The following is a 123974-nucleotide window of genomic DNA, read 5'->3' as shown; positions in this document are numbered from 1 at the left end:
AAGCTGTGCCCGGACTGCACGCGGTGGGCTGTGTGGACAGGGGTTTCTGGGTATTAAAAACATCGTACAGACTGTGACTTCACCCTGCTTTTTAGACACAGTCTTCAAGCATTTTATTTTGATACACGCTTTCTTGTCCTTTAAAATTCAAAACAGTTGACGACGGTAAGCCCAGTGACATCTGGTTTAGGCTGAAGCCTGACCCTAAATACAGGGTGGTTCTCCTCTTCATCTGTTCACTTAGTGAGAACTTGGCCTCCTATCCCTGACAAAAGCACTTGCATCCTCCCTTCTCCGGCCCTTAAAACCTTTTTGTATTTATCAGAGTGAACTCACACACATAGATGGATGGATACTCAGTGGCACTATAGCTTTAAGAATTCAGAAACATCCCCACTACCTCGTCTGAGCCCATTCCAGCGCCTGCTCCCCCCACAGCCGAGTAAGCCTGCGGCCACCTCCTGCTTCACTCCGTATTTATACATAAGCGTGTACCGCCACTTTCCAGGTCGCCACCTGAGCATTGCTCACTTACTTCCCCTGGTGAAGGCCAAGCCCCGGTCTCCTACAGCAGCCCATCTGGCCACCTGCCAACCACGCTTTGCCTTGACCCCATTTTATTGTCCTCTCTGCTTAGTTCCCACTGCTGTCACTCAGGTGGACACTCTTCTGCCTGTGGCAGCCTGACCTTCTGCTCCCTGGCCCAGCCCTTCCTCCCAGCCCTCTCCTCCTGCCGGCCGGCACTGGACACTGGCTCACCAGGAACTGCTGGAGGAAAAGTGCACAGGAAGTGGTTGTGCGTTTGTTTGTTTTCATTTTGAGATCGTATCAGTCTGGATCCTGCTTTTTAACCTAATCAGGTTGCTGGGTCTGCAGATCCTGCTTGGAGACCCAGCCCCCTCAGAATCTGGCAGTCTTTGCCCCGTCGGTGCCGTTGAGCGTCCAGTCCTGGACCTGAGAGGCCCTTGTGTGGCCCCGTGAATCTGCCCCAGACCTCCAGGCCTTTCTCCCTGCAGTTGGGAAGTGCTCTTTTATTATTTCTCTGAGAATTTCCTCTCCACTGTTTCTTCTTTTTGTTTCTGATTTTTTTTTTTGTACCTAGAGATTAATTTTTTTATCTTTGTTTTTTCTAGTTTTTATTTGTTTGTAATTTTATTCTCTTTGAGAGATATTTCCTCAAACTGATCTTCCCACTTTCCAGCTCGACTTTCAGCTTTGGATGCTGCGCGTCAGTTGTTTTAGTATTAAGCACTTTCTCATTTTCTACACGTTCTTTTTCCATAACATTGGATTCTTACTTGACAGGTGCAGTATCTTTCTGTCTCTTTAAAAATATGACTGATACCTTCTTGAGATTTACTTCTTCTTGCATCATCTTTCTTCTAAATCCTTTTTCTTGAAATTTCTACTTTTTGCTTTTAAAGTCAGAGGATATTCTCCAATATCTTTCAGCCGTTCATATTTGAATGCGGCATGAAACCCAGGGGAAGTTTTCTGTGCATGGCAGGCAGGGTTGATGGACTGAGGACAGGAGGCTGCTGTGTACCGGGCAGCCCCACGTGTCGGAGACCGATGTCTCCAGTGGGGACTCTTCCCATCTCTCGGGGAGTGCAGACAGCCCGGCCCGCACCTACCTGGCAGCATCTGGAACTGAATCTCGAGGGGGCTGTCCTGACTCTCTGTCACTGACCTCCAGTTAACCGGGGCTCAGTATCGCGCCTCCCCGACATTTAGCTTGGCAGGTTTCTGAACCCAGAGTTCTCTGCTGCCACCTCAGGCAGCTGTGCCCTCCGTGGTGGGGCGAGGAGGCATCCCAGAGCCACACAGGCAGAGGAGGACTGGGTCTCGCTGCCCCTGTCACCGGATACTCCACCCTCCCGCGTTGGAGACTTCAGATCCACCTCTCCTTTCCTCTTGATCTCAGTCCTGTTTCTGAACCACGCCGTCCGTGTTCCTTTTTTTTTTTTTTTGATTTTTTTTATTGGTTGTTCACAACATTATAAAGCTCTTGACATATCATATTTCATACATTAGATTGAAGTAACGCGGTGTTCCTTTAAGGAATTCTTTCCCGCTAAGTCAGAAACCATGCACCCATTCACGGTGCCTCTTCCAAAGTGGGTCAACAACTGGAGTCCTGTTGGCTTCCATTTTCTTTCCCTTTTTTTGTTTTATACCTTTTAAATTCTTTATTGTGGTTTTATTGGAAGAAACAGAGATGGGAAAGTTTATGTGAATGATCATAATAATAATCATAATAATCCAATAAGTAGAAAGCACCAATGTTCTATTTTCTACAATTTTTTTTTTTTAAATCAAATAGCATGACCAAAACAACACAGAGCTGAAAACACTGCCTTTGAAAGGGTCACGCTGCCTGGCCAGCTCCACGACCTGAGAGCTCAGATGCACTCCCCCAGCCTTGGAACCACGGAGGGCTGAATTCCACAGGGGAGCAGTGGGTGGAGGGGTCCGTCCCCTGTAGGAGTCCCCAGGAAGCAGGTCAGAGGGAAGAGAGACCTTGCAGGATTCTGTGACAGGTGATGGGTCATCAAGAACAGGAAGTAGATGTGCAATGAAGGTTGGAATTTCATTGAGTTTTCATAATAGCCAATCTAGGAAGATTTTACTCAATATTTTTATATGTAGAAACTCCAACTTTAAAAATATCATATTCTAACATTGAAAAAATCAACTAAAATTAAAGAAGAAAGCAAAACAACAGTTCACCTCCTAGATATTTTACAAATTTTTTGTAAAAAAAAAAATACAAGCAGAATACAGTGGCACACACCTATAATCCCAGCGGCTCGGGAAGCTAAGGCAGGAGGAGTTCAAAGCCCTTGCAGGGTGTACCATTGTATTATATGCAGCAATGACTTAACTAACCTATACTCAGGTAGTCCCAAGTTTGGGGACATTATGAACTATAGTAAGGAGCAACTTTGGGCCTATACATGGTTGCTAAAGGATTTTTACAAAATAACAAATGTACTCTATAGGCTATCTATTGATTGAGAAAATTCATAATCATCAAAATGTAATATGAATTTAGTAACAATTTTAGGTGGAGTAGTGATTTATTGCTTTTAAAGCCTCGAGACCCATTTTTAATGTAGAAATATTCATGTGAATGAAACATTTTTACAAAAATCTACAGATAGTGGTAGAGACACAGAAAACTTCCTGGCCCTCCTGTTGAAGGTCCACAACTCACTGGTTTGGAATTATTGGGTAGACTAGCTCAGATCATACCCAGGTGATCTGAGGTCATCTTCAAAGGGGTTTAATGTTGAGGACTGTTCCACAAAACTTAATTCTAGCCATCTAATATCTTCATCAACAATTTAGATGAACTTTCAGTGTGCTCATTACTTTTTCAGAGGATAATTGGATAGAGCTATTTGTGAAAGTTTGAATAGGAGGCAATATTGTGTTCTAGAAATGGGGAGGAAAACAGTCTATTGAACAAAGGGGGTAATCACCCCCTTTTAGGCTAGCAGACATGGGAAGAAGAAAGGCCTGAGGGCCCTAGTGGGCTACAAGTTGGAAGAGGGTCATTTTTTTCTTCAAGATAATCGAGGTAATAAGATAGGGTGATACATCCAAGGCCAGCATGTAATTCGTTCAGTATATTTCCAGTGGCCCAAAAGGGGCTACTGGGCAAATATTTTCACCAAGATACCTGACTCTTCCAAACAAGCATGGGGTCAAAATAAATTACAAGTAATCATTTTATATGTTTCCACATGTACAAAGCTGACGGTGACCAGCTAGGTATTGATTCTGCTTCTACCCTACAGGTCATACACACCTGTACTTCTAGTGAGATATTCCCTTCCATTTCTGGTTTGGGTTTTGCTCGGCTTTCCCCTCTAGACTGATCATGGGGGGCTCTGGATGGCTGTTTCTCCTGGACTTCCGGGCGCTAGCTAGTCAGATCCTCTGACCCCCAAAAGCCTCGGGGTCACGCAGCAATGCGAACAGAGGAACTGGCGCTGGCCTCCCGAGTGTCCCCTGGGAAATGGGGCTGAGCCCCGCCCCCTCTGAGACCCTCCCTGGGTGTTTGGAGGGAGGGGTCCCAGCAGCTCCCCGTTAATGCGGAAGGAGAAATGACTGGCCTGCGCCACCTTCACTGGTCAGCCTGCCGGAGTGTGAGTGGACTGACTGGTGGTGACTGAGGGCAGGTGGGCTGTGGCTGGGGAGGCCGTCACTGGGCCCCTCCGTGGCTTCCCTCTCTCTGTCTCCTGACCCCCAGGAGCTGGGCCGCTCTCCCCTGCTCCGGCCTTCTGCTATGGTGGGCCACCTCACCTGGGGCAGAGCCACGGAGCTGGCCAGCCATGGACTGAGCCCCTACAGTCACCCTTTCCTCCTCTCAGCTGTCCTGGTCAGGTATTTCTGTCACTGGTCACAGTGTCACAGCTGACTAACACAGGAGGTAAATCTCTCCTGGACGGAACCAGAGGCAGCTGGCCTCTGCCACGCCCCCCCAGCCCCCAGGGGGTTTCCAAGGCCTCTCCACCTGCTGCAGCCTGCATTACTCCAGCTTTGAGCTGGCCCTTCCTCCTGGCAGTCCCCAGCCTGCGTCATGTCTTCTTGCCTCTTTGCCTGACCAGCCGTCTTTGATGTGATGCCAGGCGTGGTGAGTGACATCTTGTTGGTGATAGAGAATTTTGCACTATAATAAACCTTGAGCTTTACACCCAGACACGGTTATTTGGAAGCAGTTCAGTCTTTCCGGCTCTCACTTTTACGATTTGTGAAGTGGGTCCAGGGTAGTATTCAGCGCAGGGCCAAGTGTTCCTCACTACAGAGGCAAAGGCTTCCCAAGAGCTCAGCCCAGTGCCCCGTGGATTGTAAGTTTGTCAGACTGAAGGAAATACCGCACAACTCAGGCGGTTCCCTTCAGATGGTTCCTTCCGTCAGCATTCTGACCACAGCGGATCCCTGGGATTCTCTTCCTGTGCACCTTCTCCCTCCTGATAGCCTGCCCTTTGACCTGGCTGCTCGTGACCCCAGACTCCCAGCTGTGTCCTCAGCCACCCACCCTGCAGATGTCCTCAGAGCTGGCAGCGGGGCGCTCTCCTGCCGTAGCCGACATCCAGGGTCCTGCACACTTGCTTCGTCTCTTCCTTGTGGTGGTGGTTTCAGGCAGAAGCAGAAGTCAGAATTTCATGTTTGAAGTCGCCTAAATTTGGATCAAATTACTGGCTTTGCTCATTAAGAGCTGCGTGTCCTCAGTCGAGTTACCTAAGCTTGCCGAGCCTCGGTGTATTTTCTGCAAGTGGCACAAGCAAACCCTTCCTGGGCCTGGCACAGCGGGAGCCTGGGGAACTGCGTCACCCGGTGGGTGAGGCTGGGGAACGGGAAGGAAGACCTCTCCAGGGGAGACCAGGGTGGAATGCAAGAGGGGTGGAGGAGAGGTCCCGGGGCCTGGGGCATGCCCTGGGGAGGAGGTGTGGGGGAGTCAATGACCAGGGAAGGAGATGGAGACAGAAGGGAGGGGACATCTGTGGCCATCCAGGGGTGTGGTTTCCAGAGAGAGCAGGGCCTGCCGGGAGCATCCCGCTTCCCAGGGAGGTACCTCGCGGCCTCACAGAGGCTGCTCTGCCACCAAGCTGTGGGCTGCCCTGTGGCCCCCTCTGCCCAGCGGCCAGCGCTTGCCTAACTGGCACCGAGGGCTGTGTGGGCCGAAGCCCTGTCTGCAGACACTGGTGGTGTGGGGAGACAGGTCGGCTCTAAGTGCAGCGTCTCTTCCTGCCTGGGAACCGGCCGGGCGCTGTGCTGGGGCAGAGTGAGGAACCCCAGGGCATCATCATCTCTGCCTTCTGAGGACAGGTCATCACCTGTGGCCACCTGTGAGTTGGTGTACTTGTTTACACAAACGCTGACTCTGTGTGGACATGAATCTGTCATCTAACATCTGTCTATCATCCATCCGTCTGGGTCTGCACTTTGCTTTTGACTTAACAGTAGGTCTCTGTGTTTTCTCACCACACTTAACGGAGCGGTACCAGCCGCCCGGGCCTATGAACGTGAAGTGCTCTGTTTCTCTAATCCCCCCTTTCACATGTGTATGCCTTGAGTCCCTCTCTGATCTCCTTGCCCATGTGCTGGACGTCAGTGCTGGCTTTCTTATTCTAATCTGCCTTTCCTTCTCGAGTACAGGATATCAGTGCTAACAATGTCACACTCCAATTACGTGCAGGAAGCAAATACTTAAGGCATTTTTCTTTTTAATCACAACACACACAGTTCCTATTTGGGTCAGGGCAGTTAACTCTCTGAAGTCACTTGGGCCACCAAATCACATACCTGCCATTCCTTTAAATGGAGATTTGGGGTCAGGCTCACTTGCTGGTCTGGGTCTTGGCTCCACCCGGGGAAGAGAAGGTTGGAGGACAAAGTCTCTGGCCTCAGAGGTCCAGTGGCTCCAGACAGTCAGGGTGAAGTCACTGGAGGAGGAGCAAGAAGGGGAGGGAGGGAGGAGGGGCCACTCAGTGTCCTCCAACAAGTCCTGCCAAGTCCCCCTTCAGTGTCAGAGAGGCCAGCAGTTGTCTGCATCCAGCAGTAGGAGGGGCTTGGGGGCTCGGAGGCAGCCCAGAGCACTTGGTTAGAATCTTGGGTGCTCATTACCTGCACCTTTCACCCCTCTCCCAGCCTCGTCTCTGGGGGAGGGGCCCCAGACTTTTCATGTTTAACAAGTTCTTCCTGATGATCAGATGCACCTTAGAAAGTTGTCCAAGCTCCCCAAATGGATGAACCAGGAGAATCCAGATGGAAGAAATCAGGTCTACAGAGAGGAAAGGGAGCAACTCAGGCTGGAAGATAAAGAATGCACAGAAGGACAAATTGGTGCCGCCATATAGAAATCAGTGTGGAGATTCCCTGGAAAACTGGGAAGGGAGCCACCATTTGACCCAGCTATCCCACTCCTTGGTCTACACCCAAAGGACTTAAAAACAGCATACTACAGGGACACAGCCACATCAGTGTTTATAGCAGCACAATTCACAACAGCTAAACTGTGGAGCCAACCTAGATGCCCTTTAGCAGATGAACGGATAAAGAAATTGTGGCATATATACACAATGGAATATTACTCAGCAATAAAAGAGAATAAAATCATGGCATTTGCAGGTAAATGGATGGAGTTAGAGAAGATAATACTAAGTGCAGTTGGCCAGTCCCCAAAAAACCAAATGCCGAATGTTTTCTTTGATATAAGGAGGCTGATTCATAGTGGGATAGGGATGGGGAGCATGGGAGGAATAGATGAACTCTTGATAGGGCAGAAGAGGGGTGGGAGGGGAAGGGAGGGGGCATGAGGTTAGGAATGAAGGTGGAATGTAATGGACATTATTATCCAAAGTACAGTTATGAAGACATGAATCGGTGTGAACATACTTTGTATACAACCAGAGATATGAAAAATTGTGCTCTATATGTGCAATAAGAATTATGCATTCTGATCAGATGCACCCTAGAAAGTTGTCCATATAAATTTAAAAAAAAAGAATGCTCAGAAGGACCTGCCACCCGGGAATGCAAGATGAGGCTCCCGGTGAGAAGCCCCCGGTGAGATGGGGTGGCTACAGCTTCTGAGACACCCCAGGCTGCCGTCTCCTAGCCCAGTGTTTTCCTGGGTTAGAGTTCCAGCCAGTTCACATGTTCATGGGATATGAGGGAAGCAGAGGGCAGTAAGAATTTCCCATGCCTACTTTTGATCCACTAGGAGGTCTGTCCACTGCCCTGACCCAGTTCACCTGCTGTCAGGGTCCTGCTCACCACCTTTGGGTTTGATCCTGGGCCTTGCATCCCAAACTCTAGGGCTCAGCAGCTCCTTAGCTTCCTGCCTGTGCCTGAGGTCATCCACCCTCAGGGAGGCAAGGTGACGTTTTCTGCAAGTGACACAAAGTCTTCCCCATGCTCAGCGATGGTTGCCCATAACAGGTGGAGCATGTCCACTTCCTGGGCTGTGTTGAGAAGGAACTGCATGGTGTGCTGTAGAACTCTATCGGGTCACTTAACAGCTCCAGTGACCTTGGGAGGCCAGTGACCAGCTTGAGCCTCCTCCTGGTTCTCTTGAGTCATTTAGAAATAGGCTCTGTGGGCAGGACACCCACGCCAGAGTGCGGCTTTTGCTGTTGTCACTGCACAAACATCAGTGTAGACTCGGTTTTTGCTCTTCGTGTCTATTCATCTCTACCTAGTGTTTTATTCCCCTGTGCAAAGGTCGACTGAGAGAACAGTCAACACCCACCCTTGTTGACCAAGTGGACAGTTTAAAGAAATTGTTGTAATGAAACATTCATCCAAAAATGAAGTTTTACAAGTTATAGAGTGGCTGGTTGATGATTCACCATGAAAATAGTGGAAGTCGTTTTCAAATATATTTTTAATCTGATTTGCAGCAATTTAGCTTGTGCTAAGTACATAGTCTTAAGCTGAAAATACTTGCTTGAAAATCTTCAAAATTGGTTTTTCTTCCCCCCCCCTTTTTTTTTTTTTGGTAATCTTTTTTTTTTTTTTTTTCTCTACCCATGTTCCTACCTCAGCTGCTTTAGTTATCCCAGAGACTGGGAATGCATCCTAGAGGTTTGTTGTTGTTTTAACTCTTACTCACCAACCCCCTTAGGATGCTTCAGAACGCAGCCTCCTTGGCCTACTTCTGGAACGTTGCTTCAGTGGTCCCAAGATGTGGCCAGGAACATGTGCTTTTCCAACCCTGGGGTAATTCTGAGGGGCACTCCCTGCACCAACGAAGCCTCTTCTGGATCCGGCATTCACCCGAGGAGCGTGGGGCACATTTGTGGCTCTGGCACTTCCAGGTACTTAGGATAGATCAGGAAGCCAAGCTTACAGAAAGCCAGGTGCAGCCCAGAGGCCACAGTTGGTGGCAGAAGAAGCTGCTGTGCCCTGTGGGATTATGTTGTAGCATCTACCCAAGACAAGCAAAGACCCGCGGAGCTCTCTGCCCTGTCTACAGACTCAGCCACACCTGCACATTCTGATGACCACTCTGTGAGTGGCCATGGTCTGCTCCTGGGAGCTGATCTATGCCCAGAGGAGCCATGGGAGGTGACAGCCAGGAACGGCTGGTGGCAGGCACACAGCCTCCTGGCATCTCCTCCCTCCCTGTGTGGTTTCCTTGACAAGCTTGTCCTCATCTCCTTAAAACACCTGCTCCCACCCTGTCCTGAGTTGTCCTGAGCCACAGGAGTGTCACTGCGGCCCTGCTGCTGGGAGAAAGGCAGACGGCCATCACTGCTGGGTCACCGAAGACTTTTCCTGGGGTGTTTAGAACATGCATTTAGAAAATTCAGAGGATTGCCGTTCAAAGGTCCATAAGGGCCAACTTTGTCACAAAACGAGGGAGAGTGTTTTCCCACAGCACAGCGGCTGGGGAAAACACACTGACCCGAGATGTCGGGCGGGGCGCTGCTGTGGGCGGGGCGCTGCTGTGGGCGGGGCGCTGCTGTGGGCGGGGCGCTGCTGTGGGCGGGGCGCTGCTGTGGGCGGGGCGCTGCTGTGGGCGGGGCGCTGCTGTGGGCGGGGCGCTGCTGTGGGCGGGGCGCTGCTGTGGGCGGGGCGCTGCTGTGGGCGGGGCGCTGCTGTGGGCGGGGCGCTGCTGTGGGCGGGGCGCTGCTGTGGGCGGGGCGCTGCTGTGGGCGGGGCGCTGCTGTGGGCGGGGCGTCTGTGTCCTCCCCAAATTCACGTGCGGAAATCCTGCCCACCAATGGATGGCATTTGGAGGGGGCACTTTCTTGGGGGTGGAGCCCTCATTGTAGGATTAGAGTCCTTCAAAGAAGAGCAGGAAGATCTCCTTTCCTCCCTCCCTGGGTGAGGGAACCAGGAAGAGCCCTCACCAGAACCTGCCCATGCTGGCTCCTGGACGCCCTGCCTCCAGGCCCCTGGGAAATGCACGTCCTGTTTGAGCCATCGGCTCCGCGTTCTTGGCACAGCTGCTCACAGTAACTGAGACGGTGTCGTGCCGAGGGCAGTGGATGGCCGTCACTCCCTCCAGCCCGTGCTACAGCTGAGCCCCGTTCCCCAGGCTTCCTGATGTTTACAGAGACCAAGATTCACGTTTTTATTTGAAACCACACAATTTGACAATGTTGAAGTTATTTTACATTATAAAATAATTAATGGAGCTGGAGAGGTAGCCCAAACATCCAGTGCCTGCCTAGAATGCTCCAGACCCTGGGTTTGCTCTCTGGCACTGCAAAGAAAAGAAAAAAACCATGTCATCCACAGCAAGCACAGTTGCAGCCATGTCCACTGCAGAATACCAGTGTGTCACCTCTGCCTGCTCCAGCCAGGGGACAGGGACAAGAAAGTGTGGGAAAACAGGCTTCAAGCAACAAACACAAAACAGAAAGTGGGAGAAAGAGACACAGGTGAGTGCTGACAGCTGACTCTCTCAGTCTAGCCTTTTCTCCCTGGTCTGTTACTCCTGGACGTTACTCCTGGACGTGGCTGCTGTAAGACGCTCCTGCTTCCTTATAATAAGCCGCCTCTCTGCTCCAGTTTCAGTTCCAGTCACTCAGGCACTATCTGCATCAAGTCCACTTTTGTGCTGTGACTAAAATACCCAAGCAGAACCACTTAGACCAGGTAAAGCTCATTAGGCTAATGGTTTCAGGGGTTCTGTCCATGGAGGGTCCACTCATTGCCCTTGGCCCGAGGTGAGGCAGAACATCTTGGCTGAAGGGCGAGGTGGAAGAGCTCTGCTCTGCTCATGGTGGTCAGGGCCGAAAGAAAGCAGGCCAGGTGCCAGGGAAATTCAAACCCCAGAGGCAGTCCCCGGTGACCACCCCCTGCAGCCTCGCCCCACCTGCCTGCAGTTACCACCCAGTCTGCCATTCAAACTGGGTGGACTGGTCAGGTGTCGGCTCTCCCAGTCCTACCATCTCACCTCTGAGGAGCTTTCCCAGGATGCCTCATGTCCAAACCACAGCCCTGTCCCTGGAATCTCCTTCCTAGCCCAGAGCAGCATTCTCACTAAGCACGCGTTGTAGCTACCGACGCTTCTCTGTGTCAGACACCCCGCCCCGCCCGCCCGTTGGAAACCCAGATGCCTTGGCATGTGCTTTTGATTGACTGACTTGAACCCATGTTCATCTGAACCAGTGTCTGCTGGTCCTGGCTGTGCACCAAGACCACCGGGGGAGCTTCGGGAAAAGAAGTACACATCTCTAGGTGCCCCAGACCGGAACCATCAGGGTCTTCCCTGGTGGCTCCTGCGGACTAATTCCAAGCTCCCCACATGATCCTCGAGAGCCAACCTGGCTGAGAACCAGATGGGGACTGCCACAAGAGACCCCCTTCAGGAAAGGCCCACGCCCGAATCATGGTGGGCAGCAGTTGCTCAGCTGTTAACAGGGACCCAGTGGAGAGCTCGGTGTGCAAGTTGGCTTGTCCAGTCACAGTCCCAGAGTTTCCCAGCAAGCTACCTTGTCCTCTCAAATTGAATCAGGTTGGGAACAGAGGCCCCCGGAGCCTCCTGGTCAACTTCCACGTGGACATGGCGATCCCCAGCCTGTGCTGGCCTGTGATTTCCTCTGACACAGTCAAGCGGGAGCCTTACTACTGGGACAGCTCCATGCAGCTTCTGTGTAGGGTGGCAGAATTGGCCAGATTAGTGGGTGGAGCCCTGATCCCGGGGCTATTTAACAATAAGCATACTTTGTCATTACAGTCCTCTCCCTTAAAGCATTCAGAGGGCCTCATGAAAGGCAGCTTTGGACGCTAAGGTGATTTTCAACGCATAAATAAGCACTGTGTTTTCGGATGTGCACACCTGGAGTCTGTGGGCTGTGCAGACAAGGCAGGGGTCATTCGGGTTTAGATCTGGTAATTTCTTTGAAGCAATTATCACATAGACAGGCAAGATCACTTCCCACCTGCACCTGCCTCCTGACTCCTTTATATCACTTTTGAAAGAAGCGAGTCATGTGGAAACACAAGCTAAAGGCGCTCATGGGAGGAGGTTCTGAGAGGCCGGCTGTGGCTCCTGGTCAGGAAAGCTTTGCAAACAGCTTTAACTCTCAGGATGTGCTCTCGTGAATCTGCAGCTATGGACTGAACCACTGAAAGTCAGTACTCGAAACACAGCTAGCTGTTGAGGTACTGACCCACGACACTGCGTGGATGAGCCTCAAAAACCACATTAAGTGCAAGAAGCCACCACAGAAGGTCACACTTCGTAGGAAACATGCAGAACAGGTAAATCCACAGAGAGAGAAAGCAGTTACTGGCTGCCTGGGGGGGGGGGGTGGCTCAGGAGCAATGCCTAGTGGCCTGGGGCTTCCTTTGGGGTGATGGAAAGGTTTCAGAGCCAGATGAAGGTAGCAGCTGCCCCGTGTTGTGACGGAGTGAAGTGCCCTGCATGAAACACTCTCAGATGGCTGGCTTCATGCTGTGTGGATCTGACCTCCGTTTTAAAAGGCCACAGCCCACTCCCACAGGCCAGGCACTCTAGGAGGACTCTAGGAGGACTCGCCTGGGTTTCTGTGTGGGCGAAAGCTGTCATGTGGTAGAATCCAGATGCTGGCTGGGCTACTCTGCGCTCCCAGGTGGCTCTGTCGCTGGCAGCTTGGAGGAGACAGCTGGGGAGGAGGGCTCAGCGGGGCCCCTCCCCCTCTCCAGGTCCTCTTGGGGCCTCTCCTGGTGGTGAATCTGGTGGAGTTGCCAGAGTTCTCCCATCAGAATCCCGAGATAGAAGCTGACAGTCCTCTTGATGGCCAGGTCCAAACTAGCAAGGCTTCACGTCTCCCTCCTCTGTCTATATAAGCAGCCAGGTTTTCCTGACGCAGCGGGAGGAGACATCAACTCCATCTCTCAACAGACAGGCCAGAAGTTTTAGAGGCCATCTTTAATTCGCTTCCTCGGTTTCCTTTCATGGGTGAGGTCACCTGTTTGGGCGGCTGAGGGAAACGCAGGCCCCGATCTCAGATCCTGGTAATACTGAGAAGTTACACAGAAGTTACACACGTCGACATATTGACTGTTACGGCTGGTGGCAATAGTTACCCATCAAGAACACTCACTGAGCACCCGTGGCCGACGGAACTTCGCAGAATGGTAACTCACAATCTTGGCTTTGTTGAAGATGGCTGAGTTGAACTGAATGTGAATGGGAAGTATCTAGAAGATCAAGGCCAAGGGGGTCCCGAGACAGGAACTTACCTCAGAACTGAGGTCTCTATGGGACTGGCCATGGGACCCTGGACTCAAGGGTGGACAGCAGCTCACCTGGCCTTCTCGGCCTACATCCTTGCTGACTTTCTCTGCCCTGGACTCTGAGGTCCTCCCCTTATAGCCCCCATGACCAGCTCCGGGCCAGTACACCCATTTCTAGCTCCCCTAAGTCCTGAGGCTCTTGTGTCCTGCACAGATTTAGCTGGCCTGTCCACACTTCCCAAGATGTGGCTCACCAGAGGTGTCTTAGAGTCCTCACGCCCAGGACCTTCTCCGTCCACAGGCGGCTCTGATTGCCGTCTCCAAGGCACTCCCAGAAGTGGCCCTCAGCTCACTTTGGGAAGCTGAGCAGGAGCGGGCCGTCCTGCTGCCAGAGGCGGGAGCTTTGACAGCAGCAGGAACAAGCCCTGGGTTAGTGATGGGCTAAGGAGAGAAGGCCCTTAGGCAGAGGGCATCTCGGCTGGCGGAGTCCTGCTGCTGCCCCCCTGGAAGGGCTGGGCAGCGCCATCCTGCTGACATGGAGCTTGGCCACCACAGAACCGCCAAATGCTCCCTAGTGACCCTGACTTTCTGGTGTCCATGCCTTGGGCAGTCCTCTTCTGTGTGGAGGCAGGGATGGTTCTTGTGGCCAATAGAATATGGCAGAAGGGACACTGTGATTGCAGACAGGTTTTGAAAGGCCTCTGCCTTTCTCTCTAAACCGTCTGGCCTGGGAAGGTCATCGGTTGCACTGGGGATCCTAAAGCCGCTCCATGGAGAGCTGCTTGGGGAGACCAACTGAGGGCCAGCCTGAGCCCCCACCAGCAGCCCAGGCAAGCCTACTGATGCAGCCTCAGACCCAGACCTGTGAGACGTGAGTGGTTGTGGTTTCGGGGTCCTGGGGTGATTTGCTACGTAGCAAAAGGTGGCCAGTTCAGTAGTGATGTGGGCTGTCTCCCACAAGGTGGGTGCACTAAGAGCCAGCTCAGGTGGCTGAGCTCTCTTCCCTGTCTCTTATGACACCAGCCATCAGGATCAGTTTGGGTCCCGAGTAAAGGCAGCATGGGGTGCAGCCACGACCGGAGGTGGATGTGGTATGTGGGCAGGAAATAAATCTTCATGGTCGTGAGCCCTGAGGCTCTGAGGTTTTGTTACTGCCTATAACCTGTCCTGTCTGACGCCATTGTAGAGTGTCCATATTCCACGCTATATTCAAACTGGCTTTATTTTACTTAGAGGCAAATGTTAATGGGGAATTACTAGAGGCAGGGAGAGGTCTGATGTATAAGTGTAGTGAGTCCAGAGGACGAGAGCTGCAGATTGCATGGTCCAGTGCTGAGCCCGCCCCGTGCTCCCCTCTAGCAAGCCCTTGTGTCTGAGAAAGGGGGCTATGTGATCTGAGGGGTGCAGGCGGCTTGAGGGTTGTCTGTTTGTTCTGCTCTTACACTAGGGCCATAAATAGCTACCAACAGTCATCCTTCCTGGCTGGTGAGGTCAGAAAAGGAAGGTGCTTTCCAGACCGGGTGGGTACAGCTCAGTGACTGCCAATAGCCACCTGATGTGCTAGGGAACAGTTTAGGTATGAGCTCGCAAAAATCCAGATTTTATTGACTCAACTGCTAGTTATATCCTCTTAGGAAAGGGGCCAACTGGAGGAAGGGGGGAGAAGGAAGTTCAAACTCATATGCAAAGTCGTATGTGTGTCCCAGCTTAGGAGTCGTTGCTTACATGATCTCTCGAGACAGTGCCTAGAACGTGTGTCAGTCCCTAACCGAGGGAGGCCAAGCAGGGGCAAGTGGCTGAGCCTCACTGCAGAGCTGGTCTCAGCGGATCCGTGGGATGCCATGGGCACTGCCAGATCCAGGCGCCTCGTGTCCCGGAACCTCGAGAGAGGCCAGGCAGTGTCACTCTGGGAGGACACAGAGGATGGGAGGGGGCCTTCCCTCCTGACAGGCTGGAGCTGGGTCACCCTGGCACATGAGAGTGACTCAGAGGTGCTGGGTCTCTGGTCCTTTCCTAGGAAACGATCCATGACGGATCATCCCTGTCACGGGCTGCGTGCCTGTGTCCCAGGCTCACGTGCGGAAGTCCTCCCACTCATGGGAGGGCAACAGAGGTGATCAAGTCCAGGGAGTGAAGACCTGTGGCAGGAGGAGGCAGGAGAGAGCCTCACCCGTCCCTGCTCCCCACCATCCCCAGGGGTGCGGGGAGAGGAGATGGCCATCTACAAACAACAGTGGGAGGCCCCGGCTCTCCCGCAGTTTGGAGGGACAGCTGCAGAGACAAGCTCCATCCTCCCAGGGACACGAGGTAGTCCTGCCTGCACGTTGGTGGGAATGGATGACATGCCCTTCTGAGGTCCCAGGACTGGACAAATGGAAGCCGGACACACAACCGTGGGAACACTAAGGGGGTGGCAGACAGACCACTGAACACGACCAGTGTGAGTGCGCACCCGTGCTCAACCGGCCATCTCAAAACTGCCTGTCCAACCCGGGCACTTCGGCATTTCGGAAGCACGTGGCTTGTTCGCCCCACGGGATCCAGCTGGAAGGAACTTTGGCCTCCTCGTACCTGATTCAGGTCCCATTCAGCTGAACTTGGGATTTTAGGGCGGCTGCTGGGTCAGTTGAGACGTTGGGGTGGTGGAGAAGGATACCTGCACTTCACACGTGAGGAGGAAGTGGAGGCCGGCGGGCCATTGTGGACTGCGTGTTTATGTGTCCCCGCCCTCGGCTCACATGTCGAAATCCTAAACCCCCGAGGGACAGTGTCAGGAGGTGGGACCGTGCAGAGGGCAACCCTCATGGGAAGGACCTGTGCCCTTGGAGGAAGGGACAGCAGGGTTTGCTGCAGGACCAGCACCTCCACCGGGGACTTCCCAGCTGCCGCAGGGTGGGGAGGGCGTGTCTGTGTTTAACTCTCCCAGAGAAGGTGTGGCAGCCCCAGCTGATGGTCCTAGGAACCCCCTGAGGACTGCTCCTCCCCTCAGGCCACCTCTCACCAGACGCTGAGGACCCCAGGTCTCCGTCAGTGCCCTCTCCTGAGGTCTAGGAGACCCAGAGTTTTCACCCCCTCACCTGCTGGCCCCTGCTGCTCCTCCAAAACAGTAACAGTGCCCGTCACTGGGGGAGGCAGCTGCAGGGAGCTCAGGGCACACACTCTGGCTCTGGCCGCTGAGTCCAGCCTGGGTCCACCATTCATCTGCTGGTGTCCATGGGCCAGTGGTGACCTGCTCAGTGCCACTGTCTCCTCGTCTCTGGAATGGCCGTCTCTGGAATGGCCATCAGGGCAGTGTCAGCCTCATGGACAGAGGGGAGGACCAGGCGAGTGCACCCAGGGTAGACCTGGGCAGGTGACAGTGCCCTGGACCAGGAACAGCTGGCTGTACCCTCACTGCTGCTGTCATACTGGGAACAGCCCTACGAGGCTTTGAGAGCCTGTCCCCCTGCAGGGCGCGACCGACCTGGCAGTGGGGCTCTCCTGTGGTGTTGGGTCCTCTGAGCTGAGGTCACCCGGCTGTCTCATCACCGCGGGCTCCGTGTCAGCGCTCCACCATGCCTCAGCTGCTCTCCCTGAGGGCTTGTTTATTTCGTTATCTCCCCGGAACACCTGGGCCCAGCAGAGCCAGGCCGACCACAGGTCATTACACACAGCTTCGCTAAGGGGACCCATGGAATGATTGTCAAATGCTTGTCGACCTCCTCTCTTCCTCCAAATAGCATCTAATACATAATTTGTTATACAGAGTCTGTTGGTCTCCAGGAGGGCTGGTTCCAGACCCGCCCCCGCCCTCAGATACCCAGATCCGAGGATGCACAGGTCTGTGAGGCAGCATGGTGCAGTACTTGCAGAGAACCTGCACAATCCTCCCATAGACTGTCCCTCATCCTGGATGGCTTGCAATCCTCCCTAATTCAATGTAAATACTACATAAATAATTGTGCCGCATTGTGGAATAATGACTTGTCTGTACACATCAGTGCAGATGCAATTCTTTTTCAAACATTCTTGACCCACAGTTGATTGAATCCATGGATAGGGAAGGTATGGATATAGAGGGCCAACTGGACTGTTTCATTGCAAAAATATTTTATGTGGTTTTTTATAGAAAAGTTACCTGCTTATACACAGGGAAAGGAGGAAGGGAGGGAGGGAGAGAATGTATCTTACTGCTCTCTTTGTGAGAAAATGTCCTCATCTTGGAGGCCACCTACCAGGGACTCACAGTGTGTAGAAAACTGCCTGTTTCAGAGGACCGATACCTCGGCTGGACATTTTTAAATAGTCCAGAGCTCCAGTTTTCCATTACTGCCATCTTACAACTAACGAGCCAATCCTGATGGGGTTTTATTAACAGGAGTCCACCCTACTCAGACTTCCTGTTCCCCCAATGGCCCTCTTCTGTCCCGGATCCCATGCAGGATACCTCACCATATTTAGCTGCATGTCTCCTTGGGCCCTTTGGCTGTGACCGTTTCTCAGATTTTAAGGTCTGAAAAGCCCTGGTGGCCTTATGGGTCCTCCTCCCCACCCTCTAGCCTGGTGCACGGCCCCAAGAGGGCCTTAGATGAAGCTCCCAGGACCGAGGGGAGCCACAGAAGTAGCTGGTGGAAGAACCGAGATCAGACCCCCTACTCTTGCCCTCTCCATGGTAAGCGTGCCACCAGGTGGGGGGCTCCATGACAGCCCAGGGAGACGCAGCACAGTGAGGAACCTTGGTTGACAGGCACCTGGCCGGCGGCTGAGGAGCTTTGGTGGCCTCTCCAGGCCCCTCAGGCCTTCCCCAGCAGGCTCCTCTTCAGGTGAGAGCTGTCCTCCTTGCACGGTGCCAACTCCGCCTTCCTCTGCAGCGACACTCGCCCGCCTGTCCCCTGACGTCCAGCACCTCCCCACCACTTGTACCTCCTGTCAGCTGGCCCTGGGCTTGTCCTGACTCCCCTCCCCGCCCACTCCCTGTCCCTCCCTTTCCCACTCTTGACCAGGAGAGGATTGGGGACTTAAAACACAAAGTTGAAACCCGTGACCTCGGGTCTATTTCTTTCATTTCTTAAGCTAAATTCCAAAGGGGTAATTGCATTAGTCATCGGCAAATCCGGCCTTCCCTATGGGGCCGGCTCCTCCTCCTCCTCTCAGGGAGCTGGGCACCGTTGAAAAAGCCCACACTGGGTGTCCAGCCTGTGCTCCCTGGGAAGCCTGTCCCTCTCTGTCCTCACACCTTCCCCTTGCAGACAGAATGACAGAAGGCTCCCAGGAGGCCGCTGGAGGAGGACGAAGGAGGGGGGCTGGAGGGAGGCCCAGCAGAGGGCAGGTCAGAGGGCTGGACTGTGCTGCAGGACTTGGGTGGGAAATCCTGCCCGGCGACAACCGCAGCTGCTGGTCAGAACCGACACAAAGGTCTGTCACTTTCCTGGGGGGTTGGCATTTTCTGCTGGGCAGTGGGCTGTGGACAGGCGCAGGAAATTCCCTGGGACCATTCGGTTTTCTCTTGTCGGGTTCCAGCACCCGCATGAGCACTGAGGTATCAGAGGTGGCCTTGATCTGTCCATGAGCTTTCCTCCCACATACCTTCACTTCCTCTCACTGTACCTTCACTTCCTCTCACTGCACCTTCACTTCCTCACACTGCACCTTCACTTCCTCCCACTGCACCTTCGCTTCCTCACACTGCACCTTCACTTCCTCCCACTGCACCTTTACTTCCTCTCCATATACCCTTACTTCCTCCCACTGCACCTTCGCTTCCTCCCACTGCACCTTCGCTTCCTCTCACTGCACCTTTACTTCCTCTCCCTGTACCTTTACTTCCTCTCACTGCACCTTCGCTTCCTCTCACTGCACCTTCGCTTCCTCTCACTGTACCTTCGCTTCCTCCCACTGCACCTTTACTTCCTCTCCATGTACCCTTACTTCCTCTCACTGCACCTTCGCTTCCTCTCACTGCACCTTCACTTCCTCTCACTGCACCTTCACTTCCTCTCCCTGTACCTTCACTTCCTCTCCCTGTACCTTCACTTCCTCCCACTGCACCTTCACTTCCTCCCACTGCACCTTCACTTCCTCCCACTGCACCTTCACTTCCTCTCACTGCATCTTCACTTCCTCTCCCTGTACCTTCACTTCCTCTCACTGCACCTTCACTTCCTCCCACTGCACCTTCACTTCCTCCCACTGCACCTTCACTTCCTCTCACTGCACCTTCACTTCCTCTCACTGCACCTTCACTTCCTCCCACTGCACCTTCACTTCCTCTCCCTGTACCTTCACATCCTCTCACTGCACCTTCACTTCCTCTCCCTGTACCTTCGCTTCCTCCCACTGCACCTTCACTTCCTCTCACTGCACCTTCACTTCCTCTCACTGCACCTTCACTTCCTCCCACTGCACCTTCACTTCCTCTCCCTGTACCTTCACTTCCTCTCACTGCACCTTTACTTCTGCGGTTGGTTCCATGAACCCTGTGTGGCCGAGACCCACAAGCTCTTTTCACAGAGGGAATTTTGGGGATGGGCTTGTGATCACAAATAAAAATTCATTCATTTTGCATTACTTTTGTTATTTACAAACAAATGATAGATAAGTTTTTTAAAAAAATAGTTGCTACAAGAAAACCACTTTTCTGTCATTAGTTAATCATTCCGGGCTGATGGCAGGGACGGGGGCAGAGGTATTTTCCGTGTTTCATGGCTGCTGTGGTTTTGAGGAGCACCCCCAGGCCCACGTGTTGAAGCCTGGACACTACCTGTGGCACTGTGGGGAGAGGCTGGAGCCCCCGAAGGCGCCTCCTAGAAGTCCTCTGTGACGTCAGGGTGTGTCTTTGAAGGGGACAGTGGCCCCTCCCCTCCTTTCTCTCATTCCTGCCACAAGGTGAGCAGCTTCCTCTGCCGTGAGCTCCACGGAGGTGTGCTGCCTCCCGAGTGGTCCAGAAATAACAGGACCGAGAACTGTGGACTGAGACCCTCAGAACAGAGTCAGACAAACCTTTCCTCGTTTTAATTTGATCACCTGGGGTGACTTGTTACAGCGGCGGAACGCTGGTTAACATATTAGCTCTTCTGACATAAACTGTGCCTCCTGTGGGCCAGAGATGGCGTGGGCAAGGGGGTACTGAGAGGAGAAAGACACTGCCCTGCTCCTGAGGGTCCAGAGGGCAGAGCAAAACAGACCTCTTAACAGAAAAAATCGTACGTGTACAGAAATACGGGTGTGCTGTCACAGAGATGTTAACGAATGCAGTGAAAGGACAGAGGAACAGCTGGGTCCAGAGGAGCCAGGAGCTGACACCTGTAAGCAGGGCAGGGACTCCCCCTGGCCCACCACAACCGAATCCTGGCACCGACCACCGTGAGGTAGCACAGACCCCTTAAAACTGCTCCGACTTCAGACGCCAGCCACTGAGTTCAGGGGTCCCTCGGCCACCTGCACTTCTGACCGACTGAGCCCCCTGGAAGAGATAGATTGCTACAAGGACTCAGAGTGCAGTAACGCGCTGTTCTTGAGGTTGTGGTTTTATTAGAAAGGGCCCAGAGGGGACAGCCACACGAAGAGATGGGGCGAGGTCTCGGAGCCCGGTGCAGAGCGTTGGAGCCGTCTCCATGCAGCTGGCACGCCCGGCTACAGCCCTCTACAGCGCCACCTTTGCTTTCCCTTCACTTATGGAATCCTCAGCCCAGAAGCCACCACCTGCAGCCCCTCCTCCTGGCTCAGAGACCCAGCCTTCTGCCCTCAGGTCATCCCACCCTGAAGCCATCTGGCCTCCGTTAGATTAGGGTGACATGAGACCCACTGGGGCTCAGAACAAGGGACACTTGGGCTCTCAGGAGATGGCAGGGTGCTCAGCTGGGAGAAAGGCGAGCCCTTACCGTGCAGTGTGCTCCATGCTGTCGGGAATCCCAGCCAACAGCCAAGGGTCACTGGAGGTGTGGACTCAGGGGTCACTTCCCACGACCACCAGCTAAGCTGGATTCCCGTGGCCTCTCCTTCCTCCGGCTCCCACACCCGTGGCTCGGGCTCCTCTTCCCAGCTCCTCTGACCCCCCCACCTGGTTGCGTAAAGCGGAGGTGCCAACCCCCAGCCAACGGGAGCGCTGGGGGGTCTCTTCAGGAGGACCCTCCCTCCCAACTACCCTCCCCTCAAGATGGTGGGTCAAACCTCGTCATCATGGAAACCACGTGTGCGGAGTCCCTTGGAGATTCAGGGACGTCCTGAGAGCTGCCGTCTGTCTCGCTCGTGTCCTCACACCTGGAGCAGGGGCTGGGCCTGGTGGGCGGTGCGGGGCCTGGGTTCTGGTCAGCGCGGCCTGCCGACTCCGCGTGCCTGTGGGCCTGCCTCCTGCCCGCTCGGCCCTCTCTCTCCGTGCCCCTGAACCCCCGGTGAGGACTGCACACAGGGGGGTCCCCGGGCCTCCTCCAAGCTGCTTTAGCTCACCAAGTCCCCAGGGAGCAGCAAGCCACTTCCTCGGACGGTGAGGCCCAGAAAGGGGACAGAGAAACTGCTCCTCAGGACCTGGTGAGGGCCTCTGCCTGGGCCACTCTTCCTACCACTGGGCTCGTCCTCGCCCCTCCCGGGAGGTGAGAGGAGATGGTCACTGTCCTGCCCTGCGGATTAGCCCCAAGGCCCCGCCGTGAAGAGGAGGCTTCTCCCTGCCTGAGCCGGTGCCTGCTGATGGGAGCCCCCTTGGGAAGGAGGCCTGCGACTGTGACATCAAGACTCTGATTCTCTCTCCTCCCTGAGACACCGTGAGGCCGTCCAGGTGAGGAAGGAGGGCGTGCTGAGTCCTGCCTCAGCTGGACTTCCCCTTCCTCCCATCCATCAGGCCATGTGTGCAGCGACGCCCACCGTCGCCTGCGGTTTGCTGGGCACAGTGTCAGACACCTGCTGCAGCAGGCCTGAGACTCTGAACCTCCCTGGGCTGGCGAAGGGTTCACTCCTTTGAGGGAAGACAAACCAGTAAATGGAGGCTGTGATGGGGGTAATACTGCTATGAAGAAGAGCAGAACTGGGGAAGCCCTGGGAGAATGCTGGCCAGGTGGACTTACCTGGGGAGACCCAGGACCGCTGTGCAGGGGGGTATTTGAGGGATAGAGGGAGATTGCTGCAGAGGTGACATATGCAAAGGCCCTGAGGCAGGAGTCCATCTCACAGCCCCAGTAAGTCAGCACTATTATCAGTCTGTCTTTAAAAACAAAACAAAACAAAAAAAACCTCTTTGCTCTCCAGTTACTCATCTTCACACTCCTCCTGCTTCACCCATCTCTCTCTCTTTTTCCCTCTTTTCCCTTCTATTGTTCTCCTCTCCATTCATCAGTCTTTCTGAGCAGTATTCTGGAGCAAACTGATTCTGTCCAGAACAGGCTAAGTTTTAGAAGAGGTGGGGGAGAAGGGCGGAAGAGGAAACCTGTCCGTTGAGTGAAGCCCACCGCCCCACTGCCCCACGCCACCCAACGCCCTAGGTGGCGCCTCCCGTGCCCGCGACCTGCTGTCTCTGGGCTGCCTGCAGAGCAGCTCTCGGCTCTCCACCAGGGATGCCACTGGGAACCCAGCCCACAGCACCTGCTGCCACCTCTGAGGAACGTGGGCAGCGGGGCCGGGAGGGCAGGAGGGGTACCCAGGAGCAGGTTTCTCCGTCTGGAGCACCTTCCGAGCACGCCCCAGGGTTGCCAGGGACCCCCTGGGCCTGGGTCACATCAGTGTCCTCCGCCCTGCTCGGCCACCGTGGGGAGGGGAGAAGTAGGAGCTCTCGAGCTGGCCCAGTTCCTGAACACCGCGTCCCACCAGCGGCAGGACTTCCCCGGTCCCTTTCTTAACGGTGCGGTGCGCAGGAAGACGTGCAAGGGTCAGGCCCCGGCCTGTAAAGGAGGACTCTCGTCCACCAAAGAGGAGTGCGGCACGTGGCTCAGTGGTGGCGAGATTGGCCAGCATGTCCAGGCCCTGAGTTCCATCCCGTGTGTGTGGGGGGGACAGACCAGGGCAGAAACAGGGAGAAGAAATAGAGAAGGGAGAGCGAAGTGTCTTTCAGGGCCCAGGGACCACCGTTGCCACAGATGCTCAATCTTCGAGGCACCGTTGGGGGGGGAACCCTGGTTTTCCTCTCGGTGGAGACTGCTGCAGCCTGGCTGGGCACAGACCACGAGCCACTCGAGCAGGAACAAACTTCATTTCTGAACTCACAGGAACGCCACCCACGCGGCCCTTCCAGGCACACCACACACCCACGGAACTCCCTCCACCAACTTCACCAGCCAGGGCGAACTCCCCAGGAGTCCCCGCCAGAACTCCAAGGTAGCGGGCGCCCCAGGCGGACAGCAGGGGCTATGTACAATTGAATACACAGCTTAACTTAACCATCAATCTCAATTGCTCACCCCGCAACCACTCCTGGCAAGAGCCATGCCTCATCCCGACTTGGCTGAGGCCCTCAACAGGAGACTAGATAGACAGGCTCTCTCGAGTGCTGGCGCCACAAGCCAGACTGAGTGTCGGCCTGGACCGTGGACACTTCCTCTGTGGCGCTCTCCCGGCACCTCTGCATCGCACAGTACAGTCCATGGCCATGGCCACGGCCTGCTCGGCCTGCGGCCGCTCACCATGGGCCTCCGCTCTCTGCTCTGTACATGAGTCTGTTTCCCAGGCACTGAAATTGGCTGAGTGCTGGGCAGGACCACTTCTCCCGGCCTCCTCCCGGCCGGCCCTGCAGTGGCTCTTCCTGGGGCAGTTCTTGACCCTGAAGGCTCGTCAGCCACCTCGGGCCCATGGGATCCCGTCCTTCTGTTGTGTCTGGTTTAGATGAAGAGGTCGCGGGTGCGTCTATAGGGCAGGAGCAGGCTGCGAACCCGCAATCCAGGAGTGTCCTCGGCTGGAGTGTCCCCGAAGTCCTGGATACTGTGTGTGACAGAGAGGAAGGAAGGAGATCAAGGAGGAATGGGGACTGCTTAAAAAGAACCCTGGAAGGACGTCACTTGTTCCTTCACTCTTCCTGTGCGTGAGGGGCGAACCAGCCCACAGAGCTGAACACTAACTGCCCCCCCAACCCCCATCCCACAGGCACCCAACACTACTAACTGCCCCACCCCCACCCACAGGCACCCAACACTACTAACTGCCCCACCCCCACCCACAGGAGCTGAACACTAACTGCCCCCCGCCCCCACCCCCGCCCACAGGAGCTGAACACTAACTGCCCCCCGCCCCCACCCCCGCCCACAGGAGCTGAACACTAACTGCCCCCCGCCCCCACCCCCGCCCACAGGAGCTGAACACTAACTGCCCCCGCCCCCACCCCCGCCAACCCCCACCCACAGGAGCTGAACACTAACTGCCCCCCAACCCCCATCCACCCCACAGGCGCTGGATACTAACTGCCCCCCCTGCCCCCCCCAGCCCACAGGAGCTGAACACTAACTGCCCCCCCAACCCCCATTCCACAGGCACCCAACACTGCTAACTGCCCCACCCCCACCCACAGGAGCTGGACACTAACTGCCCCCCACCCGCCCCCACCCCCACCCACAGGAGCTGGACACTAACTGCCCCCCACCCGCCCCCACCCCCACCCACAGGAGCTGGACACTAACTGCCCCCCGCCCCCACCCCCACCCACAGGAGCTGGACACTAACTGCCCCCCCACCCGCCCCCACCCACCCTACAGGAGCTGGACACTAACTGCCCCCCGCCAACCCCCATCCCACAGGCACCCAACAGTAATTGCCCCCCCAGCCCCCACCCCACCAGACTCTGCCCTGGGATAAGGGAGCCAGCGAGGTGGGAGGCAGCCGCGCCCCTCAGAGGCCCCAGGAGTGGCCAGGTCACATAGCTGGAATGCCTGCCAGCCCTCCCCCATTGCCAGGGAGACCCTGGGCAGAGAGGAAGGAGGGTCTCCTGGTGTGTCCAGCCGTCTCCAGCGGCTTTCCTCCCGGCCTGTGTGCAGCCCTTCCCCAGCTGCCAACACCACCCACACTGGAGCCCGCGGAGGTCAGGGGAGCAGCTGACCCCTGGGCCCCGGGCTGAGGAGGAGGAGCTGGCTCTGCCTCAGGGCTGCCAGGCAGAGCTGCCACAAGGAAATTATGAGGCGAATTAAACTTTAATTTGATTTTTATTTGGCTTCAGCCACCAGTAAAGGCACAGCAATTTCCCGAGCCCTGCCACTGGTTGGAGGAATGTGTGGAGAACATCTGTTTGTTAACAGCACAACATAAAAGCCAGGCTACGTCGGCAGAGGGGCTGGCTTCCCGGCCGCCCGCTCTCTCCTGTCCTCTGTGCCTGCAGCAGCCCGGCAGCAGGAGCCACCGCACTGACTTGTAATCAGCTTAACTGCCCGCTGGCCTGCGGCCTCTGGCTCCCTGCTGACTGGTGTCTGCAGCAAGGAAGACCAGCAGGGTGGGCGGGGCAGGACTGGCGAGGGAGGAGGGTGAGGCACCCCTGCTCCTCGCTGGCCTGCTCTGCAGTGGGCACTGGGACCCGGTGCCAAGCCAGGGCAGCGCACAGAGATGGGCAGGCACAGGGAAAACGTGGACCACGTCTGGTTTGCACGGAATTCTTTCTTCAAGAACAGAAAAATAGAGAGATTTCTTGTTTCCCCCAAATCTCTCCTTTTGCTCATTCATCTTGCTGAGATGCTAGTCACCAATGACAGCAGATGTCATGAGTAAACTTGTATGAGATACCCAAAGTATGCAAATTCACACAGAGTAGATCAATAGTTGCCAGGCCCTAGGAGGAGAGAGAAATGGGCGCGACTGCTCGTGGGTGTGAGGTTAGGGTCAGGGTCAGGGTGATAATGGACTGCAACCAGCTGGCGCTGACAGTGGAACAACCTTGGGCGTACATTCAAAACCACAGAATCGCACCCTGAAGCAGGTGCACTTCATGCTGCATGAGCTCTATCTCAGTAAAGCCCCAGGAAGGGCGGGCGAGTGGCTCCAGGTGGAGCGCTGGTCTAGCGTGGGCCAGGCCCCCAGCTCAATCCCCAGGCTCCTCCTCTCCCAAGAAAAGCTGCAAAATAATTCTCGACCCTGATAACTGAGTGTGACCCAAGGGTCTGAGGGTCTGTCCCACCGGTCATTTAATTCTTGACCCTTCATCTCCAGTTTAAGGGATTTGGGATGGCTCGCCGTCCTCCACAGTGACGGGTCCATGTCCACACTCTGCACCGGACGCACAGAGCAGCGCCGCCGCTCATGCTGACCGGAGGTACACTCTCACGGGGCCTCAACGCCAGGCATCCCGGCAGGACATTTCCCTGGAGGTCCAGGACGTACGTGTGATGAGGCTGCCAGACTTGGGACCAGGGAAGGAAGTTATTAAAACTTTGCAGAAAAAATTCTTAGAAAAGAATCTGGGAAGATGAGCCTAAAGAGCAACAAAAGGCAAATGTGACCCGAGAACCCAGTGCCCAGGTCGAAGGTCAGCAGGGAAGAGCACCCACTGTGAAAAATCAAAATTACCTTCTCTTAAAGAACGGCACAAATTCAAAATGTAAACAGATACATTTATTTCCATTCCTTTCGCCCAAGCATAGCCTGTTGGTTATCGTGGTTATTTTTTAAAGGGACAACACACTGTAACCCAATTGTAACCCACGGCTTTCAGTTCCTGTTGTACAAAGCGATTGTTCACGTCACCACACACTCTTGATGAATATCTCATTAATCAGGCAACTTTTTGATCACTGTATTGATTGGTCAGGGGAGCAGATTCCAACTGGCAGTTTTAATCTGAATGCATAAAGAATGAATTCTCATTTATAGAGTAAATCCCTATTTTAAAAACCACTGTTCTAACCAGGGAACAGGAAATACAGCTAAAAGCTAATAGAGCAAAGGCGGAATGAGCACCCTCCCCACCAGCCTCGGCAATGATTTCTAGAATCCACTCCCGGGATCAGGGCAGCTATAGGTGGGAACAAAAGAGTTGGCGTGAGCTGTCGAGTGGGTTGCTTTAGCTCAAGGCTGAAACAATACTCTTGGACAGAGTGCCAGAGAGCGGGAAGGTTTTATAAATTCCAAAAGCTGGCTTTGAACATCAAAAGTCAAAGCAGGAAGGAAGCCGGCGTGCGGTTCATCCAGAATAGGTAGGAATGCGTGACGAAGCCGGCAGCCTCCCGAGGCCTGGATTACTGAGATGAGGCGCTTACTGCAGACCGTGAACCCACTGCGTCCTGCCGCTGCTGTGGAGCAGGCGCTGGGCTGGCTGTTTTGTAGTGAGGTTTGGCGATGGAGGAGGGAATGTTGACGGCTCTGCTGCTGCAAACCAGCACTCAGCTTGGTGCCCGTCAGCACAGAGAGGACCGAGGGGGTGAGCCAGAGAGAAGGGCACTGCTGAGCTCTCCTGGGGGCACTCTCAGAGCCCTGCCTGCCCTGTCCTCACAGGCCTGGTCCAGCCCGGGGGTAGGAAGTGTGTGTGGACCCAGCAGGCCTCCTGCCTTGTTCCTGGGGGGCAGGGTGGGGGCAGGCATGGTGAGGCCCCAACAGAAGCATCCTCCCCCCACCAATCTGGCTTGGTGCCAGAGCATGGTCACCGCAGCTGAATCGGGTGAATCGAGGACCACCTCCCAGTGTCTAACAGCCTCCAGGGCCGGAGATTAAAGTGGAGGAGGGTGAGCCGGTGACAGGGCACCTGGTGTTGGAGGCAGGGGCTGCCTCGGCCTCCTCAGAGCAGGACAGAGGCCCACGCCCTGAGGGTTTGCAGATGAAGAGACAGCCCCAGGCAAAGGTCAGCCGCCTCTCTCTCCCCGCTCCACAGAGCCCTCCAGGACTCCTCTTACTCCCCGTTTTCATAGCGTGGCTGTGCTCTGCCGCTCCTCCCCAGGGGCAGAACTGGAACAGACGGGCTCTTCCTCACCCCCAGATGGTAAGACTAGATCTTCCACTTGCAAAAAGGACAGTTGCACCTACTTCAGGGGGACAGGATGCACTTTCCAGCACGGCCCCTCTCAGGCAGGAGAGGCCCTCGGATCTCTGGCACACAGCGCATCTGGCTGGGCTCAGCGCCACCCTCTTCAGGACCTGTGCCAACGGAGCTGGGTCTGCAGCAGTTTGGAAGAGCTGCAGGGTCTCCATCAGTGACCAGCGTGCCACCAGGTGACTCACGTGGTACCACTTCCATCTCTTCCACTCTACGCACACAGTGTCTCTGTCCTCCCAGCTGGGGCCAGGAAGTGGTCCTCCTCCCTGTCCAGGGGTGGTCGTCTGAAAATATGTGGTCAGCTCTGATAACCACCTGAGTGGAGGAGGAGTTCTTACCCATCACTGGAGCTGGGATTATCAGTAATAATAGGGCTGGGCTCAGCGGAGAGCGCTCGCCTAGCGCGTGTGAAGCCGCGGGTTCGATCCTTAGCACCACATAAAAACAAATGAATAGTGTAAAACTGTAGAAAAAAATGATGATTTAAAAATAAACAAGGTCAGTCCAGCACACCTGTGTAGAGCGTGGAAACTGTGACCTTGATTTTGACCTGCCTCTTGTAGAAGGCGGTCTGACCTCCGCCTGATTATTCACCCTCTTTGACTCTTGTAGTTTCCTTAGGGTTGGGGCAAATATTATATAAAGAGACACAATGAGTAGTTATATTTTTAACATGTCATTTTTTGTTTTTTCTTTTCTTTGTAGTTTACAGTCCTAATTAAGTAAGAGCACTGGGTGGTTGGACTCCAGCTAAAGTATTTCTTTTAAAAATTCAGTCGGATACCAATATTCAGCCTGTCACATATTTCACAGTGGTGGCTTCGGGGGGTTTTCTGAGTGTGGGTACCTTGCCTGCACCCTGAATGGCCAGGGCCATCAGGTAGAACCAGAGGTGCGTGACCGCGGGTGGTCTGCCTCCATCTTGTGAGCTGTGATTCCCTCCCTGGCCTTGACCCACTACGTGAGATTGGGGAGAAGGGGAGAAGGGAGGCCCGAGGGGTGACCAGCCGAGCGCAGGTCACATACCACAGGCCAGCCCCTGGCGACAGGAGCGTGGGTCCCAGCGGACACTGTTAGGACCTCCACCTGTCAACGAAGGACCTCGGATCAGACCCAGGCAGTCCAGGCCCTGTCCTGCAGGGCATGGGGGTCCCCAACGGAACCTGGAGACCAGCGCCGTCCACTGCTCCCTCGTGGGCTCTAAGCAGGGAGCGAAGGCTGGCTTTCCTCCCCGCGCCTTCCAGCTGGCTGCTCTCCTTGGGCCACTTCCCTCTGCCTGGTCCTGGGCCCCTCCCTCCTTTGTGCTCTGTCCTCAAGGAAGAGGTCCAGCTTGGGCAGCAATGCAAGGGACAACTTCTGGAAGGCCCTCTCCTGCCAGATTCTGTGTGTGTGTGAGTGTGAGTGCGTGCATGTGTGTGTGTGAGTGTGAGTGCGTGCATGTGTGTGTGTGAGTGTGTGTGTGTGTGAGTGTGTGTGTGTGAGTGTGAGTGCGTGCGTGTGTGTGTATGTGTGAGTGTGTGTGAGTGTGTGAGTGTGAGTGAGTGTGTGTGTGTGTGTGTGTGTGTGTGAGTGTGTGTGTGGTGGGGGCGAGCCTCTGTGTTCTCTTCAGTCCCTGAGGACCGGGTATCACAGTGCACATAGGATGCTAGACACCGACAGAGGTGCCCGTCAAGGTGGCCGGCTTGGCCTGAGGTGACGTGTTCGTGTGGAGCCGCCGCTGGTTCAGGAAATCCTCAACCCGGTGGTGCGCTATGCTGAGCTCAGGCAGAGGAGGAGGAGGAGGCTCCCCTCAATTAGTTCTGCATCAAGCCACCCATCCCCCACACACCCCCAGGAGTAAAGCAGAACAGAGGCACAGAGAGATTCTCTTCTGTGGACCGGTCCCCAGCTCACACTCTGCAGAGGGAATAAAAGATGTCCTTCAAGGAAGGACAGCCTCAGAAACCGCGTTCGTTCTCTTTTAAAATTAATTTTAAAATTCAGTGCAAGGGTGGAGAGGAATCCTTTAGCGTACCGTACAAAGCACCGGATCAGGTCAACCATAAATAGCAGAGTCCGTCTCCTCACTTAGTTTGAAGGAAAGGTGAGACTGAGAGGGAGGCAGAGAGAGACGTGGAGTAAAGGAAGATTTCACTGGAACAGGACGCGGATGCGGAAATAGATGAGAGGAGGCTGCAGAATGGGGACTTGTCCTCCCAGGCTCCGTCTGGAGTGATGCCGGGAGGCGAGATTCCAGGCTGCTCAGAGGGTCTCTGCTTCCCGAAGCCGTGGCACAGAATGGGGGGAGGCTCCAGGTTTACAAGGTGAAGCCCAGAGTGGGCCAGTACTTATCAGGTGGGTGGGAAGCCCTGGAGAGCAGGCGGACCTACCACACGACCATTCAGACCCAGGACCAGAGAGGGAGAGGTGACACGCCCGTCCTTGATGCTGGAAATGGCACCTGGGACAGGCCCAAGTGGGACTGAGCCCCACTGAGCTCCTGTTCTCCAGGTGTGGGGCAGGGGGCGCAGGAGAGGAAGCCCTTTCCTGACCCGCCCACCCAGGGTGGCACTTGGGTGCAGTTCTATCTAATGTCTCCCCTGTACCTGTCTCTCCATGTCCACTGGTGACTAGGTGGAGATGCAAGATGATTTTATTTGTTATCTTTCTATGTGGTGCTGAGCATACAGCCCAGTGGTCACACATGCTAGGCAAGTGCTCCACCCCTGAGCCCCAGCCCAGCCCGACAGCAATACGATTGAGGGTGATGGTAGCCATGCTGTTGGGACCTCTGACCTGGTGGCAGTTTGTATACTTTACCATTAGCATTGAAATAAATAAATTAATGTATTCTTTTGTTATAATGATGGTTTGAATGCCACAATTTTTTCTGTTTATGAGAATAACCTGTCTTCCGTGTGGACCCATGTAACCCCCAATGTCAAACCCTTCCAGATGGAGCAGGCCAGGTCAGGGTAACCAAGGCCCATCACCACCAGGTGCTTAAGGTCTGTCTTTGGCTGCTTCAGCATCACTTCTGGATTCTGCTGCACCCTGAGCCGCTATGTTCCAGTTCTGCATGGTCACTCCCTTGTCTTGAGCCTGCGTTCCTGTGTCTGAAAACGTTTCAGAAACAAGAGGCAGAGTGACACACAGGAGAAAGGAGGATCCCATCACCCTGGCTTTGCACAGAATGTCCCAGCTAGGGACAGCAGCAGGGAGGCCGGCAGGGCTGCAGGAGAGCCAGGTCTGCGGAGCTCTGGCTGCAGTGGAGCAGCAGGGAGGGGAGGCTCCTGCTCAGCAGGTGTGAGCTGCCTGAGCAAAAGAAAGTCTGAAATAATTAGTAAGAAATGAGCCAGAGCCAGAAACTAGACTGAAGGAGCTGGAGGAGGCCCTGATGAGTCTTCCCGTCCTGACAGGAGCTGAGACTGAGCAGTTAAACAATGGCTGGATCCTTCACCTAGGGGGGAGCTCACCAAGGCAGGATCAGGTTTTCTCGGGAGGAGTCTTGCTTCTCCGGGTGGCAGGGGTCTTCAGCACACAGGTTGACCGGCATGTTGGAAAGCCACATCCATCTCCGAGAGGCTGTGTGGCTCCAGGGGTCTCACGCCATCTCCGGTGCTGAACTTAGAGCCAGGCAGGAAGTCACATGTGGTGGGCATCTCGAGCCAGCAGGGTTGCTGCGGTGAGTTCGCGATTCCAGACTTTCCTGCCCAATTTGCTCATGCACAGTTCATGGGTGGCAGCAGAGGCCACTGGCCATCGTGAGGTGGAGCAGGTGGAACTGAGCTTGTGTTCTCCACATGTTGGCCGTGCACAGTCTGCTAACGGACCTGCCTTAGAGCTGCAGGTGGACATGGCCTTGGATACCCAGGCTATCACTACTAACACACACACACACACACACACAACTTTATTCTCTGTGCCCACACTTTTGAGGTCCCCCCACCTCCACTACGCTTTTGTAGATTATAGAAACGTAAATAAAGGTGCAGAACCCATGGGGTGGTCAGAATGGACCCGGGTCTGGTCATGATGCACCAATGCTGTGAGAATCAATCTTCCCAGGGTCCTAGGGGTGACCAGGCTCAGTGACACCTGCACTTATGAAGCTCATAAAATAAGGACGTAAAAACAAGGAGGCCCATCTATTCAGACACATTGAGATCATGTCTGCCCAGCTGACCAGGTACTCCTGACCCTGGGCCTGCAATTCCTCTCTGGAGGAGGGTGACTGGGGGAGACCCCCCAGGGAGTGTGGAGTCAGACAAGAGCGGACCATGGGGCCCACTTGTTCCTGGCAGATGGCTGCCGTGCCCGAGGCCTTCGTCTCCAGAGCAGGGAAGACCTGCAGGTCAGGACTGGCATCATCTGTAATGGCCTGTGCTTGGCGGGCCCTCCCCACGCTGACTCCTGTCACTCCCTGATTTCCAGCTCCCCTCTGCCCAGCTCATGACCTCTTGAAAGCAGCAAAGCAGCAATTCAAGACTGACACTGTACCCTCTAAAACAATGACGCGCTGACTCCACGGTTTGCCTAATGACCAACGGGAGACACAATATCACTAAGTTACTTAGGGCCTCGCTAAATTGCTGAGGCTAGCCTTGAAACTTGATCCTCCTGCCTCAGCCTCCTCCGGAGCTGCTGGGATCCCAGGCGAGGGCCACTGGCCCAGCTCCATTCACTTGTAGTAGATTGCACGTGAGACTCTTTCCAGCGTCTGAGGCCTCTTCTTCAGCGTTCCTTTGCCGCGGCCCCTGGGGTGCCTCACGGCCCCTCTCACTTGGAGTTTGAAGTTGGCGCCGTGGTCACTATTCAGAGCCTGGGCTCCCAGTCAGCCTGCCCTTCTCCAGGGTCTCAGGACAGTTGTAAATTTGCACACCCAGCTCATCTTAAGGAAAGGTTTGGGGCCAGTTTCCACGTTTGTTGTTGGTGTGAAGATTGACATGCAGACAGAAATTTTGTTCAAAAGTCCGAAAAAATTCAGCAGAAACAGGGAAGGGCAAACTGGCATAAAACTGTGTTTAAAGGGCAAAGTATTCTTTCATGTATTTGCTACTAAATGAAGGAATCTGAGATTAGAATCACGCACAAAATATCGGACTGATTGTCTTCACGGGGCGGTGATTGACTTGGCGGGACGGCAGGGTAGAAGTCCTGGCAGAGGGGAACGGACCTTAGTTTTTGTAAAGTGTTGATATTGGAGATGTGCACAGTGCACGAAACTGGAAATGCACGTGATCCTTCCACGACTTAATGACACTGTCCCAGAGGGCCACACACACTAGATATGGCCAGCCACCAACAGGATGTAGCAAACCGACTTAGAGGGAGGTGCTGTGGGGAGCTATGGTAGACCTGGTTTAAGGCACCAGTTTGGCCTATTTGGGGTGAAGCAATCTTTCTAATGAAGTGAATTAATTTGTGACACATTGGCTCTTGGCAAGCTGATCATTTAGTGACTTGACTTCTGGCAAATTGATCTTTTTTTCTTAAATTTTTTTTAGATGTGGATGACCTTTATTTTATTCATTTATTTATATGTGGTGCTGAGAATCGAGCCCAGTGCCTCACACATGCGAGGCAAGTGCTCCACCACTGAGCCACACCCCTAGCCCGCAAATTGATCTCTGATAAACTGATTTTCATCAGGTTTTCCAGAACTCCTTTGGGTGTGTTACCATTGTTGGTCAGGCTGGGGCTGCATCTTCTGTAGTCGCGGCCACTCCCGGCTCTTAGATGATCTGTGGATCTCTATTTGGAGGGCAAGCACTTAACTCCTGGGCCACCGGCCCTGGCGCTCAGCCGCCCCCTCTGTGCTGCTGAGCTCTCCACCCCACAGAGCCGAAGCGACAGGCCTCCCGGGCTCGCCTGAGGCATTGATTCTCAGTGAGGTCTTCCCACAGTCTGGGAAAGGTAGGGGAGCATCTAAGCACCAGACTGTCATCACCGTGATGGGAGGGAGAGGGGACCAAGGGTGCTCCTCTGCCTGAAGTGCACTGGGTAACCCCCCAACTGTTCTGCGCCCCCCATGCCTTGGAGACGTGTCAGTGAAAACCCTGCAGATGGCCATCTGGGCCTAGACTGGAACTCTGCTTTACTTGTGAACAGAACACATTTGGTGTGGTTTTAACATCTTAGATTTTCTAGTATCGTGACCACCATGTGACTCCGGGAGGAGAGTATTTTGTTTTGTTTAGAATTTCACCAAGAGTCGTTCAGGATTTTGGAAGCACGTGTCTCTGACAGCTACGCTTCTGGAACACTGAGTCACCCATTTAACCCTAACTCTGTCAGCCCGCACTCGCCGCCCTTGCACCATCATGACTTTAAGTGAAAGGACAAGCAGGTGACTCCACCTTGTCCTCTGGGCTCCCTGGGCACTGAAGCCTTAGGACTTAGGTGGATTTCACTGACCATCATTTTCCTTTATTGTTTCTTCATGTTACAGCAGGACTTATAATAGTGGCAGTTATGTGTGTAGTTAGGCTAGGTACAGAATCTCACTTCCAGATGATAATGTGGACACTGTGAAATGCTTCTCATAGAAGCAAAGGATTGTCTGAGGGGTCGTGATCCTGGTGGGACCGGACTGATGCTGCTCTCCTGCTGGCTGGGGCTGCAGAAGGCTTTAGTGTTAGCTATCACAGCCAGGGATTCTGCCAGGGATTCCTCTCCACTGCCGGAGGGTGGTGTGTGGCAGGCCGTGCCCCCTGCCCCCCGCCCCCCCGACTTCAGCTTGCAGCTTGCAGCTGACCACCGACTTCTCCCTGGGTTTTTTCTTATCTTGCAGATGTGAAGACTGGAACTCACAGGCTTCACTCTGGGATGACCCTACTGCTCTCCCTCTGCCACGAAGGAGCCCACGCAGCACCCAGCGTCCCCCGCAGCTAAGGTGACTCCAGCGATTCTATTTTGAGTTTCTATATGGGTTTCTCTGGGGTCGGTGTGGACCAGCCATGGCTGGAAGGGGACCTCAAGGTGGCCACTGGCTGTGTCACCTGGGCTTGGCTCTCCATCCTCGGGATCCAGGCATTCTTGAATAGACTGGTCCCTCTCCCGAGGCACCAGGAAGCCATGTCAGGAGCATGGCCAGAGATAGTGGGCAGCTGGGCCCCAGGGGGGTCATTCAAAGAGAAATGGCCATCATGTGACACAGCTGGGCAAACTGTGGCTCAGAGCTGGTCATCAGAGCCCTTCCAATTCCCATTAGCACTCCGCCTCCCTCCTTGTCTCTTTTAAAGTGACCACTGATTTTTGTGGGCTTCAGCCGTAGAGTATCCCTTACCTTCCGTCAGGTATCAACACAGATTTGCCTCGAAATCGCCTGCATTTCTCCTTAAATATCATTTTCTTGTCCTTTCCCACCCCGTCCTTAGCCCACCCAGTCCCTCCACTTTGGTGTCAGTCCCAGCCATTGCCTGCTGTGCGAGGGTTGGGTGTGACATCCGTGGGGTCCTAGAACTGAACAGTCAGAGCCAGCAGGGCTGCCTCCAGGAAAGCCCAGGCCACTGAGGAGACCTGCTTCCAACTGGGAAAGCCACCACACTGCCATCCCGAGATGGGGCACGTGGAGGACTGTGCCCACAGGGTGCCGGTCTGGGCCTGGAGTGCGTGGTGGGGTGGAGGATGGCGGTTGGGATCTGCGTGGGAAATGCGGGCATGTTCCCTGCCTTAGCAGTCTGGGCCGCCCACCTTTATGAAGGACTCTGTTCTTCTCCAAGCTACACTTTCCCTTAGTTAAAAGCTGATCCCAATTTCAGGACTGCTTCCTTTATGGCTTTCCTGCGTGGAAACCTCTTATCTCCTTCTCCCTGCCGGGGAAGACCCCAGGTTTGGCCTGCAGTTCCCTGGGCACAGACGTCTTTGGTAGCGTATTTCCTATTAACCAGACTTGCAGAAGACGGGTGTAGGAATCAGGACCGCAGATTGTTTCTGGGGATGCACTTAACTGGCCTCTCCCGGGACTTCTTCCTGGCCCATGGGGCCCTGGGAGCTGCATTCCACTGTTCCCACCTGGCCCTGGAACAATGGCGGCTCCAAGAAGATGGACGCTGATTCTCTCTCATGTAAATGAGCTGTGGATATGGACAGTCAGCACCGTTAGCGGGCTCGGCGGGGTCATGAGGCGCCCCTCCAGTAAGCCATCTTCCTCTGAGGCTCCTGTTCTCAAGCCACCGCAGGGTCACAAGTTAGACACTGCACTTCCCGCCATTGAGTCCATTGTTGTGGAGGGAGGAAGAGGAAGAGGAAGGCCTCTCAGTTGCTTCCACACTCCCTGTAAGGTTTTCCCCTGGAGGCCTGTGTAGGAGGGTCGACAAGTCAGTCAGAGAGTTCTCCGTCTCTGTAAGACAAGCTGGGAAGGCAGTCTTCCACTGGGCACATTGCTGCTCCCCTCTGGCCCCAGGCAGAATGATGTTACTAAAAACAAGATACAGCAATGTCAGCCACGTGTGGAAACAGGACTGGACCTCGGCAGAGCCCGGTCACACGAGAGATCAGCCACCGGGTGTCCAGAGTCACTGTGCAGGGGCTGGGAAGAGAGGGGCTGGCCAGCACCCGAGCACCCGTCCCCTGGCATGCAGCGTCCACTCCTTCCTGGGCGACTGAGTAAGCACTGAGAAAGTGCCACGCTCTCCCCGTGGGCTCTCCCTTGGGCTCTCCCTGTGGACTCTCCCCCTGGACTCTCCCCTTAGGCTCTCCCTTAGGCTCTCCCTTAGGCTCTCCCTTGGGCTCTCCCTTAGGCTCTCCCCTTAGGCTCTCCCTTAGGCTCTCCCTTGGGCTCTCCCTTAGGCTCTCCCTTAGGCTCTCCCCTTGGGCTCTCCCTTAGGCTCTCCCTTAGGCTCTCCCTTAGGCTCTCCCTTAGGCTCTCCCTTAGGCTCTCCCCTTAGGCTCTCCCTTGGGCTCTCCCCTTAGGCTCTCCCTTAGGCTCTCCCTTAGGCTCTCCCCTTAGGCTCTCCCCTTAGGCTCTCCCCTTAGGCTCTCCCTTGGGCTCTCCCTTGGGTTCTCCCTTAGGCTCTCCCTTGGGCTCTCCCTTGGGCTCTCCCTTGGGTTCTCCCTTAGGCTCTCCCTTGGGCTCTCCCTTAGGCTCTCCCCTTAGGCTCTCCCCTTAGGCTCTCCCTTGGGCTCTCCCCTTAGGCTCTCCCTTAGGCTCTCCCTTAGGCTCTCCCCTTAGGCTCTCCCCTTAGGCTCTCCCTTAGGCTCTCCCTTAGGCTCTCCCTTGGGCTCTCCCTTAGGCTCTCCCTTAGGCTCTCCCTTGGGCTCTCCCTTAGGCTCTCCCCTTAGGCTCTCCCCTTAGGCTCTCCCTTAGGCTCTCCCCTTGGGCTCTCCCTTAGGCTCTCCCTTGGGCTCTCCCCTTAGGCTCTCCCTTAGGCTCTCCCCTTAGGCTCTCCCCTTGGGCTCTCCCTTAGGCTCTCCCCTTGGGCTCTCCCCTTGGGCTCTCCCTTAGGCTCTCCCTTTGGGCTCTCCCTTAGGCTCTCCCTTGGGCTCTCCCCTTGGGCTCTCCCCTTGGGCTCTCCCTTAGGCTCTCCCTTTGGGCTCTCCCTTAGGCTCTCCCTTAGGCTCTCCCTTTGGGCTCTCCCTTAGGCTCTCCCTTGGGCTCTCCCCTTAGGCTCTCCCCTTAGGCTCTCCCCTTGGGCTCTCCCCTTAGGCTCTCCCTTAGGCTCTCCCTTAGGCTCTCCCCTTAGACTCTCCCCTTTCGGCTCTCCCTTAGGCTCTCCCTTGGGCTCTCCCCTTTGGGCTCTCCCCTTTGGGCTCTCCCCTTTCGGCTCTCCCTTGGGCTCTCCCCTTTGGGCTCTCCCCTTAGGCTCTCCCCTTGGGCTCTCCCCTTTGGGCTCTCCCCTTGGGCTCTCCCTTTGGGCTCTCCCTTGGGCTCTCCCCTTGGGCTCTCACCGTGGGCTCCCCTCGTGGGCTGTCCCCGTGGGCTCTTCCCGTGGTCTCTCCCCTTGGGGGCGCCACGCACACTGAGCCACACAGACGGTGTGCCTGGGCTGGCCCTGCTCCTAAGGGTCCACTGAGACTCCGTGTGGCTGGGAAGAGTGCCTGAAGTTTCCTCCCTGGCTGGCAGTGTCACCCTAGGACAGGGAGAGGAAAAGCAGACCCTGGTGACTCATTAAGGAGGTTCTAATCCTGCTTTCCACACACTCTTTAATCCAGAGATCAGGGACCATGGAGGAGGAGGGACTGGGCTGGGATGAGCTCAGAGAAGCAACCCTTCCCCTGGGCCTCCGGGAGGAGGGGGCTGCTCCAGATTTGATTAAAGTGCCTGGGACACATTTGCAAGTAGAAGCCACAGGTCTGCACCCTGCGGGGATCCTGTCCCTCCCTTGGCCTGCCACTCTCCCCCTGCCCCTCAGGGTGGGAGCGGCCTCTTGTCATGGTTTCTGCTGGGCACTTGAGGCGATTATCCAGGCTGCCGGTGTCTGTGCCCACCTCACTGGGTCAGCCCATGCTCTTGGGCTGGCCTCGTAGGTGCTGAACAGAGGAACTGGCACTTCACACACCACACACTCACTGTACTCACAGACGGTGTCCCACGCCTCGCCACTCCACAGCGACCGGCCAAGCTGGCGGGGAGAAAGGCCGCCTCCTCGGATCTGGGTCGCAGCCTGACCAACCATGCAGTCAAGGGGAACACCATCTGGTGGTCCATCTCAAAAAATGCACATGAATTTACATTTTCCTCTTGTGTTGTTGGGTTTACATTAATTGTTTAACTCAGCCGTATGCCACAGACACTTGGAAGTGTGGCTTTCTGTGTTGTGTGTGTGCTCCAGGGTGAGCAGCATCCAGTGTGAGCTCTCTGGTGGCTTCTGACTGAGAAACTCTGAGTTTGCTTGGCTTCAGACATGTCCTGAGACTGCTCATAGCTCGCTTGGCTTCACAGAGTGTGTAGTTTGTGTCAGAATCACCCACCTCTACTACTGTAGTGCAAAGACAGCACAGACGTGCATAGCTGAGTGTGAATGAGCAGATTTCAGTAGTTTCCACACAGCAACAGGCACTGGGGAGGAGATTCTGGGAAGATGGCAGAGTAGGAATCTGTGTCCTCAGCTGGACAAGAAATATACTGGCAGAATCCATCCTGTGGAACTATTTTGGAAGTCGAGTATGTGGAAGGCTTTTGACTTCCGGGGAGGCTTGGGCAGGAAACTGCAGCTAATATTGGTCCATTTCAGCTCTTAGCAGAGAAGTAGCTACCACCCTCCCACCCCGTCCATGGCAGGCAGGTGTCCACGTGTCCCTGAGCGGCTTGCCTGCAGCTTGTGGGTCCTGTCCTTCAGCATAGGGGCCTGGGCTCCGACACTGATGGCTGATGCTGACCCAGAGGCAGGGGTCCCCCTCACTGCCACATCTCACCCTGGTGCAAGCCTCCCTGTCCCCTGAGGGGATTCTCCAAGGATCCAGAGACCAGAACCCAGGCTTCCGTCCCTCTTTTTCTTCTTGAGTCAGATACTAAAGGCTAAGGTGTTCACGGCAACTGTACGTGTGGGGGAAACAGAAAGTGACCAGGTGTGGCCGGGACAAGACCCAAGAAGAGCTCAAGTTCACACCTTAGGCTGATCCTTGTCACAAAGAGCCTAAAGCAACAATAACAAAAAGAGCACACTTCAAGGAAAGGAGGGGCTCGTTTCCAGGGTTACTACATTATCAGATTCAAACATTTAGTTAAAAAAAAATCACAAGGCATCTTAGCCATGATTATTGAAAAAAAAAATCCCACTCATTTAAGGAAAAAACCAAACCAAGAGAAATTGTTCCTAGGCTGCCAGTGTCAGAAAAATATCTGATGGCAGATCTCCTAGACAAAAACTTCAAAACAACTATTTTGAAGACACCCAATCAAGAAAACGAAGTGTGAACAAAATGGAAATATCAATAAAGAGACTGCACCCTGAAAAGAAATAAATAAGAAACTCTGAAGCTGAAAAGTGCAATAACTGAGACAAATAAAAATCATCAGAGGGATTCAGTGACAGATCTGAGCAGGTAGAAGAAAGAATTAGTGAGCTGGAAAGTGGGACAATGGTGCTGTTGAGTTTGAGGAAGAGGAAGACATAAAGTCTAAACAGAATCCTGCAGAACAGAAGCAGCAGGGACGAGGGAGGAAATCAGATGGGAGAAGAAAGAACGAAGTGGAATAGAAAAACACGAGAGTCCGTCTTCAAAAGCTTGTCTTGAAACATCAACAAAAGTGACAGAACTTTAACCAGATGGACCAGGAAAAAAGAGAGAGAACAGAAAGACATCGTCGCCACCCTCATGGGATAAGAAAGGCCCATGAGGAATCTTGTGAGCGGCTGCAGGACGCAATGAATCAGTAACCTGAAGGGAATGGACAGACGCAACTACTGACTCAGGAAGAAGCGGAAACCTGAATTGACCTGTCAAGGTGGGCTGACTGCTCATTTAACACTTCCCCACAAAGAAAAGTCCAGGCCCAGACGGCTTCCCTGCTGGATTGAACCAAATGTTGAAAGAAGGATTAATACTGATCCCTACGCACTCATCCTCCAAGAGGAGGAAGGAGCACCAGCCAAACACCCGCTGTGGCCCGTGCGTACACTAATTCCCAAACCCGAGAACGCTGTCCCAAGAAAACACTCCAGCATCGGGCAAGATTCAAGCCTTCACCCGTGTCACAGACGTCCTTGTCTTGCATGTGCATCGTTTTGGTGACCAGAGTGGCTTTCACACGAGAGTTATCAGAGCAGAGGGATTCAGAATTTTATTGGGGGTTTAGTTTCTTTGAGAGCAGCAAACAATGGTCTGGGCCAAGGTCCATCCCCGGTGGCTGGTGGGAGATCTAGGGCAGGCTCACACCAGCTGTTAGGGAAGCACCAGACGGAGCCTGGCACCCAGCAAGCATTTCATAACCTTAGCCACCATTAGCATTATCACGGTGGCCAAGATGAGCCCGTCTTCAACCAGGCCCGAGCGGGAGCAGGGGGATCGGCACTGATGCTGATACGGAATTCACACACACTTTATGGAAAGCAATTTGGCCTCACGTCGCAGACGTTTTTGTTCTTATTTTAAAAGTATATGTACACTGAGATAGTAACTTCATCTGGATTTATGCTGAAGAAATGATTGGACAGACCCACAACCATGTGGTTCATCTCAGTGTTGTTTATAACAGAAAAGCCAGAAGAGATCATCGCTCAGAAATAGAGATTGATAAAATAATTTAGTCCTAGCCAAAAGATCAAGCACTATAAAGTTACAAAAATTCATGTTGCAAGGAGATGTCTCATATGGTAAAATGTTAAGTGAAATTCACTTTAAAAATAGCCTATATGATCTCAAAAAGTAAGATTTTATATTCCTCAAAAAATGTCGATTGTGGTCATCGCCCAGCAATATAATTCAGGTAGTTTTTATGTCTTTCCTTTTTGTGTTTTTCTGTATGTTCTGCGTGGGTTTCAGTGAAATTTTCTTTTTTCTCTTTTTTGGAGGGGAGAAAGTCAAAATTATGGAAAAAGGTAAAAGGTGTGTCACCGCAGCTCACATTTCAGTACCTGTATTCTCTGGTTGATCCAACTGATTATCAGTGTTAGTTTTGATTTTCCAACCGGAAGCTGTATGTCTTACAGGAAACCCTTTTGATAGGAGAAGTTTCCTATTCTTCTGAGTGTTTTTCAGAGCAGATAAATCAACCCCTTTTAAACAGAGCTCTACGCAGTGAAGCGGAAGGCTGCAGGAGTTACTGATGGCACCAGCACCCTTGCTGCAGCCTCCTGAAATTCAACAAGGAGATCATGACGGTCTGTGATGGACGCAGACCTCTCCTCTGGGCGCTGGAGCAGGGCAGTGGCTGCAGAACAGCACCAGGGGCTCCAGGCTCTCTGTCCATCTCAGGTTCCCGAGCACCCAGTGCCACAGCTGAATTAAGCCTGCTCACGGGGATCACTCAAAGGCCATTTGCACTTGACGTGGATATTCTCAACCAAGAGTCTTAATGTCTGTGGCAGGCATGAAAAATCGGAGGACACCTATGGAGAACTTAAAACCAAAGGAGACACACTTCCCAGGAAGGACAGATGCTCATAAATCAAATAATACCTTCCTCCAGAGAAAATAAACCAACAAGCAGCAGGAAATAACCCCAGATATGATCTGGACGGCCAACCAGGGAGCATCAATATTATTACCAACTGAAAACTGTGTGTCCAGGTTTATTTATGGTGGTAGCACTTGATCTGGGACCTGGGCATGGCAGAGAGGCCTGCGTGCTTCCACACTCCACTCCCACCTGCGGAGCGTTTGGTAACTGTCAGGCCGTGGGGGTGCGGGAGGCGTCGTCTCCGGTCGGGCTACCCTGACAGCCCAGATGACTGAGATTCCGCCTTTGCTTGTGGCATCTGTGGCTACGGACGTTACGTAGAGTCACAAAGCAGAGGCAGGTAGACTGAGAGAGTTTATGGAAAGACACAGGTATGGCAGGGGTACAACCCATGTAGCTAAGGAGCCCTGGGCAAGTCCAGGAAGGAATTCCTGAACATTGACATAAAACTTGGGTGTAGACTAGCATAATTTTATTTAAGAACAAGAAGCATGAGAGTGTCATGTCCAACAGCGTTTTAACTCTGCGGTCGCCTTGACTTTTCCCTGCACGGGGTCCCAGTCACCCTCCGTAAGTAGGTGCATGAGTGGGCGCAACAACATTTCCAGGCTAGCAGGAAGGACTTCTTGAAGGATCTCGGTGCCGTCACACTGCCCGCCTCCCGTGTCCTCTTTGGTACCACTGCTAGCCTCCGGTGGGGTCGGGAGGGCATTCGCCTGGACAGAACTCGGTCAGCGGCTGAGACGTCAGTGAGACTCCAGGCCAGGCCTGGGTGCCCAGGTCAGGTCATTATTACAGAGCAGTAAAGGTGTCTATTATTGTGGTACCTGCAACTTTAATAATCATCCAGTTTGCCATCGTGTTGAGAAAACGGGTCCCGTGACCATTCTCACCTACCACTGCTCGCTCTCTGATCCAATCAAAAGCCTCCATCACCGTGGTTCAACAGCTGACATTTGGACTTGAGAAATGGGTCTGCTCCTGGTACTGGGGGGCCAGGATGAGGAAAGGGAGCTGTGTTCTGTCCTGCAACCCCCCAGGCCCTGCAGACCAAGAAGGTTGAAACAAAGGGAGGAAAGCGGGGGTCGGAGCCCTGTCCTGACCTGCAAGGCCCCGGCTGTCCTTGTCATTCTTCCACAAGTCACAGGCTCCAGACCCTCCACTTTCCTCCTTGTAACTCACTTTCTGTGTGTCCTTGTCATCCCAAAGGAGCCTGGCTAATGCATGCTGCCAGATGATCCCAAATCCACAGCCATTTTAGCGGTGGCCAGGGCTTTACCTCAAAAGGAAGAGCCTCGAGGGGATTTCAAGCCCAGGGCCTCCAGCTCCAAGCGCCCTCCTCTGTTGAAGAACCCGCTAGATTTGCAAGCAAAGTCCTCAGAGGAAGGCAGGCCCTGGCTCAGAATTTGCATTTCTTTGGCTTGACCCAGGGAAAGAAGGGGATGGAGAGGCTGGTGAGGGAGGTCTTCGAGGGCTGGTTTAAAATGACTTCTTGTTTGTTTATGAATAAAGTATATTTTAGTGCATGTCTATTGATAGGCTTGTTTTCAGACCTAATTGTCTAAATTTTGGCCTGGCCTGGGATCCTCATTCATCTTGACTCCACTACTATCCAACAGGCAGCGACGCTGGGGGATGAAGACTGTCCTAACATTTCTCTTTGTCTATACACACACGCACACATGCATGCACACACGCACACACACACACACACATACACACACACGCACGCAGAACATCTGTGTTCTGTGTCAGCCCTGCCGAAGCCCCTCCTACTCCCTGCCGCCCACGGCAGCCTTTGTAATAGATGGAGAGCTACCTTGCACCTGTGCTGGCAGCTTTAAAAGAGAGAGAGCTGTCTGAAAGACGCACAAATATTGTGACTCCCCGCGATGAGAGCTTCTCTCCCGGGAGCGGGGAAGAGAGTGCAGACGTGCAGATGGAAATCTTAACCTCTTTGAACATCCCGTCTCTAAGTACAGCTCCTGTTTCGAGCAGTCCCTGGGGCCGCGGGCTTGTCATCTTCCGCGCTGCGCTGTTTATTAGTGAGTTGGCTGCACGCTGCCGGGAGGAAGGCCAGTCGTGCTTTGTTCGGGGACCGAGCCTTCTGAGTGGCCAGCCGGCCCCAGCCCTGCCTCCACATCCAGATTTCTCTACCATCACAGTGTTAACCTCTCCCTGGGCAAAACGGTGTGGTAGAAAAGTGGTTTTAAAGTCAGATACGTCTAGGCTCAGATTCTTGCCGTCCCCCTCCTGTGTGATCCTGGGGACATGTCTTCAGCCCTTGCCAGTGCCTTCGTGCTGCTGTAACAAAACCACGTAGACTGGGTGATTTATAAACAGTAGCCTGTGCTGCCCACAGCTCCGGGGGCTGTGACCCAGGAGCCAGCAGATTCTGCGTCTGGGGAGGACTCTCGCTTTCATGGAGGATGCAGCAGGGCGAGGCTGGATGGGAACAAGCACCATCCCCGGGCAGTGATCCCGTCCACAAGGACAGGTCCTCAGGGCCTGCTCCCCTGTGGAGGATCTGCCTCTGGGTGCTATTGACTACTGCATTGGGGATTAGCTCTCAGTATATGAATCTGGGGGACACAGCGCACAGCACCCCTCTCATCGGAGCCTTCCATCTATAAGGTGGGATAGTAACCCGTGTCACAGCCTTGCCATGCTGGGCAGTGGAGCTGAGTGAATCTGACCACGTGGTCGTCACGGGGCTTTTCAGATGGCATCCCCGAAGGAAGTGCCAGGAGGGTCTCTCTTGCTGTGCCCCTTCTCTGGGGCCCCTGGGCTGGGTCCGGGACGTTACTGGCATTGTCTTTGAAATGATCCGCCTGGTCTCAATGTCCCACAAAAGGCAGGGAGTCCTGCCTGCTCTCTGCCCTTCTGCCTGTGAATGGGCGTTTAGTCCCTCTGGGTTCCTGTGAGGAAGGCTTGGTTCCTCAGAGGCCCTTGGCAGTCCCCTGGGCGTGAGGCCCAGAGCAGGGCCGGACCGTCGTTACCAATGGCCTCTGGAGCCAAGCTCCTTCCCCTGTCTCCTCCTCCCCGCTGGCTCTGCTCTGCCTTGGAGAGCAGGACATGGGTCAGGACCGGCTGTGCTGGAGAGCTCGCAGCGTCCTCGGGCCCAGACATCGAGGCTTCCGGGAGCGCCGGCTCCACGGCCAGCGCGGTGAGCAGAAGCGGCTACTCTCCTGAGCAGGTGGCTGAACCACTCCACCCTGGACTTGAGTCCCGCCTGGAGTCCCCTCCAACTGTGAATCCTGTGACATTCTCTTCCCGTTACACCTAACCGTCTTGCTCACCCATCAGGAAGAAAGAGAGCGAGCAAGTCAGAGAGAGAAGGAAGGAAGGACGGACGGACAGGCACTCTGAGCCTCAGCAGAGACAAGCTGCCTCCTTCGGGCCCCAGGATCCTTGCTGAATCAGCCGGCGGACCCTTAGCCCGTGTTTTCGGTTAGGTGCACAGGCACCCTCCCAAGCACCCTCAGAGGCTGCCTGCCCTGTGAGGTGTGTGGCCTGAAGTCAGACTCCAGGGGACTCCCTCAGGCTGGGCGTGGAGTAGCCCTGTGGCCCAGGTACTTCATCATCCCTCCTCCCAGAGCCCCAGGGGTTGCCCAGGGGGAGCAATCTTTCCCCTGGGCCCGGGCCTGACTGGTCCAGGTTTCAGGTCACCTGCCTAAAGCCATGGCACCCCATGCCTGTCCCCGTCACTTCCTTCAGAGCATTTCCTGTCTTCATCCAGAGAAGGCCTGGTATCAAGTTGTGGGAGATGCAGCCCAGAATGAGCCTCGCCCCGGGAGCTTCCCTGCTAGTGGGGACAGACGCGATGCACAGGCCGACAGACGGGAACAGTGTTCTAGATCTCGAAAGGCCTGTTTGTCCACTGTTTCCTGTAACAGGACAGCCAGCTCCCTGAGGCCAAGTTTGATCTGCCTTGGTTTCTGCTGAATTTCCAGTGGCTGGCACGGTGTCCATCATGTGCTTCAGAAATTAATAATAACCAAGGGTAGGATTGGGGAGAGATGAAGTTGATAACAGTAGACACAAGGTGGATAATCCATGCTAAAGCTCTCAGTGTAGTGCCTGGAACTCGGTAAACACTCTGTATAAGTGTTGGCAGTTTTTCAATTAGATCACAAAGCTGTGTTCTTAACTACTCACCACACCATGTCTATAACAATAACAATTATAACTGATCATTGTTAGAGAATTATATGGAGCCACGTGGAACCACTAAATTCTCCTGTGTGCTACAGACGGCCTCGGCACATTAAAATAACCTTACTTAATTGTAGCACCACAGACATGGTGAAAGTTAGCAAAGTTGAAGTACCAGATGCCTTTGAAGAAAAGCAGACTGGGGTGAGCCCTCAGTCAGGCGCAGAGTGCTGTGTGACGTCGCAGGATGGGGAGACTGTGTGGCCCAGTGGCTGAGAGGGATTTAAGTGTGGGCTGCTGCTAGAAGGACTTGGAGGGCAGCACCCCAGCAGGGACACAGGGCAGGGCCACACAGAGGGACAGCTGAGAGTGCTCCAGATGGGGCCCCCACGCAGCCAGAGGGGGACGGATGGCGGCCATGCACAGGAACTTAAGACTCCCGGGTCGGGAGCCCTCAGAGTCCATACACACAGTAGTAAACAGAAACAGAATTGTGAGCTGTGGGGAGATGAATCGGGTCCTGGGATAGGGAAGGGGTGGTGAGGCAGAACTAGTTAATAAGTCCACTGCAACCGCCAGGGGTGGGGAAGAGGCCTGGTTTTGGGGGGTGGTGGCAGAATGAAGGGAGTGGATGCGTGGAGGAGCCATGCGGCTGGCCCAGGTGCAGGTGGGAGTGAGGCGGTGGGAGACCTGGCCGGCTCTTCTGATCCGCTTGACAACTCTTTTGTTGTTGCTGTTGCTGGTTCTGGGAGGCGCTCTAGGGCTGAACTACCTCCAGCCCTTTTGAGTTTGGATTTTGAGACAGGGTCTCACTAGGTTGCTGGGACTGGCTTGGAACCTGCCATCCTCCTGCCGTGGCTCCCAAGTAGCTGGGACACAGGCCTGCACCACCACCACGGCACCTGGCTACTTCTTGTGAGGGACTTGAGCCTGTCCCTGAATTGAGACTGTCCCCTCTCCATGGCTTCCTATGGTGTTCTCTTGGCAGCAGCAGAGCAGACGACCCTAAGGGACGGGTGTGGCACTCAGGGTGCTTCTCACCAGGCAGCTCTACACGGGCTTTAAGACAGATGGTGGCACGAATTTGTTCTTCAGTTGTCATTGGTTAATGACTCTCCAGGGGTCCGCCTCAGGGAGCCCAGAGAAACCCTCACTCTCTATTCTGGTGACATTCCAAACACCCTGTCATCAACACTGTCGCGGGCTGACTGACGCAGGGATTTGCGGGTGGGAGGCAGGCAGTCGCCAGGGTAGGGGAGGCTGGGGTTCTGTGACTGCGTCCCCAGCCCTCTCTGTCGCTGGGGTTCCTGAGGGAGCTGCCGCTCCTGCCCAGAGGTGGAGCCCAGCCCTGGGTGCACAGGATGCCTCCGGGTCTCCCAAACCAGCCCACAGCCAGGAAGTGGGAGTTTTCTCCTAGTGAGCTCTAGTGCCTTGGGAGAGGGCAGAGGCCAAACTCCAGGTTTGTTCTCCTTATTTGTTTTCCTGTAAGACAAACTCAGCATCTCCAACAGTTGATTCCATGTAGCTGAAACTCGGTGCCAAGTGCTGATCTCAGGGCGGGTGGGTTTTGTGCTCAGTGCAGAGCGTCTCCCGCATCCAAGACGCGTCCTTGGAAAGGGCTGCGTGATGTCCTTTCCTCTCAGTGCGTCACCCTTTGTGGCCTCTCCAGACCCACTTTTTGTCCCTCAGACTCCTCCACTTACTGCCTTCAGTCAGGTTTGGCGGTGGGAGCTACGACATGAGACCACAACGGGGGGACAGGGGTCGGGACATTTATTTCCCTGACCTCTAGGTGGTCGGGGCCCCTCTCCCTTGGTCATGGCTCTTGTGGGGCTCTGGAAACAGCTTCCCCACTTTGTCCCTCAGCACGAGGGTGGGGCCACTCTCTCCCCCTGACCCCTTCCCTCTGGTGCTCTGCAAACGTCCCACCTCGAGCTCCCCTCGGTCACCACTGTGGATGTGTCCGCTGCTTCCTGTGGGGCTTTTACCAACAGGCAGACAGCACGGGGGACTGCTGCTGTCATCCTCGGTTAGGTGTGATGCAGAAGTCACACTTGGGAGTCTAACAGTTCAATCCCAGATATTTCCTCAAGTTCATCATAAATCAATTCATAGATACAATTGTTATTGATGTGGTTTCCAAAAATAGACTCTGGACTCCAGGAATAAGCCGAATCCAGAGTCTTGAATTCTCAGACAGACTCCCTGGGCGGCAGGGTCCCCAGCAAGGCCAGCAAAGGACCTCTCTGGCTTCCCCTGCTGGTAAGCCAAGCTGGTCCACAGGTGCCCCTGTAGCCTGAAATCCCACACAAGTGGGCAGTGCACATCCCGGCTGGAGCAGGGCTGGCGACTCTTCAGCTCCACCCCTCAACTGCTCGGTCCACATTCAGAGAAGTGAGTTGGAATGGACCAGGAGTGGGTTGTGAGATTTCTCCTCTACCTTGACACGACGGGGACCCATCTGTGTGTCGTGTGAGTGAGGTTAAAAATGAGGCCTGGGCAGACACCTGGGTTAACTGGCTCCGTGGAGACGGCACAGGGCTCATCCAGTGAGATCCTCAGTCCTCCCTTCAGAAGATGCTCCTTCTGTGGGTGCCCAGCTGCTCACGCCTGGGTCAGAGGCCTCCCCACAGCACGAAGGAGAGGAAGCCCCGAGCTCCCGGAGGCCCAGGGCCCGTGGGAGCAGCCTCTTGGTGCAGAGGGTGCCAGAAGGGCACCTTTGTACACAGTGGGAGTACTCAGGCCCAGGGGAGCCCACTGAAGCCACGGTGAACAGGGAGAAGGAAAGGGGGCAATGGGACAAAGACTGAGCCCCCTGGCCCGCCCCGCCAAGCTCCTGTCCATCATGAGGGGAGATGGGGCCGCAGCAACTGAGCTGCAGGGACAGGGAGGGGGAGGCAGGAAATGAACTCAGCCGCTCCGACAGCAGCTGCGTGCCGTGCAGGGATCGGGCATCACGCTGGCACCCTTCGCCTTAGCATTTGCGTCTTTGAGGCCATGAGGCACGTGATGCTGAGCCAATCCATGCAGGAAGGCTGCCTCGTCTCCACGTCCCGGGCAGCTCAGGTTAGAGAAAGGGATCCCAGGATCACCAGTTACTGTTTGCCCACTGGTGGATTCCTCCTTACTCTTGCCCTCTCCATAGTCAAGTCGTGGCCAGCTGTGTCCCTGGGCTGGGCTTCATGGTTACTCAAGACATCTCAGACCCCTGCATGGCACCGGCCTGTTCAAATCCGGCCAGGGTCTGCGGCCCCACAGCAGCTCTGGAGAGCAGCCCACCAGTGGAGGTTGTAAGGTGTTCAAAGTCCTCTGCTTGCTCCAGCAACCCAACCTGTGTCTTAGGGGCAGAAATGTCTTGGTGACAAGGGTAAAGACTTCTCGCCAGCTCAGCCCGCCCATAGGGCAAGGAAGGACCAAGTACACTCTCATTATCCAATCAGCCTTCAAGAAATGAAAGCAAGGATGGCCGCGAGGTTTTATAAAAACTCACCTTCACCTGGTTCTGTTGGGCTTTTCTGGTCTCCTTCGGGCTGGTTTTCTGTTCCTGTCATTCCAAGGGACCCTCTCTGTACCCCAGACCTTGCCGCTCACACACTAACCTCACTCTTTCCCTAGTTCCTTCTGTTGCTCCCGGGCGAGGTGGGGGTGGGTCCTGGAATGGCCTCTCAGCTGCCCTCCCTCCTGGACCACATCTTCCTTTATTATATAACAACGAGACGGTGGTGGCATTGCCTGGAGGCACAGATTTTGTGGAGCAAGGTGAGGCTGGCCCATAAAAACCCACCGTGACTTCTGAAATGAGTTTCCCCCAACATCTAAAGAGCTAAAGTGACCAGAGTGCAGAAGGAAGATTTCACAACAAACCAATTTAATGGAGATCCAAGATATTAAACAGAGCTGGGCATTGCTGACAGATTTCCTGGGACTTGTTATGAAACCACTTGAACAGAACCAAGTCCTGCCTTATGGCCTTCTGGATGTACACTGGACTCTCCAACAAACTGCAATTCCTTTCATGCTCTCCTCTCCAGTCCAGGACACACACTGTCGAACACATAAGCACCAAAGCACAGAGGGCCCTGCACGACAGAAAACGGCCCGAGCTGGCCCAGCATGGCTCCTCTCCTCCCACCCTGCACCCGGTGTCCTTCCACTCGGGCACTGCCACTCTGTCTGTTGGAGAGATCCTCTGCATCCTTGGCCCTTGAGGGGTGGTGGCAGGGTGTGCCTGAGCCCTGTGCTCCATTGAGCGGCAGGTGGCCCCGGCCCTGTTCAGTCCTCCCTCCTCCTCTGCAGCTTAGTCCTGGTCTCCTCTTGCCGGCGTCTCCAAGCAGCGATGATGGCTTCGTCGTCCATCTCCTCCTCTTCCTCTCTGTCTGTGCTTCTCCGATACTGGCTCCTCCGCCCAGAGGCAAACCTGCCCTCCTCTCTGTTTTCTGTCCTCTCTTTCTCGCCTTCCTCTTCAGACCTCATGAAGCTCTGGGTGAATTTCCTCTTGGCTCCGAACTCAGAGAAGTCCGACTTGGATGACTCTTCCACGTCCTCCCAGTCCCTGGGCCTAGCCCAGTCCCGGCGCCGTGGCTCTGGGGACTCTTCCCCTTCGGAGGGCTCAGGGGTCCGGCGGAAGAAGTAGGGCTCGGGGCTCTCCTCTCGGGAGCTGGAGGTCTCACTGAATGTGGACCTGGAGAACTTGTGGGTCTCTCTGCCCTCCCTGGTGGAGGACGAGGAGAAACGGGAAGTGCTCCTCACAGAGCTGCCGTCCGCCTCGTGGTAGGAGGAGGTGTCCTGCTCCTCTGACCGGGATTTGGAGAACTTGTAACTGCAGGATTTGGACTCGGTTTCCCGGTGCAGGGAAGATCTGTTGTACCTCTCCCTGGAGCTGCCAGACCAGTCACTCTGGGGAGGAGAGTCTTCCTCGGTCCTGAGGCCACTGAGCCACTTATTGATGCTGCTGTCCATCTCCTTGCCATTTCTGCTGCCTCTCCTAGAGTGGTCGGAGATCACCAGGGAGGAGGAGGCGTCCGTTTCAGGCTTTTGGGAGTTACTGCGGGAAGAGAGTCGGAAGCTCCCAATGGCGCTGTCTGTGTCCCCATCCCTATCACCGGCACCATCATCCTCTTCCTTGACCTTCTTCTTCTTGAACAGGGAGCTGCGTTTGTTGTCGGAGGCCAGCTTCTCCATTTTGTACTCAGACATCTTCTCCCTCAGCTCCATCTGCATCTCCCTCTCCTTGCGGCCGAGCTCCTTTAGGTCCACATCATCAGCAAAGAGGCTGTAGATGGGCTTGCTGGTCCCCCTCACCCTGCTCCCAGCCCCTTCGGCCCTGGAGCTCAGCGAGGTGCTGGAGGACAGCACGGACTGGGAGTCGGAGCTGGGCCTTGCCTGGCTCTGACCCAGCAGGCGGTCACCCAGAAGGGAGCTGCTCTGTCCACTGAGCATGGATATTTGGTCGTCCCCCAGGCAGCTGGTGGCTGGCCCTGCCCTCATGCTTGCCACGGACGGTGAGCGAGACAGCAGCAGCATTTCACCCTGCTTCTGAGCCAGGGTCTCACTGACCACGCTGGCAATCCAGTTCTGGATGCTGGCGATGGAAATGGTGTCTCCAGGCCCCACTGGCAGGCTGGGCAGGGGGGTGCTGGGGTTGGCGGCTGAGCATCCCCCAATGCTGCTGGCGGCCTGGGACAGGTGGGAGTGGTGGCTCTGGGCGCTCAGTACTGACCCTGTGTCCCCATTAGCACTGACGGAGCAGGCTGCAGAGCAGAAGGCGGACAGGGGGATGCTCCCGCTGGCCACGGAGCCGTCCACCTCCCAGCTGGCCGTGGACTGGCTCTCCTCCAGCGTCCGACGACTCCTCTCCAGCAGCTCCAGCCTCCGCTGTCTCTTCTTGGCCAGGACGGCGTCCTCCGCCTTGCCCAGCTCCATCACCTCCTCCTTGTTCTCGCTGCCCACCTTCTTCTGGTGCCTCAGCTTCCAGGCCTGGTAGGCCGTCAGGTTGACGTCCGGGGGGTTCCTCTCCGCGGGGGCGTCCTCGGGGCCCTGTGCCTCACCGCTGCCCTCTCCCGCCCCTAGGTCTTTCTTGTGAAATCCAAACTGGATTCTCTTGATCTTCCACCTCTCCAGGGCAGTGAGCTTGTCCTTGTTCCTGCTGCAGAAGTTGTAGAAGGAGCTGGCCTCGGAGCACACGCTCTGCTGGTCATCCTCGGGCACCGTGCTTCCAGCCTCCGAGCGCGCGTCCTCCTCCTCCCTCCTGCTCCTGGAGCGGAACTCCCGCGCGGCCTCCCTCTCGATCTCCAGCAGCCTCTCGTTCCACATGTCCCACGTGCTCTCGGTGGACACCGAGTCCGAGCGGCGCCGGGCGCCTGGGCTGGGGCCGCCGAGCTCCAGCTGCCGCAGGACGCGCGCCTCCCGGCTGAGCGCGCTCTGGCTCTCGGAGACGCTGCTCTGGCTCCGCGCGCGCCTGCGCCTCCGCGCGGACTTGCCTTCCTCCTCCTCGACCTCCTCGTCCTCCTCCTCCAGGGCCCACCGCTGGTGGCCCTGGGCGTGGTACCTCTCGTTCCGGCTCTGCCACTCCTGCACAATCCTCTCCACGCCCTGGTCCTCGAGCTCCTGCTCCTGCTCCTGGCTGGCCTGGCGCGAAGAGGCCGGCCCTGAACACTGTCCACCCCTGGCCGCGCTGCCCGCCGCGAGGCCCTGGCCCTTCTTCCACTCCTCGTACAGCTTCTCCTCCTCCTCCTCGTCAATGAGGGTGAGGGGCTCGGAGGCCTGGCTGGCCTTCCCCAGGGAGCAGCCGCTGAGGTGGCTGGTGGCCTCCTCCTCCTCCTCCACCGTCAGCTGCGCTTGCGCCCCGAGGGTGCCCCGGGCCTCCTGGCCCTCGCCGGCTCCCTCTGGGCCGCAGTCCTCCTCTCGCTCCTCCATCAGCTGTTCGTTGAGCTCCCGCAGCTGCCTCAGGAAGCCGTCGTTGGGATAGATGGCCCGCTTCCTGCGCACGGTCATCAAGGCCTCCAGGATGGCCATGTTGTGGAAGATCATCAGGTAGGCCGCCACCAGCACTGCCGACCGGCTGATGCCCATTTCGCTGCTGACCAGGACTTTCCCTGCAAATAGAACACACAGAGACGTGATGCCACCGTGCGGCTGCCCGGTCCTGCTTCTCTGAAGTGCTGTTCCGAGTGCTGGACCCAGTGCTTGGAGCTGGTGTTGATCATCGCCTGAGTCCCCGGATCAGAGCAGATGCCAGGGCGGAAGAGCACCCCCAGTCAGTCAGAGCTTGGGATTGCCCTGTACAGGGTCCTCATGCTGGCCACCACCAGCCTCTGCAGGATGCTTCCTGCGATTTGGAGCTCACTGGCTCATGGAGACAGGTGGACATGGCCCCCTTCATGTGGGATCACTCGAGTCTTGGAAGTTCTTTCCTATCTAGGGCCAAGCATAACAGTGCAACAGCAGCCAGCACTCCTATTCTGACATTCTGGATTCAAGAATGAATACGTCCATATGATCCCGACCTATGTGCAAAAATCCTCCAGAGGATCACTATCACATTCTTCCTGAACGGCATGGCCTTGGCGTCTACACGCCCCTCTAGTGCTGGCTTAGAGTGCAGACCAGACCCCTGGAGACCTTCTTCCTGGCCGTCACCGTCTGTCTGCCCACAGTCTTGGGGGACCTTTAGTGTCGGCTGAGAGCCCTGATTAGATGAGATGGGAGGCGAGTCTCCTTATTCTGTCTCTCTGCCAGCCAAGGCCATGCCCTCGTCACACAAGGGGTCAGAGATGAGATGGGCCCTGAGGCTCAGCGATGCTGCAGGTACCATTGCCAAGATCCGGTACCCACTGGGGGACACAGGACAGCAGAGTTCAGGGGTTCAGGCCACTGCTTACTGTGGGCTGCCTGCCCCTCCCACTCCAGCCCAGGGCTCCACGGTCCCTCCCTGGGTCATCTGGTAGGACCAAGGCCAACGCATTCCAGCACGTGACCACCCAGTCCTCCTCATAAGGGCTTCAGATCCCACTCAGACGAGCTGCAGGTTCCGTGTGTCTCTGGGCCTATTGTACCCTGGGGCCCCTCTGAGGAGCCCGGGTGGCCTGAGGGACTGCTGGTGGGTAGAAGCCCATGGCGATGGGCAGAGGCTGGTGATCGGCTAATGCCAAGCCTGTGTTTGCCACCCAGGGAAGCAAGGAAGGGTGGGACCAAGAGTGCCCTGCCTGTCCTTGCTCCTGGCCACTCGGTGCCACACTCCTGTGGTCTCTGGATCCTCCTGTGGCCTCCTATTGAAGGCCTCTGCTGCTGTGAAGGGTTTGGGTGGTTTTCTGTACCAGCAACCAAGGGCATCTTGATTGTTACATGGGCAAAGTCACCAGACTGCCGGGTCTCAGCTTCCAGGACAGTTAGATGTGGATAACAGCACTGTCCTGAGGGGTTGGGGGTGTCCCTTTCCACCCTCCTCCTTGTTAGCAGCTAGTGTCCAAGCATCTAAGAGCAGAGGAAGCCACAGGAAGAAGGCTCTAGGGTAGGGGCGTTCATGAGTGGGACCTACCCTACAGGCAGCAGCCAGAGTCAGGGCATGGCCCTCTGCTCCCGCTCAAGAGCGAGGCCCGAGGGACAGGAGAGTGTGGGAGACCAACTTTGTATGTGACTGAGTCACACTCCCGGCTGGGTGCTGAGGCACTCAGTCACAGAAATGTGGCAGAGCTTTCCCCACCCTACTTGGGTTCGAGGGTAGGTGCACGGGTGTGTCTTGCTACAGCCCCGTGGTGGAGCTACACTCACCTGTTCCTTTGTAATCTAACCCCTTGCCCTGTTTAGGATAGAATCTCCCATGGAAGTGCCTTGTGTGTGTCCCCTTCTCTTACTGAGCCCTTGGGTGTGGCCTACCCAGGTGTCAGTCAACCTGCTGACAGTGGACATCATGGAGATACTCAGCCCCCTGACCTGACCCCTTGCCTCATTTGAGTAGCTTCTCCTCAATAAAAGGGGTCAGCGCATGATCTCGCTCTCTCTCTCTTCCTGTGGACCCTTAAGGTCAGAGGAGCTGTCACTGCGACCCCAAAGAAAAAGGTATTTGGGTCTCTTGTCTCTTGCACAGCCCAGTCAGCCCAGTTCAACTGGAGTGACCTCTGAGCCTTTTAGTCGTAAGAACAGAAACCTGGCAGGAGAGGCCACCTCACCGGCAGACTGGGTGCACGCCTGCTGACACCAACGTGGGTGTTCAATGTGGGCTGGCCCCTCATGGACACAGCAAGGAGCTTCCTCCCGGAGCCGCAGCTCCTGCACCCAATGCAACATCCCCCCTCCGCCTCCCCACAGGCTCTCGTGGTGCCTTGGTGGCCCCCAAAATGAGTTGAAGACTCTTTTGCCCTGGATGCTGTGGGGACCTGCCACCCACCCTGTGTCTGACGCTCTTAGCTCCCTCTCCACAGGGAGGCTGGCCTTGCTCTCCAGGTCCAGTGGAAGGAGCAGGCCCCCTCCCACAGACCCTGGACAGATGCCAGCAACCCCAATGTATCCAAAGGCCCATGTTTTTAAAGTAGGAGATTTTTGAGCATTACGTGTGTGTGCGTGTGTGTATTTATGACACACACGTGACGTGTGTGCATGTCCCATTAGATGTGACCTATCTCTGATGTTGGTGGTGACAGGAAATGTCCTTCCCAGGAATGCCACATGGTTTATTACGATCATGGCATGACGTTCAGGCATTCACCAAGAGCTGGGTGTTGTGCTAAATACACCCCACCCTGATATGCATCAAAGATTTTTATCCCTCATGGCAACTTTATTTTTTTTTTTAATTTTTTTAGTATTTATTTTTTAGTTGGACACAACGTCTTTATTTTAGGGCCTGGCACGTGCTAGGCGAGTGCTCTCCCGCTGAGGCCCAGCCCAGCCCCTCATGACAACTTGAGAATCAGATGTTTTGATCTTTGTTCTGTGTTGAAGCAAACTGGAGCTCCCCGGGACAGGGAAACAGCCCAGTCCAGGTGGAAAAAGCCGAACGCATCCTGGACTGAGACCCTGCCCTCTGGCTGCCACTCTGTGGCCACTGTCCTGGCTCCAGCCTGTCCTCCAGGCTCTGCTGTGGCTACTCTAAGGTCACTTCCCCTGGGGACCAGGGCAGTAGCACTGGGTCAAAGAAGGACCTCCCAGATGGCCTCTCCAAGGAGCCGGTCAGCCCTGGGAGCCATCGCAGGACAGTCCCTGCCTTGCGCTTGTCACCACCCCACACCTCCCGCCCTCCCTGTCATCTCTCCTTGGCCAGCTTAAGCGAGTCCATCTGTTGCCTGGGTGCCACCACAGCACCCGCACACGAGGGGCCCCCAGGATTGCTCGTGGGGTCAGTGATCATCCTCCTTCCTCCACTTCCTAGAGAGCAGCCGTGTTGTCAGATCCCCCTTGCTTCTACCTGGGGGAGTCCACAGCCCGAGCAGCAGAGCCCTCACCTCTGTAGGTCAGCAGGGCCTCGTCCAGGAACTCCGCAGCCTTCCGGAAGTGCTGGGAGATGTCCACCTCGGGGAAGTCGTCCACCTCCACGCCCAGGTACTGGATCTCCAGCCCAGTGTAGAATTCAGGGCCAGTGTAGACACCGGTGCCGTGGGCAGCATTCAGGATGTGGGTGATGCCCAGCCTCTTCAGCCGCCCCTTGTTCACAGCCGCGCTCCTGCAGGGAGAGCCGGGCAGGTTGACCACCATGATGGGAGCCTGCGTCTGGGCCTGGAGACCCAGCAGGGTGAGTGCCTCCTCCTCTCCCCAGGAGGTCTGGGGCGTGCCATGGACACCTGTGTTTAAAGGGGCCTGACTTGGCTGCTGCACGAGAGAGGGAAGAGACGGAGCTGGATGGGCAGGGTCGGGGGAAGGAGATTGGGGTGCAAGGAATCTTTAGGGTGGTACAGGGTTCTCTAGTTGCGAATCCCCTACTTGGGAATGCACACTCACCCAAGCACACAGCTGGCAGACAAGACATTAGGTGTGTTGTGCACGGATGATACACACTGTATTGCCCAAATCCCCTCATATGCATCAGCTCGTTTTCCCCTTACACTAAACTCAAGGGCAACAATTTTAACTCCATTCAAAGATTCTAAAAATGAATAACTGCCCAAGACGGTGAAAGAAGAAAAAGATGGAACGAGAACCGTGTTTCTGAGCTCTTTGTGCTGCAGCTGAGTTTGAAGGGCTCAATTTGAGAGCCCTGAGCACAGGCCTGCCTGGGAAGGAGCAGGACAGTGAGCTGGGGCGGCTGGAGGTGCCTGGGGCCACAGGCCAAGTGCTTCTGGTGGTGAACACGCAGATTTGGTCCCTGCCCTGGGAACAGTCCCCAGGCACCCGTCACTACAGGAAGGAGTTTCAGACCTCATGTCCCCAGCTATCTCCTACTGCCCGCCCGGGCCCGGGTCCCTCTGTGCTTGTGGACACTTGGGTAATTACATTGGGAGCACATCCATTCAGCAGGCAGAGGATCAGCCAAAATCAGTGTCTTATGTTAACCTGCTGGTACCAATTATGCACTGGTAAGGCCTGGAGGGATAACACGTGGAATGTGGAAGTTGTCTTTGTTTTTGTTCTGGAAACCATTCATAAACTTTTAAAAAATAACATTTTTTCTGATTACGAAGACAATAAATGTCTTGGGAACTTGTAAAATTCATAACAAACCTAGACAGGAAGCTAAAGCCACTTGTAAAACCACTTCCCAGAGACTCCTACTGCTAACTTGTTGATGGAAAAGCGCGCGTGCGAGCACACACACACACACACACACACACACACACCCCTCTACCTATCTATGAGCATTCAGTATTCTTTTGTAACCCGGTTTCCCGCCCACTGTGTGGCACACACTTTCATGTGTTGGTGAGCACGCGTGCAGACCAGCACTGTGGACGGCTCCTGCCGTTCTGTCGGATGGCTGTTGTGGATGTCAGTGATGGTGGACATGGTGTCAGGAGTCTGTGTCAGGAAAGGAGGCCCAGAGGAGGCACCCACGGGGCACCCAAGGGAGCCTGGGCATCTGTTTGCGGGTTTGGGGAGTCTCTCCCCAGGCCAGGGCAGGGCACATGGTCAGGCAGCCTGGGGGGCTGGAGCTGTGAGGGCCGTGGGCGAAGCTGAAGGAATGTCACCTCTCCCAGGCACTAACAGGGGGAGACAAAGGTCACCACCACCACCATGGTCACACTCACTTCTCAGCTATGAAGACGTTGGGCCAGACCTCATCCACCTCGTTCCGAGGGGCCTCCTGGCGGTCCTGGACCAGGGCCCGCTGCAGGTCCAGCACGCAGGGGGTGTTGTAGAGGCTGGTGTCATCCATCTTCTCCCTGACACGGTTGTACAGGTCCTCCACCAGCAGCTGCTCAGCGGACTCCAGCATGCCCGGACACTCTGCGTCTGCTCTGAGCCCCCGAGGCTTGAGTTCTACGGGCAGCAGGTGGCATTTGCATTAGGGAGTGAGGACACCGCAGCCTTCCCTGTTCCTTGGAGGACTTGTACTGGCCAGCTCTCTTGGGACTGTGGGCATGAGCTGAATGCCAGGGGATCTGCAGGACGGACTGAGCAAGGCCCCAATGGCCCTCTGCACCAGCTAGACACTGGGGTCAGGGTCAGCTGCAGGTGGGCAAGGGTGATGGGAAGAAGCTGGGTTCCCTTACTCTCTCCTTGGTTTCTCTAACGCTGGCTGCTCACAGCTTAGACATGGTCCTTGAGAACTAGGGTCTATCTGAGTCACACTTAGGAGTCCTATGGTGCTCAGCACGAAGTGGATGCTCCGAGTTACTTTCCAAATGAATGGACCATGTTCTCCCTAACCTGGTTCGCTCTGCTGGTTGGACTCCCTTACCTGTGGAATGCAAATTACCCTGGGAAAGTAAAGCTTTCAGGAGTCAGGGATACAGCGCTACCTGAGTGTTCACTTTAACTATTTCAGTTAGTATTCGCTTCCCTGCACCAGAGCCTGAGCCCCTGGAGTCCCCAGCCGTCCTGACCCCAGACAGGTGAGTTTACCAATCTCAAACCAGGTTCAGTGTCTCTCTGACACCAGGTCAGAAAAGCTCAAATGCCAGACCAGCTCAGAGTCTGACTCGTCCCTCGGAGCCGACCTGATCTCCTGATAATATACCAGCTCACAAGTTAGCCCACGGGAGAGGGCCAGGGAGCAAGATGCTTTCCTTCCCTAGGGAGGCGGGAAGGAACAGGAGAGAGGAAAGCCTCTCTGGTAGCCAAATGTACTGGCGGAGAGAAGGAGAGAGGAGAGGCCTCCGATGGACACGGCCTCTGGCCTGCACCTCCTCCTCCCTGAGGGGCGGCCTCCTGCAGTGGTGGCTGTGGAAGAGGGACAGCCCTTCAGGGAAGGATCCGGCAGGTTTCTGAAGTGGGCTGCTGTTCCAGGACTGGAGTCCAGGGAGTCCGGCTGTGCCTGGGCCCTGGCGGAGGCTTCTGTGTGTCTGAAGTGAGGAGTACCGCCCCTTGCAGTTCCAGCAGGTCCCACTCTAAATGTTCTGTGATCTCTGTTTCAAAAGCAGGAAGGAGGCTGCCATGCCAGAGCTCTGTGTTGTTTAAAAATAGATGAAGCGTTCCTGTTTTCCCCACCGCTCAGATTTCTCTCCTGGCTCCCTGGGGTCTCCTACAGATATAAAAGCACAAGGAACGAGATCTCTTTGCTCTGCCGCCTGTAGTCGGAGCGCTCTCCGGGCTCAGTGGAAGACACAGCACCGTTCCTGAGCCTGGGAGCAGCAGTTGTTTTGATCTCCTTCCTTTTCGGTTTACAAACAAATGTCCCTCGCCTGGCCCTCCTGCTCTCCCTGGGCCTCTGGTTGGACAACATGGGATGTGCACTTCCCTCACCTTGGTTACGGTACACCCGCTGCCTGATCAATGTTCCTAATTATTCCTGTAATAATTGGCTTCCGAAGAAAGCCGCGGCCACACCCATCTCCTGGCCCTCCGGGAGGTGGCCAGCCCAGCTCTGCCCTCCTGATCCCTAGTGCTGGTAACATTTTAACCTGCCACCTGATACATTGTCCCTTCGCTGCGATACATTGTTTTTTCTTTCCTCTGAGTCCTTCAGGCACTAAGGCTGATGCAAGTTAGTTTTCATGCCCTAGAAAAGGGGAGAGAAGATAAGACCCGGAATAAAAAAGCCATTTCTCATCTTTTGCTTCAAACTAGACATTGAATGTCCACGGCATTCTGTAGACTTGAAAGTACAGCTTTCAAAGAGGAAAGGAGGTTTCTACAACTCCTCAAGCTGGACTGTAACTCATCAAGGCCTGGAGAGCGGCCCGCGGAGTGGAGCACAGGGCCGAGGTGACCCGGGCGGAGGTTAGGAACTCCCACACAGGAAGGAGGAAGAAGGCCCTGCCGTGCTGCGGTGTGCAGGGGAAATGCCGAGAGCGCCAGATCAAGGTGGAGGCACTGCCCAGGTCCAGGCCCGGCCTGGCGAGGAGCAGAGGGTTGGGAGGAGGTGGGGCCTCCCAGTGCCCGGGGCAGCCAGCCAGGTCACCCAGCCAGGGCACACCGGATTCTGGTTCTCCGTGAGGTGTGAGAGCTCCAGTGTCCTCCAGAGCCCTGGTGGGGACCCAAAGGGCCAGGGGTCCAAGAGAACCTGTGGTTAAGTGGACACGGGTGGTTGGCATGACCGAGGCCAGGGAAGGGACCGTGCCACCAGTGGCGGGAGCCAGATCAAGCCCAAGGGCCAGAGGGTGCTGCTTCAGCAGTGCTGCCTTGCGCTGCCCGCCTCCCCCGAGGCGTGGGGGCCCAGGAAAGCCACGGAGCGAAGTGAATGATGATCTGTCCAAAAGTGACCGGGAGGAAAAACCCCTCCCACTGGGATGAACGTCCTGGAGTGAAGCACAGTCTGCCGTCGGCTTCAAAAGGCAAAGGCACAGCGTGGACCGCGCTCCTGCTCCTTCCTGCCTGCTCCCACGAGCCCCTCAGTTGAAGACCACCCGAAGCTCGGAGGATGCAGACGTCCCTGGAGGATCCGTTTGGAGCCATTTGGGCTCTCAGGTTTGGCCTCTCCTATAAGCCACCTGCCCACAGCCTTGAAGTCAACCAAAATGGCTCAACAGGAGGCCGGGGGCAGCTTGGGGCTGCCTCCCCACAGCCAAGGAGAACTGCTGGCCTCCTCCCTCCCACAGGGTTGACAGTGGCTCTGGCAGCTCTGCCCTCTCACACTGCCCTCCTGAATGGACAGGCGGCGCTGGGGACCCCCGCCCAGGGCCCACCAGGTCACCTTCGCTGATGATCTGTTTGGCCGCCACGGCCGAGGAAAGGTGAATGGGCTCCATGAAGATGCTCTCCGTCTCCGCGTCCGAGACCATCGAGAACCTGAAAGAGGGGGACATGCAGGTGAGGCGACCCCGCGCAGCTCCGAGGGAGGCCGCTCTGGGCAGAGGCGCAGCTTGGACCTGGAATGAGCGCCAACGGGAACCGCGAGCTGCGGAGCAAAGGCGCTGGGCCCAGGAACTGCAGAACACGCACTGCCCACGGCCCTGTCCTGGAGCCCGGTGGAGGTTGCAGCCCTGCTGTGGGGGAGGAGTGCACCCGGGGCTGGGGGACCCACCCTGACGCCACCTCGCTCTCGTAGAGTCCAGCGGCTCTTTCCCGTCTTGTCCTCTGCGGTCAACACGGCAGGGTGACCTGTGGGGCCTTACAGGGGTCTGCTGGCTGGTGGGGCGGGGAGGCTGCGGCCATCCCCTCTGTTCCTGGGCCGTCTCCCAGCTCCTGAGGGGGTGGGTAATAATGAAGCCCTGCACAGGCCAAGTGAAATGCCAAGGGTCAGACTGAGCCCAGGGGTGCCCTCCAGTAACTTGGAGAAATGTCAAGGCTGTTTTCCAAAAAGAACTTCAGTGCAGGTACCAAAAGGGACCTCTGAGGAGCGTGGGGAGAGACAAGGTTAGGACCACCACAGGTCCCTGCGGACTCTTTCCTAGTGGGTTCTGCTTTCTACGTATTGGATGAGCTTTGGTGTGCATGTGTGTGTGTGTGTGTGTGTGTGTGTGTGTGTGTGTGTGTGTTGGGTTTCTTAGTCTTTCCTTTAGGACCAGAGAAGTGGGAAGATTTAGTGGATACCATTTCTGAGTGCCTTCTATGAATATAATTCTGACAAATCCCCCACAGAGTAGGTTTTACGATTCCCGCTTTACAGATAAAGAAACAGTGGGCAGGTCTTGGGTGAAAACACAGGGCAGTCCTGCTTCACGTCCTGCTGGAATCTCTTCACCACAACACACTGGCACCCTCAGGTCAGAACAGAGAAGTGAGACCACTTGCTCAGAAAGCAACCTGAGCCCCAAGGCCCCATAGAGATGCCAACACAGAAAAGTACTTTAGAATACTTGCTGAGAGTGTGGACGGGCTGATGAGTCAAGTTGAGTCCCAATAATTGAACAAAGCCAACCCAGGCTAAGATAAATTAGAATGGAGTTAAATTGAGCTCATCAGCAGAACAGCTGCCTTGAAGTGAGTGTGTGCAACACCAGGGTGCACCCTCGGGAGATGGCTGCGCCTGGCACCCGCAAGGCCAAGGAGAAAGAAAGGGCCCTTGCCAGAAGAGAGCAGTAGCCTGCAGTTGTCCCCAGGATGCGGCCACACCTGCCCCTGCAGCTGGAGGGACAGCACAACGTGACCTTATCATCCAAAGTAACCAAGACTGCGTGGTACTTGTTTAAAACCCAACACACAGACCAACGGAACAAAATGGAGAGCCTAGAAATAAATCCACACGGATAAATCTGCTGCCAACTGAATCTCAGTAAAGGAGCCAATAAACGCATGGGAGAAAGGACAGCCTCTTTAGTGTGAACGGGACTGCTTCCTCAGTCTCTTTCCAGAAAGTTCATATTTTTGGAACATAAAAACGCTGTCTATTTTTGTATGTTAATTTTGTATCCTGAATCCTCACTGAATGCATTTATCAGTTCTAATAGTTCAGGTGGGGTCTATAGGTTTTTCTAGGTGTAGAATCATGCCACCTGCAGACAGGGATCATTTGACTCCTTCCTACTTGTATTCTCCCATTTCTTGTTCTTGCCTACTGGCTCTACTCAGACCTCCAGCGCCATGCTGAATCCCAGTCATGGAAGTGGGTGCCCTTGTCTCCTTCCAGGTCTGTAGGAAATGCTCACAGCTTTTCTCTGCTCCAACGGCGATGTGTGGGTTTATCACATACAGCTTTTGTTCTGTTGAGGTTCGGTTCTCCTAGGCCTAATTCAGAGTTTTAATCATGAAGAGCTGTTGAATTTTATTAAATGCTTTTCTTCATCTATTGAGAAGAGCATTTGCATTCTGTCCTTCGTTCTTTTGCTGCGATGCATTCTATTTATTGACGAGTGCATGTCTGTCCCTCCTGGAATCCCTAGGACACACCACTCTTGACCACGTGCTGTTGGGTTCAGCTTGCTGGTGTTTCTGAGCACTTCTGCATCACATTCATCAGAGGTCTGTGCAGTTTGTGGCTCTGGCTGTGTCCTTGTCTGGTTTTGGTATCAGGGTGATGTTGGCCTGGGAAAAATGAGTTTGGAAGAGCTCCTCCCTTTCATTTTTTACAATAGTTTGGGAAGAACTGGTGTGAGTTTGGTAGAACTAAGCAATGAAACCACTCATCTCAGGCTTTTCTTTGTGGGGAGACTTTTCGTGACTGGGTCAGTATTATTCCTCATTATTAGTTCTGTTCAGGTTTTCTGTCTTCATGGTTCAATTGTAGTGGTTGTATTTGTCCAGAAATGTCCCCATTTCCTCTAGACTTCCCAATTTGTTAATGTACAGGTGCTCACAACAATCCCCGGCCACCCTCGTATTCCTGCGCTTCCCGATGTCTCGCCTCCTTTCTCATCCCTGGTTTTGTTTACTTGGTCTTCTCTCTTCTAGGAGAGTCTAACTGAAGGTTGGGCGATTTTATGTTTTTGACACAACTCTTCATTTTGTTACTCTTTTGTATTTTCTATCTCTGTTTTATTTATTTATACTCTTCACTTTGTTATTCCTTTCCTTCTATTAATTTTAAGTTTGATTTGTTCTTGCTTTTCTAGCTCCACGAGCTGCATCATCAGGTTTCTTATTTGAGTTTTTTTTAATATAGGTTCTTATTGCTCCCCTCTTAGTACAGCTTTCGTTGTGACCCACAGGTTTTAGTATATGTGTTTTCATTTTCATTTGTTTCAATAATTCTTTCTCTGAGCTTCTTTGATGACCTATTGTTTACTCAATGGCACGTTGTCTAGTTTCCATGAATTTGAACAGTTTCTGAAGTTCTCTTGTTGATTTCTGGTTCAGTCCTCTGGTCAGCGAAGGTAACTGAAGGCTTGGTTGGATTGGTGGCCTGGGCTGCCGAGCCGTCGGGTCTGCCCTAGAAGCGCTCCCTGTGCCGACGGGAAGTGCATCCACTGCTGTGGATGATAATGCCCTGGGAAGGTCTCTTAGTCCATTTGCTCCTGTGTTTTGTGTTGGATTTTAGTACTGATGAAAGGGAGTGTTGAAGTTCTGTACTGGAGCCCAGCTCTCCCTCTGGACCTAATGACATTTGCTTTATGAAATTGGGTGCCTCAGCATTACGTGCTTGCACATTGACAATTCTTATTCCTCTCCTTGAATTGATCTCTTAGGTGTTGTGTGGTTTCCTTTTCTCTTTTTCCACTATTGGACTTGGAGTCTGGAGTGATCGTAGTGGGTCTTGCTCTTGGGTTCCATTTTGGAGGTGTGCCTCTCCCATTCCTTCCCTCCCACTCTCTGGTCTTTACTGGTGAAGTGGCTTTCTCTAGGCAGCCTGGGGTCAGGTCTTTTTTAGAATTCATCCAAGCAGTCTGTCTGTTAATTGAAGAATTCCGCCATCTGCATTGCAGGCGACTGTCGATGGGTAAAGATTCACTCCTGTTGTTGGTTAATTTTCCTTGGGAGGTTTTGAATTTCCTTCCTTCCTTCCTCTCTCTCTCTTAGGGGTTTTCTGTGTTGATAAGGTTTGGTTCTTTTTCTCCTGTTCATCTGCTTTCCTGGTGGGTTTTGCACTTTGGTAGCTTCGTGTGGTAGGGGTCTTCCTAGATGTCAGACTCCCTTCAGCATCTTTCACAGGTCAGTCCGGAGGCGACAGATTCCCTCCGTTTGGGCTTGTCTTAGAAAGTCCCAATTCCTCTTCTTTCTAAAGTCTGGCTGCTCTGGAGGTTGGCAGATTTTTTTTTTCAGAACTTCGAATATTTCACCCCGTTTCCTCTAGGCCTGTGTGTTTTCTGCTGAGAAACCTGCTGTTAGTCTAATGGTGGTTCTCTAATGTGACCGGAAGCTCTTCTTTGCTGTTTTCAGAGTTCCCTGCATGTCCAGATCTTCCCACAATTTGGGAAGATTTTTTATCTCACTGACTGTTTCCCTGCCTTTCCCCTTCTCTTTCAGAACATCCTTAATTCTAATATTTGTATGAAAGTGTCCTGTAAGTCTCAAAGTGCCCCCACTTTTATTTATTTACTTATGTGACTCTTTGAGTTTAGGAGTCCCTGATTGGCTTGGTCTCCTCTGTAGCCGAGGGCCTCGCTGTGGCCCTGTCTGGCTCCCTGGGTCTTCCGTTCCAGGTGGCTGTTAGCTTCTTCTCTGCGACCTCTCTCTGCCGGATTTCTCATGTATGTTGGAGATTGTTTCCCAGTGTTGTCGAGCTGTCTGTCTGTCTGTCTGTGTCCTCTGGTGTCTCACTGAGCTTCCTTAGAACAACTCTGTTGAATTTGTACTCAAGTGTCTCAGGGATCCCCGCACCCCCCTGCAGTGTCTGCTGCTGGAGTTAGTGTCCTGTGCAGCTGCCATGTCACCCGCTTCTCTGCACTTCCTGTGACCTGTGTGGATGTCTGCACCTGGGGTGGGTCTGTTATCTCTGCCAGCTGTACAGTGGGTTTCACAGTAAAAGGCGGTCCTGGAGCAGTGTGTGGGGTCAGTAGGCAGGCTTCCTCAGTCTCTGGCTAGCTTCTTCAGCTGTCATTGATGGCATGGTGTCCTTGATTGACATGGTGCCTGTGGCAGCAGGGTTGGAGACCCTATCCATTGCTGCAGGCCACACAGGGCGGCACATACAGCAGTGGGGTGGGTGTCCTCTTCACGTCCACCCCAGTGCGCTCAGGCAGATACAGGGCAACAGTGGTGTGGTGGTCAGCCTTTGGGGGCCGTGTGGGCGTGAGGCCTGGAGTGAGCCTGGGCAGGATGCGCGCCAGTCTCTGCAGGCCGTGCAGGGTGGTGGGGCTGCTCCCCCAAGCCCTGGCAGGTGTGGTGCAGCCTGCATGCAGTGGGTGCCTACATGGTGCAGAGTGACCTGTCAGTCTCTGGAGCCTATGTGGAGTGAGCCACTCCAGCGTGGTGGTGGGGGGTGAGGTACAACTTGCATGAAGGTGGGGCAGGGTGCCTGGGTGGCTGGCGCGTACCTGTAAGTCTCTGGTGGCTACATGCAGGTGGCAATGTGCCTGTGTGATGGGGTGCGGCACACGCAGCACATGCCTGGCAGGCCCTACACACTGTGTGTAAGTCAGGCCATGGCCACAGGCCAGGACGGCACAGCAGAGGGTGGGCAGGACCACGAGGGTGCAGGATTGCCCAGCAGGGGAACCCAAGGTAGCCCTGGTGCCAGGTGGACGGCTGCAGGCCTCCCCGTGTACTTCTTCCCCATTATGAAAGGACTTTCTTTGGTTCAAACTGATCCTGACTGGGACAAGGGGTGGCCTCTGCAGCACTTTGTCCCCTCTTCCCTAAGCCATCTGCAGTCTCCACGTTCCGCAGCACCCCGTTCTGTCCATGCTGTGTGCAGAGTTCTCCCTGAACTTTTCAGCCAGAGGGTAGCTGTTCGCTCTCGGATTGTCACTCTTTTGGGGGAGGTGGCTCACCCAGACCTCACACAGCCATCTCCGTCTCCCTGAGCTCGGGTTCCCTGCCTGGCTCTTGGCACGGTCCCTGAAGTCCACTCCCAGCCCATGCAGGGCGAGGGCTGGCCTCCCTGCCACAGTCAGCCCTGTGGGAAGCCTCTCAGGCAGAGCCCCGCGTTTCCGACCACCTGATGCCTGTGAAACAGAGACAAGCCGCCCAGTGAAGTCCCGTCCAAATTCCCGATCCACAAAACGGAGAAAAATAAGTAGATGATTTTCAGTCACTAAGTTTTGGGATTGTTCATTAAGTCCCAGTAAATCAAGGGAGCGTTGTTACTCCTGGGGCTATGCTGTGAGCTCTGGGCAGGAGCAGGGCGTTGTCCTGCCTGAGAGTGACAGAGTCAGAGAGCCTGACCAAGGCCGGCCGGCCAGTCTGCTGGGGCTGGGAGTAGCCACAAGCCCATGCCAACATGGCGAGCAGAGCCTGCTCTGGACTGCTCCAAAGAGCCACGCCCCACAGGGCCGTCAGCATCTCAAGTTTTGTACTATTGTGAGTCATATTTCCATATTAAGGGATTTTTAAATTTCAGGTATTAACATTGCTTACATTACTATTAATAAAATATGAGTCCTTGCATGTGCTAAGGGTCAGCATCATGTGAATTGAGGTTTGGGGCAAAACAAAGCAACACCGATCCACCCTGAGAATCTTGGGGCTGCACTAGGACTGAGGCTTTGAAGAGCCGCTCCTCTCTCTCCCCCTCTCCCCCTGGGCAGCCTCCTTTGTTCCTCTGTGGGCCTCCAGGGCCCTGCATTCCAAAAAGGATTTCTCAGATGTGTGAGCAGTGTTCCGAGCACTGACACAGACTGGAAAGAGGCCCCACCTGTCAGGTGTGCAGAACAGCCCCACAGGGGGCTCTGCAGGGCGGGGGTGCTGCCCGGATCCTGGCTTGGCATCATCCACTCCCTCTCCCTAAACACACCGACCTCAGAGTGTGAAGATTTTGCTTTAGGTGAAAATCCTCAGGACTGAGATATTTTGCAAAATATACCTGAACTCTGAGGCTATGGGTTGATAGGGGAGAATTTGAAATTAAAATTTGAAAACAGAAATGACTGAGAAACATTTCCCTTCTCGTGAGTGTAAAGACGAAACTTCTCAAATCTGAGAAAGCACACGAGAACTCTACCCAGGACGATTTTAGAAGTTGGCAGATTTGTCGTTGAGAAATGGGGATGGAGAAGAGTAAGTGGGTCTCCCCCCAGCCCTGCTGCGTCTCCGTCCTGGGCTGCTCCAGGTGAGCGAGTCAGTGCCACAAGGGAAGACGTCAGCCTACTCGTCATAAGTTGTCCAGCCCCGACACCGTTTGTTAAGTCTGATAAAGAGGGCTGTGTCCGTCGGACCCAGAGGACCCTGTTTTCTGCAGAGAAGCAGGATGGCAGAGAAAGAACGAGGAAGGAGCAGCCCGAGAAGCTGTGCCCGGTGGGGGGTGTTGGCAAGCCTGGTGAAATGGCAGCCCTAGGGGTCGAGACCTACGGCCACACCTGTGTCCCAGCCACACACCTGAGACGGACACTCGGGCGATGGGAAGGCCGCAGGGGCCGCTGTTCAAGCAGATGGGAGGGGAAGAGGACCTAGGATGGAGACATGCCTCCTCGCAGGATGGGGGCAGCAGCTAAACACCCACAGGTAAGTCTGCAGGGGAGCAGGACGGACTCCCAACCCAGGCAGGACCCGGGAAGCCCTCCTCATGCCTGTGCTTCTCAGAACGGCAGGCTGGACCCAGTCCTGCATCAACAGACGGGGCCACTGTCTGGGAAAGGAAGAACGAAGGGAGGGAGGAGGGAGGGAGGAAAGAGAGAGGGAGGACAGTACCACTCACGGGAGGGATGAGTAGAGCTCGGACACACACTCCAAGAGGCCTGTCCTCCTGCAGAGTACAGCCAGCAGAGCTGGGAAGCCCCTGCTTTCAGCCACTTGCCAGGCTGCGCAGAAACAGAATGGAGTGGACTGGGGTCCTTCCCAGATGCCCAACCACCAATCGCTCCCAGTCCAGCAGGCCCTGGGACCCGAGTGGAGACCAAGGCCCGAGAAGGGGCATCTTTCCTGACTTGGCTTTTGTGAGCTCAGGTTTTTGAGCACCTTCTAATCTCCAAGTGTGCAGGACTTCAGAGGAAGTGACCACACACAGGCAAAGCTCAGGCACTATGGAAGGAACGGAGTCAGTAACTAGAGAAAAATGATTTTTAGCAGGCAGTTTCCAGCTCACTCCGTGAACAGGACGAGGTGGAGAAATCTTCATGGAAAGAAATGTAAGAGAAAGGGGAGGCCCAGGGAAGCAGTGCAGACACCCTGAAATCACGCTTCCTTCCCCCACTCCACCACGGCAGCTGGACACTGGGAAGGACAGCCGCACAGTCAGGAGCTTCCTGGAGGTCGAGGGGGACATGCTGTCCAGGAGGAGCCCGGCCAGATCACCAGGGAGGGCTACAGTCTGGGGATCCAAAGCAAGGGCTGGGTGTTGATTTAAAAGGCACAAAGGGACACAGAAAAAGAATTCTTCAGATCAGAAACAAGAGAAGGAGAGTGAAATCCCTGTCCCTGATTTAGGAAGGAGGAGGAGCCTGGTCATCACCAAGGAGGCGGCTGCAGACAGAGCTGGTTGGCACAGAAGCATGCCATGCTCAGGCTGCCTCTGGCTGGGTAGCTGGGCAGGCCCGCTGCAGGTGACAGGCAAGGGACAGCCCTGCCAAGTCACCCCACGGGGCAGAGGGGTTTGCATTGAGTGTTAACTCACACTCACCTGGGGAAACTGCCTGGCCAGGAGGTGGAAAACTAGCTGCAGGACTGGACTCCCAGAGCCTCGCTCAGGCAAACGTGAAGCCTGACAGTCCAGCCACTGACCACGCGCTTGCCCAGGTTGTCATTCACCCTAGGACGAGATTTACAGAGGAGGCTTGAGACGTTAAGACCCCGGTCAGGACGGCAAGCAGGCCTCATCCCTGACTGATCTACAGCTATTTGGAGACCTGGTGAAGTCTCAGGGCCGCTCCCCTTCCACGGGAAGGCGGACGTCAGCTCTCCTGTGACTGGGGCTAGGGCTGCGGGGGGTGAATGGTGTCTCTCCACAGCAGTGCATCTCCGGGGCCAAAGTTTTTAAAAGGATCACGGCTGATGTGATGAGGCTAAAACCCTGAGATGAGGTCACCCTAGGTTTGGGTGGGCTCCAAAGTCAAGTGTCCTTTTAAGAGAAGGGAGAAGACAGAGCAGGTGGGGACAGAGACTGGAATGTGGCCCACAGCCAACGTACGCTGGGAGGAGAGGGAGGCCTCTCCCCTGGGGCCTTGAGGGGGCATGTGGCTCTGCTGATACTTTGACTGAGCTGCTGCCCTCCCAGACAGTGACACAGTGAACTTCTGCTGCTTTTAAGCAAGGTGGTTTGTGGCTCTGTGCTAATCAGCCCTGGGCCACGAGAAGGAGAGCCATCCGTCTGCAGGCCAAGCGCTTGCTGCCTTGGTGCGACCTGAGTTTACAAGGACCCGAGCCCCTAGCTAAAGCGATAGAGCAAGCGGACGGGATTTCAGGCACCTGCCAACCACAGGGAGCACTCTTGGGGGCGGCACAGTAGAAGAAGTGGCCCTGCGTTGCTGAGAAGACAGTATTCGCTTTGGCAGAATGAGAGAAACGCGACGTATTAACTGGCGCTCGTGGGACTCGGGTTGAGTCCTGAGAGTGACTGATAGTCAGAGAGCCTTCGTGGGAGGGAAAAGGGACAGAACCACCATCTGTCGAATACCTAACGTGCCTCTCGACAGGCGCATGGTTTAATCTCTGCACTGGGTAGAGCGAGTATTCTGAGGCCATGATTCAATCAGCTACATGCGCTCTGGTGGCCAGGAGCAGATCTGACCTCAGTCTTGGTCTCAGTTCCACCAGGAAGTTCCCCGCACACCACGCTGCCTCCTCCAGGAGGGCTTCACTGATTGTTCTAGGACTGTTTCTCAAAGTGAATTACACTTGAGGTAAATTGATATACAAACCACACTGATTTTAAATGTACCGCCGTTGAGTTTTGACACACATATTTACCTGTGACACACCACCAAATCCAGGTTGTGACTTATCTGTCAACCCACGGTGCTATCTCGTGCCTCTGTTCCCCTTTCCCTGCCTGCCTGGTGTCCCCCAGGTGACTGTGACCTGCTGTCTGTCGCTGGAGAGATCAGCTTCATTTTCTAGCATTTTACGTGAACAGAGCCCTGTAGCATGGCCTTCTCTGCTGTGCTCACGGGCACGGCCACTTTAGGGTACCCCTGGGGCTGAAGCAGCACTGCACCCTTTGACAGCTCTGCTGTCTTTCCATGTGGACAGATGCCACAGTGTGCCCAGCCGTTCCCTGGCTGATGGACATCTGGGTTGTGCCCAGTTTCTGGGCAATTGTAGATACGGCTGCTATGCACCTCCTTGCACAAGTCCCTCTGTGAGGCCTTCACGTCTCTAACTTTGTGAGACGCTGACAGTTTGTAAAACAGTGGCACCATCTTATCTTCCCACCGGCAAGAAGAGACTATTTCAGCTACTCCACATTCTCAGCCTTCTTAATCTTCAATCATATTTTCATACTCTAATTAATATAAAATGGCAATTTGTTGTGGCTTTAATTTGGATTTCTCCAATGACTAAGGATTTTGAGCATCTTTTTCTTATGGTTGTTTACTATCCACATGTCTTCTTCACTCAAGAATGTGTTCAAAATTTTGTCTATTTTTAAATTGGGTTGTTTTCTTATTAGGTCTTGACATCTGATTTAAAAAAAAAAACATCTGGAATAAAAATTCGTTATCAGATACTTACAAATATTTTCTCCCTCTGAGGGTTGTCTTTTCATTTCAAACTCTGGAAATCCACCCACAAGGGGCCCGTTTGGCTGGCCTCTGTGTAATGGAGGGGGCCTCATCTACTCCAGCTCAGAAGCCTGTGCAGGACCCCCGAGGGTAATCCCAGCGACTCAGGAGGCTGAGGCAGGAAGACGGCAGGTTCCAGGCCAGCCTGAGCAACATGGTGAGCCACTGTCTCAAAATGAAAACCCAAACGTCCTGGGGATGTAGCTCAGTGGTAGGAAACGATGAATTAAAACAGCCCCTGCAGCTGTGACATTTATCCTAGGATTCCATGATGACATTGTGGGGAGATGCTCAGCAAGTGTCCTCAGATCTTCCCTGAAGTGACTGCTGGAAGGCTTAGTGCCCAGTGCCACTGGGACATCCCCATTAGCCAGTGCTCCTGTCCCAGGGCAGGGGAACTGTGTGGAGCCAGGCGATTGGCAGACTGCTCTCCTGCCCCGCCCCCCCACTCCTGCCCCGCCCCCACATGACTCCTCCCCCGGGACTCCTCCCCCCCCCCCCAGCAGTGCACTCCCCGGTCCTTCCCCACCAATGCTCCCGGGAGCTAGTCTCACCAGGGACAGGCCGCTCATCACATGCATGTTCCCGGGGAATTACTCAAGAATCTATGCCACTGTATTTATCTTTCCACGGCCATGGGCAGCCCGTCCTGCTGTTGGACACCCACATCCTTGGCGAGGGCACGAGGCATGACTCCTGGTCAGTGCATGCCGGAGCAGCCTGCTGGGCCAGTCCTCAGCTTCAGTAGGAACTGTGAAAACCGGGGTCCAAGCCCCTGTCACCGGCAACGGCTGGGGGTCCTATAGCCTCCAGTGCTAGAGTGGCTGTGGTCACTCTTCAGTCTTCGGTATGCTGGTGGCGTAGAGTGGTTCTGATTGGTGATTCACTGTTAATCTTTTTTTCCTGTTTTTATTGATTTCCACCTTGGTTTTCCCATGGTCAGAGAAGTCTGTGGATCTATGCATTGCCAGTATATGATCCATTTTGGTAAATACTCCACACCTGTGATCAGAGCCTGTCCCCTGCAGTTGCTGGGCACACTCTATCCGTGCCGGCCAGGCTAGATTCTTTATTGTTTGTTCAGACTTTCTGTATTTTCCTCGGGATGGGCGCTCACAGTGTTGCCCAGGCTGGCTGGGCTTGTGACCCCTCACAGGTGTTCACCGCTCTTCTATATTCTTAGTGATTTTTAAAAATACATATTTGACAAAGCTGAAGACTGATTTTCTCCTGAGTCTGCTGGTTTTTGCTGTGTGAATCCTGAGGATGTCATTAGGTCACAGATATCTAAAACGATGCTCTTCCATCCCTGTGCAGGGTCCCTCTCTGTGTCCAGGGACGCTGGCCCTAACATCTGCTCTCGGTGCCGCCTCGCTGGCTGGCCTTCTGCTGGTGATTACAGTGGGGGCAGCTTGGGTTTTCCACTGGCCACAGAGTGCCCATCCCACTCTCTCTTCTGTGACCCTGGCACCTCCTCCGACAGGTAGACAGGGGGAGTCTGTGGTCCTCCCCTTGGACCATGCGGACCCTGTGGTGGTGGAGCACAGCAGAAGTGCCACTGTGTGACTGCTGAGTCTAGACCACACATAGCCGATGCCCTGTGGCCCGTTCTTTCGGACGCAGCCCTTGGATCAGCAATGTGCTCTGAGGAAGCCCAGAGTGACCGCCACGGAAAGGCCGTCCTCAGGATTCGGGCCAACAGCCCTGGTGAGCCATAACACAAACTGCCCATCGTCCAGAGAGGCCTCTGTGGTCCCAGCCCCCAGCTCTTGAGTCACCCCCAGCCTAAAGTCACCCTTGAGATCTTCCCATTTGAGGTCTCACAACCTACAGCAGACACTAGCTGGCCAGTGTGCCTTGTCCAGGGGCCTCATGGTGAGTGTGGAGGACGGCTGTTCTGTATCACTGAACCGTGAAGTCAAAAGGGACTGAAACCCTGCAGCATAAGTTTCCCACTCTCCACGATCTTTGTGTCCCTTTATTTTTGAGGCATAACTCTTATAAATGGTAGGTAGGTTTTTATAGAAAAATGGAGCCAGACCATCTTCGGCTGTTAATTGGAGTCTTCAGTCTATCCAAGTGTAAGGTCATGCCTGATGTATCTGGGTTTAAATCTACTTCCCATCTTCTCCTTATTCTTTGTCCTGCTCTTTCTGCGTTCTTCTCCTCTTTCTCTTTCCTTCTTTGATTGTGTTCTACTGCGTGTCTTCCCTGACTAGGGATATGACAGGTTGCACCTGCTGCAAACCTTTCAGCAGTCACACTGGAAATCGCCAAGTGCACTCTGGATGTTCACCCACATCTACTGCTTCAAGTGCCTTTCAAGATAACTGTCAGTAACCGACCAGGAAGAAAGGGCTGAGACCTGTATCCAGACACACCTCTGGGCGTGCTCCTGACACACGGAGTTCTCTGGCCTGCAGTCAGACACCTATTCAGTTTTGGAAGCGATCATGTTTTCAAAGAAACCATGTGCTTTAAAAAGGCCTCAGGTGGCACAAGCCTTAAAGCAGCTCCGAGCCCTAGACTTCCACAGGCCGCTCTGCCTGCAGGAAGACCTGCCCTCCCACCCACTTCAGCTGGGTCCCTGGAGGATAATGGACCAGGAAATGGAGCTGTGGTCAAAGAGAACGACGGGCAGAAGTCCCCCAGAGAGCCACATCGGGCTGAACCTAGGAGATGCCCACCAATCACGTGACAGCTGGTCTCCCACTCCTTTGATAGGATGGGAGATTTCTTAGCAGTTATAGGTTGGACCATGGGTGCTAGGCTCAGGCCTTTGAAGGGGACAAGCAGCAGCCCTACCTGGGAATTGGGCTGTCCCTCTTGGGGGCCAGGGAGTGTCCTGTGAGTGGAGGAGCAACACAGACCAGCTTCCCAGAGGGGAGGGGTGCTATGGCAGAGCAAAGACCACTGTGAATCAGTGAACTCCTTCCCTCCTGTTCCTGGGCCACGGACCTTATTTCCCATCCCCCCTTACAAAAGACAAAACAAAACAACAACAACAAAATGTGGCCTCATGGAATTTGGAGTTTGGTGGATGGAATATGCCGAGAAGGGACGTGGCCTTCTTCAGACCTGGCCCATAAAAGCCACCCGGGATAGTCTCTGTGGTCTCCCATCTTGCGATGTGGGTGGGCACAGTGACCTTAGATTCCTTGCTTCAAAACAGCGGCCCACAAGGCAGAAGGAGCTCCGTGCCTGGCTCTCTTGGGCTCCTGATTTGGAACTTATTGGAGTGAGAAGGAGACACCCTTGACTAGGAAGGCTGGCATGAGCCAGGGACACAGAGTCTCACCCCAGCCACACAGCTGCTCCACCCTGTGGGGCCCGAGAGGGCGGGGAGGCTCCGAGACCCTCCATGCTGACGGGAACCTGGTGCTGAATTAAAGGAGCCGTCTGCAAGCTCCATTTGGCAAAGAGCCTTGGCCAGGGAGTGGTGAGCACCTGCCCTGCTCCGGCTCTCTCCAGCAGGGAGGCCTCTGGAACCCCAGGACGCAGGGACCAGCAAGACCCAGGCGGGCTGAGGAGCCCGCGGCAGGCAAGTCAGAGACACTCCGACGCCGCCACCTGGAGGTGCTCTAGTGGGCCTTTCCTTCCCCTTTCAGAGACAAGAAGACACGGGCTCCAGAATCTAGTGGACTGTCACTCTGACTTGGTGTCAGAGCTGCGATCGGGGCTTAGCTCTGCTGTCATTCATGGCAGAAGGGGATGGACAGGCGCACACACTACTATTTGAGCAGGCGACGAAGCACAGCATTTCTTTAGCCTCATGGTTTTTCTTAAACATTCATGCAAATTTGTCCTTCTACACCATCACATCTCCTCCATGCTTTCAGTGGAAAAGAAAGCTTTGAGTCACTGTCACAGAGCCAGGCGGCCTTGCCAGGAAGACGCGTGTTTATCAGCTTGGCGCCCTGCCACTCGGCCCCCGGCACGCTTATCTCCAGTTTGAGAGGTTCCTCACGGAGGCAGAGCTATTTTCGTGTGGGCCTCTGCCCCTCCTGATCCCTTCTCCCACCACCCTCAGCCCCAGCCCCACCACCCTCCCCCAGCCCCACCCACTGAGTCCACCTGCAGGGCAGACCTGCCAGATCCCTACCCACCTGCCCGGTCTGGGCCTGCAGGGCCCCTTTGGGAAGCCTCCGCTGGCCCTTCAAAGGCCACTTGTCCCTTCCCCTGCCCACTCCCCCTGTGCCCTAGAGGGTGCTATTTGGACCCACATCCACACTGCCGTCAGCTGGCTCGTGTGTTTGCCTCCTTCTCAAAGGAGGTCACACGGAGCCCTCGATGTTGGCGACTGCCCCAGCTCAGGGGCTGGCCCCGTGCTCCCGGCCCCACTCCTCTCGCTGTGCCCTGGCCCCTCCCTGACCACTTACTGGCTGGGGGAGGGACTGCGGAGGTAGTGGGCCTGCACCGCCCGCACGGTGGCTCCGTCCTCCTCATCTGGGACCACCTGCTCTTCCTCTGGGTCCCCACCAGACGCCATGTCAGCCACCAGCTCCTGCCAGGCAGGGGAAAAGGTGGTTAGAACCAGGTTCCCAGGCTTGGGGGCGGGAGTGCCAGAAATGTCACCTTGGTGGGACTGGGAATGGGAACTGCCTGCTGATACCCAGGGATAAAGCCGGCGTGGACAACTCCATCAGGTCTCCAGAGAGTGCCCGGGCCGTGTTCACAGCCACCTGCAGACCTGGTGCTGAAGAAGGGCGGCTGGGCCCCTTCCACAGGGCCAGCCGGGCAGTGAGGGGAACCGACTCCACCGTAACTGTAGCCACAGGCCCAGGGACAGTCAAATCCCCAGACGAGATGTTCTGTTGAATGGTAGGGTGCTCCGCGTGGGCCATGGCGCCAGCCCCTCCACACACACACACACACACACACACACTCACACACACACTCACACACGGGCTGGCGCACACACCTGTTGCCTGCTTGGGGAGAGGCGGGACCAGCCTCCACCAGGGAGCCTTCTAAGGCGGCAGGAGTCTGGGCCTTGGCGGAGGGGCCCTCCCACAGCCTCCGAGACACTCCAAGGCCAGAAGGTGGCCCCAGCATGGCGGCTGGCCCCCGACGTGTGGGCAGAGCCGCTGCCCCTTGTTGAGCCAGGTTCATCAGAACAGGGAGGAGCACTCACCACCAGCCGGCCTGGGTGTCCACACCAAGGGCCGAGGACCCAGAAGGAATGTCCAGAAACAGCGTCCAGTGAGAGAGACGGAGCCCTCTCCTCTCGTGGGCGACTTCTCTGAGGAGCAAGACAGCTGTTAGAGGAAACCTTAGCCGCCCTCTAAATTTAGCCTCTGGCCCCGCTGCAGGGCTCTGTGAGGAAGGAATGCGGGCTGGGCCCGTCCCCAGGAGAGGCCTGCTTAACCCTTCACCTCCTGGCTGAGCCCCAGACAGGGGCCTTCAGCTGTGGAGTGGGAGGACCCGCACTGCGCACAGGGAGGCCTCGGGAGGCAGCCTCCTCGGGCCTGTCCAGGCCCTCCTGCCTGGGCCTGTCCATTCAGAGTCCTTCCCCAGACGGCGGGAACCCTTCAGCCCCCGGCATCTGGGAGAGCGGCCGGCAGCCAGGGTGAGCAGCACACTGCGGCCGAGGGGCCACGGCTGCCTTCCACAGAGGTGGCCGCTGTGCCCCTCCACACCCCGCCCTCACTCCAGCCCCGCAGAAGGCCAGCTGTCAACTCTGGTGGTCAGAAATTGCCAGGGCCCCATAGACATTCAGGGAGCTCATAACCCTCCTTGCACACCCCGTCACTAGGATCCCAGCCCAGAGCCCGGGGACCCCCTTCCCCACACTTTCTCTAGTTACCTGTCATCCGTCCGTCCATTTTTCTGTCCCTTTAGACACTAGTTTCCTGCTGTGAATCAGCCATGGCACTTGGCCACAGGGAGCGAGGCACACAGCCGTTCTTCCTCACACACACACACTCACACACACTCTCACACACACACACTCACATACACACTCTCACACACACACTCACACACACTCACATACACACACACACACATACTCTCTCTCACACACTCACACACACACTCTCACACACACACTCCCACATACACACACTCACACACACTCCCACACACACACTCCCACACACACACTCACATACACACACTCACACACACTCACACACACACACACTCACATACACTCTCACACACACACACTCACACACACTCTCACACACACTCTCACACACACTCACACACTCACAAACACACTCCCACATACTCTCACACACACACTCACATACACACTCACACTCTCACACATACTCACACACACACACTCTCACACACACACTCACACACACACTCTCACACACACACTCACATACACACACACTCTCACACACACTCACACACACACTCTCACACACACTCTCACAATACACACTCTCACACACACACACTCACATACACACACACTCTCACACACACACTCTCTCACACACACTCTCACACATTCCCCCACACACACTCTCACAATACACACTCTCACACACACACACTCACATACACACACACACTCCCCCACACACACACTCTCACAATACACACTCCCCCCACACACACTCACACTCACACACACTCACACACACACACACACACTCACACACTCCCACACACACACTCACATACACACACACTCCCACACACACACACTCACACACACACAGTCACACACACAGTCACACACACACACTCACATACACACACTCACACACTCACACACACACACACACACACTCCCACACACACACTCACATACACACACACTCCCACATACACACACTCACACACACTCACACACACACACTCACACACACACACTCACATACACACACTCACACACTCACACACACACACTCACATACACTCTCACACACACACACTCTCACACACACTCACACACACGCACACTCACACACACTTCCGTTCTTCCTCTCTGGGTGGAATAGCACCATGAGAAACTGGCCAAATGAGTGAGTGAGCTCACGGTTTATTAGGAGGAGTGAACCACAGACCCCAAACAACTCAAGCACAAGGCAGAAGAGACCAGAGTCAGGCGAGTTCAAAGGCCGGGGAAGGCAGCAAGGGGTCCGAGGAGAAGGGGCAGCCCACGAGCTGGCCTTTAAGCGGACAGGGAGGGGAGGAAGTGCACAGGGAGGTGTGGACAGAGCTCTGCCCCAGGAAGCGCGAGTTCGGGGTGGGATGTCTTACTTGCTCAAAGCCAAGTAATATAGTCTGGAAGATGGTTTTTAGGAGAACAAATGCTGGAACAACTTAACAGCCAACAGGAGAGCTGGGTTCCCTGTTAGGTTCTGCATCGGTGAGAGGATCTAAGCAGAGAAGTGAAGATCTAAGGACCGTGTGTCAGGACAACTTGGCAATGGTGTTGTGAGGTATTCGGTCTGAAAAATTATTACTTACAATAAGAAAATTCAGTAAGGTGACCAAGTAAATTTTATTTTATTATTTTTTAAAATGATTTTTTGAATTTTTGAAATTTTTTAGTTGTTGATGTACTTTTATTATTTATTTATTTATATATGGTGCTGAGAATCGAACCCAGTGCCTCACACATGCTAGGCAAGTGCGCTGCCACTGAGCCACAATCTCAGCCCCCCAAGTAAATTTTAATAAATCAAATAAATTTTGGGTGTCCATCAAGCCTACTAGTCATAAAAAGATTAATAAAATAATGTTGTAGGAGATTCTGAATTCATAATACAAACAAATATTGGCAAAAGAATCTGCAATACTTATCACTCCCAAAAGACATTTTCCTTAATACACAAAGAGCTTCTAGAAATCAACAACATAACAGATTTAGGGGGAAATGGACTACCCAGATTCAGAAAAGGAAATTTCATACAGCAGAATTTTATGACCCATTAAATAGAAGTTGATGATGCTACAGGTACTGATACAGAAAACTCTAAGGTATTTTGTTAAGTGAAAAATAAAAAAGCCAACCTCACCACAGAATAGAGGATGTGATGCACCATCGTTTGTGCACATTTTATCACATGTCTGTGGAAGAACCTGTGCCAGTGGCTGCTCCTACACAGTTGCCCCTGTTCCCAACCATCATCCTAGCAGGTGACCAGCATCTCAATTTGCTTGTAACCGAGGGGATTTCCAGGACAGCATGCCTGTGGGTTAAAAACCTGGGCAGTCCCAGGGGTCACTCATCTCCAAGGTCATCCTCTGTGTTGACTTGTGTATCTGCTACTTTCCAGACTAGATTCTGTGCTGAGGGAGGGGACTCCCCGTCTGCTTCCTGGCTGTCCTGGCCGCTGGGAAGCCTACTAGAACAGGAGGGAAGCCCAGGGACGGTCACACTGGATCTTGAAGTATTTCAGCCAACGCACTTCCCTTCTCCACTAGATCAGAATCCTGTCTCGAGACCATCCCCCTTTTATTGCCAGGCAGCAGCTTTGTGTCAGTTATAAAAGGGGCCCCACCTTAGTGAAGGCCAGGACTTTGGACACCGGCTCGACAGGGACACTGCAGGGTAGGTGACTGGCTCCCAAGAGAGGAGGGCAGAATGCTGGGTCCCTTGGGTACAGAGGTACCGCATGGCCCAACCCACAGGTGAGCTCACCTGCCCATCCAGCTGAGGGCGTGGCATGGGGCCAGGCCGGGCAGAGGTGGGCAGGAGGAGGGAGAAGAGCAGAGACCTCGGGCTGGGCCAGGCCCAGGCTGCTGTTCCTGAACTGGTCAGCCGGACTCGTTTGGTGCTCCCAAGGCCCGGCGGGGTCTGGGCAGAGCAGGAGCAAGACCGTGGTGGGAAAGATGCGGCCCACACTGTTGACACTCTGTGCCGGTGAGTGGCCCTGACCAGTGCCCAGGGGCGGGTGGGACAGGAACTGAGGGCTGAGGGACAGGCTTTCCCAGAGCCCAGCACCGTGCGCTCCGCTGGGCAGAACTACGCGTTCTGTGTTTGGGTAGCATTTCCAGGCCAGTGCCTGGTCAGAGTGGTTCTCGTCTGCATGTGAGCAAGTAAAACCCCAGCCCATTGCTGGAGTAAGTCCACCTTTTACTATGTCCAAAGTAGATCCTAGGTCAGACACAAGATCTGACCACCGGGGACAGAGTCTTTGAAACCAGGGTCGTCCTGGAAAATCCAGGATGTGAATCTAGACACACTCACAACCTCGCATTTTAACCGCTGCCTTAAAACCAGAGAGAGGCACAGTGGTAGGAGTGTCCACCTCTACCACCGAGGGAAACTGAGGCAGAGGGGTGACGTTATTCAACCAACATCATGATCAGTGCCTAACCCACTCGAGGGCCCTTCCCCGGGTCCAAAGCTCTGCAGCTCCCAGTGCTCTGGGCGTGGAAAACTCTAAGGGGACACCCCCGATGGAAATCCGACGCTTATGGGTCAGTGGTCATATCCAAACCAAGTGCTAAGCAGTGAAGCCGTGGGGAAGAGTCCCACAGAGCAGGCGCGAGTTGGAAGGAGGGCTTGGCATTCGGCACCGCTGCCAGGAAGGAAGCCGACGGAGGAGGACGCTAGAGGTGGGAGACTTTAGGGGTACTTCAGTTCAGTGTGCTTAATCATCACCCTGCAATTCAGGAACTGTCCTGGGCTCCCGGGACCCGGTGATCATGGGGACAAGTGGCAGCCATTCCAGGAACCCCCCATGCCCTGGGAAGTGAGCCCAGAAGGCTTCCGTACCGCGCCTTCCTTTGGGCAGACAGGCTGGCCCAGGACCACCTGGGCCACCACGGGCCTCCGCTCCCTCCCTGCCCTACCTCTCACCAGCCAGCCTGGCGGCCTTTGAGCAGAGGGCCGGCTGGTGCTGGGGAAAGACGAGCTCAGCCAGGACGGCCTGGCTGGCTCCTTCCTCCGCAGTGGACTCTCTAGTGAGCACATCACTGTGGGGGCGCCCTAGGCCCGGGAGTCCGGTGGTCAGCTCATCCTACCAGACGGGAGGATGCTTCCAGGCTCCAGGGAGGGGGCGGAAAGAGAATGACCACCCTCTCCTAGCCGGGCCTCGTTCTCTGTCTCCTGGGCCAGAACTGTCCCTGGGGAGTTCTGCACCCTGCCCCAGGCAAGTCCCCACCTCTGTGGTCTGGTGGCCAGACCTCTGTGGTCCTGTGGCCAGCCGTGCGTGTGAAAAAGTAGTGCTGGCTGGGGAGAAGCCCGGCCCCTGCTCTCCCAGGTGGGAACCTGAAGGGCCCTGAACTGCCGGGAGCGGGCATTTCCTCTCTGCCTGGGGAGGTACTGACCTGGGGACTCACCAGCAGAACCAGTTCTGGGCACGTTCTCCCACATCCTCATAAAGTGCAATCTGCCCTCACCCCCCATCCTCCCAGCAGCTCAGCCCAGAAACATGTGCCCGCCCCTCTCCTCCCCAGCCCTACTCTAGGGGAAGGGGCGGGGGAAGTGGCACTCTGGCCAAGGGGACAAACTTCCCCTTGTACACAGGGGTGGTCCGGCAGGAGGGGGACGGGGAGGGCTTCCTGCAGGAGGCGGAGCTCAAGCTGGGCCCTCGAGGACCTGGGCCTGTCTCCCCTCTTCCTTCCTGCACTGGCTGTGCCCACAAATGACTCTGCTGATGGCTGGTGAGACAGGCCCTGGCTCAGGGACCTCGGGGCAGCAGAAGGTGTCACGTGTAGAGGTGGCTCCCGCAGACTCCCTGGGGATATTTAGAAGCCAACTCGGGTCGGTCCGACTGCTCTGTGTGGCCAGGAGCCGCTGACTCCAAGCAGAGTGGGAGGGGTGCTCCTGCCCTCCACCTCGGCACCCCACTGCCACCAGGCCTTGGGGACCCACCCAGCCCCTCCTCCTCAGCCGAGGAGCTGACGGTGCGAGGCAAAACCGCTTCACCTGGCTGAACCTGGGTCGCTGCCTGTGAAATGGAGAGGGTGGTGTACAGCCCTGTGCCCTGCCTCAGGCTGGCTGTCGACTGGGACGCGCCGTGTGACGAGTGGGAACAGTGCACTCCGCCAGTGCTCCTCACCACTAGGCTTTGTCGTTCGTGTGGCCAGTGCAGACACAGGGAATGGATGAGGCTCTGGTGACTGTTCACCTCAGGTCTGATCTGGCCCACGCCTGCAAGAAATGGAGTTGGAGGTCACTGTGGATGAGCCCCATGTTGTCACCCAGAAAGCCACTCTGTGCCTGACCCTCCCCAACCTGCTAGGAAAAGGCGCCAATCTGTGCACAAAGTCGGGGCTCTTTCACTCCGGGAAATGTCTCATGGGGCCACCAGGCTCCAGTCTCAGGGGGACACCAGACTCCAGGTCTCAGGGGGACACCAGACTCCAGTCTCAGGGGGCCACCAGACTCCAGGTCTCACAGGGCCACCAGGCTCCAGGTCTCACAGGGCCACCAGACTCCAGGTCTCACGGGGCCACCAGGCTCCAGTCTCAGGGGGCCACCAGGCTCCAGGTCTCACAGGGCCACCAGACTCCAGGTCTCACAGGGCCACCAGACTCCAGGTCTCACAGGGCCACCAGGCTCCAGGTCTCACAGGGCCACCAGACTCCAGGTCTCACAGGGCCACCAGGCTCCAGGTCTCACAGGGCCACCAGACTCCAGGTCTCACAGGGCCACCAGGCTCCAGGTCTCACAGGGCCACCAGGCTCCAGGTCTCACAGGGCCACCAGACTCCAGGTCTCACAGGGCCACCAGACTCCAGGTCTCACAGGGCCACCAGGCTCCAGGTCTCACAGGGCCACCAGGCTCCAGGTCTCACAGGGCCACCAGACTCCAGGTCTCACAGGGCCACCAGACTCCAGGTCTCACAGGGCCACCAGGCTCCAGGTCTCACAGGGCCACCAGGCTCCAGGTCTCACAGGGCCACAAGACTCCAGGTCTCAGGGGCCACCAGACTCCAGGTCTCACAGGGCCACCAGACTCCAGGTCTCACAGGGCCACCAGACTCCAGGTCTCACAGGGCCACCAGGCTCCAGTCTCAGGGGGCCACCAGGCTCCAGTCTCAGGGGCCACCAGACTCCAGGTCTCACAGGGCCACAAGACTCCAGGTCTCATGGACCACCAGACTCCAGGTCTCAGGGGGACACCAGACTCCAGGTCTCAGGGGGCCACCAGACTCTAGTCTCACAGGGGGCCACCAGACTCCAGTCTCAGGGGCCACCAGGCTCCAGTCTCAGGGGCCACCAGGCTCCAGGTCTCACAGGGCCACCAGACTCCAGGTCTCACAGGGCCACCAGGCTCCAGTCTCAGGGGCCACCAGACTCCAGTCTCAGGGGGCCACCAGACTCCAGGTCTCACAGGGCCACCAGGCTCCAGTCTCAGGGGGCCACCAGACTCCAGGTCTCACAGGGCCACCAGGCTCCAGGTCTCAGGGGCCACCAGACTCCAGGCCAAGGCTCTGATGTGATGAGGTGGGGCTGAGAGAGATGCTTAAGGAACACGTGGGGAGGCTCCGGGAGGCCACTGGTCAGCTCTGTCCAGGGCCCGTGAAGACTGTGAAGACCTGACCCCTCCACACACACACACACACACACACACACACACACACACACACACACACACACACACGACCGCCTTCCGACAACTCCGGGAAACTTCCTTGTCTTCCCCAGTTAACTAGGAAGGTTTAGGGAAGCCCTGCTTTACACAGACAAGCGGAGGAATCCCTCACTGCCAAGTGTACCCCGGGAAGAGAAGGCCTTGTCTCCTCCTTCCCCGTAGAAAGCCTCCGTGATCCCACGGTGCTCACCCGGCGGGTCTTCACGGAGAAGGGAGTCCAAGCTGCTGCCGCTCCGAGGCTGGTCAGCCTCCTTCCTGGGCCTCTGTGAGAGGCACAGTCCCCAGAAGGACGGGTCTCCTGAATGTGCTGCCCCCAGGCCCACGCTGAAGCCCCTCGACCTTTGGCCGGCTGGCTTGGGGCGCTCCCTCAGGCCTGTCTGAGCCCAGCGTCACCCACGTGTGGGCGCTCTGCGCAGTGGCCTGGCCCAGGTTAGGCAGTCCACGGGGCTCTTCTCAGAGCTAGAGTGTCCTGTGCCCAGTGTGTTTGGGCCAGAGTCAGGGGGTGTCAACGGCAGCTGCCATGGCAAGAGAGGCAGCCTGCCCTCCATCCACGCCACGGCCCTGTGTCCTGTGGCCACTCCAATCCCTGGCTCCCCAGGGACTGGGCACCAGCTGCTGGCTCCTGGGCACTAGGCAGAAGCCAGCACTCAGAGACGAGGCCCTCGGTCGGTCAGAGGTGCACTCAGGGTTGATGGTCCCAGTCCGTCCCCAGCTAGTCCAGTCGTAGCCCCGGAGGCAGAGGACGTGGGGATGGTCAGCCTAACAGGGGCATGTGTTCAAGTGGGCAGGAGTGGCCGTCTAGGGAGTGGCTGTTAACTCTGGCCACCCATCGGAATCACCTGGGGAGTAAAATACAGAGGCCAGCCTCCCGACCCTGTGCATCCAGATCCAGAGGGAGGTCGGGACTTCTCTCCGACGTTCTAGGAGTTGCCCACGTGGCTCTGGTGTGTGCTCTGGGTTCAGGGCTGCACTCTGGAGCCTGAGGAGAAGTGGGTTAGTGATCAGTTGCTCTCTAAGCTCGGTCTTCCTCGTCCTACCACCTCCCCGAGTGTCTGCCCAGGCTCTCGTTGGAGCCTCCTCCCGGAGCCCAGCTGTGCGCACGGTGGCCTGGAGACCTCGCTACGGGGCAGGCTGCTGCAGCAGGCCCAGGCTAGGCTCTGGGGTCTGCCTTTCTAACAAGCTCCTGGTGGCACAGCTGTGGCAGGACCATGGCTGAGAGGCAAGGCTCCAGGAAGGAGCTGTTCCTGTACGCGGGTGTGATCGCACCGTGCCTTGGCCCCGGGACTGCAGCCCAGGGCTCCTGGTGACCCAGCCACACCGCTCGCGGTGAGGTGGGCGGCAGGCCTGCAAGGCTGCTCTCCTCCTCCTCCCTGCGGTGCTCCGCGTTCGTCCCCCGCTCCCCTCCACCAGGGGCTCTGCTCCTTCCCGTCTCCTCTGCAGTCTCCTTGGCCTTACCATGGGGTCAGAGCTCCTCGCGCTCAGACCCGACCCTTCCAGCTTCTCTGCGTCCACATCCGCCCCAGGCTCTGCTTGGCACCCGGCGCAGCTGGCTCGAAGATGCCGGCCTTCAGGCGCCACCTCCCTCCTGGGCTGGAGTCCCACGAGTCCAACAGCCCAACCCGGAGTCCCAAGTCACTTCAGACTCACAAACAAACTCATGGCCTCGGCTCCCTAACCGGGTCCTTCCAGTGACCTCGGTCCTTAGGCATCACCCAACCCATCCAGGATCAGGGGGCAGAGACCTAAGAGTCACCTGCTATGTTCACTATTGCTCGGGGGAAAAAAGAATTAAAACCATTTTCTATTCCTATGTACAAAACCACCCCAAATGTAGTGGCTGAAAACCAGGCAAATCACTTACTTTGCTCACAAATCTACAATTGGGATGGGGCTTGGCAGTTTCAGCCAGGTGACTTCCCTGAGGTCGGAAAATCCCCTTCCAAGATGGGCACTGGGCGGCTGGCAAGCGGGAGCTGACTCCGTTCCCCGGGGGGTCTCCACAGGGAACTGGCTTTCTCGGGGCTGTGGCTGGAGTCCAAGAGCCAACTACCCAAGAGGCAGGACGTGGAGGCCTAGGCCCAGAACTGGACCGCCCTACCCTGTGAACACAGCCTGTGGGTCAGCCTCAGACCCCAGGTCAAGAGGGGGGGCTCACCCCTGCCTCTTGAGGGTAAGAGTCTCAAAGAGTCTTGGGACTAGCTTTGAAATGGCCTGGCCACTCACGGCCCCTGTCTCTCGGCATGGTCCCAGGTGCCCACTGTGCCTGACGAGGTTCGCTCTCACGTCTCTGTTCATTTCCTCCGTTTCTTCTCCTGTTGTTGCCGATGACTCAGGCTTGGACCCAGCCCACATCTGTGGACTCGTGGTGTGACCTTGGAGTCCCTTCATAGGAGGGTCTGGGGGTGGCAGCCAGCGGCCTGGCTGAAGGGCAGGACTTGCCCTAAGCAGCGGGGTGGGGCAGGTCTGCCATTTTACCTGTGTCTCTGAGGGAACGGTTGGAGGCTGAAGGGGGATGGGGCTCAGGCCCGGCCAGGCCCTGGGTGCCGTCCCACACCCTGCCTGTTGGCACCTCCGGGACACACACACCCTTTCCTCCTTGACCTCTGCTCCTCCTAGCTCCTCTCCGCTCCTCCTGTTCCTCCTCCACCCCGGCTGGACGGCCCTTCCTCCTGCCGAGGCCCCAGCTCTGTTCTCTGTTTGATGGGTGACACTGGTGACCATGGTGGCTTCCCTCTACTCTGTGACTACTTATTTATTACTGTCTGACTCACCGAGGGCTGGACACCACTGGGGCAGCCACCCTCCCTCGTCTGGCAGGGAGCCTGGACACAGGCGCCCAGCTCGTTGCTGGCTAGGTGCTGAGGGACAAGCACCTTCCCTCCGACCCGCTGGGAGACGGGTGGCTTGCCCTCCCTGCCTCCCTCCTGCTGGTCCCCCTCCCTGTCTCCCCAGGCTGCCTCTGCTCCTCTCCAGGGGTCACAGTCTTGGGACACGTACCTACCTCACGTCCTTCCCAGGGCTTGGTGGGGGAGGGGTGCAGAGGGGACAGACCCTGTGGGCTGGAGGAGCCCTGTTGTGCCCCTCCCTCGCAGCTGGCACCTGTGTCTAGCAGGAGCTGGTGCCCTCTTCTGTATGGGGGTTCCCGGTGGGGGACAGTCCGTGTGTGGAGGGCACATTGGGCGTGGAGGGGACGTCTGCTGGCTCTCTCATCTCCCTGCTGGGAGCGCTCGGCGGGGGGCCTGGGGCCTCCTTCCTGCTGCTCGCTGGGCTGGCGTGGTCCTTGCCCAGTCCCTGGAGTGGCCTCTCTGCCCAGGGCACGGACGGTCCCTCCTGGATCCCTCCTCTTCCTGGGCGCTCCCCTTTCCTCACCGCCTGGTGACCCGCCCTGGGGACTCAGGGGCCAGAAACTCCTGGGGAGCACAGCCCTGCCCCAGACTGCCGTTCCTGGTTGGGACCGTCACAAGTTCCCTGGAGAGGGGCGTGAGGGGTGGACGGGCCGCTCCTCCCAGGGCCAGGCTGGTCCTCCCCGTGAGGCCTGCTCCTCTGGCTCCTCCCCATTCCCAGTCTTGTCCTTGCTGGGAGCGGCTCTCCGGGAACCTCGGGCCACCCAAGGCTCTCCATCTTGGTTTGGGGACTTAAGGACCTGCAAGGCCCTTCGCAGTCCCTGGTTTCAGCTTTGTCACCTTCTGGGTCACATGAGCTTCTTGACACCAAGGCGGCCCCCAGGTGTCCCTGTCTTCACCTCCTGCTTGGCGTCGAGGCCACAGGAGTACTGTGAGGAGCGTGTGGGGAGTAAGTACTCCAGGAAGAGACCCAGGGTGCCGCGGTCCCCAACCCAAGGATGACTGGGGGGCCCAAGAGAAGTCTGGGGCACGGAGCTGGCACAGAGGGACATGCCACCTGTACACACAGACCCACATGGCATGAGAGTCACACCCACGGGCGATGCGCGGCCTGACGCAGTTCAGAAGGGTGGGCTGCAGTGAGGGCCGGGCGGTCCTGGGGGCTTTCTGGGCAGGGGCCAAAGCCAGGACCTGGGAAGAAATTCACTGAATCGATCTAATTTGTGGATCCTAAGGATCCGTGTCGATCACATCTCAGCGGGCTTGTTCAAGCCGCCAGTCCCTGACCCTCTCACTGTCCCTCGCTGCCGGCCTGGGAGCCCGGGGACTTCCCACCTGGGATGCGGAACACCTGCCCGCTCTCCCTGGGGAGCTCTGCTCAGCCAGAGCCCGCGTCTCCCTGGGGCCGCTGGCCCCACTCCTCCCCAGCCGAGGAAGTGGTTTCTCTGAACAAATGGATCTTCCTGATGGAGGCCCTGCTGGCCGCTTCCCCAGGGCCCCCTAATGCGCTGTGGAGGCCTCAGCAGCAGTCTGCGAGCGTTTCATTATCCTCCTTCGAGGTACTCCTTTCTGCTTGATCTCAAGAGACAGTTTACTATCTTCTTAACAAACCTTCATTATTTGCCAGCCACCGTGGAGGCCTCGAGCTGGACCTCCACTCCCTGCCTCCTCGGGTGGCCAGGTGACTCTTGTTCTGTCTGGGGCACCTGGCACACTCCACGACCCCTCTCGGGCTCCTTGGGTCCTCTGCTTTATTGAGGTATTTTCCAAGAGTCCTTGGGATCTTCGTTTCCGGTGGCAAGCTCCGCACTCCCTCAGCCTAGTTCCCGTGGCTCCTTCCTAGGCTGCCCAGGGCCTTGCTGCAGCCCCCCCCCACCGTGTGCCCAGGGCATTGCTGCAGCCCCCACCCCCCGTGTGCCCAGGGCATTGCTGCAGCCCCACCCCCCGTGTGCCCAGGGCATTGCTGCAGCCCCCACCCCCCGTGTGCCCAGGGCATTGCTGCAGCTCCCTCTATGTGCCCAGGGCATTGCTGCAGCCCCCCCTGCATGCCCAGCCTGGGCTGAGCCGGGTGAGGCACAGTTGCAGGGTGACAGCTGGAGAGCAGAGCTGGGCCGGGATAAACAGCCGCTCAGTCCCGGTGCCCTCCATCTTTCCTTTCCCAGCGCTGGGAGGGAACCCAGGCCTGGTCCTGGCTGGTGCCAGGCAGGTGCTCTGCCACCCAGCTGCAGCCCTGCCCTGCAGCAGCCCTGGGTGAGAGGCGTGGTCTCCTACCTTACTGTTGAGGAAATTGCGCACAGAGAAGTGAATGAGGCTGAGGAGCGACACAGCCAGGAACAGGAGGAGGATCCGCGGGAGAGTGAGGAGCCTCCTGGAGGAGGCTGCTGGCCAGTCCCCCACCAAGCCCTGCAGCAGGAGGAGCTCAGGCCCTGCTCGGCCGGCCGCCTGCCCTGGGGGGACACGATGGTCATTAGCACCTACCAACTTGGCTCAGCCTGGGAAGGAAGGAGAGAGGGGACCCAGAGCAGGAAGGAGACTTCTGAGCAGGAGGGGCGCAGGTGGAGCAGCACCAGACGGGGTCGGGGAGACGGCTCTGGGCAGCGGGAAGGTGCCCCCACCATCCCCCTACCAGGAAGCAGAAAGGGGGCAGTTGGAAGCTTCTAGAAAGGAATCTCCCCCCTTCCCAGTTTTCCAGTCATGGATCACCTGTCCCTCCTGGTGACTTTGGCATATCCGAGTGGGGACCAAAATGTCCCACAGAAGAGAAAGTGAGGGACAGTGGTCCTGAGGCCTGTGGGAAGGACTGAAAGGAACAGGTGAGGGTCTGGAGAATGTGTCACCGTGACCTCGGAGCAAGGGCAGTGTCTGAGCCCGGGAGGGCTGAGGTTCCACCAGGCAGATAACCAGGTGGCCTTAGGCGCAAGGCTCTCAAGCCTGTCTGCGGCAGAGGGGAGCGGGAGTGAGCCCCAGGGCTGGGACCAGTCCTCTAACACCCTTCTCAGGTTACAGTCTACCTGCCGCCCTTTTCCTTTTCCAGCTCTTTCTCCTCCATTCCCGTCTTCCCTCGCAAATCTATTAGCATAAAAGGATCTAACTCACTGTTGTCTGATCTCTAAGACGGATCTGTTCTCTGGTTAAATCATCAGCAATCGCCAGTCCTTTGAGAGCTCACCTGGGACGGCGGTGGGTGGTTGTCTTCTGGGATCAACTCCTACCCAGGGGCACCGCGGCAGCAGCCCACGGCCGGGAAGGAGAGGTGTGTGCTGTGGAGTAGCAGCTCGCATTTGCTGAGCGCCAATTTTGAGTTAGGAACCCCTAAAGGAAGTCTGCGTTTCATGTCACTTAATCCCATTCCATCCACCCCCAAGTGAGGACCCTGTGGCACGAGAGCTAAGTCGACTGCCCAAGGTCGTGCCTTGAACAGAGAAGGGTCTGGAGCCCTGCGGAGGCCCTGACCCAGAAGCCCTGCACTCAGCTCTCTGCCGCGACTTCCCAGTGGCCGTGGAGGGGGGTGTGATAAGCGCGGTGGTGGGGCGCAGACCAGGGGATACAAGGTCAAAGGGCGCTTCCGAGTCAGAAGAGGGAGGGCGGGGGGACAGGGTGGCTGCCTGGGGAGGCGAGGCTCGCTGCCTCAGCCCTGCGTGTCCTGGAGGTGACACCTCTGCCACGTGTGTGAAGCCCGAGAGCCGAGGGGTCCAGACCAGCGGTGGACGCTGCTGCCCCGCAGTTCCCAGCTGCTTCTTGGTTTCCCTCCTGCCAGCAAGAGTCGTCCTTGGAGTTTGGTCATGGAATCAATCCTACGTGTGAGCCCATTTCATGTCCACAGACTGTGCCCCTGGGAGATGACCACGTGGTGGGCAGAGCAGGGGCCTCGTCCCCACCGTAGGCACATATTAACTATTCAAGGGGGACGGAAGAAGGCAGGTGAAGTTCTGGGACAGGAGGTGGATCCTGTGGTCCCGCCCTCTGGGGCTGCCTGTCAGATGGCCGTGCTGCCTGCTGGCCAGGTGCTGGCTGCCGTGGCTGGGTCAGCTGCTAAGCAGAGCACATGGCCTGACGTCCCTGACCCTGTGGCAGGGGTAACAAGTCTCTACTATCAAGGAAACCGGGAGAATACATGAGAGAACTGCAAGATGCCTACAGGGGGCTGAGCTGCCAAGCTATGGTGAAGCTGGCGCGGGAGTGACGAGCGGAGAGCCCTGGCAGTGTGGTCCTGTGTTCCCCCTCTGGCTGCTGGCTGGATCCTGACCAGCAGAGATGGAATTGGAAGGCACATCCCTTTACTCTCACCACACACATCAGTTAGTAGAAGTCCCATGGGAGGCCAGCAATGTGTGTTGAGGTCTCCTGTGACCAGGCACCAGGAAACATGGATGCACGGTCTCTTTTCTCATTTCCCCAACAGCTCTGGGAAGTCATAACGAAGACTCCTATTTTACTGATGAGAAAATGAGGCTTAGAAAATCTGCGGAGATGGGAGGAGGTGGGGCTGAGGGGGCAGCCAGGCTGGGCCACCGGATGCACCAGGCCTTTTTGTGATGCTGCGGGGTGGAGATGCACGGACCAGGCACAGGCGCTGGCCTCCCTGCCCTGGAGGGCAGCGGAGGTCCTTGGCCACCATTGCTGTTGTGGCAGCCGTTCCCGTGGCTATCGGGACAGGGGGGCTGGGCATTCTGGCAGAGGTCCCATGCCGTGCATGGTGACGTCCACGTCATCACCTTTGCATGGCTTTCCTGCTTTCTTTCCAGTCTGGGTGACTGTCAATGCCATCTCCGTGGAAACCCCGCAGGAAATTCTTCGGGCTGCCAGGGGAAAGAGTGCCACCCTTCCGTGCACCTACCACACTTCTGTCCCTGACAGAGATGGACTTGTTCAGTGGGACAAGCTTCTCAGGACTCATTCGGTAAGGCTCCACCAAAGGCCGGGGCATCACGGGGATGGGTATCACCTGACCGTGACCCCTCGGAAGGCCAACGATACAAGGTCTTCTGATACCATCCGCAGAATCAACTGCACCTGCGGGGTGGGCCGGGCAGGAGCAGGTGTGTCAGGTGAAGGACGGCTGGAGTACATCAGCTTCATTTTCGAAGTCACCTGTCCTCAGATCTCTCCATTGGCCAGTCTCGAATGACCTGATGGTTCCAGTAGAGTCAGTCCTCTCTTTGAGCACACTCCTCACTCTAAGGCCGGGTCATTTGATGGGGCCCTCCCCATTGAAAACCTGTTCCCACCTCACCCCTGTTCTATCTACACGGCTCCACACCCTGGTCCCCCGCACCGCGGCACTGTCTGCCCGTGCTCCTCTGCCCCCGTGGCCTGCTTTCACCCCCACAGTCAACTGAGCTCGCCCGTGTTTTCACTATTAGCCTTTGGGACCCAGAGGCCCCCCAGCACCCGGGCGGTCTCGCCCTGGCTCTCTCCAAGCCCCCTGGTCCCTGTGAGTGACACCACCAGGCTTGCCATTTCTGCACTCCTTCACTGGGTGGCTTTATCTAGCCTGCGAGTCGGAGAACACCTGCCTGTCCCTGCCCCCAAGCCCTCAGCCAGCTGTGCTCGCCGCCCCGGCTGCTGCTGGCCTGCTCTTCCGGGTCATCCTGGGACGCGCCAGGCAGCCCCTGTGGAAACGGACCAGCCGTTCTCCTGACAGCACCCCCTTCTCCCGTTTCCTCTTTGGGAAAGGACGCGGACCCTGGAGGGCTGCCGCGCCCTGATCTCAACCCTCTCCAACCCTGGGGCCTGCCTCTTCCACGCTCCACCCTGCCACCCGAGTGTACCACCCCGACCTGGTCAGCGCCCTCCACCTGAGTTGTGGGACTGTTTTCTTGGTGGACCCCCTTTCCCCTTCCAATTCATTCTGTACCCCACTTCCTAAAATCTGAGACTCTAGTGCCTTCCAGGTAAGATGCAAGCTCTTCAGCCCCACGCAGGCGTCCCCCAGGGCTGGCTTAGCATGGGCTCCAGGCTCAGGTCCAGAGCCAGGTGCCCGGGTGGAACCCAGCTCTGCCGCTTCCTGAGCCACGCGGCCTGGGAAGAGGCCTGAGCTCGGGGTGCGCTCTGCCTCAGGGGATGCAGCTGGAACCCTAAGATCCACCGCGTGGGGTGTGAGCTGACACACACCAACTGCCGGGACGCAGCCGAAGCGGGACGGGCACTGCCCAAGGAGCAGCGGCCCCTGGCCTCCCCCGCCCCCTCCCTGCCATCCTCCCTCCAGCTCCTTCACACTGACCACCGACGTCCACTGGCTCCTCCCGGCACAGCAGCCCCAGCCCTCCGCTGGCTAGTTCTCTGTTATTTTTCAGGATTCCTAGCCCCTCTCTTAGGAGGCCCCCGAGCTCCACGCCTAGAAGTGATGCCCGTCTTGGGCAGTCCCAGCGCTGGCCTTAGGGGTTGCCAAGTGTGGCTGCCCGCCAGCCCATCACTCTTGGGGAAGAGCCCCCGAGTTACCCACCCCCGAGTGCCAGGGGCCAAGCAGAGGCTCAGCAAGGCCGAGGCCGCCGTCAAAACCCTGCGCCTGCACCTGGCTGCCTGGCCTGAGCTACCTGCTGTGCCTTCACTGCAGCTCCCTGAGGCAGGCACAAGAGGAAATGGGGTCACAGAGAGGTCAAGCACATGCTCAAGGTCACCCGAGCAGTGAGTGGCAGAACTGGGGTTAGAAGACAAGCAGCCTGGCTGGAATGTCCGGGACCAGCTCCACCATGTGCTGTTAGGCCAACAATCAAGTTATCAGCACATAAATGACTTCCAAAGCCAGGAGTCAAGAAAGTACAGGGGGCTGGGCCTGTGCTGCACGCTGTCCTCCCAGCAGCTCAGTGGTGAGGCAGGAGTCCCGAGTTCAAAGCCAGCCTCAGCCACTTAGGAAGGCCCTAAGCCACACAGTGAGACCCTGTCTCTAAATAACAAGGGCTGGGGATGTGGCTCAGGGGTTGAGTGCCCCTGGGTTCAATCCTCAGTATCAAAAAAATAAAAATGAAATAAAGAAAGCAGAAAAGAAAGTGAGCTGGAAGCCCTGGGTGGTTGCACGCGGCAGGTGCTCCGTCAGCACGGGCCGTCTGACTGAAGGGGAGGGGACAAGGGGCGGGTGATCAGCCAGCGAGGCCCCAGGGATCCCAGAAAGCCGGCTGCCACACGAGTGCCCGGGGCTGAACTGCCCTGCCCTTTCCCAGGTTCCAGTCCTTCCACTTAAGGCGAATCCAGACCTCCCAGAGGGACAGGAGCTGAAGGCTCCACCAATGGGCACCTGCGCTGGCTCTGGTCCCAGGGGCTGCGTGTCTGGGCCTCTGGGTCTCGGGGGAGCCAATCAGGGCCACCAAGGACAGGCCCAGGTCAGGGCCTTGGGGGAGAGGACCAGGTGGCATTTCTTATTCCTCTCAGGAAAAAGTGGTCATCTGGTCATTTAAGACCCAAAGCTACATCTTCGGCGAGCTTTATGAGAATCGCGTCAACATATCCAGCCACGTTGGGCAGTCGGACGCCTCCATCACCATCGACCAGCTGACCATGGAGGACAACGGCACCTACGAGTGCTCCGTCTCGCTGCTGTCCGACATGGTGGGCACCTCCAAGTCACGCGTCCGCCTGATGGTCCTGGGTGAGTGCTGCGTCTCTCTCCTGGGTGGTGGGAAGAGGCTGGGGCCAGTAAAAGCACCTGGTGGCCAGGTACTTGGTGATAAGGAGGGTATTTGGTGGCAAGGTACTTGGTGGTTACTTACCCGTGGTAAGGTAAGGAAGTTGCCCAGTGATGAGGCTAGGTACTTGGTGGTCAGGTACTTGGTGATAAGGAGGGTATTTGGTGGCAGGGTACTTGGTGGTTACTTACCCGTGGTAAGGTAAGCAAGTTGCCCAGTGATGAGGCTAGGTACTTGGTGGTCAGGTACTTGGTAGGTGGTACCGTGGTAGGTTCCCCAGGTGAGACGACAGGCAGCAGTGGCTTGCCAGTCTGTCCCAGGGCAGGGCCCGCTACTCCCCCTTTGGAATGAGGACGGCCTGAGTCCACACACGGCAGACTGTTCCAGAGGTCCGAGAAGGAGGGTCTGGAGTGGCCCTCCCACCCGGAGCTCTTCTCCCCACACCAACGCCTCCCTTTCCATGACAAACTCATGAAAGAGAAGGAAAAGGGAAGCCCCCAGTCCTGTTGTGCCTCAGTATGGGACTCTCAGGGCCCGTGGTGACTGAGGTAGTGCCTCCCCCTGTCCTAGGGCAGCTCCCAGAGGGAGACCCCACACCACCCTCCCACGCCCGCCTGGCAGACACCACTGTCAGGCTCCGCTACCTTTGGGTTCTGTTTGTTTTCTGCGGTGCTGGGGACGGAACCCAGGGCCTCGCACACGCTAGGCAAGCGCTCTGCCGCTGAGCCCCAGCCTCAGCCCCTCCGCTACTTTTGAAGACGTTCTGAGACAAGTGACTTATTGGAATGGATGGTTTTGGAAGGGCCCAAAAGATCCTCTACTTCAGGATCCTCGGTTTTCAGATGAGACAGAGAGGAAGAAAGCAACTTCTCAAAGCGAGTATTGGAAAAACCTCGTGGGCGCCATGTAGGCCACTGTGAGGAACAGCCCTGCCCCAGGAGGCAGCGACTCGTCAAAACTTTTCCTGTTTAAAAGGTCACTTTTCTGTTTCTTTCCCCTTCTCAGCACCTGGCAGTGTTTTATTTCTAACTGCATAAGGGGATGCTTGACTGAAAGCGTTTCAGGGAGCCAGACTGCACAGCCACACAAGCTAGTGCTGCAAAGACCACTCCACCCTCCTCTGTGGGCCGGGGGGCCAGGCAAGCAGGTCCTCCTGCTCCCTCAGGCTCCAAAGCAGGAGCAACTTGATTCCCCTTTATTCTTCATGCACATTTCTCCTGATCAACACAGATAGACCCACCCAGTCATGGACTAGGATTATTCAGCCGTTTCCTAGGGTGCACATCAAGGCGGTTGCCATTTGCCCCACAGGGACAACGCTGTCACATAACCCCAGTGCGCACACACGGAGACATATGTATGTTGGGGCTAGTTTAAACAGCTCCAGGTCCTTTCACTCGTGTCAAGAGCCAGCCGGAGGGTGAAGACCCAAGTTCAATCTGAAACACATCACTCAGTGAAATCAATGTTTTGCTTTTAAAAAGAAAGAGATCACGTTGTCCTGCATGCTAGAACAATTCTTGGAAGTTTTCTTCCGCAGCCCGGTGGCCTGTTGTGGGTCCCTGGATCTTGGAGCAGGTGCGCAGCGCCCGCGCGGCCTCTGGCGCCCCCTGGCGTCTGCAGCGGGGGCGAGGCGTCCCGCCTCCCAGGGATGCTCCAGATGGCCCGGGAGGCAGAACTGGCACACAGCGGAGGTCGCCCTGCCTCTGGTGGGAGCCCAATGAGGGCAGGGGCGGCCTGCAGAGGCCAGGGCGCTGTGGAAAGCTCACCTCCTGGGGCTGGCTGCTGCCTTCTTGCCATCATCTCAAGTTGGGCTCCTGAGAAGTTCAGGATGTGATTTCCAGGCTTTCCCCATCACGCGGGCCTTTGAATGCTCCAGAATCGTCATCATAACCCCCACCCCACCCCTCCTCCTCCTGTAATCCTCTGGAGATGCAGTTGGCCTTGGTTGCTGCCCTTCCCCTTTGTCGCGGCTCACGGAGCTCCCTGGCCTAGCAGGGCTCTAGGTGCAGCCCCACACTTGGTGGGACTTGGTGGGACTCTGGCCGCCTGGGGCTCCTCCAGGTGTTGGTGCCCCTGCCAGCTCCCCTGTGGCCTGAGGGCCGGGCCTCCTGGTGAAGGCTGCCTGGGAACAAGAGGGAAAGGTCGGGCAGCAGAGAGCCCTGTTCTGCACCCGCCTGGAGCTCAAGAGAGAAGCAGCAGGCCTGTCCTGATTCCTTGGAAATGTCACTTCCTCTTGTCCCCCAGGGACCTCTCATCCCCAAAGTGGGCAAGAAGGCAGCTGGTTCATGGTCTTCGGGTGGCACCCTCCCTGGGTTCGTGCTGCTGCAATCCTGGGGAACTGGGCTGGCATATAGGAGGACTGGATTGGATCCCTCTGCCCCTTAGGTTTAGGGACTGTCCTCCTGGGAGCAGCCATGACCAAGTGCGTCTGATGTGTTGTCCCTCCTCCTCACGCCTGGCTGGCTCCCTGGCGGCTAGGGATGTTGGACACACCTAGCAACACACCTGTTTTCAGAGAGCACTGCAGCTGCTGGCCACGGCAGGAAGGTGTGTCCTGGACAGCTGTTCCCCGTAACTTCCGGGTGGGGCCCAGATTGGGATGACAATCAATGCTCAGTGACTGTGCACATGGATGGCAGAAGTGGTGGCATTGTTCAACGGCAAGTGAGCCATCCCAGGGGGGCGTGTGAATGTGCTCTCCCCCACCCTCAGGGCACACAGAGCCTTCTGTCCGCCTGGCCTGGAGCCCCGCCTCTCCTCTGGCCCACCCGCCTCCTGTATCCTCACTCTCCTTGAGTCCCAGCCATGTGTGAGGGGGCCTGGCTGTCTGCCTGGAGGCAGTGAGACTGCTTGTCCTTTACCCCCGGGGTTTCCTGGTGCAGTGTCCAGCACTTTCGGCATGACAGTGCCCAGTAAGGCAGGCCTGCTGACGCACCCTACACCGTGGCCTGTGAAGGCCGCTGGGGGAAAGGCTCCAGGCCCCAGGGAGGCTGTGGGGAGCTGAGGATGTGGGTTGTTGGTGACCTGTGGTTTTGCAACCTCTTTGCTGGGGCTCCCCTTTCTTATCCCTGCTCCTGTGTCCCTTTGGTCTCAGTGGACACCTCTGGGGCTGCCCAGGGTCCCTCCTGTCATCCAGCCAGGGCAGTGATGTGTTTTCTGAGCACAATGCGGGAAGGGGCCAAAGCAAAACCAGAGAACGTCACTGAGAGGTCAGAGCTGAAGGGCTCTCGAGAGCCTTTGACCGAGGGGTGGCCAACACCAGGTCCAGGCCACTGCCTGTTTCCGCAGGTCTACAGCGTTATTTAAAAAGCAGTGGCAGTAACGCAGTTCACAGATGTAAAAGCATCGCCTCTGGCCCTCTACGGAGAGGTGTGATGCCCCTGATTTTGCAGATAGGAAGGTGGGGGACCTGAGGGAGTGGGATTTCCCCAACGTGGCGAGGGGTATGCAGTGGGCGCTGGGTCTGCGGTCGGGAGAACTGGGGGCTATCCCAGCTGGCCAGCACCCCTGAGAGCTGTCCCCTCTGGGCCTCAGTTCCCCATCTTTATGATGGCCACATTGGGCTGCCTTCAAAATCCCGTGACTCTGAAGTAGAGAGCACAGGATCTGAGCCGGGGTGCCCCTGCCGGACACCATGCTGGCCACGTCCGTGCTGCCTCTCGGCGGGCGACAGCGGGAGCCCATACTTTGAAGTGAAGTGATCTCCCAGCGTCCCATCTCACCACCGAGCGCAGATCCCTCGGCCTGGGAACGAGCACGGTGGTCTGTGCGTGGATGTGTGTTGGGGAGGCAGGTGGCGGCCCACCCCATCCAACGTGCTCCTTCTCCTTCCCAGTGCCACCCTCCAAGCCCGACTGTGGCATTGAGGGAGAGACCGTGATTGGGAACAACATCCAGCTGACCTGCCAGTCAGCAGAGGGCTCCCCGGCCCCGCAGTACAGCTGGAAGAGCTACAACCCCCAGAACCAGGAGCGGCCACTCGTCCCGCCAGGTGAGGGACAGCGGGGGAGGCGAGGGCGGCCGGGAGGCAGGGCTGACCAGTCAGATGCCCTGGAGGACTGCTCCTCCACTGGGCGCTTGTGACTCTGGGGCCTTCCCTTCAAGCACTGGTATCTCATAAGGCCTACCTGGCAGGTATTTGTGAGAAATGAAAATGATTCACGGGAAGCACTTAGCAGAAGCACTCAGCAGAAGCATGTGATAAGTGCTGTCTCAGTTTCCTCGTTCCCCATCCTATTCTTCTCCTGTGAAAGCACAAACTGATGGCCACTCTGCGCAGAGGCACTGGTGGGATTTTAATTATGACCTAAAGTGTCCATTTGAGGCCCTGAGCCTAAGCTTGTGGCTCCACCCAAGAGGGGAATGTCCTCGTCCCACCTCCTATCTGTATCCCACCCCAGTCCACCCAGGCTCACCACCCCTCCTCTGCAAAGTCACCACCCGTTTATGGCCCTGCCCCCAGTTTCACCACATGGGCCACAAGGAAGGAGGCGGGAGGTTTGCTACTGTTGCCAGGAGACCAGCTCTGTGCTGGGCAGCTGGTATTTGACCTTTAAGTCCAGAAGAAGCTAGGAGGGAAAAAGAGTTCTACAAATATTATACTGCCTTCGCCTGGCGCCGGCCCGTGTGGAAAGTCCTGCATGAGCGCACCAGCTGCCCGCCGCTCACCCAGGGCCGCACTCTCCTGAAGACAGGGATGGCAGGGCCTGAAGGGTCCCTCAGGGAGGCCGGCCTCTGCCGTGGGCCTCAGCACCTTCTGGGAGCCTCCCAGGGCACGGTGTCCCAGCCCTTCTGCCTCTCCCTCTCTGTGACCAGGAGCCAAAGCTTAGTTCTCAGGTGATCCCTGGGGGGTCTAAGAGCAAGGCAGGAGTTGGAGGGAGCAGCTTTGTCCTGCCTCGGTCAGACTGGGGACCTTGGGGGACAGGCAGGGCCGTGAATGGCCCCACCAGTGCCAGATGTGGAGGTCCTGAGGAGAGGCTCTCCCACCCCACCTGCCACCGGCCGGGAACCTGTCCCCATCTTCTTCCTCTGCGTGTCGGTCCGAAACCTCTTCTGCCTTTTAAAACACTGCAGCCCACCATGTTGGCAGGGCCCCTCCGACCTCCTGCATTGGCAGACAGAATGTCCGACATCAGAGATGGGTCCCTTCTGACTTGGCGCTCAGTGGAAACGAGCTAGCAGAGAAAGGAACAGGGATCTGCAACCAGGAAGCCAGGATTTCTCCTCTGGTAGCTGCGAGTCTCTTGCAGCCCCTCTGCCCTTGCTATCCTTATCTGAGAAACAACAAAACCAGGAGGAGCCTGGTCACCTCCCTGGGAGGCTGTGGGCAGGGCTGGAGGAGCTCAGCCAGGGGAGACCTCTGAGCACACTTTGTAGCCCATGCCGGTCAGCTGAGTTCCACCTACGGGAAGGAAGAGGATTGGAGTATCAGGGAAGGAGGCTGGAATACTTTAGGGAAGGAGGTGGTAAAGGGCAGGGGTGGGTCAGGAGGATCCTGAGCCCCCAGGGTGAGCGGTGGCAGCCGGAGCTCATGGACAAGCCACAGAGGCAGGGGATGGGCAGAAAAGTCAGGCCTTGATAACCCGGCATTGGTGTCTGGGGGGACCAGGGCTTCCAGGAGGGGAACTTCTCACAGCAGCAACCAAGTGAAGGTGGGAGGCAATGGCTGTCCCCTTTGTGTACCCTTAGCCACAAGGTGTCACCACTGCAGCAGGAACGGCAGTTTCCCTGGATGTCAGAACTGATCTGTCCGTTTACAAGGCAGCTTGGAGCCCCAGCTCCTTCACAAAGGCAGACCCACAGAGTGGTTGTGCCCGGCTCACTGCAGAGCAGCTGTGCCCCACGCTGCCCCACCCGCCAGGTACCGTCTGCAGGGCGCTGTGTGCGCCTGGCCTTAGATGGAGTGTCACCTTGTCAAGCTTCAGGTCTAAGCTTACCTTGGGTCTGCAAGCACTTCCCACAGCGTGTTCCTCCCCACAGCGTGTTCCCCTCTTAACGAGATCCAGTGCACTGAGGAAATGGGACCACTGGTGCCATAAACCCTTATCAGAGATTCCCAGGGCTGGCTAGCACCTGGGGACACGGAGAGCTGTGCCTTAGGGAGCGCATTAACGCCTGCCCAGAGACACCTAAGCTTGCTTTGCTCATGGACCCCCTTGCCAGGACCAGAAGTGTTATTCTGGAACACGCAGGTGGGATTCCAGGGCAGAAAGGGCAGCCTCTGAGAGAATCCAGGGGTCAGGGCCCCAGTGTGCAGGGAGGAATTAGAAGAAAGTACTGTGTTTGTGAAAAGATTGGAGGAAAGCAGCCCTAGGCCATGTGGTGAGGTGTGGGGTCTGGTGGCGCCCACTCCTGCAAGGCTTCCTCCGACCCTGCAGAACACACGAAACCTCTCGCTCTTGGGATTTTGTTCTGTGTTTCCTCCTCTGTGGACAGAATAGGCCAAAGGACAAGGGCCCTCTTTGGTGGTCCTTAGCTGCGGTCAGCTTGTAGACTCCAGGTTAAACCAGCTGGAGGGACAGCCTTGGGTCCCTTGCACATCCTCATAATGGGCATGCGTGGCTTTCCTAGTGTGAACTTTGAAGGACAGTTGTGCTGTTCTCCAGGGAGTTCGAGACCTGAACTTTTGTGTCCAGGACCTGGAGATGGGCGCCCAGTTCCACCCACCGCACAAGACTGTTGGAGGGCTGAGCACGTGGAGGGCTCTGTGCACTGCATGGCACTTCCAGACGGGAAAGGCTGCTGGGGACAGGCCAGAGGCTGCCAGGCGGGGCTTCCCCCTGGGGAAGGGGCAGGGGATTAAGCCAGGTGGTGGCCAGGCCAGGCCTATGACCTGTCACCAGGAGAGGAGCTGGACTTGTTGCTGAAGGTTAGGGGCAGCTCTGGAACAGCGAGGGCAGGACGAGGGCCCAGGAGGGCATGTGACCACCCGGGGCAGCAGGTGTGGAGGCTGGCTCTGCAGTCAACAAGGAGGCCGGGTCTCCCGCTCCTCCCTGAGGCTCCGCTGCTCCCTCCCTCGGGGTGGTGTCTGCCCTCCACTTCCCAGCTGAGGCTCAGAGAGGCTGGCTCCCCGGGAGCCATGGGGGTAAGAGAGCTAGCCAGAGCCTGCCTCCTCCCCAGCCAACACCACATGCCCACACCCCCACACCCCTACACACCCCCACACCCATACCCCCCACACCCCCATACCCCACACCCCCACACCCATACCCCCCACACCCACACCCCCACACCCTCACCTCACACCTCTACACACTCCCACACCCCCATACCCCACACCCCTACACCCACGCCCACACCCCTACACACCCCCATACCCCACACCCCTACACCCCTACACACCCCCACACCCCACACCCCTACACACCCCCACACCCCTACACACCCCCACACCCCTACACCCTACACCCACCCCCACACCCCTACACACCCCCACACCCCACACCCATACCCCTACACACCCCCACACCCCCACACCCATACCCCTACACACCCCCACACCCCCATACCCTACACCCACCCCCACACCCCCATACCCTACACCCACCCCCACACCCCTACACACCCCCACACCCCCATACCCCACACCCCCACACCCATACCCCCCACACCCACACCCCCACACCCATACCCCCCACACCCACACCCCCACACCCATACCCCCACACCCCCATACCCCACACCCCCACGCCCACACCCCTACACACCCCCATACCCCACACCCATACCCCCACACCCCCATACCCCACACCCCACACCCTCACCTCACCCCCACACCCACACCCATACCCCCCCACCCCCATACCCCACACCCCCACGCCCACACCCCTACACACCCCCACACCCCACACCCATACCCCCACACCCTCATACCCCACACCCCACACCCTCACCTCACCCCCACACCCACACCCATACCCCCACACCCCCATACCCCACACCCCCACGCCCACACCCCTACACACCCCCATACCCCACACCCATACCCCCACACCCCCATACCCCACACCCTACACCCTCACCTCACCCCCACACCCACACCCATACCCCCCACACCCCCATACCCCACACCCCCACACCCATACCCCCCACACCCACACCCCACACCCTCACCTCACACCTCTACACACCCCCACACCCCTACACACCCCTACACCCCACACCCCACACCCATACCCCTACACACCCCCACACCCCTACACTCCACACCACCACACCCCTACACACCCCCACACCCACACCCCCACACCCATACCCCCATACCCCACACCCACACCCTCACCTCACACCCCTACACACCCCCACACCCACACCCCTACACCCCACACCCCCACCTCACCCCCACACACCCCCACACCCCACCCCCACCCCTCGGGGCAGACACCTGTGCGCAGCCTGGCCTTCCCAGCTAGGTCTCGGGTGGTGGGCAGCCTTCCAGCCGTGAAGCACCCTCCGAGCCCCGCTCCTGTGCTTCCCTGGAGCCCTCGGGCCACACCAGGCCACGTTCACCAGCAGCACCTCACGTCCCGCCCACGAGCTGCGGGGCAGGCGTGGCCAGCTCTGACCATGGTGGGGAATCAGGCCCAAGGGAGCCACGGGGCCTGCCGAGGACGCAGGGCTAACAAGCCGCGTGCCACTGAGCCACTGTGGCTTGGGCTCCGGCCATGGAGGTGGAGATTCCCCTGCCCAGAGCAAGCGGCTGCTGCGGCTCCGTCCACGGGCCCTGCCTGCCCCGGCCTCACCCTCTGCTGTCCCCTCAGTCTCGGGCCAGACCGTCTTTCTGAAGAACATCTCCACAGACACGTCGGGCTACTACGTCTGCACCTCCAGCAACGACGTGGGGACGGCCTTCTGCAACATCACCGTGGCTGTCCGACCCCGTGAGAGCCGAGGGGCCCCCGGGGGGCTGGCCGCGGTCCCAACTCAGCTGAGCCCGGGAGATGAACTGCGACTCCCATAGGGCCACTCCCTGGCAGGGCAGCGTGGGGACCTGGCAAGATGCCTCCTGTCCCAGGCCTGCCCTCACCTGGGGCCAGTCTAGTCCACTGGATCTTTGGAAGTGGAGCCTGAGTCTTCAGCAGCTGGGCTTCTGCAGAGTCCCAGTCCTCTGCCCCAAGGGTCACTCAGGGATCATGGGGCTGTACCCAGGGACAGCTGCCATGGCCCGGGTCCATCTTTTTAGGGTGGGACACCAGGTCTAGCTCTAGCATGAGCTAGGAGCTGGCGGGACTAACACCCGAGGTCTCAGAGCTTGGGTGACCCAGGGTGTTGAGGGACAGAACCAGGGACCAATCTGTCCCTTCTCTAACCTGAGGAGTGTCCCTGGCCTGACTGGTCACGGTCCTGTAGACTATATCTTCTGAGGGGTGTGGCCAGAAGCCAACAGTGCCACGGGCCCAGAGGCTGGGAGGGACCTGCCCCAGCCCCCTGCACTGCCCGCTGCCCCCTGGCACGAGCCACGTCAGGGGCTGGGGAGTGAGCTGCTCTGACCTGTTGCAGCCTCCATGAACGTGGCCCTGTATGCGGGCATTGCTGGGGGCGTGGTGGCAGCCCTCATCATCATCGGCATCATCATTTACTGCTGCTGCTTCCGGGAAAAGGATGACAAGGAGGTGGACAAGGAGGACACGAGGCCGTGAGTGTTGGGCACAGCTGTGGGGGGCCTGGGCAGCCCACTCCTCACAGACACGTCCACCCTCTCTGGGGAACCTACTACGTTGGCACCCGTGTTTTGTAGCAGCTCACCCAACAGTCCCAGGGCTGGCTGCTGTGGTCTGTGCTTGGCCGGGACCAGGCCTGGGCGGGTCCCTGTGCTGCTCCCTAGTGCCTGCAGGTCAGGTCTGTGGCACCTTCCTGCCCACTCCCTGCCTGACCCTCCATGCAGGTCCCTTTGCAGTGGCAGTGGGGTGGCGGGTGCTCTTCCCGTAGTCTGCAGGAGCCCAGCTTCCCGGGGCCCAGGTGAGGGACCTTCCCCTCTGTCATCACGGCCTGCAGGAACCGGGCGGCTTACCAGGAGCCACCAGAGCAACTGAGAGAGCTTTCCAGAGGGAGGGAAGAGGAAGACGACTACAGGCACCAAGACCAGAGGAGCTCAGGGCGCGAATCCCCTGACCGTGCTGGACAGTGACGGGCCGCTGCAGCTGGGGGCAGGGAGGGTCGGGACGCAGCCTCCTGCTTCCTGGCCTCCTTCTCCCAGGCAGTGGTGGGAGCACTTCTTCCCCATGCTTGCTTCTGGGGGCCTGGCTGGCCCGGCTGAAGGAATCCCACCTGTGACCAACCTGCCAACCCACTCCCCTGAAAAATGACCCCTGCCCACTGCCACACCTAGTTCAGGGTCTGCCCCCAGACCTGGTCCAGGCCACAGCCTCCAGCGGCTGAAGCTGGCCGGAGCTCCGGCAGGCGTGCACTGCATGTGGGCAGCCCTGCTCAGAACTGCCCGAGGACGCCATGCCAGCCCTGCCAGGGAGCCCAGCACCCAGAGGAGCACCCCACAGAGGGTTGCGCTTAGTGCATTTTTGCTGAAAGAGTGAAAGAATAAATGAGTGCGCGGAGGACTCCATTGTTCACCTCACTCCCGGGCACACGCCAGCTGGCCTTCAGCCTCCAGCTGCCCCAGCCTCAGCTGGCCTGGAGTAGGAACCCCTGGGGCGCCCGGCCCTCACAGCTCCTGCTTCCCTAGAGTCCCCACAGTGTGACTGGGAGCCTGCTTTGGAAGGGCGGGCCTCCTTTGTGGGTCCTCTCTGATAGGACGGTGTGCCCCACTTGTCAGTAAGTTAACTGAATTGATCTAAAATGAACACCCACGAGCTCCAGAAGGTACAGGGCCCCCTCCCCGTGGCTCCTCCCTTGGTGGCTCCCAGAAGGAGTGGCGAGCCCACCTCTGCCTCCCAGCCCACAGGGCGCACCTGGTGGAGGCTTGCGAACGCCTCAGCCTGGGCCCCCCAGCCCACCGCCCTGCCTGCTGCCTGGGGCCACCCCAGGGCTGTTCTCCTCCAAGCGCAGTTCACTGTTAGGCAAATATCGATGTCTTGTCTGGATGACCAAGTGAGGAAGAGAACCAGGAAATCGGACCCCTCACGTCAGCACGACAGCAGGTGATTTGTAGGCACCTACTGTATGCCTGTCCTCCTGGTCCCCAGGACACCCTTAGGTAGGAGCGAGGCTCTAGTGGAGGAAGTGACCCAGCAACACCATTGCCTGAGGGAGGGACGAGGCCACAGGACGTGGGGGGGCAGATAGCAGCCCGAGGCAGTCTGGGTTCTTCAAAGAGGAGGCGACCTGCAGGCTGCATGCACCTTGATGCCGTGGAGGTGAACTTATCCCAGTCTAGAAACTCAGTGGAATTTGGTGGTTGTAGGTTCTCACTGTCAAAACCCCACAATGTGGTCTCCTTCGGCTGACTGGCACCCGTTCCCACTTCACGGTTTTCACGGACAGTTCAGGGACTCGGGGTGCAGCAGAAGAGTCAAAAGCCACCCATCTGGCCCTTGTTTGGCGCTCGAGTCAGTTTCCACACAATCCTCCCTTGTGGTTTCAGAATTAAGGCATATGACAACGTTGGCCCAAGGACGGCCCTGGGCTGCTTAGAGATGTCCCCACAGGTCATAGGTAGCCTTGGCTTGCTGCTCACATCCGTCCGGCAGATGATCCTTTTTGTCCACCTGACCCAGGTCCATCTCACCTGGGGCCACCGTGCCCTCAGTGGCTGACTGGTCCTGGAATCAGAATAGGACAGGTTGGTTACCTTCAAGGAAACCTTGTCCTCTGTGCTAGTGTCACCAGACATCTTATCACGTGCAGAAATTCTGGAATATTCTCTGGCCTTATCACCATCTCTGGATATTCTGACTTGTTTCGATTTGGGTGAGGCTAGGGATGGAGCCCAGGCCTTGTGCAGGCCAGACAGGCACACACCCTGGATATTCCAGGTGGGGCCCTGGCACCTGCAGAAGTGGTTCTGTTAGGAAGCGTGGTCCTGTGGGAGCAGCCTCGTTGGCACCCTTGGCTGCTGAGTTTGCGTAGAGAGCTCTCCTGTTCTCAGGTGCGTTTCCAGAAAGACCTGGCCCTGGTTTCTGCTTAGTTCTTCTGCACCTCCTCAGTCAACCACGCCAACCCTGCTCCTCTCTTCTTTCCCATTCCTACTCCAAAATTCCCCCAGCTCCAGGGAGGTCAGGAGGTCTGGAAATGGCTCTTTTTTCTTAAGGGGGTCCTAAAATCTCTGCTGTGGTCTAGGATGTATTGATTTAAAGCCTATCTCCACGAGGGCAAGCTCGTATCCCTGATTCTGTGGTGTTGGGTGGATTCTGTCTTCATGAACTAAACTGCCACACAGATGCACTGAATGTGTGTGAGGCCCAATCAACAGCAGTTTCCCTCTCGCCCACCCAGCAGGTTTTGAGCCAGACCCAGGTTCCCAGTCTTCTGCCTGTCTCCTTGGTGGCCTCGCATGCCCCAGGGCTGGGCACCTTCTGCCAGCAGCTAACAGAGCAGGTGTGCCAGGCAAGAGGCATAGCAGCTTCCTTAAACTGCCCCAGAGGTGACCATGTCCGTTCTGCTCGGGCAAGCACTAGTCATAGCGCTGCCCACCATGCAGGGCAAGCAGGGAAATGCAGGCTCCTCGCCTTGTTAGACTGTCCAGGAGGAAAAGCCATTGGCTGCCGGTTCTGCCACAGCCACATCATTCTAGTTCCTCCTCCTCCCATATCAGAGAGGAGGACCAGGGCTCCAAGAAGGACCTCATCAGGTAACCTGGCCAGCAGGTGGTGGAGTGGGTAGGAGGCTCTACTGCCCAAACCCCAGCTCCCTGCACTGCCCACTCCTCCCCCCAGCCCTGGGCCTGTGGGAGGATGGGGGAGGGAGTGTGAGAGTGGAGGCCCAGCCAGGGCTTTTGGTCTGAATCCGAACATGGCACTGTGAGCCATTACAATAGACATTCCAGGATGACGCCACGTGCATTTCTGAAAAACTTTGCATTCTTCAAAATCACACTCTAAAAATAATAGGAATTAGAGGAGAATTAGGCTTAGACGCAGCTACATCACAGCAGGGAAGTAATGGGACTGAAGACATGAAGGGGTCGTCCCCAGATCACGCTAAGACTCTGACGATCCTCGTGGAAACACTGGTGCTGATGGACACCATGAGCACCAGGCTCGCCGTCCGTGGGCCTCAGCGCTGGCCCCACTGCTGAAGACCGGCTCATCCGCAGTGCAAATGACCCAGACAGCTCCTCTGACTTCAAGTGAGGGATCTTCCAGAATGCTGGCTTTCTTCACGAGACTCTTAGCCATGTGCCTATCCTTGACCTTGAGCTTTCTTGCTAGTGTGTGGATAGATCCTGCCCTTGCCAGGTGGGAAAGGCTGGCTACATTGCAGGGAGGAGTGTACCAGGGGTCCATCTGTTTAAAAGGTGGTCCTAAGTGTAGTCTTTTTCATCCATAACTTCTTTTGTAACACACAGGAAAGGCCTTTGTTTTGGTCGGCTCAAGCCAGGCCAAGCTGCATGACCACACGCACTCTCAGTGGCTCATGGTAGCATGGTCACTTCTTGCTCAGGTAACACAGCGGATTGGCTCAGCTCTGTTCTGGGTCTTCCTCATTCTGTGGCCCAAGCTGAAGATCACCCTAACTCCTGTACAGTGCTGGTCTCAGGCCGAGGGAAAAGGAAGACGGCAGGACCACAAGGTGACCCTTGAAGCCTCGGCTGAGCAGGAGCCCCTGTGGCCCGTGCTCCTATTCAGGGCCCAGATGGAGCCAGGTGTCAGGGCAGGACTCACCTCCTCCCACAGGGGGAGGCAGGGAGAGGTGGAAGGTCACCCCCTCCCGAGTCTTCATGGTTTCCTCCCCGCATGGCTGACGGGCTGACCGGCGGACCCTGCGGCAAAGCCAATAGACTGCTGGCCCTCTTCACTTGAAGTCACCTTTCTCAGGAAAGGAAGGCTTTGGTGCAGCGCCTTTAGCGACTTTCTTAAGGCCTTCGTCTGTGGCTCAGCCTGTGCCTTTTATTGTAGAAAGCGTGTTCCTGAGCTCCCCCAGGCCTAGGGAGCCAGGGGAGAGCAGGGGTGCAGCCTGGAGGGCTGGAGGCCAGCAGGAGAGGGAGCTACTGCCCAGGCCGCAGCACCCACCTCTGGAGTGGCCAGAGCCCCGCAGCCAGTCCTCCTCCCACTCCCCATCAGCCCCACCCGCCCTGGCTGGAGCCAAGAAGAAGCCAGAGGACATCGAGCTGGGCCACACCCTCTGTGGGGCCACCAGGCTGCAAAGCAGGGAAGAAAGAGCAAAGGAGGGAGAGAGAACCCCAGACACCTGCCCGCACCAGCAGCCCTGTGCCCTCCATCCCCACCACCCCACCTTGTGCGCCTTTGGGAGGGAGAGGAGGGCTCGCCCCCCTTCTGCACGCCCTAAAGTGCATTCACTACGAAAGTCACGGATGCAGTTTAAGTTCCAAAACGGAAACTCACCGCCTATTCTGAGCACCTAAAGAACAAGCAGTGTCTCCAGGTCACTGGGGTCTGGGGAGCTGCTGGACACGTGCAGGGTGGTGGGGATTGTGTGGGGTCCCTCCCCTACACTTTCCCTGTACATTATTTTTCTTGAAACAACCTTAATCTTACAAAAGATGTCTAAATACACTATGAAGATACCTGCTTGAGGGCAGGTTGCAGTCACAGGGCTCCACTGCATCTCCCTGCAAAAGTGCGGCACAGCCACCAAAACCCGGGACCCTCCTGGGCCCCTGCGGCCAGCCCACTGGTCCCTCCAGCCTTTCAGCCATGTCCGTGAGAGCAAAAGGGTCTAGTTTAGAAATACTCTGTGCATTTGGTTATCGCACGTATTTAATCTTCTTCAGTCGGTGACAATTCCTGTGTCTTTCCTTGATTTTCTGTGACTTTGACACTCTGATGAGTACAAGGCAGTTATTCTGTAAAATGACTCTCGATTCGAGATGACTGATGTTTTCTCCTGATGAAGCTCTTGCCTCTGACAAGACAATCACAGATGCGAAGCTGTTCTCGTCGCACCCGCCACGAGGCACAGGGTTTGCTGGATTTCCATTTTCCTGTACTGGAGATACTAGCTTTGATCACTGGATCAAGGTGGTATAGCAAGTCTTCTCCACGCTAAAGCTACTCGCTTCCCACTGCAGGTCGTAAGTATTGGGAGGATCTTAGAGACTGTGAAGATTTCAGTTCTCTTCAAACCTGTAATTTATTCATGGGTCTCTGCCACAGTCCGGCTGCAGCAAAATAACTGGGCAGGGGGGGATGACGAATAACTTGTGTACGTTGATACAGCAGGAGTAGGAGCCGTTTATTGTAGGACAACAGAGGTATTTATACATTCCACACAGCTTATCTTAATTAGCATAAAGTAGATACATCAGTCAACCAATAAGGAATCTCCACACTTAATGGCTCACTTTTGTTACTTCTCAAACCATTCCCTCTGGAATTTTGCCAGGCACCATCCAGACTTGTTTACGAACTCTAACATGCCCCTGGCAAAATACCAGGTGTTATTTTGACTTGTTTACAGACCTTAACAGGTCTCCGAAGGCTTTATAGATTCTTGCACTTCAGTGTTACGCACCAGGTTAGAGTCCATTGCTATAGTTATTTTGATACTCAGTTAGTTGTCCCAGACCTGCAGTGGGACCTGCCTTTCCAGCTGGCTTCCTGGACCTTTGCCGGGTCCCCCTCATTCTTCGTACACTCCCTCACTTTCTGCTGTCCCTCTTCTAGGCTGGTTGTGTTCTGTTTTGTCCCATCCTGACACAGCCATCTCTCCAGGACCACTGGGCTTGTTTAGTGGAAGTGGAACGCAGAGGCCAAGGCCTGTGCGTGAGTGTGAATGAGTAGTGCTCACAGCTGTGAGGCAGCTCTGTGCTCAGGCCCCCTGCGGTGGAAAGATTAGCAAACCAGACCTCGACTTCTTCCATCCCTCGCTCTGTAGTAAAGAGGATCCTTCACACCAGTGCCTGCAATTCCAATCCACCACGCCCCTGGGTCCGTCTGCCTTGACTCAGCCAGTGACCAGCTGGATCCCGTATCCTCTGGTTATTGGCTTATTCTGTCAGTCTCCCCGATGGCCGATGGCCACATTTCCTGCTCTCGCTGGCGCTCTGCACTCGGAGGACCTGCTGTAGGTGTTCTCCTACTTCTCTTCTAGGAGCCAGGCGGCTTCTGCTTCCTGTGTATATGGCTGACTTTCGGATGAAGTGCGAGGGGTTCAGCTTAGGGGTTAGTGCTATTTTTAACTCTGTGTAGGTCCAATTGTTCCAGCACCATTTGTAGAAAAGCCTTTTCTTCCCCCTTGACTTGCCTTGGTACCTTTACAAAAACAAAACAAAACACTGTGGCTCTAATTCTGGACTCCATGCTTCTCCATCGAGCTATTTATCTAGTTTTATGCCAGTACTACACTGCTTTGATCACCTGGGGTCTACAATAAGTCAGCTGGAGTCCTCTTCATTCTTCTTCAAGGTTGTTTTGACAATTCTAAATCCCTTTGAAAGTTAACTTTATGCTTACAAAATAAATGCTTGTAATTTTGATTAGTATTACATTTAATTACAGATCAAGTTGGAGAAATTGGTATCTTAACATCTGAGTCTTCCAATTTGTGAGAATGGTGTATTTATCTGATTACTTAGGTCTCTAATGTCTCTCAGAAGAATTTCGTAGTTTTCAGTAAGGGAATGTGCAGTTATTTTGTTAAATTTAAAATTTGTTAAATTTTGTTAATACTATAATAACTGGAATTAGCTTTTAGACTTTCATCTGTTTTGCTTATTTTGAAGTTCTGTTATTAACCACACACATTTAAAATGATTGTCTTCCTACTGAATCAACCTTTTTGTCAGTAGGAAGAAATGGTCTTTTTTATCGGTGGCAATGCTCTGTCTCAGAGTTATATTGACTGATATTAATATAAAACTTTGATATTTTCTTCATGATAGCTTTTTTCTTTTCTTTTCTTTTTATTTTTTGTGGTATCTGTGATTGAACTCAGGGGCACTCAACCGCTGAGCCACATCCCCAGCCGTATTTTATATTTTATTTAGAGAAAGCATCTCACTGAGTTGCTTAGCAGCTTGCTTTTTTGCTGAGGCTGGCTTTGAACTTGTGATCCTCCTGCCTCAGCCTCCCAAGCTGCTGGGATTACAGGCGTGCACCACTGAGCCTGGCCATGATGTCTTTTTAAATTATTTTAGATTTGACCTGTGTCATTCTATTTACAATGAATCTTCCTTTTAAAATCCACTCTGATGGTCTCTTCCTTTAAATGGAGGGTTTGTTTCCATGTAATATTATTCATATACTATATATATTACATATTATGTAATATGCTACATATGCCATAAATCATATATACTATATAGCACACACACACATATATTCAACATATCAACACAGTTTATGTCACATATTGTATGGCCCTCAGGTTGTCCCTCTGAAGTGGTGACCCCCTGGAGCACTGACCTACCAACTTCCCTCCACACAGTTCTGCTGGTTAAGGGCTAATTCCTCCTTAGGAGCTGCCCCTAAGACAGTAAGTGAACAACAGAGGCTGACAACTTGGAATCTGCTCTGCCACAGTAGCCAGGTCTTGGCCAATCAGAAAGACGGGCACTGGCCCATCCATCGCAGGTGTCTCCACATTGAAATAAGGCAAAGGCGTCTGTCTTCCTGCTTCTGTTTTCTGTGTGTGTCTTCCTTTTCTCTGGCTATAAATACAGCCTGCACATGTGGTGGGGTGGTACATGCTGAATTGCTGCCAGATTCTAGAATTGCCAGGAAAAGCCAATGAAGATCTGAAAAACTGGATTCCTTATAACTGTCTTTTAACAGGGTTGCTTTTGGGTGCCACTTCCCCAGACTTCCTGGTGCCCCAGTGGGTGGGTGGCAGCCTCCTGAGGCAAAAGAGAATTGACTGAAACATGTGCTCGCCCAGGTGCCCAGAGTCGGGTGCTGACCTGTGCCTCCCTGCACAGAAGTCAGGTGGCCAGAGGAGGCGGCTCAGGGACCAGACGTATTGGCTCCGGCCCTGGTCCCTCAGGCCAAGCTTCCAAGGTGGCCCCACCCCCATGAGCCCCAGTCCTCAAGGGCCCCCTCTGGCTCCTGGTCACGGTCTCCAGGTGTGGCAGGCAGAGTCAGACGCGTTGGTTTTCACTGGCGAGGTCTCCTGCCTGCGGCCGGTTCCAGAGGTGTGGGCTGCAGCAGCCCCTCCTTTCCCCATAACGGCTGGACGCGCATTCGGCCAGGGCCACGCCAAGAGCAGAGGGCCCCGCTGTGTGTTCCCAGCCCTAGTCCTCCAGGTCGACCAGAGGCGGGGCTGAAGGTGCCCCTTTCAGCTCTCCTCTGTGAGTGCTCCCGTTCCCCTGGGGTTCACCTGGGCTGCATTCCTGGTTGGAGCCATCCTCCCGGGTTCTTCCTTCTCACGGGGGCGCCCAGGCCAACTCCATGCAGAACCAGGCGGGGTGGCCCCTACACAGGCCATGTTTCCAGGAGGAACCCCCTCCTCAGAGTGAATGCCACGGGGCCTCCCTCCCCTGCTGGCTTGCCGTGTCTGACCTGAAGCCCAACAAAGAGCATGTGCACCCCAGAAGCCTCCACAGGTTCTGACTTTGGATCCACTGCTGAACAGTAAATTCCAAAATATCTATGGAAAGAAACAATACAGGGGATTGCACAAAGTCTGTGGTGCAGTTGCTTCACTCTGTCCCAGGCCACCCCTCAGAGCTGTCCTTGGTTCAGGCCACCCTGGCACTGGATTCACTGTATTCCACAGGATGCTGTGGTTAAAGACAGTACTAAGTCACTTCTGTGTCTATTGTCAGGACACTGTTGAGGACACTGCTCACCACGTTTGTTGAATCCACCGGAGAATTTTCTCTCAAGTCCTCTTACTAGGAAGGTTATGAACAACAAATTTGTTATATTCATACTGCTTCAGCTTAAGGACACCATGAACTCGACATAATTTGTGTTCTCCTCTTTAGAGTGGTTTCAAGGAAGCTCCAGTCAAACGTGGGCACACCCAGCCCCTGTGCAGGATATTCCCAAGTAGAGCTGGTGACAAGTGGTCTCTCTTCCAACTTCCTTCCCCTCATTTTTATCTTCACATGGATTTTGCCTTTATTTGGTTTTCATCATTTGTGCATTTGTGGAATCCGCCTTAAGCCTTTAAAAAAATGGGAGTGAATGACCTTGAATAAGGACAGCGGAAACAGGAAACAGGCGGGCAGTCCCTGGAGCATGGAGGGCTGTAGCTGGGGCAGGCTTGGGACCCCAGGCAGCAAGGGGAGGCGATGCCCTCTGAGGGTGGCCAGGAAGTGGCCGGGCCTTCTGAGGACACCTTGAGTGTCCTCGCGGAGGAGGAGGGGCTGCCTCCGCCGCTGGAGGAGGGTCCACAGGGCACCAGAAGATGTCCTTTCCTTTCTAGCACTTGAAGCAAACCCACCAGTTTCCACTTTGCCCCTTTTTGTCACAGAACTGGCCGGAGGAATTCTAAAGTGGGAAGACTTAATTGGGCATTGCTTATTCAGCGCGAGAATCTTCCACAACCTTTTTTCCTGAATCAGTATCAGGTTCCCATGATCAAAGCTTTTCTGCTTGCACATGAAACTCACTCCTCATGTTCCCAGAGGCCTGGACAGACTCTCACTCTGAGCCTTGCCTACGTGGGGACCTCCAGGGTTGGGCAGTGCCTCACAGTGCGTGGGCCCTGAGTGACAGCAGCACCCACCTGCATGCATCTCCAGAGCAGCAGAGGCGGAAGTGGGTGCCTGCAGGATGGCACCTGGACACACACTGAGGCTGTTCCACTCCCTCCCCTGCCAGCAATCAGAACCCAAGGAGTTTTCTAATTTCTTTGTGCTGCCCGAATGGGCACGGGCCTCACTGTGCCAGCGGCAGTTATCCCTGATTGCCGTGAGAAGAGGAGGTGGCAGCTGTCTGGAGGCAGGAGCTTTGCAAGGTGGGTTTTAAGTCTCTTCTCAGCAGGTATCCAGGAAGAGGCTTCAGACACTACCAGCTTTCCAGAAAATCAGACTCAGCAAATCCCAATTAGCTGGTTTCCCTGCCTAAATATCTTGCAGTGTGCACAGGCATGCTGGAAGCTGTCAAGGGTGAAAACGGTCTGTTAGAAGTTCACGGAGCCAGCTCAGGAGCATCTCCTGAGAAGCACTGGGCTTTATAAAGCAGAGTCAAAGACACACCCATTTTAATCTTCATGCCACTATCAGCCAGGCATTATTAATCTCGATTTATAGATGAAGAAACCGGGTCTCAGAACATGATGGCACTTGTCAAACTTGGATCATGAAGCCGATCAATGACAGATAGGACCCAGTCTCAGGCCTAGCTATTTAAGTTCTGAGCTTTATTATTGAACTTTCTCTTTCAGACTGAATGTTTATCAGCTTTTTGTCACTGTAACAAAATACCTGAGAAAATTGTCTTATAGGAGGAAAAGTTTATTTTGGCTCCGAGATTCAGTCCAGAGTGGCTTTGGTCCCACTGCTATAGACCTGTGCAGCACAGGGCATGGAGGAGGAAATCCACTCACCTCAAGGCAGCCAGGAAGGAGAAAGAGGGAGAGGCAGACAGAGGGAGAAAGGGGAAGGGGGCTGGGACAGACAGTCCCCAAGGGCATGCCTCCAGGGACCTACTCCCTTCAACAGGGTTCCATTCAGTTAAAGCCCCACCTCTGAACCGTCCTGAGGACCGTGCCCTCAGCACTCAGACCTGGGGACACCCCAGGTCCCAGCCACAGCAGAGAGATGCAGAGCCCTTAAATAAACACAGGAGTCCCACACGTTGCTCACCTCACAGCTCCTTGGTCCCTGGCTCGCAGCCTTTCCCTCCCGTGTGCTCCCCTCAGCCTCGTGCTCCACTTCTAGCTTCCACTGTCCCCTCACAACATGAAACACACCTTGCTTTCGCTTTGAACCTGTCCCACGACCAGGAGGGCTCTGGGGCTTGGCCAGGGAACAGGCAGAAACGCGGCCACACCACGCATCGCTCAGCCAGGTAACAAGGCCAGGCCACCAAAGGCAGTCGATTGATGTTATTTTTACTCCCCTAGTTCTACAGGCGGAGCTGTGGAAATAACTGAAAACCAGGGGCCCTGCTGTGTGTGACTTAGCAATGACAAGCCCTCTGGAGGGTTTTTGGTATTTTTTCTTTGTTTTTTGGTTGATTTTTTGCCTCACTGAGACAGGTGAGGCTGAAGGTCTGCTAGCACTAACAGTCACTCATGCAGTAGAAACCAGGTCATTACCACTGCTTTTGACTCGGTGGAGAAAATGCAAACACGGGGAAATCATAGCAAAGAAGAGTATATTCTTTAGGGCTGGTCCTTGAATCAGGAGAATAATGTCCTTTCCTTCTCCACCAGTCTTTGAGAGAGAACAGTGCTCGGACACGGTGTGTACGCAAAGATTATTAGTTGAATTGATTAGTTAATTATGTGAATTAAATACCCAAGAAATCCAATATTCCTTACCTTAGATTCAAACCTTAATCAACATCTGAAAACATCTGTGCTTTGTCCATATGCTAATTACACATCAGCTACACTCTAGGGTCCCATGCCACCTTCCAACTGCATTTCACAGCAGCTGAGGTCTCTTGGACAGAGTATTTTTGCTAGAATTTGATACTGTTTACAGAAAGGTAATAATTCAAAATAAAAAGAAAACCTTCATCAAGGATATGAACAGGCAATGCACAGAAAATAAGTGAAAGTGACTGTTAGCCCTTTGAAAAGGTGCCCAATATCACTTTTTCTTATCACAAGATGAATGTAAATTGAAACTACACTAAAATACCATTGCTTGCCGGTAAGGTTGGCAAACAACTAAAATGTGGCACGTGCTCTACTGGTGAGGCAACCGTAATGCAGGAGGGCCCTTCGGCACTGCTGGAGGGAGGGGAGAATGGCACAATTCAGACAAAGAGGAACTTGGCCAAACCTAGCAGAAAGATACCATTTGACAAAGCAGTCACCCTGGAAGTTAGTCTTTTGGGAATCGAGATTCTACAACACTATCCCAAAAACATACTAGCAAGAATAGCACAAGACAAGATGCACAGGTACCACTGCAACACTATTGGTGATAAAGACTAGCAGCAGCTGGAACCAATGGGTCAATAGTTAAATAGGCAGAGCTTCCACCACACAGTAAAATACACTGTAGAAACACCAAGGAGGGTCTCTCACTACAGTGATCGCTAGGGGACAGTGTTGAGGGAAGCAAAGTGAAGAAAAACATGCATGATATGCTACCTTTTATATAAGAAAGAAAAAATAGCTGTCTATGGACTAAGACCTCCAAGACTATGAGCTCCCAAATAAACCTTTCCTTTAAAATTGTTCTTGTCTGGTCTTTTAGTCACAGCAGTAAGAAATCTGACTAAAACACAGGTCATGAGACCTTCCTGTAGGAAGTGCCCTCCTGGCTACCTGGAGGAAAGAGCATCCTCCCTCCAGGACTCTGAGCCAAGAAGAATCCGAACAGGCCTTCCTAAGTCCCTTGTTGATCACTGGTACCTCATATCCTTTTGCCGTCAATCATACTTCTCCATGACTGACCGTTCCTCATCAAGTCCACTATGGAAATCACTTTAACTGAGTTCCCATTTTGTTATAAAGGCTCTCAAGTCATGTGGAAGTTATACTTTGTATGCTTTTCTGTTTTCTGTTGATTTTTGGTTATAAGATCTTAATCATGAACCCAAGATGAGTAGAAAACATTTTCCTCCTCCACATTAGCATTTCTGCTTTTTGATAGAGGGAATCAATAATACATGGCATGATGAGTACGGTTCTGCTATGGACTGAGGTTGAAGAAGCTGCATCTGTGTACCAAAGACCCTACAGACGTGTGACCTTGGCTAAGTGGAACATCAGAGGTGTGGTGTAGATTGGGAGCCAAAGTTATCTTGGGCTACTTTTGTCCCTTTTAACAGTCACTTCTTATCAACCTCTGTATCTGACACCCTTGTGACTTACAGAAAAAACTCTCAGAATGTATTGCTAAGCTTGAAACACCTCTAGCCTCCACCAAGCTCAAAGCTGAGACACCTGAACCCTGTGGAGGAGACTGCGCCATCTCACTGGGGTTCGCCTGCTGGAGGGCCTCACCCGTGTATTTAGTAAGTACACTGACTCATGACTTTTTACTCTGTGACTATGAAAGTTCATGTAACGTCTTTCACAGTGGAACGTCATCCAAACTAACTTGAATCTGTGTTTCAAGGCCATGGTCACACTGATATTTGGCTCAAAGTAAACTATTTTCTTATTTCCTTTAAAGTTGAGTTATTATTTTACATCAACAATTTCGAAGAAACTGGTCCCATTGGTAGTCAGGGGGAAAAGGAATTGGGTACTCTGGGACAATGGTGTCATGCTTAAGAGTTTCTGTTTACCCTTTTTAACTTCTGAATTTGAACTACAGAAATACCTATCCTACACTTCTATAAATATCTTTTGTCCCTATACTGGGGAGACAAAATATACATACACAGCTTTACTACAAGATGGAAAATGTGACATGCTCTGAGGCAGAGGACAATTGTCCTGGGCTGGGCTGGAGAATCATTAGGCAGGAGAACTTATGTTTTTTCGTGTGTCTATTTCTCTATTTTTTTAAGGTACTGAGACTGAACCCAGAACCTTACCATACCAGCAGGTGCTCTACCACTCAATGTCCTAGTGAAGCCAGACTTTGAGACCAAACTCCATTCTCCTCTTCTCCTGGCAGGTGGCATCAGCTCAAAGTGTGGCACCTGGAAGAGCCAGCTTCTTCCTCTGGTATTGAGAGTGTGTTACGGCTCTCAGGGTGGGAGCTCAAGATGGTGGGCCTTGCCCACCACTGTTGCCACGGACACCATTGCTCACCACCAACTTTTCCCTGGGTTCTTATCTTACAAACCCGACAACAGAATTCAAGGGTGGAAAGAGCAGGATTTATTCAAGTGTAAAAAAGAACAGAAAGTATATCTAAAATGAACAAATAAAATTAGAAAATAGAAACGGAACTCTCACAGGGACAACAGGTGAGCCTGATAGAGGTTGCCGCCTGAATGTGCTAGTCTAGGGGGCTTCTCTACACTTGGGTTAACACCATTGGTCCAAATTCATGCTCATCAGGGCTTGGGAAAGTGCCATGCTACTGGCTAGCCCTACAATCCCATTCAGCTCTGTCTCACTTGTTTTATACCCATTTGTTGGGAAGTGAGAGGTTCATGAAATTGGGGATGTTGCAGGGTGGGGGTGTATGTAGAGCAGGTGTCCACACCAGGCCAGCCTGCCCCTGTGAGGTGACAGGTCTGCACCCTCTGGCTCCCAGCTCCTCAGACCCACACTGGGATGGTGGCTTCATTGTTTAAATATCCTTCAGTGGCACTAGAAGGAGCTTCTCACCTCTGTGTTCAAGTCGTGTTCAGAGCACTGTGGCCTCTGACATTTTTGTTTTGGTTGGGGGGAGGTTAAAAACAGGTCCCAGAAAATGAGAAAAGTTGAAAAAGGCTGTTGACAGCATTTGGTAGAGTCAGGGTCTGAGGTCATTAGTTAGAGGCCTCTTAAGTGCTTGCCAGCCTCCTCTGTGACCTGTCCAACGTTCAGGTAGCTGTGCTGAACACCAGGGTGTGCCAGCAAGACGCAGAAATGCACGCTATTTTTAGCAAGTTCTAGTACAAATGCTAGATTCTCCTTGGAACCTGCTGGCAGATTTGCCTCTCAGCTCCCCAGAAGCCAATTTTATTTAAATTGCCCTCTTGTCTGTCATCTTAAATAGTGAAATGGACATTTTAGATTCTTCAAACTGCTGTGGTGGGTGAATAAAATCCTAAGGTGGCAGCTAACGGGGGCTGCACTGAACATTTCAGGGTGGCTTTCTATTTCTTTATTTTTCCCTTGCAAAAAGTTAAGGACATAAAATTTCACAATTTACTGGACAAGCACACAGGATCCTTCTACCTTTATTTTCTAAAGTGGAATAAAGTCTCAGTATAATTTTGATACAAATAATCTGTCTGGATTCACATTTGCTGTTTTATATCCCTGCCATATCACCTCACATTTGACTGTTTTGGAATAATATTCTCTTAAAGTGTTTATTGTAAGTTTAATGATGGCAAACTTTCGTTAAATCCACAATTTCATTAAATCTATAATTCTGTTTAATCCACATTTAGTTTATCCCCTCTCTTCAAAGATATTATACTGGGTTCAAAGGTTTGACAATTATTTTCTCACACAAGTTGTGAAGTCCTTCTCCACGTGCTGTGGCTGCCCAGCTGCTGCCGGAAGTCTGCAATCCACCTCCAGCTGCTTCCCAGATCTACCATGTTCTAGTTTTCCCTTCACTTTCTCTAGATTTATTTATCCTGAAGATTCATGATTTTCACTTCTTAAAAATTTTAGTCATTATTCCTGTAAATACTTCTACTCATCCTTTCTCCCTTCGTGCTTCTCTGCAGGGATTCCAATTAGACTTCCTTTTTTCCTTAGACTTTTTTTTGCTATATTCTAGGTAATTTCTTTAGAATCACCTTCCAAGGCAGTAATTTTCTTTTCAGATATAAATTTTCATTGAGGGTTTTGTCACTTCAAGAACAATTATATGTATTTTGTTTCTAGAAGTTCCTTTGTTTCTTCCTTCTTGCTTAAGCAGTCACAGCTTGCTCTTTGTGGACTGTGGGGACACTTCCTACCTGAAGTCCCAGCTTCTCACCCACAGCCCCAGTGCAGTCCTCTGGGGCAGCTGCTGTTTGTGGACACTGCTCTTGGGATCTCCACCTTCTGTCACACTTCCCAGGCTTAACAAGCTTACTGTTTTGATGCTGATCTCCAGGAATCCTAGAGACCAAGGGAGGAAATATTCCTTTTTTTTTTAATTTTTTTTTTTTAAATTTTTTTTTATTGTTGGTCGTTCAAAACATTACACAGTTCTTAATACATCATCTTTCACAGTTTGATTCAAGTGGGTTATGAACTCCCAACTTTACCCCGTATACAGATTGCTGTATCACATCAGTTACCCTTCCATTGATTGACATATTGCTTTTCTAGTGTCTGATGTATTCTGCTGTCAGTCCTATTCTCTACTATCCCCCCTCCCCTCCCCTCCCCTCCCCTTTTCTCTCTCTACCCCTTCTACTGTAAATCATTTCTTCCATTTGTATTATCTTGTCTTACCCCTCCTTTCCTCTTATATATCATTCTCACTCCCTTTCCCTCCCACCTCTCATCCCTGTTTAATGTAAATCTTCTTCTCAAGCTCTTCGTCCTTACCCTGTCCTTGTTTACTCCCCTTATATCAAAGGGGTCATTTGGTATTTGTTTTTTAACGATTGACTAGCTTCACTTAGCATAATCTGCTCTAATGCCATCCATTTCCCTCCAAATTCTATGATTTTGTCGTTCCTTAATGCAGAGTAATACTCCATTGTGGACTGTTGCCCACTTTTGACAGTGCCCAGAATAGGTCACCAGCCTGGCACCATTTTCAGCCCCTGAGAGGGCAAAGACTCAGGCTCCAGCTCCCTGTTCTTTGTCATACCTCTCCTTCAGACAGAGTCAAGGATTCTAGTTTTATCTAGTTCCGGGGACTGAACTCAGGGGTGTTTTACCACTGAGCTACATACCCAGACCTTTTACATTTGAGACAGGGTTGCCCAGGCTGGCCTACAACTTGTGACCCTCCTGTCAAAGCCTCCAGAGTCACTGGGTGGGGTGGGTCCTGGGGTTGAACCTAGGGCCTTGTACAGGCTAGGCAAGCGCTCTACCCTGAGTTATCTCCCCAGCCCCAGAATGCCATTTTTTAAATATATATTATTTATTTGTTCTAATTAGGTATGTATGACAGCAGAATGCATTTCGATTCTCTGTACACAAATGGAGCATAACTTTTCATTTCTCTGGTTGGACACAATGTAGTGTCATACCATATGTGCAGTTATACATGTACCTAGGGTAATGAAGTCCATCTCATTCCACCACCTTTCCTGGCCCCATGCCCCCTCTCCTTCCCTCCCTCCCCTTTGCCCAGTTGAAGTTCCTCCATTCTTCCTATGCCCCGCCCCCATTATGAGTCAGCATCCATTATCAGAGAGAGAACATTGGGCCTTTGGGTTTTTGTGATTGGCTTACTTCGCTTAGCATGATATTCTCCAATTCCATCCATTTACCTGAAAATGCCATGATTTTTTCTTTTAATGCTGAGTAATATTAATATTCCATTGTGTATGTGTACCACAGTTTCTTTATTCACTAGAATGTTATTTTTAAGTACACTTCAACACTAATAATTTAGACTGGGAACTGAACTGGTTTAAATAGTCAAGGCCCATATAGTAAATAATTCAGGTTTCACAGGACATAAAATTGTCATTACTCAATTCTGCTGTTATAGCGTAAAATCAACCATGGATTATACTTAAACAAATGGTGTGGCTATATCTCCATTAAACTGTTGGCAAAACATGGGGCAGGTCAGCTTTGGCCAGAGGTTCATGGCTTGCCAATGTGTGAGTTAGACAGCATGTTTTACCAATTAACTTACCAATTAACTTCTTGTATTTTATTAATTTTTCTTCTGAAGAACATCTCTAGCAATTCTTTGAGAAAAGAGCCTGTAAGTGATAAGCTTTAAATGTTTTTATGGTCATGTGCTACAAAAATGGCATTTCGGTCAATGATGGACTATGTACATGATGATATGATAGTAGCCTTAGATTAACTAGTGACATAACCAACTTCACGTAAGCACACTCTACGATGTTCACACAGGGACAAAACTGTGTACTGACACTTTCCTTTAAGTGAAAAGACAACCCCAAAATGGCAGAAAATATTCACACATCATTTATCTGCCAAGAGTCAGATTCCGTACAGAACTCTCAATGGTGAAAGAAGCAGCAACGTCTCCACAGCATGACAGAGCAAGTGCTGGTGTGCCAGTGGCACTGAGTTACCCACCAGGTCCAGCCACGCTCACAGCAGGTTTCAACAGATAAAAGAGCCATGTTTTGGAAGATGATGCCATCTAGGATTTTCATAGCTAGAGAATTCAAGGCCTGGTTTCAAAGAACAGACTGACTCTTTTAAGTTAGGAGATAGTGTTGCTAATGACAAGTTGAAGCCAGTGCTCACTGAAAATCCTAGGCCCTTAATCCTCCTCTGCCATAAATGGGACAACACTGGGATGACAGTACACCTGTTTACAACATGGTTTACTCAACACTTTAAGATCTACTGTTCAGGAGGAAAAAAATTCCTGACAATGCACCTGGTCATGCAAGACCTCTGAGAGGTTCAAGACTAATGCCGTTTTGATGCCTACTAACACCACATCTGCTCTACAGCCCATGGGTCAGAGTAACTTTTACTTTCAAGTCTTAGGAAGTCCCTTTTATAAGGTTGTAGCTGCCACACAAAGTGATTCCTCTGATGGAAAATCTTCTGGGAAGGATTCACTATTCTAGATGACCCTAAAATACCAACACCCAGGAAGTTTGGAAGGAGTTGGTTGCAACCCTTGTGGTTGACTTTCAGGGTCTCAAGACTTCAGTGAGGAAGTAACCTGATGTGGCAAGAACAGCAAAAGAACTAGAATCAGAAGTGGAGCCTGAATATGTGACATAATTCTACAATTTCATGATAAAATTTTAATGGACTAGGGGTTGCTTCTTAAGAGCAAAGACAGTGTTTCTTGAGATGGAATCTACTCCTGAAGATACCGGGAAACACCGCTGAGATAACCAAAGACTCAGAATATCAACTTAGTGGATAAGGCAGTGGCAGTGTTTCAGAGGATCAACTCCAGTTATGAAAGGGGTTCTACTGTTAGAATCTGAATCTCAAATGTCCCCCAAAAGCTGATGTGTTGAAGGCTTGGTCCCACTGCAGCAGTGTTCAGAGGTGGGGTCTCTGGAGGTGACTGTATCACAAAGGCTTTGGCCTCATGAATG

The 123974-nt window shown here is 55.1% G+C and overlaps 2 protein-coding genes and 1 long non-coding RNA gene across 3 annotated transcripts; 1 reads left to right on the top strand and 2 right to left on the bottom strand.

The window, feature by feature from the left end:
* Window positions 1–20675: 20675 nt before the first annotated feature.
* On the bottom strand, window positions 20676–24220 carry LOC144367096 (uncharacterized). The gene is made up of 2 exons (XR_013426320.1): window positions 21337–24220; window positions 20676–21226 (listed from the first exon to the last, which is right to left on the bottom strand). It is a non-coding gene; the product is annotated as an uncharacterized LOC144367096 (long non-coding RNA).
* A 25917-nt stretch (window positions 24221–50137) lies between these two features.
* On the bottom strand, window positions 50138–77330 carry Styxl2 (serine/threonine/tyrosine interacting like 2). Its single transcript, XM_078022238.1, has 6 exons — window positions 77142–77330; window positions 76387–76511; window positions 61510–61604; window positions 58463–58694; window positions 56726–56943; window positions 50138–53380 (listed from the first exon to the last, which is right to left on the bottom strand). Exons 2-6 carry the CDS (start codon window positions 76494–76496, stop codon window positions 50559–50561), a joined length of 3477 nt encoding a protein of 1158 aa, XP_077878364.1. The 5' UTR covers window positions 76497–76511; window positions 77142–77330; the 3' UTR covers window positions 50138–50558.
* A 3324-nt stretch (window positions 77331–80654) lies between these two features.
* Window positions 80655–105548, top strand: Gpa33 (glycoprotein A33). The gene is made up of 7 exons (XM_005319890.4): window positions 80655–80843; window positions 92116–92270; window positions 94739–94955; window positions 98831–98986; window positions 103755–103874; window positions 104494–104629; window positions 104989–105548. The coding sequence occupies exons 1-7, from the start codon at window positions 80813–80815 to the stop codon at window positions 105119–105121; spliced, it is 948 nt and encodes a 315-aa protein (XP_005319947.3). The 5' UTR covers window positions 80655–80812; the 3' UTR covers window positions 105122–105548.
* The last annotated feature ends 18426 nt before the right edge of the window (window positions 105549–123974 follow it).

The sequence above is a fragment of the Ictidomys tridecemlineatus genome, chromosome 10 (assembly GCF_052094955.1).
Source record: "Ictidomys tridecemlineatus isolate mIctTri1 chromosome 10, mIctTri1.hap1, whole genome shotgun sequence".
NCBI classification, from domain to species: Eukaryota; Metazoa; Chordata; class Mammalia; order Rodentia; family Sciuridae; genus Ictidomys; species Ictidomys tridecemlineatus.
This window is presented reverse-complemented; position numbering and strand designations above follow the sequence as displayed.

What these genes read in the sequence shown, in the direction of transcription:
- Gpa33 (XM_005319890.4), top strand. Translation starts at nt 80,813, where the DNA reads ATGCGGCCCACACTGTTGACACTCTGTGCCG. An exon ending in CGTCCGCCTGATGGTCCTGG is followed by an intron (nt 94,956 to 98,830) that starts GTGAGTGCTGCG and finishes TCTCCTTCCCAG; the next exon opens with TGCCACCCTCCAAGCCCGAC. An exon ending in CACCGTGGCTGTCCGACCCC is followed by an intron (nt 103,875 to 104,493) that starts GTGAGAGCCGAG and finishes GACCTGTTGCAG; the next exon opens with CCTCCATGAACGTGGCCCTG.
- Styxl2 (XM_078022238.1), bottom strand. Translation starts at nt 76,496, where the DNA reads ATGGCGTCTGGTGGGGACCCAGAGGAAGAGCAGGTGGTCCCAGATGAG. An exon ending in CGCAGTCCCTCCCCCAGCCA is followed by an intron (nt 61,605 to 76,386) that starts GTAAGTGGTCAG and finishes CCCCTCTTTCAG; the next exon opens with GTTCTCGATGGTCTCGGACG. An exon ending in GGCCCTGCTGACCTACAGAG is followed by an intron (nt 53,381 to 56,725) that starts GTGAGGGCTCTG and finishes TTCTATTTGCAG; the next exon opens with GGAAAGTCCTGGTCAGCAGC.